Source organism: Dreissena polymorpha, chromosome 6 (assembly GCF_020536995.1).
Source record: "Dreissena polymorpha isolate Duluth1 chromosome 6, UMN_Dpol_1.0, whole genome shotgun sequence".
Classification (NCBI taxonomy): Eukaryota; Metazoa; Mollusca; class Bivalvia; order Myida; family Dreissenidae; genus Dreissena; species Dreissena polymorpha.
The window spans coordinates 51,137,354-51,259,438 of record NC_068360.1 but is presented as its reverse complement, the minus strand read 5'-3'; the positions used below and the strand labels follow the sequence as shown (position 1 = coordinate 51,259,438).

The following is a 122,085-nucleotide window of genomic DNA, read 5'->3' as shown; positions in this document are numbered from 1 at the left end:
GGAAAAGTGTGCTTATGACATACCGTTATACCATTAATACACTATATAGTCTTACTCTGACGTAATATGCCTTAAATTAAAGTAGATTAATTGTGCTCAGGTCTATGGAATGGTGAATACGGGTCTAGGTTCAAGTCTATGAGTGTAATCAGTCTATGGGTTGGTGAATACAGTTCCAGGTTCAAGTCTGAGTCTTTGGGTTGATGAATACGGCTACTGGTTCAAGTCTATGAGTCCATAGTTTGGTGAATATGGGTCTAGGTTCAAGTCTACGGGTTGGTGAATACGGGTCCAGGTTCAAGTCTATGGGTTGGTGAATACGGGTCCAGGCTCAAGTGTATGAGTCTATGGGTTGGTGAATAAGGGTCTAGGTTCGAGTCTATGGCTTGGTGAATACGAGTCCAGGCTCTAGTCTACAAGTCTATGGGCTGTTGAATACGGGTCCAGGCTCAAGTCTACAACTCTATGGGTTGGTGAATACGGATCTAGGCTCAAGTCTTTGGGTTGGTGAATACGGGTCCAGGATCAAGTCTACAAGTCTATGGGTTGGTGAATACGGATCTAGGCTAAAGTCTTTGGGTTGGTGAATACGAGTCCAGGTTCAAGTCTGTTAGACTTTGGGCTGGTGAATACGAGTCCAGATTGAAGTCTTTGAGTCTCTGGGTTGGTGAATATGGGTCCAGGTTCAAGTCTGTTAGTATATAGGCTGGTGAATACGGGTCCAGGCTCAAGTCTATGAGTCCATGGGTTGGCGAATACGGGTCCAGATTGAAGTATTTGAGTCTATGGGTTGGTGAATACGGGCCCAGGCTCAAGTCTATGAGTCTATGGGTTGGTGAATACAGTCCATGTTCAAGTCTAAGAGTCTATGGGTTGGAAAATACGGTCCTTGTTCAAGTCTAAGAGTCTATGGGTTGGTGAATACGGGTCCAGGTTCAAGTCTATGGGTTGGTGAATACAGGTCCAGGTTCAAGTCTATGGGTTGGTGAATACGGGTTCAGGTTCAAGTCTATGAGTTGGTGAATACGGGTCCAGGTTCAAGTCTATGGGTTGGTGAATACGGGTCCAGGTTCAAGTCTAAGAGTCTATAGCTTAGTGAATTCGGGTCCAGGTAGCCGAGTCAAATCTTAAAACAACTTAACTTTTTTACCACTCTTAAAGCCACATGTATGATTAAATCTTGATGGAATTTGTTTAAAAAAATATCTTGACACTATCAAGGCCTAATTCGAATCATGGTCAAGTGGAGGGGGGGGGGGTAATAGGTTACCGGGTCATTTATAAGAATAAAGTTATTATCACTCTAAAAGCCACGTTTATGACTAAATTTTGATGAAAAGTTGTCAGAATTGTTATCGTTCAAAGGTCTACCAAGCAAAAGTAGATCAAAATGTAAATCCTAGAAAACCCCTGGTTTGAATTCTTTAGGCCACATTTATGACTCCATCGTGATAAACCTTGGTCAGAATTGTAATATTGGCAATATCTAACCAGGTTCAGAATCAAAATTTAATAAATTGCAATAAAACACCATGCTACCGGGTCAATTCTTAGAAAAACTTGTTTTCACTTAAGAAGCCTAGAGTTAGGTGATGATTAAATGTTGATGAGACTAGGTCACCAAATCAAATCTTAGAAAAAAGCTTCAGCTACTCGTGAAGATATTTATTTCTCTAATGACTCGATCGTTTATTACAATTGGTTATCAATAATTATTGTCTATAATTTATCGTGTAATTTCGTTCGCGGGTTTTGGGACTTTCGAGCCTTGCATATTTTTAACCAGGTTTTCCGAAGGAAAAAACTGGTTATTAGATTGGCGAATGCGGGCGGGCTGGCAGGCGGGCTGGCGGGCTGGCTGGCGGGCGGGCGGAACAAGCTTGTCCGGGCCATAACTATGTCGTTCATTGTCAGATTTTAAAATCATTTGGCACATTTGTTCACCATCATTGGACGGTGTGTCGCGCGAAATAATTACGTCGATATCTCCAAGGTCAAGGTCACACTTTGAGTTCAAAGGTCAAAAATGGCCATAAATGAGCTTGTCCTGGCCATAACTATGTCATTCATTGTGAGATTTTAAAATCATTTGGCACATTTGTTCACCATCATGGGACGGTGTGTCGCACGAAAGAATCACGTCAATATCTCCAATGTCAAGGTCGCCACTACTAAAAATAGATTTTTTTTAAAAACAAACTTACAAAGGGGGTTAATTTTGTTTGTTCATTTCAAAAGTTCAGTTTGAGTTTTCTCCCTTTATCAGATTTTTTTTTCACAATGAAAACCTGGTTTTGTGACAATTTTGTCCCTTGTTTAAATACGAATTGATTGTTTTTGTTTTTTGATTTTCGTCGTTTTCAACAGTTTTCTAGTCATATGGTGCATTAGGCTCAAAGTTTTCTTAGGATATCTGCTTGACAAGTATTGCGTGCAAGCACTTATGAAACTAAATGACAACTGCTACGTTTGCAGAGGTATGGAGAATGACCAATACCTACACAAGTTATTTGGTCGGTAATCGAGCCCGCGATATAAGGATTTGTAGCCCAGTGCTCTAACAACTTAGACATATAAGTTGTGCTCTAAAAAAAAAATGGGCATAATGCATGTGCGTAAAGTATCGTCCCAGATTAGCATGTGCAGTCCACACAGGCTAATCAGGGACGACACTTTCCGCTTTTATGACATTTTTCGTTTAAATGAAGTCTCTTCTTAGCAAAAATCCAATTTAGGCGGAAAGTGTCGTCCCTGATTAAACTGTGCGGACTGCACAGGCTAGTTTGAGACGATACTTTACGCACATGCAATATTCCCCGTTTTCTCAGAACTCGACTCATTTAAGTTGTGCGCACAGGAATGACTGGTATATCTTGTTAATATCTACGCCGTGATAATATGATGTGAATTGTCTTTTTGAAATACGATGACAGTGTTGTAGTATGATGTATACATCAAATAACTTATTAATCGTTAAGATTAGAATAATAGTAAATAAGAAAATATACAAACGAGAAAGTTTTACCGCATTTATTTTTTAGTATGAACTGATGTACTGTTTGATTCATCAAATTACAAATTTTATGAAGATCATCCCACTATTGTTGGGTTATTGATTGACGGGCTTACGTGACGCCAGCCGGCATGTAGTCGAAAGGCCATGCTTTTCACCAGATCTGCATTAGCGTGGTCGGACGCTACGTTATGATTCTCGTCGGGGTCCGTCTGGTGATCGTACAGTTCCGTGCCGTGATTTCTGGTCCAATCCGGCTTAAAGGTTTGGTTGTTGAAATCGACCCACTCCGTGTACCGGTAACGATCTGAACGCAGTGAGTAACCCATGATTCTAGCGCCGCGCGGGTACTGCGAAAACGCAGAGTGTTTCCACGCAGCTGTTGCGTTATGGACCAGCGGCATAAAGCTCTCACCTTCCGTACACGTGAGCACGTTCTGTGAATTCTCGGGACAAACGGGAATCGGTGGTAAACCGACCGCGTCAACAAGCGTCGGAAACAAGTCCACAAATTCCACCAGGCGATTTGTAATGATTCCGTTGTCGGTGAGGCCGGGGATCCGAATCATCATAGGCGCATGCGCGGCCAACTCGAAATTCGAATGCTTCGTCCAGATGCCGTGCTCTCCGAGCTGGTATCCGTGATCGCCGAGAAGAGAAACAACAGTGTCATTGGAAAGCCCTAAGCGTTCCAGTTCATTTAAAACGACGCCAACTAACGAATCAACCCACGATATCGCTGAAAAGTACGCTCTCCTGAGCTCGCGCGCGACATTATCCGGCAGCGTCTCATTTATGTTCCCGTGATAGTTTAAAGCTGTAATGTCCGTGTAACCGTTAATCAACTCCAAACTTGACCACCATGCGATGCGCGGCATGTTGGTCGGTGCGTACGGATTGCTTGGAAGATGAACTGAACTAGCAGGGTAGTATTGCGAAAACCTTACCGGCGACACAAACGGCAAATGTGGCCTAGAAAAACCTACAGCGAGAAAGAACGGACGTTCCGCGTATTTGCCACCCGTTGCAAAATCCTGCAGAGCTCTTACAGCAGCCTGCGCGATTTTTTCATCTACAAGCGGGTCGTTCGCGAGCTGGGAATCGTTTAGGTACATATGACTTATTTTAGCCCCTTCGTAGCTCGATGGTCGCGGCTGAACGTACGGCTCCGTCCACGAATAAGGGGCATCCTCATGACTATTAAGTACCGGGTGGAATATTTTACCCATACCGGCGGTTATCCTTCCGTGGTTTTTGAAGTACTGTGGTATAGTCGTGAAGTTCCCGCTCTTTTTGCGCCAGTACGTATCCAGATCGTAAACATGCGTCGTATCCGGTCGCCGTGACGTAAGGAATGACGTTCGGCTTGGACTACAAATCGCCTGCTGTACGTACGCCTTTTTCAGGAGCAGGCTTTTCCGCGCTAGAGCGTCGATATTTGGCGAGTGAATCTGAGGGTCATCACGTGACGGGAAGTCTGTGCCTTGGTAGCATCCTAAATCAGCCCTCATATCATCGATCGTAATAAATAACACGTTTTTTGGTCCAGTTTTCGGCGCGGCGCATGTTATGGACACCAAAACAGTTAATAAACATAAAACCGATACGACCTTCATCTTCGCGTGGTCTTATTACAATAGTACTTACTAACTGGAACGACCTACCTTATAATCAATAGATAATTATGCAAAGGCTAAAATGAATGATAAAATGTCCCTGAGAATAAACCGTGAGCAACGGTGGCGTAGATGGGACACACGTTTGTTTTAATTTTCTTTATAAGTCTTAGTAAGTCGTGGGAACGAGTAAGAAAGACGTGGGAACGAGTTAGAAAGTCGTGAACACAACAAAGCCAAGTCGTTGGAACAATTAAGTTACTCATTCGAATGGCAAAACTGATTCGTGGGATCGACACGAAGTCGTAAGTCGTTAACGTACGCATTTCCACAACTTACGAACTACGACTTAGTTATTTCGTTCTTGCTACTTAAGTCGTTCCCACGAGTGACTAATTAATATTACATGCAATATGATATAAAACAAACAAATTTATGTCAAATATGGTTCACCGTTGTGATAGGGAGTCCACACAAATGCCAAGGCCACGATTTGGTCAGCGAATGCCGCGGATAGTAGAGAACGGTAAACTGTACAGACCGAAATGGAATTCTGTAAACTGTGATACCTTCTATGTATAATTGTAAACGATGCATTCGTGATTTTAGATTTCCGATCATTTCGTCTTCATGTACTCGGTACACGATTTTATCGAGTGGTCATTATTAATGCCCCCAAAATGGGCAAGTAAAGATTCGTGCATTCGTACCAAAGTTCCGAAATTACCAACGTCTAAATGTATCAGTTTTAGGTTTTCTTAAGCATGAAGTATTTACGGTTGGCTATTGTTGTCAATTGATGTTGGGCGTTGAGAGTTATGCGGTAAGCATCGAAAACGTGGATGGTACGCATCGACAAATGACCACCTGTATGTAAACCACATGTGGCTGTCAAACTGATAATGGCATTTTCCATGATGCTGGAATAAAACATAAACTATTAAACATTATCCGTTTATATATTTAATTGAATTAACGCGCGAAATAAACACGGATATGTCTGTGGATGATAAGTAAGTCTTTGGTAGGTAGTTTTTAAGCCCGAGTGTCCGTCTTGGGTTGTTATATAATAATAGGATAATCGCAGCCATTTCTTTTTTTGTTAGGAGCCAGCCTGGTCTTATTAAGCGAGATTAACGCGTCTATATTTGATGGGTATGTCGGGCTTGCCATGATTGGTATTTTGATGGGTCTCTAATTTTAGCGGGTATAGCGCACCGATTATCGCGGCCGTTTTCGGCAGGACTCTTATCTCTGCGGAAAAAAACGATTTTTAGTTCTTCGCGCAGCGGACAGCTAATGTTACTGCCATAAAATTGAAGTAGGTCTGCTCTTAACTACGCTAGTATCGTCTGCTCTACTACGCTAGGAACGATAACCACCGCATCTGCCTGTTTATACTTCACCACAGGTACACTGCGGACTGCGGGTGTGTGTATGTAATCAATCGTGTTTAACAGCTTGTGCGACGACATTGGCCAGTCTAGTGTTAAACTAATTGTGCGACGACTTTGGCCAGTTTGTCATTGAAATCTGTACATATTGGCTGCTTTCAGGGAAAACGGGGCTTAATGCATGTCAAATAAGATTAGCCCGTGCACACTGATTAGCCTGTGCAATGCGCACAAGCTAATTAAGGACGACACTTTCTGATTTGAAGGTGTTTTTCGTTAAAAAAGAGTCTCTGGTACTGAGATGACAATAATATTAATGCATATGCATTAAGCCCTGATTTCCCAAAATGAGGGTTAAATTATCTTTTTTATTAATGATTTGAAAAAAAGAAGATAAAGTGATAATAACTTCAAAGTAACCTCGACATGTGCTTTAAGACACACTCTTATTAAATTTGAATGGGTTGTGTGCATTTCAAACTGGCAATATAAAAAGCTATAACATAATTTTGAAAACTGAGTTGCGTCTAAGATTATGCAATAGCGAACAATTTTAGTACCTTCAGCGCTTTGATTTTGCATTACCTCCGCTAATGATCATTATTTAAAGGCGATGGATTTGTAAACGCAATATAGTCAAACAATGACCGTCAACTGAATTGCGGGCTTGATGAGAAATATGCGTTATTGCTTTATGAACGACGAAAAGTAAAACTGACTTTTAGCTGGATTAAACGCCAGGGGAAAAAGAGGTGTTGCTATTTTTGGAATGTTTAATACTTTTTCCATTTTTAAAGAAAGTTTCTTCGTTTCTCGATGGAAAACCGTGATGGAGTTGAGGTGTCTGCTTCTGACTTAAAACTAAACAAAAACCGATAAAAAAGTTTATGGTCTTTTCATATGGTCCCAACAAATTATAATTGGCAACCGCTCGTGTATAATATACAAGGAGATAATAGATGCGTGTTTTTATTATCACTCAATTTGATTCTGCAAACATGAGAAAAAGCAAAAAAGCAATGAACATGTATTTAAATGAACATTTATTTAAATACGTCTCCAAACTGTTTATTCTTGCAAATGGTTTGTCATCCAAATGTTTATCCGTTTGAGCATTATACTCATGTCTCTCGGAGACCCTGAAAGTCACAACATTCCAATCTTCAAGGTGTACTCATACACAAGAAACTGAACATAGCAAGCATATATTTATTCAGTTATTGCAAGATGGCGTGCTCTAACGGTTAGAAAACTATGATTTATAAAGGAATATCATGTTTGTAAAACCTCATTGTTTAACAGACTGCAGAAAAATCATATCGTAAATGGATGACTGTGTACAAACGATGTCACAAAGAGCAAAAACTAGTAATACTTTCACGAGGGCTACATTTGATCAAGATAAATGGCTCAAAAATCTGTCAGGAAACCGTGAGCGTGTACGTCGCTTTTGGGACAGAGTATTCCATAGATAGTTCTTCACTAATTATAAACTGACCCGAGTGGTATTTGCATCTGCGGTGCGTTCATTGTGTCAGGGTTTCAGAGACGGAAATGTACACTGTACACGACGGTGCAGAGTGTTCGTTTCCATGTTCATTATCAGTGAGAAAATACGTAACAATGTCCCTTAATTGCGACCTTCTGATCCCACTAAGGCGTTACTTGTATGTACGTTTGTTTAAATGCCCGAGAGAACAGGTTTAGAGACATCTAGCGATTGTGTATAAACATAGTTAGAAAGTAATGTTAATATCAGAATAGGATGCTGATAACAATTCGTATGGTGAAAACAAGTTAACATGCCTCATCAAGTCTTTATCGTCATTTCACTTCGTGAACTATACATTTTATTATAAGATCTTTGACACGTTTTAGATGATGACATAAACCAACATCCGAAATTCATCATTACATCGTTTTATTATAATAATCAACCTTTCAAACAGAAAAAAAACACGAACAATGACAGGTTATTTCAATAAAAAAAACATCACAATCGGCCAGTGGCTGTTGATATTAATTAAGCAGCATAACCCTTGACGGTATCTTCATATTCATATCTTCATAATCAATGTACGCCCCCATTTTATGACACCATAGTTTAAATACAGCGTTAAAGGAATATTTACAACAAACATAAATTAAAACTGAACATTTCAAGAAGTAAAAAACTGATTTCGCGTGTTTACATAAAGGCACGTGTTATTACTAAAAATGTTCTTTTTTTGTAAATAGCCACATAAATACTCAGAATCAACGTTACTCGCAGGCTGCTCTGGTTTTAATGCTTGTTGCGAAAGCCATTTTCACTTTGCTTCTTATGGGGGGAAAGGGTTAAGTGGGATAGCAATACCCCGGTCAAGTCAATGGACTCAGATGTCTCCGAAAATGTCACACCAATATGCTGACGTATTGATAAAAATGGAATAACAAAGATGTTGTTTTTTTTGTTTATTTACAAGGTGCTGGATAAACACCATGGTTTTTTTGAACTTGTGATTTTGTGAGTCGTTCGTCATGAAATGCGCATTGTTAGCACACACAAGCAATACTTATTGCTTAATTTTCATAAAACTTTGTGTAGGCTAAGAATTTAAGTTATTTAATAAAATTGAAAAGCAAGATTTTTAATTCTCTCGCTATGGTTGTAGGTGTAAATGTACTTCATATGACAACAAATATTAATGTATTTACGTGCTTACGTAAAGCTGTTATGCTACGCTTAACTCCATAGAGCGACCAACGACCTTCAGATTTAAAGGAGTTCATAACCGCAATACTGTGCTTCATGCTTCCAATTTTTCACAGAAAAACATCATTGACGTATAATTGGCAATTAAAACAAACAGAGAGAAAAATTAGTTAACACCAATTTTGTTATATGACGTCATCAATTGGCCAGAACATTTCAAATGTAAATTGAAAATTAAGAGTGGTAAAACATATTTTTGCCAAAGTTTATGCTTATCGATTGTTTACTTCAAGATAAGATCAAGAAAAGCTTCTGTGACCAGTCTTTGTATGGTATACATCTGGTACTTTGTATGGTATACATCTGGTACGTCAACTTTTAGATTTTATAAGGGCCAAATGTCTCGCTCTATCCAGTTGAAATTTGGTCAAAATGCTACCACTCTAGAAGTCATACATATGACCCAATCGTTATCAAATTTCGTCAGAGTGTTATTTAGACAGATCTAGGCCAAGTTCGAATATGGGACAAAAGTTGTTTAACACTAAATCAGCGGATCGAATGTAATAATTGTTTTATTATAAGCATATACATAGCTTTACTTTTAGCACAATAAAGAAAACTATATCAGCCTTTAATATAGATGCAGACATTGAACGTTCAACGTGAATTATTTTTTGCAACAACCATTTAAAAAAGGCTTTATTATGATTTTGAAAATTCAAAGAATACATGCATCATTGTACATCATTATATATAATTTTTCTATCAATCGTTATAAAAACTCTACAAAATGCAATTTAATACATCCCCTCAATGTGAGAGATAATAAATGACACGCGTATAACAACACTTTTATTATTAACAATTAAAATGTATGTTTCGGGTTTCACTCATAATAATTCATCTCCCCACCCACCATCTAACCTTTGTATATTTTCTTATTTCCATATGTAGGTTTTTGTTTCATTTTCAAAAAATATGTTTGTATATATTCAGAATTATTTTACAATTATATCCCGAATCAACACAAATTTTATTATGCTTATAACTTAAACGCTACAAGACGTTAGTATTTAGTAGGTCTTAGCTTTTACGCCATTGTAAAAAATAAGGTAAAGTGGAAACGATCATATATCCTTTATCAGTTTAACACCTACCTACCGGTTTTCTTGAGAAGCATATCGGCGTGGCGTAGTGGATAGGATTTCCGCCTAGCAACCGGGAGGTCACGGGTTCGATCCCCACTGTTTGAGCGTTCCCCCGTAGACACCAAGTTCTGGTTCTAGTCCCAGGAAACGGACTCGAGAGCGTTTCAAATAAGTATTAGGCTTCAGATGCAATCGATCTTAAATAAATAGGTTTGAACTAAAAGACGATATATGAAAAGCGATTATACATGTATTTCCGACATGTTGAACAATTAAATAGTAAAATAACACCTCAACATTCAGTGTATATACAATATTGAAAAAAAAAGAAAATACTTTGCTTAATTAGGTTGAATTTCATTATTATGTTAAATACAAATTCAGATTATGATACAATACTTCCTTTGACATGATCGCACTATATCAGCCGCATAGTGCTGCAAATTTGTTAAGCTTTATAACATCTAACTGGCAGTACGTCTATGAAAAGTAAAAAAAAGTTTTTATTCTTAGGTTTGGAAATAGTATCTATTTAATGTTGCAAGAATTGAATGTATTGCGTACGTATAAAATATTTGTACACTATATTAAACATAAACATATACTTCCCACTAAAAGGTTAGGTTATGATAAACATCATTCTCCCTTTTCCAGCTTTCTTTTATTTTGTTTTTAGTTTTTGTACATGCTGCCAAGTCGATATCACAACAGTCCTCACCTTCAAGATGTTCGAGGCAATGCGAAGAAGCTTTTACTTTTTCTCCCATATCAGCTCAGCTTGGATAAGATTCCGCAACAGCAGCACCTATAGTCCAAGTATTTGTTTCAGTATCAGATCGATCAGAAACGTCCGATGAGTATTCCTGATATTCATCCCTACAGGATGTACATTTCTTATCATCTACGTGTAAAAAACTAACGTTAGATTGTTCTTCATTAAGATCTTTAGCGAAGCATCAGTGTTTAAATGTGCAGCGAAATAAAAGATACGAAGCTTCAAATTAATGTCACTGTCATCATGCTAGTTTGCGTTTGCTTCTTTAAAGCCATTACAAGTTGAGGTAACTTGTATAAATAACCTGAAATACAATAGAAAGAAATCGTTGTGATAATCCATCAGACATGATAATTCACTTGCGGATTTGACGTTCAACCCAAACAGGTATATGAATACCTGTGCTATGTTAAGATATGCATCAGAAAACATGTTCAGATACTTTGCCAAGACATCTTGTATGACGCTTGAGTTGTTCGGGATGTGAAATGCAGAAAGAAATTCGTGTACAATTTTATGAAGGAATGAGAGAGTTGATGACTCCCTGGTAAGTGAAGAACATTCTCTCTCATCTGTTATGATTCCTGTTTTGAGGGCAAACGCCTTTTCTTTTTTTGGACCTAAACTTTGACAATTCTTTGTCACTAAACACAACAGAACGTTCCCTGCAATCTGAAAACAGCAGACAAAAAGCAGTTTGGGATAGACATTTTAAGCTCAATGTTGGCCTGAAGACAAACGTTGTTTTGCAAACACGAAACTTGTAATGGATCCAAAATGCATGTATCTGCTTCCGTTGCCTTTGTTAAGAGACATTCACGTAGAACACTGTATATTTCGCACAACGACCGCTTCAAATGAATATCTTCGACCCACGAACATACCATAACGCTTAACATCATTGGAGACAAAATCAATTCATTAGATTTAAGACTATTAATGAAAATTTTGTGCGTTTCTCATACAGTTCATCTTCGCTTACAAGGCGAGTCAGAAGTAGTTCGCTAAGCTTACGTGGATCCAGCACGCTTACCAGTTTTATGAATGCGAATATTTCCGAGTATTTGATGTATCTAACCTTCATTTTACACACTCTCGTTGTCGTAAGCACAGAACACTGTCGGTAACTTTCCACCGAAATTGGCATTCATCCCAGCCGTCATGTATCACTAAATATTTTTCTGTTGTCATAATTTTCTTGAGAAATGTGCACGCATGCTTGTGTTTTGCATTGGAAAATAGTTACCTTGTGCGTTCGATGTTTGGTGTAAGCGATCATTAACATTAAACTTTGTTTCAATGATAAATCAATATCGTCCTCTCTTCTACCTTATTACACAGTATTCACATTTTCATCATTAACAATAGCATCCGTTCCGAAACGTCATAACTATGTTATTGCTAATATCGGTGCGCAATGGAATACGCCGACAAACAAATACTTGCAATGATATAAGACCCCATGTGTGATTTGCAAGGCTATACGACCCCATGTGTGACTTCCAACACTATAAGATCCCATTTGTGATTTGCAAAGCTGTAAGATCCCATATGTGATTGGCAGTGCTTTAAGAACCCATGTGTGATATGCAAGGCTATAACACCGCATGTGTGATTTGCAAGGCTATACGACCCCGTGTGTGATTTGCAATGCTGTAAGACCCCATGTGTTATTTGCAATGCTATAAGACCACGTGTGTGATTTGCAAGGCTATACGACCCCGTGTGTGATTTGCAATGCTATAAGACCCCATGTGTGATTTGCGATGCTATAAGACCCCATGTGTGATTTGCAAAGCTGTAAGATCCCAAATGTGATTGGCAAGACTATAAGACCCCATGTGTGATTTGCAAGGCTATAAGACCCCATGTGTGATTTGCAATGCTATAAGACCCCATGTGTGATTTGCAAGGCTATAAGACTCCATGTGTGATTTGCAATGCTATAAGACCCCATGTGTGATTTGCAATACTTTAAGACCCCATGTGTGATTTGCAAGGCTATAAGACCCCATGTGTGATTTTCACAGCTATAAGACCCCATGTGTGATTTGCAAGGCTATAAGACCCCATGTGTGATTTGCAAAGCTGTAAAACCCCATATGTGATTGACAAGGCTATAAGACCCCATGTGTGATATGTAAGGCTATAACACCCCATGTGTGATTTGCAATGTTATAAGACCCAATGTGTGATTTGCAATGCTATAAGACACCGTGTGTGATTTGCAATGCTATAAAACCCCATGTGTGATTTGCAAGGCTATAAGACCCCATGTTTGATTTTCAAGGCTATAAGATCTCATGTGTGATTTGCAAAGCTGTAAGAACCCATATGTGATTGGCAAGGCGATAAGACCCCATGTGTGATTTTCAAGGCTATAAGACCCCATGTGTGATTTGCAAGGCCATAAGACCCCGTGTGTGATTTGCAAGGCTATAAGACCCCATGTGTGATTTGCAAGGCTATAAGACCACATGTGTGTTTTGCAAGGTTATAAGACACCGTGTGTGATCAAGGCAATCCGTACACATGTTTTTTATTCAAAGACCAAGACATTTCTTTTGTGATTTGAATGAACTTAAAACGTTATTTACAGTAAGACAAAAAAAATAAATCTTCTGTCAATATTTCTAGCAACCATTGTATTACCTTTTTGTGTACGTAAACAAACATGTACTGGTACATTCAGCTGTATGTTTCTGGTCTGTTAATGGCATTGCCAATGTCGAACTGCAATCTTCCTAGTTAGATAACGTCTGTTTTCCGTACATGTATATGCGCGTCGACGTAAGCCTTGGTTAAATATACTACTCCATACACTGTGAGACTGCTTGGAAGCTGAACTACGAACTAAGTCACACTGTCATAATATTGTTGATGTATCGGTAATTCCGGTGATTTTGTTTTCTCCGTAGCTAGTATGTATTGGCGATATTGTATTGACGATCTAAAACCTCTGGTACGGTTTATAAATTTGCCTTTATTAGATTACAATTCAGTTGAATGTATAAGCAAGCACCACAACGACGAACATTGTTAAAACTATTTACGTTGCAAAGGCAGACATTAAATGGTCTGGTCAGCGACATTATAGCTACATGAAATTCAAAACGAAACCAATTAGAGCATACCAGCTTTCGATTGCACGAGTTGTTATATTGACTTTTGGTTTGGTGAAAATAATGATAGATATCGGAGCTCTTCGAAAATATAACGTGTTGCAAATACACTGTACGATGTGTAATACAACGGGCCATATGTTGGCTCATGAAATGTTAACACGTTCGCCGTTTTCCTTGCAATCTTCTGACGCTGCCAGAGCTAATATTCTGTTCTATATCAACGGTGGTCATGTCAACTCCCAGGGTCCACTTTTACAGACAATCGACAAGGAAATCTAGACACTATGCGTGGCAAAGCAAGGCGTAATAATGCACTGGTCAGCAACATTATAGCTGTATGAAATTCGAAACGAAGGCGACATACCTGATTTTTCTGGCACGAGGTTCTCTATTGAGTTTTGGTTAAGGTAGAATGCTGATAGATGTCGCAGCTCTTCGAAAATTGTACCGTGTTGCAATTATAATCTAAGATGTGTAACAAAACGGGCCATAGGTTGGCCCAAGCAACTTAATGCTTGTTTTTCAAATGCGTCTTTTACTTTTTTCATAAACAAATTAAAGCATAAAATCCTGGAAGATCAAAAGCTTCCTTACAGACATTTACCTTATTTTTGTACATATAAAAATATTGACATATGAAAATTAAAAGCCATCCGAAACACACGTTTTTATCCATAGCTTCTTTTAACCAAAACCAGCTTCAGGTTAAGATATTTCGTTGCGATTGAGTAAAGTACATGTGTATACATATGTCCATTATCTCCAATTTTAACCCATCGTCGTTTTCCTTGCAATCTTCTCGCGCTGCCAGAGCTAATATTCTGTTCTATATCAACGGTGGTAATGTCCATCCCAGGGTCCACTCGTCGTACAGACAATCGACAGGGAAATCTCGACACTTTGCGTGTTAAAGCCAGACAGAACAATGGACTGGTGAGCGACATTATACTATATAAAATTCAACCGAATGCGATTAGAACATACCAGATTTTTATGGCACGAGGTGTTCTTTTGAGTTTTGTTTTGAGGAGAATAATGATAAATATTAGGGCCGATCGGCTTGCAATTCCTTGTTTGTAAAGGGTATCGCCCAAGTTAAGTTAGCATTTCCTTAGGTTGACAGTGTCGCTGTGGATTATAATATGTATATGGATTTTGTACTGTGGAACAAATTATCATATATAATTTATTGATTAGTTGTATTACATACAATGTTTAATGTAAGAGTTGTATTACGTACAATGTAAAATGTAAGAGTTTTATTACGTACAATGTATTGTACATTGAATGGTGTCTACTTAAATCTCCTGTTTTATTCACCGGAGCTGTTATTTATTTTATACGCTGATTAAAAAAAAACAGGACCTCTTGCGGGATCACCTGCGGCACGTTGCAAGCGGCAGTTGGGCGGGTGGCGTCCAGGAGTACATACGTAAACAGTTTAAATCTGTATCTGTATTATCATGTAACTTGGTGATAATGTTTTTGAGCCTTATATTTTTCTCAAATTCGATAATCTGCCGGATCAAGCGAAGCAAAAATAGCCTACTTAACCATGTTGTTCTCGGACTCCAACAGTTAAAATCTGATTATCACGAAACGTAGTAATCATAATTGTGGGCATTAACGGGCCAAGTGTGAGGTTGAGCGCTCTAAAACCGGTTTAAACCCCCAATGCTTTGCATTGACCGTTCCATGGCGGTGACCCCAGCTTTATTCTTATATGTGTTTATGTTGTCATGTATTGTGCTGTTTTGTACCGTTTAGGCAATCAGTCTCTTGCCTTAAATAAAGGACCAACTTATTGTATGTAATAAGAATTCAATACTGCTTCAGCAGCTGGAGTTTCGCTTCTTTATATTAAAACGCGACACAGTTTGATAACCAACCAGATTGATTAACAAACACTTATGAATAGCCATTGAGTTATTCAAATGAGTCGCGTTTTGAGAAAACTGGGCATAATGCATGTGTGTAAAGTGTCGTCCCAGATTAACATGTGCAGTCCGCACAGGCCAATCAGGGACGAAACTTTCCGCCTAAATTGGATTTTTGCTAAGAAGATACATGTACTTCATTTAAACGAGAAATGTCATAAAAGCGGAAAGTGTCGTCCCTGATTAGCCTGTGTGGAGATGGATATAGCAAGTTTTAATGGTGGGCGACCTAGCCTGCGATTTTATCCCATGTTAATACCGACATTGACGGTATAACACCTTATGGAATAAACTAGCTTGTCTCCCACCTTGTTGAATATACTTGTCGCGTGCACGGACTACTTTTTATTCTAACACTGAATGATTTTTCAAAAGAAATCTATAGAGTCGAGAAACCTTTAGCTTTAAAATTATACGACCTTCAATCTTTAGATCTAGTCTAAGGACATACTTTTTCGCCATCCGTATAATAAATCAGCTGACTGAAGGCGTCATAAAATGAAATACTTATTGGGTCATTTTTGTGATGTCATCTTTTGGTGTACACGAAACTAGTAATACTAGTAGTAGTCGATATCTGGGAATAAAACATTGAAGACGTGCATTTTTTTCTTGTTAATGTATCGTGACAGTTATTATGAAAAAGTTCATATTCTATGGACTACTTTCCTCGGATGGAACCAGCTAGACGAAGGATTTAGATCTACATGTCGGTCTAGCGTATTCGTGTTATTGATTTTCAGAATGTGCGAGCCTATTTGGATGAAAAATGTGAGTGTAGAGTATAGGCCTAGTGATGGGTGTGTATTTTGGTTCAGTTGCAACATGTGTTTCAAAGTTTAATATAATTATAACGGATAATCTTGTGTTTGGTTCACAGACTACACGATGCGAAGGCAAGATCTAGATGCCATCAAAATCTGCAGCGTCCATGAACAAAAAAGGCGAGTATAGATTTTTTGATAACTTATGTTTAGAACGACTATGTGTGCAAATCTACATGTACATGTATGTTGACATCGACATCATTTTGTTAGGAGCTATTGCCGCCATATTGGACTTTGATAATTTTATTTCGAAAATAAAATGAATAAAATCTTCTTTTCGCGGTCGTAATGTGTTACAATTTGCTTGCTGCGTAAAATTGAATCGAGGCATATGGTGATGTTTTTTCTCGTTTTACATTTTGTGTGTGAACTTTTTAAAGACTATTTTGCGTACTGGTCAGAACAAATACATTCTATATGACTACGCATGGTTGCATTCGTTAGATTTTAAGCACTTTTAAGAACGAATTAAAATTATTGTTAAGGTTATTAGATCTATTTATTTTAAATGTCACGTTGAAAAAAGGGATAAATAGAATACTAGATTAGCGTTGAATACAGAGAAGTTTATGTTGCTCGGCTCGAATACCGAAAGCGCTCGCCAAGGCTCGCGTTCCCGGCGTTCTAAGCCTCGCAACATAAACTTCTCTGTATTAAACGCTAACCTAGTATTCTCTATGCATTTGGGGCTTGTTGAATCAAGTTCAATGTTACTCTTATTAAAATAGTAAAAACGTATACACTCAATTACTTCATTTTGGGTTTGGTATTTGCTTTCGCGTTTTATGTGAATGTTTTGGTTTCTATGTAGCTTACAGATCCAGTTTGAGGTTGTATTTTTGGTCAGTCGGATGAAGGTCAAGGCCATAGTAACTAAAAATAGCAAAACGCTTTCCGCTAAATAATTTGAGTTTGGATTAGATTTTAGGTATTGTACTGAATTTTTTTTAGCAGGTTGCTTAACTGCAGTCCTAGAAGAGTATGAATTCGGGCAAGTCTGGTCAAGGCTAAAGTCACTGTTACTTAAATTAAAAACCAAGTACCGCTCTATTACTTTAGTATGGATGGAGTTATTGCACTTGAATTTTGTTTCAAAGTAGACAAGCATACCTAGCTTGGGTTTCCATTTAGAGCCCGTTGGCTGAGGGTCAATGTCACTATCAAAAGGACTACGGTTTCCACTTAATAACGTAACATTTGACGGAGAAATGCCCTGAAATTATGCGAATTGGTAACTTATATTCGGACCTAACTTAGGATCGCATTTTGGGGCAAGTCACGGGCGTATGTTGTGATAAGTTGTCATCATTGTTTTAATATTTATTTTTCTTCAAATCCACAATGGCCTGTTCAGGAGTCAAGGTAAAAACAGAACAATAAGATATGATACGTAAAGCCTGTATCAGCTGAGTGCCGATTTAGAACAATGAGCACAGATTTAAAGAGGTGTATAATTGACACTTTCAACTTAAAGGCACGTTCACAAAGGAAATAAAAACCAAAATTGAGCCTCGCTCTGGGAAAACGGGGCTTAATGCATGTCCGTACAGACTAATCAGGGACGACAATTTCCACCTAGAATGGATTTCGTTAAGAATAGACTTTTTTTAAACGAAAACTTCTATAAACGCGGAAAGCAGAACTCACAGGCTAACATGGGGGTATACTTTACGCACATGCATGAAGCCCCGTCTTCCCCGTTTTGCCAGAGCAAACAGTCTGTGCTCTATCAACGTTGCCTTCCTCCACCGGTTCCTGCATATAGCGGAATTCACCCGAGACTCGATATTGAAAATGTCGACAAAATACATTCCAGAGAAAGAAGAGATAGTGGACTGGTTAACGACTGAAGACACCAAGAAAATAAACTTTATTTGAGCTTTTTTTGGCAGGGGTCTCTAAAATATAATTTGTGACGAATTATATTTCAGTAAAGCATAAATATTAAAGAACAATATAGACGCAGCAATGAGAGCATCCAAAGATTTTTAAATCATCGCGGCATTTGTATTGAATGAGTTATATTCCTAGCCCATGAATCAACGCTGGTATATATGTATTCATACGTTGGTTTTGAGGTGATATCATCCTTCTGTATGATTATGAATAGATATTGTTTCAATTAGCTGTTCGATTGCTTCTGATTTGAATCTTATTATAGTTTGTTTTTGTATTATTTAACTAAACGGTTGTGGAAAAGGAAACGAAATCCCCAATTTCAAGTGTAAGTTGAACTTTATTACCGGGCAACTGGAAATATTGTGCTCGTATTTTTAGAGAAAGTTTTTCACGAGATGAAAATGCATACTCAGCAAAACTGGGTTACGAATCATTTGCAAAAATCTTGGAATGGTTCCTGAAATATGACAAACGTTATCCTTTTGTAAAGAAAAAGCATGAACGCTTCTATAAGTCCGCTAAATATCAACACCTTTGTGCACGTACATGTGTACTTAATGGCATTCTTTGAACAAGAGTTAGACTAGTAAAATCCATTCAGTCTTTATATGAGTTTTGTTTGTTACAAAGATTAGGTGAGTGCACCATTTTCATAAAGATCATGTACATATGATTAAATAGCAGCTCATTGAGAACATTATTTTTGTCTGAGCACACTGCATAAGTTATGACCATTCAAGGACCAACGCCTATTTTGACCCTTATATAATATTTTCAACTGCGTGAGGTCTTGCCTTGCCGTATCCCAAAATACACATCTGACAAATATTCGCATTTATATTGACTGCAGATATAAACCTTTATCCGATCATCCCTTATTAAGTTGACTTTTGCATGAAGAAAGAAATGTTCAGCCCTTCTCACATATTGTTTCATCAAAACGGCCAATATTTTCCTTTCCATCCATTGTTTTTGTTGCTTTTTAGTAAACGATATTTTACATATAAATGATTAAATCACACATATGTCAGCGTTTGTTAATTTTAAATGAACATTTCTGGAATAGAGAAATCCGAATTTCAAGTATTAAGTACTCATAATTTTTATGAGAATCTCTGAAAATACTGAATATAGCATATCAGTGTCCGCATTTGGGATAACTGTATGTCGAAGGTAGCACTTCAGTAATTTTGTCCGAAACGTAAAGACTCCGTTGACAGCAAATACCGGTACGATTTGCAAATTCATCTTATATCCTACTAATTTTTTTCCCGTAGATTCAACGCGTCGAATCAATACTTAAAAGATGGACGCAAATCGAGGCGTCGAAAACAATTAACGGCGTCTCGACGTCGACCTTATGGCGGATTTAAAATTAGAAAACAAACTGAGCATTGGCACGCTATGAACCGGATTAGTCAGAAGCAAGTCCAGAATTGGCATTAACATATTTTCAGTATGGTCTCTTGGGACTCTTGGGAATATTGCTGGTTCGAGATTCTTTCTAAATTCTCTGAACGTGAGCAATTTTGTAGGAGGGGGGGGGATGATGGATACATGCATTCTTTTTTTTAAATAAGGACTCAATACAAAGCATTTGATTCAATTGATTATAAAGTGATAATGATAAAATAATTATTGATTTAAAAAAAAAATTAAACTAAATAGTTTCTGTAAGCCAATGTGTATATTGTATGTGTAATGCAAAATACCCTACAACTCAATATTGTCTTAAATCTGTATTAACATTTCGCATAAAATACGCATCAAAAACTCGGGTTTTGGCAGAAAAATTAGAATCGCATTTTGAAAAGAAAACAATACATTTCTTCCATGCAAAGGAGCATGTGCAGTATAATTTCCAGATCTGAATTATAGATATAATAAAGTGATTCGCTTATTCTACAGTTGTTTTCTGATAACCATTATTTATTTATTTGCCATATTCTTATCTAATTTTCACCGATAAACATGGTATTGAATAATCAGAAATAATGTTTATTTTTTCGAGAAAATCGCGAAGACATCGGTGGACTGTAGAACACATACTAGAATTGTATCTGATCTATTTCACTGAAGTGAACCCTTATATATATAAAATATGCGGCGTCAGGGGTTATACTTTGTAACTATTGTGAAGAGCTTTTGTTAATACTGATTGCAGTGAATTAGTTTAAAAGAGTATGCTATATATGTTGAAGTTTGAGGAAATCACATAGTTTGGTAAAAAAAAACAGGCCCATGCCAATTAACCTTATCACACTTTTTTTTTAATTGATTGTACATCGCAATGAACAAAGGACATTACACAAAGAAATAAGCTGCAAGTCGTACTAAAGTAGCCCGATTGTGACTAAGTAGAGCCTAAGTTGTGGGCTTTGCAGATTTATTATGAACAGTAATTGTTTATGTGTTTATTATGTACATTAAAGAGTTGATTAAAATATTCAATAATATATGTGCATTTATATTTATACCACCGCAAGCCATGTTTGACAGGCAGTATATTGGAGTCACTGTGTCTGTCGGTCTGTGAGTTGTTTTGTCGATTCCTCCGCATAAAATTATATAAATTTTATGGAACTACTTCTACATTCCACATGTTATTGAATAAAAACTTTACGCATGCCATCACTATAAGTCTCGGTCTGCAAGATACAATGTCCACGTGCGCAGTTTTCATTTATTTCTGTGTTTTTTTTCTCTTGAAATTAGCTATGCTTATGGCTGCTATTCCTGAGACAAAGCAGCATGGGGGAGGTATATTAAGTCATATCAGTTGAAACCGAAACAAAAGTTTTTTAGCTAAAGATTTATTTAATCACAGCAGAGATAGAGATACAAAGTAACACACTTGCAAATTCATTTATCAATTAATTATTAATCAGTTTAAATAACGCAATATGGTCTCGACAATCACAAATTGTTAAGATGGTATAATACATGAAAGTATAAATTTACCCGGTTTTTGTCAAATCCAGGCTGAGAATCTTAAAATTAATTTATGTGCATGAGGATTGATAAATTCGACTGCAAAATTAACGTGAGAATGTGTCTTTGCAAACGAAAGCGTGTTTATCTTTAAAAAAACACAAATGATTAAGTGGCTTATGTGAGACTATACATTATTCATTTGTAACGCATTTAAGAGTTTATACAACGTAGACTTTGAATTGAATTACGGATGTATGCTTGAACAATAGCCTACTGCTAGCAACAACTGTCAAAATGTCTCATGAAAATAGTAAAACGTTGTTTATATTTCTGATTAAATATATAAAGAAACGTGTACATTGATAGTGAAAGCTGAAAAATCAGAATACATAAAATATAAAAATCATGTTATACGTCCAAAATGTGCATCTCTTACGTAACCCCGGCAGTTTGGCTTGTTTTTACCAACATTTATATTTTTGTTTCGAAATAAGCAGACATTTGGTTATAATTAACTCTTTCAGTGCTGGAACCGAATTTTGAAGGCCTTTGCAAACAGTTTGGATCCAGATGAGACGCCACAGAACGTGGCGTCTCATCAGGATCCAAACTGTTTGCTATTCTTATAGTATTTTGGGGAAAAAAATCGAAGAAAATGCTAATTTTAGAAATTCTGCAGACGACATTTTTGCAGACGACAAATTTCCCAGCATGCAAAGGGTTAAACATTCTGTATGAGCTAATCGTATAAAAGCAACTTTCACACAATTATGGACGCATAGTTCATCGCCAGTTTAACATCCTTCAACATATTTATGCATGTCCTCCTTGAACTCTTCTTTGTCCACCTGACCGTCACCTGCAAAAGAGGTATAACGTGATAATCAAGCAAAAATGCATGGCATATTTCGAGATCAGTGTATGATATAAAGTCAAGGTCGAAGTAGTGTAATGGATATGGTCTCCGTATGGCAGACGGGAGGTCACGGGTTCGATCCCCATTGTGGGGGCGTTCTTTAGATCTACCCCAAAACCACCAAGTACTGGTTCTAGTGCCAGGAAACGGACTCGAGAGCGTTTCAAATAAGTAGTAAGTACTTTCTTTGCAATCGAACTTAAATAAATAGGTTTAAATTGATTTTAAGTCGCCCGCAGTCCAGCAGTATGTTAATTTTTGCAAAAAAGTTTCAAATGGTTATCTTATCCATCAAACTAAAACGACATTATAAAGGTATATAAATGTTGTAGAAGCTAGTCCCAGGAAACGGACTCGAGAGCGTTTCAAATAAGTAGTAAGTACTTTCTATGCAATCGAGCTTAAATAAATAGGTTTAAATTAATTTTAAGTCGCCCGCAGTCCAGCAGTATGTTAATTTTGCAAAAAAGTTTCAAATGGTAATCTTAACCATCGAACTAAAACGACTTCTATGCAATCGAGCTTAAATAAAAAGGTTTAAATTAATTTTAAGTCGCCCGCAGTCCAGCAGTATGTTAATTTTGCAAAAACGTTTCAAATGCTTATTTTAACCATCAAACTAAAACGACTTTATAAAGCTTATATGAGCCTCGCTATGGGAAAAGGAGATTTAATGCATGTGCGTAAAGTGGCGTCCCAGATTAGCCTGTGCAGTCCGCACAGGCTAATCAGGGACGACAATTTCCGCCTTAACTGGATTTTCGTCAAGATTAGTCTTTCGTTAAACAAAAATTACAATTAAGGCGGAAAAGGCGTCCCTGATAAGCCTGTGCAGACTGCACAGACTGATCTGGGACGACACTATTCGCACACGCATACAAACCCATTTTTTTCACAGAGCGCGGCCCATATTTAAATTGAAACTTCAGCTGCATCAGCAGAAGATATATATTATAATAGCATCTGGCCTAATTGGAAAAAAACTATAGCCTAACAGTATTACAAACGACACATTTAAAGACGTGAAACACAAATGCATATCAACCACACACTCATGAAAAAATCTGGGGCCACCGCTCTGAAGCGGACAATTCACGGCATGAGGGGCTTTTAATTAATAGCAGTTCAAAGAATACATTTCAATTCAATTAAAATAAAACTACATTATGGTCAAACCAGAGCAACAGACATTACATGTTTGAGGCACGATGAAATTAAACTTACAAAGTACCAAGCGCATCTCGCCTTTGATTAAAACGCTTAAGAATCAAAACATCATTTTATTAAATGGTAAGATCATCTTCATGCATTTTCAGTACTAAGCAGCAGTAATGGTCCTAAAAGGCCCAAAACATATGGTTATGTATACTTAATTTAAGCTATATACATAGCATTTCCTAAATTGTGTTAAAGCAAACATCTTGAACTTCAATTTAATAGTAATAAGTTAAAAAATAACGAAATAAATGTATTAGTCGGCCATGACGGAATGCAAACTCGCACTTTGTTGACGTCAGACGACGACCTGATGACGTCCTAATTTTAAACGCTTAGATATTTTAAATGATATGTTCATCATAAAAAATATTGCTCGAATCTGTCCAACAATTGTGTAACAACATTAAAGAGCTGAATTTCGAGTATTTAAAAAAAAAGATTAACAACAAATAAACAATACTGAAGTTAATATTGCCACTCTTCGATGTTTTACACTGACCAGTTAAAGGAAATATACATTGCTTAATTCAATACATGTACAGGATATGTTATGGTATATCATAATGAAAGCACAACTTAAATAGTCGACATATGATCCACTAGGAGGCGCATTATTATACATAAAATAGTCCAATGCGACCGATCTGTGTAACATGTGTTTAATTGTGTATAAGAGTTTGAGTTTGTGTAAATAAGCCTCGCCCTGTGAAAATTGGGGTTTATTGCATGTGCGTAAAGTGTCGTCCCTGATTAGCCTGTGTAGTCCGTACAGGCAAATCAGGGACGACACTTTCCGCCTTAACTGGATTATTGTAAAGAATAGTCTTCCTTTAAACGAAAAATACTATACAAGCGGAAAGTGTCTACCCTGATTGGCCTGTGCGAACTGCACAGTCTTATCTTAGACGACACCTTACGCACATGCATTCAACCCCCGTTTCGCAGAGCGAGACTCATATGAGGTTGAATCATAAACCAGAATAACTCACCGGAATCGTCAAGCACCTTTCCCAATTCTTTTGTTTTTTCTCCTTCTCCAAAAATCGCTTCGAGCTCATCCATTGTTATCACGTCATCTCTGTTTGCATCGTAAATCTCGAAAACGCACGGATCTGCTTTAATTTCCACTTTGAAACGCTCCCCCTGCAACGTTAAATGCTTTAACAGGTGCATACGAACACAGACACAAATTGATTTAATCACTGCCTTGTTTCAGTTGCAGTACAGTTGCTTTTACAAATGCTGCTTATTATTATGCATATATAAAATCTTCATGACAACATGTATTCTTGATCACTCATCAAAGCAATGTCTTTGTAATTGATCGTTATCATCAGGTTATGTAACAGTCTTGAATTTATAAACTTTAACATTCGGTTACTTACTTTTCAAACAACTGACTAATACATGAATATGTTAAAAATCATATAAATGTCAGAAAATATGTAATATGTGTATTTCGTTATGTTTGGATATATTATTGACAGTATTAAACATTGTTTACCACGAATACTCATTCGTATAAACAAAAAAAAACAATATCATTACTATACCAATCTCTTCATTGTACAAAATCCTTTCTTACAATATTCGAATGTTTCTGGACTTTCTTTCCGATTCATGTATCGCAGACACTGTGCAATTTACACAAGGCACCAAGCTTGATTTAAAGGTTTTGACATAATTTATTTATTTATTATTTAGCTAGAGCGCTGTACTACAAACCCGAGGATTGCGGGTTTGATCCCCGGCGCGACCGCATAACTTATGTGAGTCGCGTTCTGAGAAAACTGGGCATAATGCATCTGCGTAGGGTCGTCCCAAATTAGCCTGTGCAGTCGGCACAGGCTAATCAGGGATGACACTTTCCGCTTTTATGACATTTTTCGTTTAAATGGAGTCTCTTCTTAGCAAAAATCCAATTTAGGCGGAAAGTGTCGTCCCTGAATAGCCTGTGCGGACTGCACAGGCTAAGCTGGGACGACACTTTACGCACATGGATTATACCCAGTTTTCTCAGAACGCGACTTATGTGGTGATTATTCATGGCATCCTTTCTACGGCCATTCACACCCTACCTTTATTTCAGTAGGGTAGTTGTCAATTACTTGTTTGTGTACTTTAAACTGGGAAACCAGATATCATAGGAAAATGCGAGAAGGTTATCTTACAGCTGTGCTTTGACTGAAATACTGTTGGTAACGGCGAAAATTCCAATCAAACAAACAACCATAATTGACCAAACATAACTTGATTTAAACTAACCTCAACGCTTCTCCTTCTTCTTCCAACGGCGATAATCGTAATGCCACCGTATAAATACGGATAACCGTAATACCCCCACTGACGGCGAGAGAGATCTAGTGCTCCACTGTCCTCTTTCGTTCTTGCACGGAAGCCAAAAGCATCACAAGAGACGCATGCGAGGGCAATCGCTAGAATCAGCACGTACAGCATCTTTGTCCTGCAAATCGTTTAAATATATACACATTTACTGATACTATTACTTTTGCTTTGCCTTAGATACAAGTATATGTCAGGGTATTATTCTTAAGGTAGTGTAAAGACTAATAAACTCCAGCGTTTTTATACGATGTCAACTGACGTTATCATTCATAATAGAGTGCACTCAAGTAAATACGGCTTCATTCGGGAAAGTCGGCGTTTTATTTCGGTTTTCGTCGGAAATAATATTTTGTTAAGATTGTAAGTATACTTAGTTTCGTTTTGAAAGCTGGCTGTTCAAAAAGTGAGAAATGATTCATTTACATTTAAAATATTGAAAACAAAAAGTTGGGATGAGCTTTCTAAACCTCTGAACAAACCTTGAAATGTAAACATGTAAAACAGTATTTTTCTTTCAAATAAGACATTAGATGGGTTCGGAATTGGATTGTAATCGGGTTATAAAAATTACGTTCTACTTAATTTGCATATATGCACTTATTGTGATATCAAGACAATTATGATTGTTATATTTTATAGTAATATTTTGTTCCGCATTGCATTATGCGCAGTTGGGCATGTGTACATATCCTTTGTGATCATAAGGAGGTAAAAATAATAAATGAAAAATTGCCAATGTCAGGGTGGAGAATCGAAGCCCATTTCGTTACAACAAAAACAAACAGTGTTTTCTTTGATTCGGAAACGAATGAAAACAAGTAACCATCACACGCTATTTATATATGCGTATTTTATGATTTATATATCATATATTTTCCAGAAATAACTATTGAATAAATCAAGAACAGAGTCAAATTTTACAGCTTCGGCAAATTTATTATTTTATTTATAAAATAAACAACACGATAATGCATTTCTTCCCCTCTGATTAACTATACATATACGGCATGTATTGTTATTTTTAACTTAAAGCATTTACTGCTTAATAATTAATTCTGACTTTAAAAACATTAAATGTTCAAAAAATAATACGACGTGGTACAGCTTCAAAAAATTAAAAGACCCACCACTGTCTTAAATTGTATGCAAATGTTATATGGTGGGTAAAATTAACCATTAATACACTCCCCAAAATGATCAAATGTGTTTAATATTTAATTCAACATGTGCATTGTCTAAGTACATAAGTTCTTTTAAAACATGCATATAATAACAGTTCTATGAATAGTTTATATCGTTTACAGACCAAAGTGTGCGACCTATAAAATAATCTGCGTCAGTTGCCTTTATTTAATAATTCAATGCTACTCGATATCCTTATTAAATTATTTCTCAAGTAAATTACGCTATTTGTTATTACTTACAATTGCATTAAACGACATGTTTCAATACTTATTTTGCATTTAACAAAATTAAACAATACCATGTATAAGCAAAACAAGAACACAATGTATAAGTTTTACCTTTGGTTTGAATACGCGTTGACGTTGCCTTTTGACTTACTAATCCGCTCGTCGAAGCAGAACTACCGATGGCTGTAGACCTCCTTTGCCTTTCCTTCTCAAGCGTCTAATTATATAGCAAGAAGCCCGATGGAATCCAGGATTTTACCCGGATTTTACCCGGGCAAAAGCTTACGTAATTGCATCCGATTGGTTGGTAAGATAATCACCAGGTACGGCAGACGCATGAGGATAACCTCAATTTCAGCCACTGAAATTAATAGATTTAAACGAATAATAAGAATGTAATCGAGATCGGTAGCATGGAGCATGGAGCATGGAGCCTGCGTGATCTGAGGAATTCACATAGAATGTGATGCCACTACAATTATCTAAACGTGCCTATATATGGTAATATTTAAATTAGTTTGCAAACACTAAGATATACTGCCATACAAATTCTTTCCGCCCTGCTCATACTCTATAACTGTTCAAATTTTAATCAGTAATTGTATTAAAGCCCATGTGGATTTTAAAACTAGTATATTAAATGTCAAGGTGTGACGGTGCCTGTTATATGCGAGCATCTCTTTGTATGGAAGCAATTGCTTCCAGTGTATAGTTATGGGGGCTTTGGGCGAATATAGTTTTAAAATGTTTAACATTATCTTAACATATATTGCAGCAACATTCACAAGGCTTACAGTCAATAGGAAACACAAAATGCCTTCATTCCGAAATCTAGTTAACATACAAACCTGTTTTCTAAACATTCAACAAAATGTGTTTATAACTTCCGAGTTAGTCATGACGTTTAAAACTTTACTTGCGCAAACAAAACAAATTGGAAAGCGTTTAGCATTAAAAGATCCAGCAGATTTGTCATTTTAAAATTGATTTAAATCCTGCACATATTAGGTGGTTGCACAATAAATTATTTTCTGCAAAGATTGTTTTGCAAGCGTTTTATGCGTAGGCTGATGCTGTGAGTGCACAATAATAATAGCTGTTAACCTATCTTGCACACTGCCGAAGAATATGAATCTTTTCATTCAATTTGAAAATTAAACTTTTCCGTTACTTAACTTGTGCAACAAGTAACTGAATAGGGTAACTTTTGTCGAACGGGTTAAAGGTATAAGTCTATAATAACAAGCTGTGTGAGGCTTTGCTTGTGCAGGCCATAAGTATCATATCATATGAGTCTATTTTACAAATAATTATTTGATTCCCAGCTTATGTTCATTGGAAAACTGTTGATTAACAAAACCCACTGAATTCGCCCATGAGTCGGATACATTCGCCCTTAGCACGGACACATATCTGTATTTAGCATTTATTTGCTTATATATTCCATATATTTATAAAAATGCAAATTGCACAGTAACAGTCCTGTTTTGAAGTTAAAAGTTTATTATTTTGTCAACATGTTGACGCAAATTATTTTGTTAACATGTTGACGTAAATTATTTTGTCAACATGTTGAAGACAATAAGTTATAAAAAGAGGACAAATTACATGGTCACTTTTAGTGTTTATCTGAACTTAACAACAACGGAACCATTTGTAGCACTGAGGGGTGACAAAAAAGTACAAACATACAAAGATAAAACATTATGTGATTCATGTTGTTTGTGAGCTATGGGATTCTTTATGGTTTGAGTCGTGTAAATTGGAATGAATATGTGGTTATTTATCAACCGTATGCATCTGCCAATAGATAAACTTATGTTCGACATAAGGGCAAATTGCTTTCGCCTCAAGGCCTAATTGAGTTGTTATACATTTTTTACTGTTAAATCTATACAATAGAGCGAACCACTGAAAATTACCTTTCATTATTACAGAATAAGGTAATGATTTTAATATCAAGTCATTTGTTAATGATGTGAAACGTATCAAACAAATATGCCGATGGTATAAAGATGATTGATAATTGAAAATTCTGAAATGACCGTCACCAGAAGTCATTAATAATGTAGCAAATCTAAATTCATTGTGAGATAATATTTGATAACATTTTATTTCGAAATTTAATTAATTTTGAGTATGAAGGCTAAAGTCTTCGATTTAACGTCACAAATCATGCTAAACAACAAATATTTTTGCAAACTACAACGATAAAATTGTCCGACGCAAGGTCAAAATCAACTCAAGGGCGAGTTACCCTGCCCGTACTCACTCTTTTCTATGAAAAGAATGATGAATAAGGATTACGGTTTCATCGATTAATTCAACTGACGCAACTAGAACATTCGTATGTCGAGGCCGATATATTTTATCATTTTTTTCGTCCATGCAAATATTCTTATTGCGCAGTAGTTGCAATTGCTTATACATAACCTAATACTTAATACTTAACTTGTCTGTTAAATCATTATTTTATGCAAACTTATGATTGTTTTAATTTTGTATTCCATCATATCAATCATCACTACGACAACTTATATTATGTCCACGACTTTCACCTTGATTACTAAGAATACTATCAGTAACCAATTTACCTGCAAATTAACAGAATTATGTCCCCTTGTGTAATTCAAAATTTGTTTAAGGTAAATATGCAACTTCTTTATATGCCTTTTCTTCTACATGTGTTTTGAAAGAGTGTGTGATGTAGCTGACCACGTTCCAGTACTCTGACATGCAATTTAGCATGTACTTATATACATGTGTGTACTTTATTATTTGGTAAAGGTCAGCCTGCAACTTCTCCATAATTCTAGGTTTACAATAGGTTTTCAATTCAAACTTCACACATGTGTTTTAATTCATTATGTGAGGTCAATGGCCGTGTTTTATAAAACTCTAAAATATAATATAGCAGAAATATAGTCAATGTTTAAACTTAGATATTTGGTAAAGCAAAACATGCAACTTCTTCATATTGCTGTTTCTACTACAGGTATGCACGTTCCATTACCCTGACCTGCAATTTGTCACAACTCTTCTCTCTTTTGTACTTATACAATTCTGGGTAAATTGTGCGTGAAACTAATGTATAGCTCTATATAAACTACAGACTTTAATAAAACATTTCATATGATTTCAGTATATTAAAGAACATTCACTGACCAACATATATGCCTTTGACCAGCTTCTAAGCATGATTGCCCGTTTGCATGAATAGACCATAAGTCAGGTTAAGGTTTTACTAGTATTTTTTTATAATACACACATTAGCAGTAAAAATCTTAAAGTATACGTTAAAAATGTCATAATGCTCGTACATGTACTCTCTATACAAACGAAAGTAATAAAAGATCGCTTGCGATGATAACTTATCCGTTTCTTAATAAAAATGTATTATATCATATATTTTAATAATGTTGTAAATGTATGCTTATTTTGTATTTATTTTTCCTGCGTAAAGGCATATGAGTAAAAAGTTAAAATTATGTTGGGTTAAGAGGACAGTATGTTGGGTCAAGTTAAAATTATGTTTAGTAAAGGTAACATTATATTGGGTTAAGTGAACATCATGTTGGGTTAAGTTCACATCATATTGGGTTAAGTGAACATTATGTTGGGTTTAGTGGACAGTATGTTTGGTTTAGTTAACATTATGTTGGGTAAAGTTGACACTATGTTGGGTTAAGTTAAAATTATTTTGGGTTAAGTGGACAGTATGTTGGGTCAAGTTTATATTATGTTTGGTTGATGTTGGGTAAAGTTGACCTTTTGTTGGGTTAATATGATATATTTATAGCTTTATAGCTTTATCTTGTAGCTAGGTAAAAAGTAAATAAACAAACCCTTAACATATGCAACTATATCATCATTTTGCAAGTGTTGGGTCAGGGTAATGTCATTTTATTCTTTAAACCGGGTGTTATGAAAGTTGTATAGTTTTTTTAAATACCTTTTTCGACCGGTTTAGGGTGACTATAAGTGCTGAATAGACGCAACGAAGAAACATAATTTTCACACGGTAACTAGACTCTTGTTGATGAAAGTTTATGTTACCACCTACGTATAGCAGACTCCTTTAAAAGAAACTTCTTTGTCATGGTGTGAATATGACATGATTAATATCGTTATAAAAGTGCTAAAAAATGAACGTGTCCGTATTGCAGGACTGTTGCTTCATTATTCATCAAAAAATTTAAAAATAACTTGCTAGAAATGAGTACCAACTACTTGTCGCGCACAACACCTGAGTCCATAGCTCTTACGGTAAAGGTCAAACAGGTTTATTTATTATTTATTTCTATACGAGACCATTTAGTTTGAGGAAAAGCAATCACCACGATATAAACATTTAAAACGTGTGCTTATATTAATACTATAATATATACGATCTTGCACGAGCAATCATGTACCAAGCAATGGATTATTTCCATATTTACATCCTACTTGTTTATAATATACCTTAAACGATCTATCGAGAATGAACATAATTTTGAAATGATTCATTTTTTTGCCTGTCTGTCATTTTGAAGGTAACACATGCGTTCATCGTTCCATCTATGTAAGTGGCCATGATATTAAGTCGTACTTAAAGTAATTCATTTTTATTATATAGCAGAACTATGATTTTCCATCGCTTTGGAAAATAATCGTGTGAATCTTGTCGCCGATTTTCATTTAACATCCGTTATAAATGTTAAAGGCTGTTTATAAGTGATACGAATTTAGGAAAACTTACGGATAAACACCATTTATATTTACTCCACCATTATGTTAAATGTTTTGAACTGACTTGTGTTGGTACAACTGACGATAGCGATGATATTAGTTTTGTTTTTCCCTGAATTCAATAGGGGATAAAAATGCGATTAACCTCTGTTACTAAGCTCCTGACAATCGCGGAGGTACTTGAGTCTAATGAACATTAAAATCTTTCAACTTCTGGATCCTTCCTTCTTAATCAAACATAGTTTTGTCTTTTGGCTGCTTAAATGTTTGTCTGCCCAACCAAAAACTAACAAATTTTTAAAATCCATGATCTTTAACGTCCGTTATAAAATAGTTGTTTGTGGCCTATTGCGATTGTCACGGCTTGGTTATTCACATGTCACCGCGTTCAAAACAGAGAGTTGACACGCGCTAACAGTTGAATACATGAAGGCGTACTTTTGTCTGAAAATTTCATCATACTTTCCTCATCATACGAAGGTAAGTGTGTTCAGAGGACAAATTTGAAACAAAAACTGCTATGCCATTTCCATATTGGATCACCTTGTGCATTTTGCAATCAATCTCATTTGACTTGTTGTAAACAAACACTTTACCACGTTGATGTTGATTTGATAACGATGCTGTCCACATAGTTCATTTTGTAACGGATGTTAGGTTTTTTTATGTTTAAATATTTCATGTTGCTTTATTTTTTATTTTCGTCTTTATAATAATTAATGATACTGTCTAAATTTCTGGTTATATTACTTTATTAAAACAGGTGTTTTTTGTTATAAATTAGTAAAAGTAGTATACTGGTCATCCGTATTCTCGTGGTACTTAACGTTCAAATAAAAATTAAAGTTGAAATAAATACTTAATTTATAAATTATAGACTCTTTTGCGAAGATAAACTACTTTTCCGCTGATATCCATCTAATTTTCATTCATATAAATAATGTTTTATTTCGTGCCAAGCAGTTAATACACCATACTGTTCACTGATGCGTACGAGACGCCATATTATATTCTCGCGGTAAGTATGTCAACAGGCTTTACGTCACTAAATCACAGTTAAAACATGATATCTGCACTGAAGCTTAACTTTGTAATAGTAACATTAATGATTAAAGATTAAATTTGATTTAAAATGAACATAAGTAGTTTAACAATCGTTTGAACTGCACAACAGTCATAATGCTACTCCTCTGGACAATGCATGCACCTCAAGGGGATTCCTCTTCTGAGCATTTTAACATGTGTACACTGTTTCAGATGCACCCAATGTCTATAAATATCATATTGTCCCAATAAGATCAACTTCTCATCAGGAAAGTCTATTAGTTTTGGTGGAAAACTTTGTCTACATGCATAAATCATCATAGATAATTGATCGTTGCACCTTGAAGACCCAACCCTCATGATCATTCAGGTTCATCCTACCGTATAAAATTAAGTGGTTTAAGACCTAATCTTTAAAATGTGTTGTGTAACCTTAGTCATGTGGGCGGAGCTTGTAAAATTTGCATATTAGTGAGATCGGGAAAATGCGAGCAGACGATGTGCAACCACAGGGTCCAGTAAAAAAAAAAAAAAAAAAAAAAATTGTTTATGTAAGAAAAAGGAAAAGGGCACCAACGCAATTCAACTACTGGACATGCATTATAACGCACTGCTAAACAGTTCATGTGTTTATCACCAAAAACTCTGCACAGTTTTACAGCAAAATAAATTATCTCTCAATCGGTATCAGTGTCATTCGATTCGACGCAGTATTAAACTGTCCACAGGGCCTCAAACACGAGAAATTGTCCAAAATTCGGTCGATGTAGCTAAGCCTGTCCACTTGTGTTTACACTGGACGAGTCCTGTTGGGCACGTAATAAGCGATTCCCCGATAAATTGTCTATAGCTCCATATAAAACACATCCAAGGAACACTGTCCACATCAATTACTCGCTCCGTCTCCGAATATTAGCCAAGAAATCGACTCGTTTTTACACACAATAATTCTACACGTCAAAAGTCGCCATTTGCCGGCTTGGAATCCCGCACTGCGCAGATACTGGAACGCGTTATTTGATTGGTTGAAATTGTAAAAAGTTAAAAGGTAAGATAACAATTGACATATAACTCAAAATGTTTAAACTTTTGCAAAAAATTAAATCCTATATTATTAGAAAACGATTTAAATATGAAAACGATTTTTGCCATAACTTAAACTGTGTTGTTTGATATAAACATGGAAAGGGAACCAGCACAGCGTCCCTTGCAGGGAAACATCAGAGTAATAATAGCGGCAAGACTGAAAATTTTGACAGACCTCAAAATGAGTCTTGTAACCTGGTAATGTGAACTTAACAAACAATTTGTCCTTCCCATATTGATTATTTAACCAATTGCCCATGATATAACGTCCATGATATACACCTTTGCGAACAGAGTAGACTCATATCAGACAATACTGTGCCAAGTGCTGTTTAAGTCAATGCAATACTTAAGCAAAGTGCTGTTAAATTTATATGCAAAACTGAGCTACATGATGTTAAATTGTATGCAAAACTGAGCCAAGTGATGTTAAATTTCTATGAAATACTGAGCTAAGTGATTTATATGCAAAACTGAGCTAAGTGATTTTAAATTCCAATGCAACACTAAGTGCTGTGAACTTAACAAAACTTAGCAATGAATTGGTCGACCTTACGATAATATTAAGTAATGGCTGAATCAACCTATGCCTACCATGCAGAATGATTTTGTTATGTCAGTGACTCTGGTTCAATGCTGTATCATCGTTTTGACAATGTTTCAGCATGGCATTTTTCTACTAATAGTCACTCTACACTGCCTTTAGGAGCTTGCCTGGTCAGGGTCTAGTCAGTTTGTACAGCATGCCCACTCTCTTTCAAAAGTGGTTATCTGTACCCATTAGGTTTTCAAAATGTGGGAACAGAACTAATAAGATGTGTATGTGACCCCCCCCATATAATTGACCTTTGACCTTGTAGGACGACCTTGATCTTTCACCACTCACTATGTGCAGCTCCATGAGATACACATGCATGCCAAATATCAAGTTGCTATCTTTAATATTGCAAAAGTTATGGCCAATGTTAAAGTTTGACACAAACCAACAAACAAACAGACAGGGCAAAAACAAAATGTAACAAGAGCTGTCACCATAGGATGACTTATGCCCCCTATAAACGCTTGATAGAAGTTATGAGTTTTTCTCTAAACCTAAACGCAGATTTCGAAACCTTGACGCGGACCCTAAGTTCAAGGTCAAGGTCACAGGGGTAAAAATTTGTGTGCTTATGGAAAGGCCTTGTCCATATACACATGCATACCAAATATAAAGGTTATATCTCAAGGGACATGGAAGTTATGAGCATTTTTCAAAACCTAAATGCAGATTTCGAAACCTAAACGCGGACCCGAAGTTCAAGGTCAAGGTCTCAGGGGTAAAAATTTGTGTGTGTATGGAAAGGCCTTGTCCATATACACATGCATACCAAATATGAAGGTTATATCTCAAGGGACATAGAAGTAATGAGCATTTTTCGAAACCTAAACACAAAGTGTGATGGAAAGACGGACGGACAGACAGACGGACAGTCCGATCACTATATGCCCCCTTTTCTTCGAAAGGGGGCATAAAAATGTTGGAACTTAAGATTTATTTGCTAAAAAAGACTTTATAACATAATATTTATAACATAATATGTGGTAAAATACTTAACTAAACACATGAGGATGAATAATCAGAAAGTTTTGGTAGAATTTGCAGCAGACAAATTTAAATTAGCTCTATTATATTGCAGATAGCAATGTAGATCTTGTTTTTTATACACCATAAGAAAACCCAGTGACAAAAGAAGAAATAGCTCATTATGAGCATTTTTTTTCTTTTGTCTCTAGGCTTTCAAATGTCATCAGCCGCAAGATGCAAAAATGCTTCTGCAGGGAGCAAAAAGTTAAACATCATTTATTGTCAGGTCTACATAAATATGATAATTCAAATGGAATGTTACTTAAAAAATATCCAATAATAATAAACATGTAAATTCCTATGTTATTACTTATGATATCAATCATTCTAATGAGAACCACCAATATAGGATTAAACTCTTTTCCAAACGACACATTTTGGACTGTCCCAAATTTAAAGAAGTTGCAGACGACAATTAAAATTATAATGGAATATGAAGAAATAGCTTTGGAAGGGTAGAAAGCATTGTGATAAAAGGAGAAATTGTTCAATATGAGCAATTCCTCGTTTGTTCACAATGATTTCTAGAGTTGTCAGCACCAAACCCGTAAAATCCCGTTATCGTGTGGTAATAGCTTAAACAAAGAATAACAAAAGTTATAAAACAAAAACCCTTTTAACTAAATGGTGTATTTATATTATTATTATCTACTGATGGCATTTTGCACTCGGCAGGAGATGACTTAAAAATTATACTGAGACAAAAGAAAAATTGCTTTTGCAACTTACTTATAATGTCAAACATGAGCAATGTATTATTTTGTCAACATGTTGATGTATTCCTTATTTCCCAAAGAGTTAAATCTTGTTATTGTTATGTAATGGGTCAAACAAATGACAATATTATTCACATTCTGGACAACAGAACTTTCTGTTTACTTTTGTGTAATACTTCCATTTTGTTAAACTAGATAACCCACAACACCGTCGATGGTGCCACTTGTTACATATATCACAAGCTATCCATTCTTCATTTTCAGTGTAGGCTTTACCACATTTGTAACATGACTCCTCTTCCTCCTCCTCCCTTTCCTCATCACCATCATCATTCTCTGGTGGTTTATCAGTTTTTTCCTGACTTGCAGCTCTTTTAGTCTTTTTCACTGCTGTTTGTGTTTTTAAAAACTTCTTTTTACAAGACACTCCAGATGAACCTGGCTGTTCTGAAGAAGCCAACGCGCCTAGAAAAGTATGATTTGAATGTGTTGAAGCTGATCTTTTTTTTGAAGACACTCCAGATGTGCCGGGCTGTTCTGTAGTAGTAATAGAAATAGGGTTGAGACTTTTGGTTTGTTTGAAATGTGTATTGTGAGCGGTCTTTTTCTCTGAAACTTGGATTTGTTTACGGTGTTCCATTTTCTTACGAGTGTTGCAGGACTCCATAAAATCCCTTGAAAACTGCTTCAATAGTATCGAGGATACCTTGTATATGCACTCTCTGTAAAGTGTTCTGATGTTGTCATTTGAAGCTGGGTTTGCATTATTTCCACTACAAATTTTATAAAAGCTTGCAAAAAACTGGTTATTTTCTTCAAGGGTCTTAATTACATGATCATGAAGACTATTTCCATGTTTGACCAAGTTTTTTGAACTTAGTTCATTCAATGATGCTGTTACAATACTTTCAAAACAGTGGTAACATTGGTCAGAGATATTTGTCAGACCTCTATTAATATTCTGTTTTCTTGAGGTTTCTGATAGACTTCCTGGATCTTCAGTTACAGTAATCAAATGGTGCTCACTAACTGTCATCTTCTCTAGGAACTCCACCAATACTGACGCTGTGTTAAATTTACTAACGCCCAATGCACTGGTTTTGTACATATTCGATTTAACTTGGCACATATAGTTGTATTTGAGCTTGGCAACAGCATAACCACCTATATATCTGATTTTACCTCTGGCTGTTGCATCAAATCCATCTGTAGCTCGTGATGTCATTTTCTGGTTATCTATATATGATAACTGTGCAGCTTTATCTGATAGAGCAACTGACGAACAGTAGTGCAGAGTTTAAAAATTGCAGAATACAATGCAGGTTTTGTTCCTTTGGAGGAGAGCAGAATTAATGGAAGACACTCACTTTCATACTCTGCTGATGTCATATGACTTTGCCACAGTTTATAAAAAGCAGTTAACTGACACTGTGGAACTGGACTCTCTCTACCTGGTTCGGGAATCACAGTTTGGGCATAAAACTTCATGCAACGGTCATACTGTTGGTTTAAGAAGGATCTCACAATTTGTTCATTATCCATAAAACTTGCAAATATTTCATTCACCATAGACTGTTGTTCAGTAACGAGACATGTGTAACTAAGTTCATTTATTTGTTCCTCTAAGTCAAAGGTGTCTGGAAGAACAACAGCTGTGTGTTCTGCCAAGGAAGAACCAATATTTGCCAAGAGCTCGTCAAACACTGGATCGTCCATGTCATCTTCCGTGTCTAAAATGCCTGTTGCATGTTGCACTGGGCTAGGATTGCTCTGTTGCATCTCAGGATATAAACTGAAAGAGCAAATTAAATATTTGACACATCTCACACAAAAATCATTTAAAGATATAATCCAAAATGTGTCTTTTAACCCATTATCATACAATAATGTGATTTTACGTGTTTGTTTTCGACAACTTTTAGAAATCGTTGAGGTAACAAAAGAAATTGCTCATGTTGAGCAATTTTTCCGTTTTACAACGATGACTTCTACCCTAACAAATCAATGTCTTAATACTCTATTACAATTTAATTTGTCATCTCGAAATTATAATGTGAAAAATAGAAATTGCTCAAGATAAGTAAATTCTCCTTATCTCACAATGATTTCTACCCTACCAAAACAATTTCTTCATATCCTATTACATTTGGAAGTAATACATTTGGCCGTCAAGGTCCATGATTCGACTTCTTTTGTGAAGGTCCACCAATATGTTGGTTGCATATAGCTTCACCAATTTACCATCCTCTTGTGGCAATTCCCGGGCTAGAGAAGTTATTAGCTTCTGACTGTCATTACTGAGTTGCCCTAAAGATAACTCTCTGATGAGGCTTATGAGAGATTCGTCTCTCTGTCTAAACACAGAATCTAAAAATATGCTGTGTGGTGGCCAAAATTTGCTGGTAAAGGCAAACTCACCCAGGTCCTCATATCTTAAATTTCTTACTGGTGGAAGTTGCAAAAAATCACTATTATCTGTATGTTACCAAATGTGTGGCTTGTATCCTTTATTCGCAAAACTGTTTCAAGCATATCAAACATTCTTCTGCTGAACATGGAAATCTCATCAATTATTAAGATATCTGTTGACAAAATTCTGTTTCGTGCAGGTATTAATCTGTCATCAGTTGCCATCATCCCCCTTAATTTTATACCACACATCCTGCCATCCCCAACTCCACACCACTTGTGAATTGTCATGGGCTTCAACACCTGAAAGCGAAAGGTCATTAAATTAATATTGTGATGGTCCCCATGCATTTTTTGTTTCTGTGTGGAGGGAGATGCCCATTTTACGCACTAACAGCTGAAAACTGATGCGATTGTGAAAAAAGGTGAAATTGCTCGTCTTGAGCGATATCCCATTTTGTCACAATTGTTTTGCTGCACTAGCTTCGTAAACATGTTCTTTTTTTAAAAGCGTTGTCTGCTGGTGCTTTAAAATTTGGTCACTCCCAAAATTCTGCATGGGATGGGATGGGAAGGTTTAGGATCCATTTCTTTCCTTTAAATAATAAGTAAAAATTCTGGATTGTGGTTATTAAAAAAGGAGCATCGCTTGAGTTACATGAAATATATTTCTTAGTTAATTCCATGCAAAACAAACCAAGAATAAAATCTAATGACACCATATAATATATTTATATATATTTGAAACAAAATCCTTGTGTTGTATTTGTATATTTAAATATAAAAGTTAAAGAAAAAACTGCTTCATCTTCATGAACTTAGTTCTTTAAACCAGGTTATTAGATTGGCGATGTCGGCTGGCGGGCAGGCGAAACAAGCTTGTCTGCGCCATTACTTTGTTGTTTATTGTCAGATTTAAAAATCATTCGGCACATGTGTTCACCATCATTAGAAAGTGTGTCATGCGAAAGAATTACGTTGATATCTCCAAGGTCAAGGTTACAATTTGAGTTTGAAGGTCAAAAATGGCCATAAATTAGCTTGTCCGGGCCATAACTTTGTCGTTCATTGTCAGATTGTAAAATCATTTCGCACATTTGTTCATTAGACGGTGCGTCACGCGAAAGAATTACGTTGATATTTCCAAGGTCAAGGTCACAATTTGAGTTTGAAGGTCAAAATTGAACTGAAAACATAGTTTTGTGACATTTTAGTCCCTTGTTTATTTTATTTACTAGAGCTTTCACTAATTTACAACAGATCGTCATGTTTTTTTTCCATATATATGTACCCTTTCTATACATGTTAAAGAACTTGATGAAATCACACTTGTCGTTTCTGTTAAATAAGTTAAATTATGTTTTGCAGTCAAATCACAAAATCAACATACCGGTGAGAAATTGCTGCAAGCAACACCTGTCGTGCATGTTAATGCGACCGATTTGCGTTCATTCTCCGCCCATTGCATTATATGGGTTACGAGCGTAGACTTGCCGCACCCAGCCTGACCGCCGATGTAAACATTGTGGCCTGCTTTGACCATTGAGAGGGCCAAATTCTGTTTTGCAGTCCAATACGTCTGCTGTTCCATGGCTGCATCCATTTCCCGCGATATGTCAAAGTTTTTAATCTAACGAAGTACTCAGAAGAGTTCCAAATGAAATCGACCAATAAAAACTCACCGTTTAGGCTGCGTTCGTCTCAGCATTCACTGCGGGATAGCCGACCGGCAAATGGCGTCTTTTGACATTCAGAATTATTGTGTGTGAAAACGAGTTGATTTCTTGGTAAATATTCGGCGACCGAGCAAGTTATTGACGTGGACAGTGTTTCTTGGATGTGTTTTATATGGAGCTATAGACAATTTATCGGGGAATCGCTTATTACGTGCCCAACAGGACTCGTCCAGTGTAAACACAAGTGGACAGGCTTAGCTACATCGACCGAATTTTGGACAATTTCTCGTGTTTGAGGCCATGTGGACATTACAATACTGCGTCGAATCGAATGACACTAGTACCGTTAGAGAGATCATTTATTTTGCTGTAAAACTGTGCAGAGTTTTTGATGATAACATATGAATTATGTAGTAGTGCCTTGGAATTCATGTCCAGTAGTTGAATTGCGTTGGTGCCCTTTTCCTTTTTCTTACATAAACAATTTTTTTTTTTTTTTTTTACTGGACCCTGTGTGTGCAACAAGTTGTAAAAAGCTGAAATACTGAAAAATTGAATGTGAATATTGTTTAATTTGGTGGAAAAAATGTATTTCTCACGCATAACAATCCAACTTACCAAAATATTGCTCATTATGACTGAAAATACTGTTTTCTGACGGAAAAAAAGAAATTGTGTCACCAAATCTAACAGGTAAACAACACTAAAGGGGCGCAACCGAAATACCGCGGAAATAGAGATCAGTGCCCCAGATAAGCTGCGTATCTGCGTCTTTCACCCTATTTAATTGCTTAAAAACGCAAATAAACACAATATCATGCGTATTTAAAACGCAACATGTTTTACTTATACGCAAATTCGTCAAATTTGATGCGTACAATACAATAGCTTCGATCGAAAATGCTTTGCTCATTTTCGGTATTTTCTCATTGGAATTATTTTCGTAATGCGGTGACGCTTTCATTCAGCATGCGCCTGGATGACGGAGCAGGAAAAGTCAAAGTTATCCAAACGCTCTGCGGTCTAGATTTCATTGTTGAATAAAGCGTCTGACCAAATTATTGACGACGACATACATGCGTTTTAAATCTGACTTAATCCGTCGTTCATTGTGCATGTCTTTGTAAAGCGTCTGTACTTTCAGCTTTTATTACGATGCGAAATAAAAAGTCTAAGAGAGGTCGAAAGATGTCCGCGATTGTTGCGCCAAAATATCAGTCGATCGCAAACGTTTTCGAACCAAGAAAGCAAAATCCCATAAGTGCCGATTCATTCATGTTATCATTTTTTTAAGTTTAAAGTTTATATTATGCACAGTTTCAAGGATTAAAGATGTTATGAAACATCAGTTTATTAAAGTAAATGATGAAAGTTTACAGTTCTATTGAATCAATACAAGTGTGCAGCTTCAACAGAAGTAAAGCGGCACTGGTTTTATGGTATACATTTTTATATCTCATATCACCCTATTTCAAGAATGAAATCACCCTATTTATCAAAATCAATGGGTGAAAACCCTAATTCCCAAATAATTATCTGGGGCACTAGAGATGCCGCGAGAATACGGATGTTGACTATACTCTACAGATGAACCGTATTGGCAACGGATGTTGAAGATCTTTTATATATTTCATATCTCAAGCATATATTTTCATTTCACTGAGAAATGTTTAACGAAAAGAAAAGAAAACTAACTGAAAAATAAATATATTATCTAATAAATACAACAAAAGGGCGTTTGTATATGCTAGATTACAAAACATATGGTAACGGATGTTAAAAGAATTGTAACGGATGTTAAAAGTATGGAAACAGTATTAAAGGCATGACTGATATCTATCTAAAGAAAAATGTAATATTTTTAAGGCATACCCATATCTAAAGTAAACATTTTATCATAGTATGATATAAATTTTATAAATTTACAAAAGGTATTAATATACACTTACATGTTTTAGTGATACCCATACAATATATATGTTAAATAATATAAATAAAATCAATAAAATACCATGCACTCACCTGATCATATATGTTCTTTGCAGAATGCCTCTTTCCCGTGCTGAAATACAAAGAAGGTACCGAGAAAGAAAGAAAAAGGAGTCGGGATCATTTCTCAAGAATGACAGGGAGAGAAAAAGAAAAAACTATGTTACAGTATCGATGTTGTCTGAACCCGAAGCAAAGAAAAGAAGGGAAGAAACGAATAAGAGAATGAAGAAAAATTACAAAAAGAAGAAAAATGCTAATGTTGACAATACAGTTCACATGGAAAATGAACCAGTGACAAGACAATCCACATCTAAGAAAGGGACACAACTTACAGCTAGTATGAAATTTAAAAAGACAAGAAAGTCAAAAAAGGCTTCTAATCTGAATCAAATGAAATCACTGTACAAATCAATTTCTTCGCTAAAAGAAAGAATTGAAAAGCTGATACGCACCAAGAAGTCACTCCAAAACAAGCTACAGAGAATCGAATCTAGAGCTCAACAGGGAACCCAATCATTGAATGATGAATTAGAGAGATTAACACCGAGATCTAAAACAGACAAAGAAATGAGAAGCAATGGAGTGTCCCCACGACAGAAGAAAACCATAAGAAGGAAGCTTTTGTTTTTAAATGTGTTGCAGAATGAAATAAAAAGAAAAAGTATAAAGGTCACAGTAAGCACAATAGAGATTGTGAAGAAGTACAGGCAGATGAAAGCATTGGGAAAGCTGCTACAAAAAGACCGAAGAACCCTGAATGTAAAGCCGAAGAAGATCATTCTCACAAGCAAGTTGAAAATGAAAGTACAGAGTTTTCTAGAACGAGAAGATAATTCTGTAACCATGCCAGGGAAAAAGGACACAGTAAGCAAAGACAAGAAACAGAAGAAGATACTAACAGACTACTTACACATTTTGCATGCAAAGTTTTGCCTTGAAAACCCTTGAGTAAAGATTTCGAGATCAAGATTCGCTCATATGAGACCACAGCATATACTTCCTGTGAACTTCTGCAACAGAAACACGTATTTGTGTTCTAAGCACCAAAACGTTGCGTTAAAACTGAAAGCTATCTATGATGTAGCAGGCACCAAAAATCCGCATGACTTTATAGCAAAGTATGACGACACACAGATATAAGAAAAGCTAAATGAAATCAGCAAGGCAGACATTACCTACACAGAATGGAAGAAACAGGAAGAAAACGGAAAATTACGATGGAAGCAAGTTCAGACCAAAGTTATGAAGAATGACTTTGTTGCGATGATAACTTAAGATCTTACTGACTTTCGCAAGCATGTTGATAGAGTAAAGAACCAGTATGCACAGATAAAAATTCTGAGAGATAACATGGAAGATGGCAATACCCTTGTTTGGATGGATTTCGCTGAGAATTTAACCTGTGCATCTCTTGATGAAGTACAATCGGCGTACTGGACTAGTGAGCAAGTGACGCTTCACACAACTGTTGCATACTTCCCTGAAACTCACAGTAAGACTCACAGAAGTATTGTAGGCATATCGGACTTGAATATTCATAATGCCACAATGGTTGAAGCTATGATCAAGAAGCTCATTCCAATCCTGAAAAATGAGTATCCAGAACTGAAGTGTATACACTACCTCACGGACTCGCCGACCTCTCAGTATCGGAACAAAACAATATTCCAGTTTCTTAGCATGCACAAACAACTCTTTGATGTTGAAGCACGTTGGGGATATCTTGAAGCTGGGCACGGGAAAGGCCATTGCGATGGGTTAGGGGCTAGTGTAAAGAGGTCGGCAGATATGGCAATCAAACAGGGTAAGTGGGTAATTCAGAATGCTAGGGACTTTTATGCTTGGACACAGAGTCTAAACGAAACCCTGACCAGTGTCACCTACTACTATGTAAGTCAAGATGATTATGACAAGTTTTCAGATGAGGTAAAACATGCAGAGAAAGGATTAAAGGCAATAACAGGTACTTTCAAAGTTCATTCTGTTGTCCCAATTAGCTTGAACAAGATAGCTACCCGGGATTTGAGCTGTAATTGCAAGAGATGCTTAGAAGACCCGCTGAAATTTGCATGCAAGGGATGGAACGTTCATGATCTGAAAACTCATACAAAACCGCCTACCAGTAGTGACAGAGTAAATGTCAATGAAGATAACATTTTATCCATCCAACAAGATTCTAACAAAGATGAAACAGGAGTAGATATTAAGCTTGAGTTGGGTGAATTCTGTGCAGCTGTCTTCGAAGGGGAATGGTTTATTGGTGCTCTTACAGAAGCTAAAGAAGATGAGTACAGAATAAATTTAATGCAGGAGGCTGGGACATTCGGAGATACATTCAGATGGCCTACAAACCGCGATGAAGTGTGGATTCCAAAGGCAAATGTTCTTACCAAAATCCCTAATCCTTATCCCTCTGGAAAAAGGCAACGCATGTTTAAACTAGGGAATGAGATCATTGACATGATTGAAACTATCTTTGAAAGATTAGAAAAGTGATGTGTTCTTGGTTTAAAAAGTGTTGTTAGTGTATTACACACTTTCTGAAAATAGTGCTAAAGCTTTAACAGACAAACTATAGTTTTATTAGCAATTGCCCTGTTTGCTTTTAACATCCGTTACATTTGTCATATCTGTTTCAATGATTTTATTTTGAAGTCTGTTGAGTATTCAATGAAGTTGACTTTTAAAATAATACAAAAAAAAGCTAAATGTGGTCTGCATATTAAGAAAAATTGTCAGTTACTCAACTGTTCATCAGTGAAAGTTACTTATTGCTATTTTGAGCTTGCTGAAATGGAACTTTTCTTGAAAAAACAACAATATGTATATTGATGTACTATAAAACATGTTTAAAATATCATTTAAATTTCTTACTAGTATTTGCTGTAAAGATTGAGCCAAGGGAAGTGTTGTTTCTGGTTAATTATGTTTAACATTCGCAATGATTTGTTGTTGGTAACTTCCGTTACCACTTGTATGTGTTGTTTTTGAAGTCTGTTACTCTGCATACATGGTTTGATTCGTTTGCAAAACAGTATGATGACGTAAGATGATGTTATTCGTTCAACTGGTGACATTGTTACAGTTTTCAAATGTTGTTTTTAAGTTTATTGATAGTTTAAGATGTTAAATGTTACAAACGTTTGATTCAGAATATTAAAAATTCTTTGAAAACCTTAGTTATTGTGTAATTATGGTGTAATTATTACTATTTGATACTAGTTTTACATGTTATAATATGTTTTAAAAACATTTGATGCTCAAATTATTTATATTTGCACATTTGATTTAGATTAAGTTTATGACCATTCGAACATGAAAACTCGTAACATCCGTTACAATTGCCCATCATAGCGTAATGGTCTCAAAAATGCTTGCAACAAAGTTGTATATTAATATGTTATAAAATCCCTATATTCAAAATCAATATATTTACCTATTCATAAATGCCAATTAAGAGTTAACTTAGCAAGATATGTTTATCAAAACATCAAACAACAAACAAAGTTCTAAAATGTTCAATCTTTCCCAAAGTATGTCAAAGTTATATGTACATTATGTCAAAAACAAGTGTCCATTCAGTAGAAGTTCTTACATAAGAATAAGCACTATATTGTCTTTAAAAGATAAACATACAATTCACATCTAACAGTATTAGTATATTTTATTTCTGGTTATATTTCAAAAAGCACACAACATTTTAACCTCCGTTACGACGATTTTTATGCATTATCTTTGGGCAGCTACATCTAAAGAACGCTCGACAGCTTAATATTCAAATTTGAAACTCGTGTTTGCAATAGTTCTTTCTAACTCCTTGTAACGATTTTTAAGACATTATACGACACTGATACGGGCAAAAGCCCGCGAAGCGGGCGTTGACCGTTTATTTGTATCAATTTTCTGAAATACAGAGAGACATTACCTTATAGGCTATCAAGTCAAATAATTCCTGCCGTCATCTATTTTCGCGATGGAAAATCAAAGACCGCTGGAGCAACATAGGCACTTCGACAAACGCTACATGACACGTAGATGCATTCCTCAATAAAAAATACGACAAGAAATGTATTATTTTGTAGGTAATGGTACTCTATCTCCTTGCATTATATGATTTTCTACGTTAAAATACGTCTGTTTGCCTCCCTGTGTGACACTTCCTGTTTCCCATAATGCATGGAAAATTGCTCTAGATTTTGTTAACAAAATCATAAAAAAAGATAACCCGTCTAAATTATTTGCGTACTTCCTGTTTACAATATCGAATAAGATTAGTTTCGAATTAACTTCTTCAATGAACCCAATATTCTATTGTTTATATTATCCCTTTTCATAAATAAACAATTTTGTTTAAAAGTTTAATTTGTTCACAACATGAACGGCCGCGTTTCTTTCGTCGACAACTATACATGTCTGTGTGACGTCACTGCTTTCGTCAATACGTCATTAAGAAGTGAAAATTGAAACTGACATACTCTGGTGGATGTTTACATTGTTGAAATGTAATAAATAATTGGAATGCACTCGATTGGTAAGTAATTATTCAATTAAAATATTGCGTTTGGTTACATAAAACATCAATCTATAATTATATTGCTAAAGATTACCTTTGAAAGCATGGGAACTGTTTTCGTCACATACAAAATTTCGCCGATTTTAAATTTAAGGTCATTATGATTATTATTCAGTCAAACTACTGGAACATAAAAGTTATCATTTTATTAAGTTTTGGAGTTATTTCTTGATTATATTCTACGTGATTTTTCTAAAGACCCTTTCTTTTGTGATGTATTAAGTTACGTTGTGATTGTAAACAATATTGCATCTCCGACTTATACTCGATCATTTTTGTACCAAACTGTTTCAAACTGTAAAAAATCAAACTGTGCTTACACACACATTGGAAATAGACTAATTCATATGTGCATTTTATGGATTCTCTTTGATTTTCTTTTAGAAGCTGCTCTGTCAAATGCTGGACTTTACACATTCCATGCAGCATTCTGCTGAGCAAAACTGACTGCGTGCTTTGTACTCAACAACGAAGCAATTCTGGACCTATAAAGCTTGACGGGGACTGAAATATTAGCAATTGTGACTCTGTAATGTTCAACGTTAGTGGACTGTTAAGAAACTGCAATTATTGTGAAGAGACTCTGTATGTCTGTAAGCAAAAAGAATATACAGCATAACAAATATCAGGTGTGAAACCAATGTGAAAGAATACTGAAATTAACAATTTGCAATCAGGCATGTCAAATGAATTGTTGATATTAAAAATGATAGTTCCCAGGCAGCTCTAGACGTTTTTTTCTGTATTTCTATTACTAGTATTATTTCATAAAATGTATGCCACAATTAAAAAGCAAACTCTGTTTAGAGACCAGTGTGTTGTCTCATTGTGTGATGGTGACTTTGAGTAATACATTGTACATTAAACAATATCTACTAAGTGGTTTTCAAGTATCAGATTTCTTGTTTATTATATAAATGAATGTTAATTTTTGCTTAAATATAAATGTGCATAATGCAGTGCCAGTAGCACACTTTTCAATATTTTTATTACAAAATAGTGTGTTGTACACTTGAACTTATACCTATAATTAATAATCCTTGGCTAAAAATTCATTTGACACACCTGAGACCATGTTGTGTGTTACCATTATTATTTTGCACATTATGCTGACACTTTGAAAGAATTGCAAATAAGCGAAACGCAGAAGTTTAGTTTTGTCAACTGTCTCTGATTAATTTTTTGAAGACCATATAAGAAGCGAAAGTGTAGGATACGGTATTCATTTTATTTGATGACTGCTTGTTATTATTTCTTCGTAGAAGGCGTACTGGATGAGTGGAGTTTTTTTTTTTTGGTTCTACATCTTTGATGAAGTCAACTCATTGACATTTAGTGCCATGAATGAGCGTGTTTTTGAACTAACAAACGCGTGGTAGGAACTTATCCGAATATATGCAAGCTCATAACAGTGTGTCTAATACTATATGTGTTGAGTGCACAGAAACAAGGGCGAGAAGATAAGGGTATAAATGAACATACTGAATGTGTTATTTTGTTTATGAGCTTGAACATACAAAAACTTGACTGTAATCAATTGGGATGTACATGCAGTTTAATAATCGGGTTGTTATTTTATAATCATATTCATGTGGAAACTGCCTCATTCACATGCAATACGCAGCTGCTGTCTATATGTTTAATGCCACATTCCATAATGGCTGAATATCTTAACTTTCAAAACATGAAAATGAATTAAATGAAATGAAAATAAACGAAATAATGAAATTAAATTCAGGTGAAAAATATTTGATTATATTTTATTTAAATATGGTTTGGTAAAACAATTCTTGTTGATTACAGTAAATATTTTTTGTCTCACACATAAAGTGACAGGTACACTCATATATTTAGCGTTAAGCTTATGATGTGGGTCTTCATCATAAATCTAAATTTTTGCTACTAGTATTTTCTCCTTAGCACCAACCTTGTAATGTTCAATCTGTGTATCCCATAAGCGATAGTTTTTACCGAATGTTAATTCCTGAGGATTCAGAAAAATACAATAAGTTTACCACATTTCATGACATAAGCTCTAACAGTGCGGAAGATATGAGTATTGTGCCCAAAGCCAAAGGTGATATTTCTGGTCTGTGTAATTTTGCGCAGTGAATGAGGTCTATGCACTTCTTTCAAGATAGATGCAAACACTCCCGCAAGCATTGTTGCATTTATATGTTTATTAACTTTAATTAAGTACAACAAGTTTTTCATTTACATATGCAGGGGATACATTTACGATGTCGATGATTTAGACATGGAACCAAAATAATGAAGTACGACGCCTTTCTTTTTTATGCTTTAGTTAAATAAGATCGTTTTAGAAATAATCTCGCCCTAAAACATAAATGGCATCCCTGCATATGGAAAACATCAATAAAACACAGTTTCGCGAGATTTTTTTTTTTTTTTTTTTAATTCTAACATTGTTTTTAAAAGTAAACAAAAAATGAAATACATGTTTAAGAGTTTGAAAACAGTACAAGGGGTTACTATACATAAAGCATAGCTTCATAAACTTGTTTAAGATTAAAACAAACTATATTTTACTTTATTTTGCTTTGCTAAATTACATATTGTTTTGAAAAGAAATTGAATGTTGTGTTGCATGATAATGTGCAGACATATATTAGTATTATTACCCGTGTTATCTTTAACAACATCAAATAAGCTTTTGCCCGTAAATTTCGTAGCACCTATTATCATTTTATTTTAGTGTTTGTTTGTCTCCTAAAGTACATAAAAACAGAAATGACTGATATGCATTATGAATCTTATTTGACTAGAACGAGCTTTTATTCTTACCTGTCAGCTGTCAAAAAGTTCGGGAAAATAAACCGGAAAGGTACACGGATTACTTCCCCTGATATGTTTCCATAAATAACCGGTCCAACATTGGACCGGTAAAATTAGCTTGTACCGATCCCTATATAGAGAGTAGCGATAGATAAGGGGAGGTAACCAATCTTAAACCGGAACTGGAAATTTTTGAAGTAAATAACCAGCGTCTGCTGATTGATCATAATGATAAAATAGATAAAAATGATCAAATTTACGGCTTTTAAATATTCTAAAATTCTTCTCTATATTTATTGTTACTATATTTCGAATAAAGCATCAGCATTCTTCGTGTAAAACATTTGTCTTTATTTAGGGTATTCCCCGTTCGATGACGTCATAACCAAATTTATCCAAGTGACGAATGACGTCACCGTTTTGTGTGTACATAGCAAGTGTCAACACCGACGGCTACTCGCATTTTTTATTAAAAATGATGACAAAACAAATAAGTGCTATTGGACGATTGCCATTGAAGAACAAACACACGATTGGTTCGGCATGTACTCAGGTACCAAACTTTTCAAAACAACAACCTGCACAGTCAAATACTCGATTTTATAATCATTTCATATATCCTGGTACAACCTGTTTTCGACCGCTTAAGACTTTTTTTAGAAAATCGATTAAATCAACGAAGAGAAACATATTTTACTTTAATGAGTCAATGACAATGAACTTGATACTCAAAACAAAGTATAAGAAATTTTTTTTTATAGACTTACCTGTTTGTAGTATTTTTTTATTTCACAATTCTTTTATCAAGCCAAAATCGCAATTTTTATTTTCATCCAACCTGTTTTCGACCGCTTTCAGATCATTCAAGTATTTCCAACTATACTGCACAACAAAAGTTAGTACACACATACAGTTGTTTAAAAGTGCTTTAAACAACAGTAACTATAATCTAAAGTAATTTAAACTGTAATAAACTGTTTTATTGTGAACATATTTTGAACATATTTACAGCACTTGTTTAATTTCATATTCATGTTAATTGGTTGAGCACTTGGGGCACAAGAAGTTGTCTCCCCTTCTGATAACTCTGATAGTTGTGCAGAAGGACAGGTGGACCCAGCCAGAACACTTGTCACACTGTCCCCATTTCACTATCACAATTTATGGCCTCTTAGGTCATGGCTAAACATTATGCAAACAATGCATTTCTCAGAGTCTGTTATTTCATCCTCAGAACTTTCACTTTCAGTCACTGTTCTTATAACCTTAGGTTTTTGGCACAACCAGATACACTTGGTGTGGGATTGATATTTTCTTTATTTGCATCTTTTGAACGTTTGTTACTTTGTTTATGTTTACGTGTCTGAATTTTGTTAAGGACTTCAGTCTCAGTAACAGCTTGTCCACCTACAACTTTGCTTAGTGTGTTTCTTGTTTTTTTTGCTGTGTCAACATTTTGTAAAATCTTGCCCCCACGCTCCTGTAAAAACTGTTCTGCCAATTCATTATTCTCACACGGTTCAGACCCTTTACTACATGCATCGCCTGCAGCTGTAACGTGGAAACAGGTTGATGGGGCCACTTGGTGATCAGATATCACATTTTTGTTGAATGGGTAAACACCACTCTTACGAAAGGCAGCTTGAATGTTGGTAGCTGTGAGTGTTGAGCTGTAAACTTTACATGCTTAACTGGCAACATCGTATCTGGATAGTGTACGACCCCCAGATGCTCTTAAGTTACTGTGTAGAGTTGCGTTCCAAGCAACCTCAAAGGGTCCAAAGCAGCTAACATCTAGGGGCTGTAACAGATTGCTGCAATGAGGGGGTAGTACAAAAAGGATAATATGTTCCTGTTTAGCCCAATGTATTAGGTCCAGTGAAATGTGACTACTGTGGCCATCATAAAGTATCAGGACTGGTTCATCTTGTGATCGTGGGGGTAAGTATTTTAAGACATGCTCTTTCACATAATCAGAGAACACCTCTGTATTAGACCATCCTGTTGGGGAAACAGTTCCATTTGTACCAGGTGTCACACCATCTAACAGACTTGGCTGAATTCTCTGACCTGGAAAAACAAAGTAAGGAGGCACTTGCTGACCTACCCCCTTAACACAACCAATGACAGTTACATTTTTACCTCTGCTACCTGTCACAGCAGGAGTTGTGCCATGCTTTGATGAGACAATTTTTGGTGGTTTGTGTTCAAGACTGAGCCCCTTCTCATCAATATTGTACAACCTATGGGGTTTTGTCAAGAGATCATATTTAACAAGAATTTCTTGTAATTTGTCAAAATATTTATCAATAGCATCTCTTGTAGCACATCTTGCCCGGGCTATATCAAGACTTCTGGGTTTTTTCACCTTTAGTGCTGGCCACCGGTCCAAAAACTTGTACAGCCAACGATCAGTTAGAGGTTTATCTCTTGGTCTCAGGCCTAAGGTGAATGCAAAGTCACTTGCAAGGTTAGTAGTCTCTTGCCTGGTGTACCCAAAGCCTACTTCACCCATAGTTTGGATGTGACTTGCCAGTAGAGACTCCTGATCAAGGGTAAATAGTGGGTCAGGACCTGGTTTTACAGTGTCAATACTGATTCTCCCATGCAATCTGTCAATAAGGGTTGTTTTGGGGACATTGAAATGCAAAGCTGCCTTTCTTATGGACATTTGATGGTCTTTTACAGCCATAAAGGCATTTTGTAAATCATCAAGGTCATAGGATGACCTATAGGGGCCACGAACAGGATCAGTTTTCTGAAAAAAGACCAATTATGTTATGTTTTAATATGTTCAATAGAGTGAATATATATCAATTACAATCCAATTAGTTGTTACAAAATGGTTTTCTGATAAGGTTCAGGGGTTATCAAAATACCTTATTTTTTGTGCGCAGTATACTATTACTACCAAAAGACAATCTAGCTGGCCCTGGAAAAATATGAAAAACACCTTCGTTACGAGAGCGAGAAAATCGGTCAAGTATAAAGCGCGTGAAACCGTTCTAGAAGCTATAGATAATTAGGGATAAGTAAAAACAACGTAAAATGCATCATTTGATATTAAAATGAAACAATTTTACCTGTCGGATCTCCATTTTACGTCATTTAAACCTGGATGACATTTCACTGACACTTGTAACACAAAATCTGCGCGCGACGTCCGGAAACTGTTTTGTTTTACTTATGCATGAATAATTTATCGGGGCCGGTCGAAAACAGGAAGTGGTCGAATACCGGTTGTGGCAGGATAGTGTATTTATTATTTTCCTTTCACTGTCTAACTCTAAGTCATGCATTAGCCTCTAAACCTATAAGTTCGTGCACCTTAAACTTCAAAGGAATATCTTTCATGAAAAATCATTAGACAATAGCTAAACTTGATATATACTTTATGATTTATCTTTTGTTTAACAAATAACGAGTGAAATATGTTGGTTGACATATAATAATAATGGAGTTACGTACCTTTAAACATTCATGTACATCGTAGTCTGCGTCACACAGAATTACCCTATAAGATCGTGCACCGATGTTGTTGACGTCACAGCGAGGCCCTAGGATGTGTGTAATAACCGATATATGTTTTTGTGAATATGTGTTTATTTATATTAAATATGTGTTGTTTTAGATGATTTTCGTGAATAAACTGTATTGAAGAGAATGCTTTAAACAAAACTGGTCTTCATAAAAACGAAATATTAACTGTGATAACTGTATTCAGAGGTCTAAATAAAGTGAATATTTACGAACGGAAAATAGCTAAATAAAATTATATTCACAATGGGGCCATTAAAAGCTGTCACCCCTTCTAATGACAGTTGTTTTATGGCATAATCCCAAATTGACGCAGTGAGAACATTTATCGCAATATCCCGGTCACGATCTTAAGGTAGCGCACCTCTAATGATTTCCCGCGATTTATTTTACGATCATTGCCGATCTTAAATGATCGGTTATTTCCGAGAGATGCATTTTTTTTCAAACTTCGTATTTTGATATGTGTTTACCTAATTCATTTTAAATACATTATTTTCACTATAAATATTGACTTTGATCCAATTATCATCTGAAAAATACGATTTCGCGATTTCTTCAAAGTTCGACGAGCCTTTTTTACCTGTTTACTTATGGATGTCTAATTTAAAAAAGCACAGCTGTGACATTGTTGTGGCCGAGTGGTTAAGGCGATGGACTAGAAATCTTTTGGGATCTTCCCGCGCAGGTTCGAATCCTGCCGACATCGCATACTTTTTGCGACGCATTTTATTTCTTTTCTAACGTAATATGATTTAATATAGCATATAAGCTATGTTTATTGTCAAATATAATGAAAATTGTAAGAACATCCTTCAATTTTTTTAAATTAAAACAACGTTATGGCTAAATTGGGTAATTTACTGCTGAAAATACGAATGATGCATGTTGCATTTTTATTTTTATTTCAAAAAGTAAACGGTAAATCTGTCTATTTCTTGGTATTTTGCTGTATATAGTGTTTCTATAAACAATTAGTTTAAAATATAACTTAAATTATACTATTTTTAATTTTATGACACTTTGTTTTTAACCGACCCAATTTTTATTTGGCTGAAATCACTTACATTTCATGGCGCTATTCCATAGATAAAAAATTGTAAAAAATAAATGTCTGTAAAAGAATACTTATTTTATCTTGTTTAAACTTTAAACACCTTTACTGCATCTGTACACACCAACTGCATGCCCATATTTGGAAATCTGAATGAATAATGGAACTTTTATATACCCCAGGGGTGAAAATAAACTGGACAAAAGCCGAGCGTGAGGGTGGTTTTGAAAAATCGGTATATTTTTTTAAAAAGCATGGAAAGCCTACCTACAAATTTGCATGTAGTTCAGTGAAATGATGCTGATTAGGAAAATAATTAATTAAATTATATTTGGATATGTGCCCATTAGAGGTGCGCTACCTTAACTTATGATCTCGTGTCATCATTTGGGGGTAAAATTTTCCGCATACACAGCATACTTTAATCATATTGTAATGCAAAGAACTGAGAGCACACAATAAATTTGTGACGGGCCTCCAAGGGAAACTACAACATTTTACGATCAAAACATTGACAAACATAGCCATCTGGTGAATGAAATGTGCAGATTTTAAACATTGTTTAGGCTATTTCTTTGGAACGAGGTCAGAAAAACGGACAATTTATATCATATTTATTTTTTTCCTCATGATTGTTGTCTTATCGGCTGTGGAAATTCTCAAGTTACAAAAGTGAACCGTTTTCGGGCACGTGCGTTCGAATGTTGCTTAGAGGTTTACATCATAAAAAAGTGCACGATCTTATAGGGCTGCACGAAGTTATATGAATAGAGGATACATTTAAATTTAAAGGTGGTTAATCACATTTCAACATTACCAAACTTTATTATCTCATCAAAAATTATATATCAGTTGTTATATTCTATATACCTATTCTCTTAGACTTCTATTGAAAAAAATACAAGAATTTAGCTTAATTTTTATGCCTCACAAAATGGCATGATTCAAACAAATATTGCTACCTTCAGAGCTCTAGATAAAAGGCGTATCTGCGTATTTACGCATTGAAAAAATAAAAAAACGCATTAAAAATCGGCCCAATACGTAACAAAACGCTTTACAAATCTTGGTACGTATTTTAAATCGATTAAGTGCGTAACCGGTTTAACCAATAATCCAGTTAAGTTTTTAGTGTCAGATAACCTTTGAATCAAGAGTAAGTCAATCAAGGTTATATTACACTAATTCCGATTCCCATAGGGTCCCATTATAAAACTGACATCTTTTACAGCATTTTTCTTGCCTTTTCGACGTATCAATTTTTCCGAACCTGGTATCATTTTAAATATGGATCTGTCCTCTTCCAATAATTGCAATCAAAAACATACCGTCTCGCAACTTCTAAGAAAGTAAATCGCTGTCGAATCCACTGTAGAAAAACGTGTTTCGGAATCCTCATTTCGACAAAAGCCCCACACAATAGAAAACACACCCTCAAAAGTCCATCTTTTAAGTTAGCTTCCAATCCAAGGCATCAAAGTACTCCAGACACATACAGGATATTACAAATAACCACAAAAGACATGTCTCACATTGTTAAATAGCTTATATTCAAGAAGAGAAAAGGAACTCTTTAGAATTAGGCACTACTTTCGAATGGACCACAGAGGGATACACAATGATTTAGTGTAATGTATCCTCAAAATAAGCTTGTAATACAAATGGCGGCCCATCATGTTTGTGGATCAAAACGGGACGTTTTAAGCAACTTGCGGGATTATTTTAAAAGAAAGTCTGTTCATATCGTCGTTTTAAATATGTTCTGTTTAAATTTAATAATATAAATAACAAATAATAATACTATCTCTAGATTGAACACGCCTTTTACTTTTTTCCGTTTTCTATGGAAACGGAAAATACCCCTAAATATTCCTAAACCTTTATGGCTGAAACAAAGGAGTAAAATACGCATTGACAATAATATCAGGGGGTGAAATACCCTTTAGACTAAATCCTTATCTGGAGCTCTGGCTACCTTTGACAATATCTCATAGTGAGGGAGATAGTGCCCTTATTGACGGGTCCTACTTAATGGTGCTAAGACGAAGAAAGACACACAAACACGCACAAAGACCCACAAAGACGCACAAAGACACACACAGACGAACACAGACGCACAAAGACCCATTAATAATATAATATAATAATGCAAATCAACATTTTTGAAAAACAATTGTAAAATACTCAAGCAAAGACACACAACGACGCACAAAGACACACAACGACGCACAAAGACACACAAAGACATACATAATACTCATTATTAATACTTTACATTATGTTAATGCAAATCAAACATTTTTGAAAACAAAATGTATAAAATACCCTGGCAAAGACAAACAACGACGCACAAATTACATTGATGGTCACCGTGACCAGGTGTTAGAAAGAGATGTGTTAGCTGTACTGTGCCTCCATTCACCACTTTTAGAAGGTAATTTTACGATATTGTCCAAAGTTGTAAAAGCTCAAATATTTTTGCTTGAATAAAGTTACATGTAGGTTCATTAATTCATGCAGTTGTTGATATGTTTTTGGTTTCGAAATTTGAAAATCATATCTCTTTGGACTTGTTTTTATTGTCGTTTATGCAATATTCTCTATAAAGCTATTCATTTCATTCAACAGGGTGTAGAAATGCTCACTGTGTATAAAATTAATATCCATATTTTGCACTGAAGCTGGAGCGTTTTGTGGGAATACGTGTAGAGATGTGCGCGTTTTACCCCATAATTTACGATTAACGGGTAAAGGACAAGTATATTAAAATATGCGCATTCATGGTCCAGTGTACAACGTTTTAAGCACTTGACACAATAATTAATAATAAGTCTGCGCGGCTAATGAAAAGCATAATTGACACCAAGACAAATCACCTCTGCATACTTCACCACGTTCTTCGACGTGTTTGGGATTAGGGACATGTGTCAGAAATCGTCTAGTATAAATCATTCAATAAAATCAACACGACAAATCTACGTGTACTTAAAATGACCGATATTTTAAATTTCAAGAGCTGTGACGTCACTTTATATTTAGCAATGTAGACAGTGTGAAAAATGTACGCTCGCTTTGCGCTCTTTTTTCCCATTAATTGTCAGTGTAGAGTTCGACATATAAGGCCTCCGAAATAATAATAAGATAGAAATCGGCATCGCCTAAGTAGTTGATTTACTAATTAACCTTGCCAGTGGTTTTCGCGTTTGGATTATCATTTATCTTTTCATTTATCTCATTTTTGTGAATGCTTTGCAAAATGGTATATAGTTGAAAATAGACTGCAGGCACATCTACTGTATTATATTCTACAGGCCTGAGTGTACACTTTGGTATTTGAAACTGGGTGTCACCAGATAAACACAAGTTGGCGTATAAAAAGGAATATGATATAAAATGAACTGGATGGCTTCAACGACAAGCTGACACGAACATGTCATTAAAATGCAAACAAGATAACTATTGATGCAAAGCATCAAAGGGCGTCGAGAATTTCAGTGTAAAAGGCACTCAATGAAGTTACATGGAACAATTTTTTCTACTGTAAATATTAATATATTGGCCGATTATTTAAAACAAAAAAGTAAAAGATACTGGTATAACCATTATCTATGATTTTGTGTTATAACCCCCAAATAACCATTATCTATGATGTTGTGTTATAATCCCCAAATAACCATTAGCTATGATTTTGTGTTGTAACCCCCAAATATTTCATAGTTCATTTTATTTACATTGGTTTCCTTTTTTTTTACTGGCATCCGTGTGCAGTTTTCATTAATGGAACAGAACTGTGTAGGTTTTAACAAATCAGCTTCAAAGTGTAAGCGTAATTTTATATTTTTCTCAACTTCAAGGGGAGATGATTCTGAACTTATTCTTACGTTGCTCATTTACGATAGGGGTTGAGTACTCATTGATATGAAGCGAGCGTGTAACCACTACACTACGGATCCGCTTGAAAAATCACCTTCTAACTAAGATATTAATAAATGACTGTAGTGTAACGGTTATCAATAAAGCAATAAACCGTGTAATCGCTGTCGTCTTGTAAAATTGAAAAACATACGCGTTAACCAACACTCGAACAGCAAAAGTCTGCGCTATTGTTACAAAAACCATAAAATAAATATATTTTGATTATGTTTTGTTTTTATACAAAACCAGAAAGTTTCACCGGTTCGCGTATTTGCCCAGTCCCTGTGATCTTTTATTATTGCCCAGTCCCTGTAATCAGTTATTAATTAAAAGAATTAGCTTTGCATTATTGGCAAAAAATGTTGTAGTAAATGTAATAGGCACAAATGCAGTACTTATTTACACTAATTTACAAAAAAAAATCACCACTATGCAAGATATTCTGACAACAAAAATATATACATTGATCCGTAAAATAACTTCTCCTCCCATAAGCGAAAAAAAAACGTATTACATACGAGTCGCCGCACTTCAGTGCGACGCCATCAATATAAACTGGATACTTAGCTTTTGTGTCCTATTGAAATAACTATTCTCAACTTTCGCAATAAAACGTCACCGATATGGCTTAAAGATATGTATTATTTTTACAAACCTGTAAAATATATGCCGTGAGAACATGTTGTCTATCATAAATCTTTAATCTTAAAATACCACTATAGAAATGTACAACTCAAATACCAAAACTCTGGGCCTTGTGCTTTTAGAACAGCAGATTTACAAATGAACTTTACTTGTAAAGTTTTCAATTACCAAAACATCCCTTGCAGTGTAGCTTATTTTGATCGCAGTGTTATAATTTAAATAAATGATGTACAGCGCCACTACATGCAATTCTCTACCTGCCACTATGGGGCAGTTACTATAAATTATAGTTAAACAACACACACATAAAAACAATATTAACTGACACTAAAAAAAATAAACAAATTTCGGATTTTAAAATCAAAAGATGTTATCTAAATGTTACTTGTTTGCAAAACTTTTAAACTGAAAAGTGGCTTTAACTCAAAACTGTTATCAGATTTCACAATTAACAAGCAATATATGGCTTCAACATAAAAAGGAAAAACTGACATGGGATTGGTTTTCACAATAATAATTATACTAATAATGAAATATATACCCGTTTCTTAAAAACGGTCATCTGTAAAAGAAATGTGGAAACCTTTTCTCCACCATCTCAATATACCTCTGCATCCAAATAAAAGAACAAAGGAAATTAATAGCAAGAGATGTTTGTAAAACATGGATCCCTCAACTCCCACTCCCACCCATTTTATTATGTATATTCACTCAAGTTATAAATTAACCAGCAAAGAAGTTTAGTACATTGTTAAAGTTCCAATGCCGATATTATAACGAAAAATGCTATTTTATAAATATGTATATTCTAAAACGATTGGAATCATCGAGAGCAATGGCAAAACATTGGGTTGTGATGTCATTTTTACACAACGCGCATGACACGGAAACTCGTCCATTGTTATTACGGATCGAAGCGTGAACACTTTGCGCTTTACATCAACGTTGACACTCAATATCATTAACGAGAAAAGAATATTGGATGCAGCCATGTTTGGCTGAATTATTGATCTTTGTCTGTTTTTAGCTCACATGAGCACAGAGTATTCAAGGTGAGCTATTGTTATGACTGTCGTCGTTCAATGGGCAATGTTTGGTGTGCTTCATTAACTGTAAGCATGTTTCTACTATAGAGGCCATATTTTTATTAAATATTGATTAACTTTGGTCAGAAGTTTGACAATATGTGCGCCATGTTTGAATATAGGCGACATCTGAGCTAACCTTTCAGGTAAAAAACATTCTGAATTAATTATTTGATAATTACTACAAATAGTGCAATGTTTATAGATACTATAAAATGTGGTTGATTCAAGCAATCAAAGGATGTGATCAAATGTGATTAACCATATTTAAAACATAAATTCAAATAAGATATAAATAACTTTGAGGTGGTTGACGTGACAGTCGCTACCTTTAGTACGGTGGCTGACTTGACAGTATCTACCTTGAGTAGGTGGGTGACGTGATAGTCGCTAACTTGAGTACGCTGGGTGACGTGACAGTCGCTAACCAAAATGACTTTTAAACAGTAGTTAGGAATATACAAATTAATTTAATCCTAGAATTTTGGTACTTGAATAATCTATACTTACAAGTGTAAAATTATCAAAGTGTTATATCAATGGTATTGAATAACATGTTTTGGTGGGTGACATAATTATTGCTGACCTACCTTGCATTTATTCCTCAATTATGGTAATTTTAAATTACTTTGCCAAGGACATACATACTAGATTTATATATATATATGTCCTTGGTATATACCAATCTTTGTTTGCTGCACAATGCGTTTATAGTTTCATGTGTTACGCAACTTTCACCTTCGATATATCTTCTCTTCAAGCATACATAATTATCGAAGTATAGGTCACTTTATGGTTTAGATAATTACTTATAAAAATATTAGAGTTATTTAGTTACAACTTCAAGGACTGTTCTGTTGCTCTTATCCACAGTTGGTATTCGAACCATATATATTTTAACAGATTTTGTGATTTTATGTAAACTATACACAGTCGGCAAATTAGCACCATTTTTACTAACAGAAGCTTTTGTGGACTTTTCAAACATTACCTCATGTGAGCTTTTGAACTGAAAATATACTGTTCTAAATCATAACAAAATATCAATTAAATGTTATTCTTTGTAAAATTTTCCTAAGCAAGGTAATCATGCTATTATACAGCATTGCAGTTAACCTATATATTTTTCAAAAGGTCAGATAGCTTAAATTGGTAGAGCAAGCCAGTCCAATATCATATGATCAATATCATCAGATGGCTCATGGGTGGATTCGGGTTCGAATCCCGATCTGACCGTCGTAGGTAAACCTGTAGTTGCAAGACTGGCAACTGATAGTGTGACAATCTGTTTGGGGCGGGGTTTTGGGCTAAAAGTTCTGTTCATCAGGCCACATGAAACCTTTTAATATGGCCCGTTTGTTGTTAAATTGCTGATTAACATAATAATTAAAAGTTAATTTCCTTATTTTATTATACCAGTGCCTATATTATTACCAGTCTTTACGAACTCAACGTTCCTCTGTTAGGAAGTGTCTATAATAATTTTATTTAAATATCATCTTTATTTAAGTTTTCTGTTAGCTCCTTCTAATAAACATTATTCGAGCTCGCTTTGAGGCTTTGCCTTATTTCATATTATTATTATTATTATTTATTATTATTATTATTATTATTATTATTTTATATAATTTTATTATTTATGGTCGTCTGTTTACAACGGAAATTCAAAATTGCGTACTGCGCATGCGTGAATGGAAAAGTATAATTTTTTACCATTCCGCACGTGATTGTTAAGGTAGCGGGCGACAGATTTTTTTAGCGGGCGACAGTATGTTTTAGCGGGCGACAGTATTTTTTGGACAGTAAATTTTTTCCCGCTGGGTCTGACAGTATTTCTATGTCACGATGGCCTATGAGAGTTTAGCATTGTGAATAAAAGTGAGGTATAATATTACGATATGACTATCGCATTGTCGCCATCGTACTATCGTGTTGTCGTACTGTCGTCATCGTATTATCGCATTATCTCCATCATACTATTGCACTGTCGCCATCGTATTGTCGCACTGTCTCATTGTCGTCATCGTACTGTCGCATTGTCGCCATCGTACTATCGCATTTTCGCCATCGTACTATCGCATTGTCGCCATCGTACTATCGCATTGTCGCCATCGCACTATCGCATTGTCACCATCGTACTATCGCACTCTAGCATTGTCGCCCTCTGAATTTTAATGTATAACCACGATGACCCTAACGGTATTCCGTAGTTTTGAAATAGATTCGAATGATTAACGCCCTTTAAATGATAAACTTAAAATTCTTGGGCGTATGCAATATTGAATAATGCCTCGCTGAATAATGCGTCGGTCGGTCGGTATATCAAGTAATATGACAAATTTGTGAATTCATCATGTTATTGTTAAGTGTTTGTCGATTGCCTGTTAGAAACGTTTTAATGCAATGTATTACTGTTTCCTCTTAAAGGGATCTTTTCACGCTTTGGTAAATTGACAAAATTGAAAAAAGTTGTTTCAGATTCGCAAATTTTCGTTTTAGTTATGATATTTGTGAGGAAACAGTTATACTGAACATTTACCATGGTCTAATATAGCCATTATATGCATCTTTTGACGATTTTAAAGCCTAAAAATTATAAAGCGTTGCAACGCGAAACGATTGAATAATTTGGAGAGTTCTGTTTTTGTCGTTAAATTTTGTGAAACTACGAAGATTGCTTATATAAGGTATAAAAAACGTCAGGTAAATGTACTCGGCGGAATAGCTCAGTAGGCTAAAGCGTTTTTACTTCAGGACTCTGGCAGGACTCCAGGGGTCACTGGTTCGAAACCTGGTCCGGGCAATGTTCTTTTCCTTTTTTAAATTTTATTCTTGATTTTTTACTGGAGCTTTTACGATCCAATGTTTACATTTATCGATATAAAGCATTTAATGAATAAGTTAAAAAATGCCAAAATCTGTGAAAAGGCACCTTTAAAGTTTAAACACATTTCCTCTTGGCTTTAAAGAAGTATTTGCGTATGCTGACTGTATGCATACACGAAACGAAACGATTAACGTATTCAATTCATGTCACAGTATGTTGTGTTTCGCCCCGAGATATAATGTTATGATCATCGTTAATATATACATTTTATATCAAAATGAGAGAACAGCTGTATATGATATAGAAGTGATTGACAACAACTAAAGCTTTACTTTTATTGCGAACTATATTATATCGCTAAAACATGTGTTACATAAAAAAATTACTGGTGAAAAAGGAGGTTTTACGTGGGGTGAAAATGTTCCGACATTATGTCACTTTTAGATAGACAACATCATTAATGATATATGTGTGTGTATGTGTGTGTGATATATACCAATATGGAATGCAGTACAAACTGTATAATACGCAATAAGCAAAATGTATATAGCAAAAATAACCCCGTAAACAAGTGTAATAGTTAATAGGTAGTTGCGGTGCCATAAGGGATTAAAATAGTTCATATTTGTCCAACGTTGTCATTGTACGAAAAAAAAAGATGTTTCTATCAGGTTTTGCATAGATTACCTGAAGCTCAATCGAAAATTCGAAAACACCATTCATTTATTGTCTGGTTCTAAATACTTTTCGAAATTGGATTAATGTGCAGGTTACATGCAGGTTTCCATGAAGTAGAAGACAAGGCAAAAACGGCTTTTTCTGTGGGTTTTTATAAGGCAAACCGGGTACCGTTTGGTTTGGTGAATGCCCTCGCCACGTTTCAAAGTTGACGGAGAGGTGCATGGGCGAGTTAAACTTGCACGATTGTCTCATTGACCTTGATGATGTGGTGGCATTCATTAATGATTTCCAGTCCCATATTTCGAAGTTAGATGCCATTTTTAGTCGCCTTTACTAACACAATTTAAATCTCAATGCTAAAAAATGTGAGTTGTTCAAGTAAAAAGTTATGTATCTTGGGCACGTTGTTTCAGAGAAGGGATTTGAGACCGATCCCGACAAGATTGAAGCTATCAAATCATGGCCTGTATCTAAAACAACCAAAGAGGGTAGACAATTTTTGGGATTCACCGGCTACTACAGTAGGTTCATAAAGGGGTATGCCAAAATTGCCCTTCTCCTTAATGATTTGTTGATTGGTCATGCAACGAAGAAAACACAATCACAATTGAGTAAAAACAAAGCCATGTTCAAATGATAACATTCGCAGCAGAACGCTTTAAACAAATTAGTCGCAGCGCTTACTCATCCCCATTCTGGCCTGCAAATTACCAACTGCAATTTATTTTTCGTACAAACGCCTCTGGTTCGGGTCTCGGCGCGTTAATGTATCAAACGCAAAGCATAGAAGGGATCCAAGGTGGAGCGGACGCGGCGTACGCCCCCTCCCCTAAAATCGCCAAAGTAAAGTCAATTCATTTGATGTTTCACACTTAACTAGATCTAAATCACCTAACACATTTTTTTTCTTTTTCGTACACAACATTTCCCACTAATCACAGACAATCGCTAAATGTTTTAACTTTAGACTCTCTGTCGCCCGGTTTTTCAAGACGAACTTTGCGATTCTGATGTATCCCTCTTTTTGCACATTGATCCTCTTTTCGCTGCATTTTATGTCAACAAAGATGGATGCGCCAACGCCAAAACGAGCGAAAGTGCAGAAATTGTTTTCATGCTCTCCCCCTCCCTGCTGTATTCGCCACAAGCCTGATAACCGTCAGTGTGTTCTTAATAGCATTTCTTCTGACTATATCCATCCGTACTACGTATAAACTATGCACTTTTTGGCATTATAAGAAGGTACTTTGATGAAAGTACATAAGGCGTGACATGCTCGAGAAGTGGTTGTCAAAGCCATCAAAATCACTAAAATCGTGGAGCTTCCGACGGGCTTCGCCCCCTGGACCGCCCCTGCAAGGTGGCACTGATCGTGTAATTGCCTACTCAAGCCGTAGTTTGAAGCCGTCAGAGACACATTACCCAGCTCATAATTTGGAGTTTTTATCTCTCAAATGGGCGGTTACTGAGAAATTGAGTGAATATATGTATGGTTGTCAATTTCAGGTCTTTACGGATATCAATCGTTGACCTACGTGCAAACAACAGCGAAGCTTGACGCAACCGGTCATTGTTGGTTAGCAGTTCTTAGTAGCTACGATTTTAATATTAAAATACCGTAGAGGCATGAGTTATGCTGATGCTGATGTTTTTTCTAGGCGGCCGGATGTCCAAGGCTTATGATCCTGTTATTGGCCTTGTTGCTACTCAATTGCGAAACGGAACAAGACCATCCTCTTAGCGGGTCAATTCCGATCATAATGCTCTATCGAAATACCTCATGTGTTGGGATACGCTTTTTCTTCGTGATGGTGTAGTATACCGCCGTGGCAAGATAATGACCAAACTTTCTTTCAATTCGTTTTGTCCACTGATCTACGTGATGACATTTTCAGATGTTTACATGACGACCTGGGTCATTAAGGTCGGGACCGAACAACTTTACTTTTCAAACAAAGGTTTTTCTGGCCAGGTATAGACAGCTTGATTAGAGATAAGGTTGAACTATGTGCTCGATGTATAGATGCAGAAAAAAACAATACCGTCCAACACTAAACTTGTCAATATTAACTGCAACGATGGAATTGATATGTGTAGATTTTTTGTCCTTGGAAACATCAAAGGGCGGATACGAAAACATTTTGGTGATCACAGATCACAGATAATTTCTCTCGATACGCACACGCCTTTCTAACTAAAAATCAACTAGCTAGAAGTACAGCTTAAATTATTTTCGAAAATTTCATTCTGTACAACGCTTTCCCCACACGTATACATTCAGATCAATGATCAAATTTCGAGTGACAATCAATATAGCCCCACACGCTAAGAAAACAAGATTCTTGCACCACAATCTATTACTTCCCTTACCATACAAAAACAATTCACAGGAAAAATCCTCAAAATATATCATCCCGGCCCTTCGCAATAATAACGAGCCGCCCAAGCAAATAAATAAGTGACCAACCCGAGTTCGTAAACACCCGAAATGGCAGTTCTCTGGTGAATACATGTTGTAAATAGTGTTGTACAATATGCGTTAAACATAAAAATGCATTTCAAACACAAAATCGATATTTTTAAACGCATATTAAGTTGTAACGATTATGTTACCAATTATTGTTAAACACTGAAAGTAGGTGCAATCGTGTATAGTGTATATAGGTTCATAAATATTACTTATTTTATTAATCTTGCTTATTCGTAAAACTCATACGAAGTATATTTTTAAAGAAAGTAAAATTGTTAACATCATTTTATGTATGCACGAGATTTTCAAATGGAGTTTATTTCCATATCAGTGTGCGAGAAAGTGATACAGCGAGTAGTTTTACTGTGAGATGTCGACTGTAAAAAAACTTGTAAATGTTCAACATGATACGGTTTAAACGTAGGTTTAAAGGGATCTTTTCACGATTTGGTATATTGACAAAATTGAAAAAAGTTGTTTCAGATTCGCAAATTTTCGTTTTAGTTATGATACTTGTGAGGAAACAGTATTACTGAACATTTACCATAGTCCAATATAGCCATTATATGTATCTTTTGACGATTTGAAAACCTAAAAATGATAAAGCGTTGCAACGCGAAACGATTGAATAATTTGGAGAGTTCCGTTGTCGTTTAAATTTACGAAACTACGAAGATTGCTTATATAAGGTATGAAATACTTTAATTGTGTATATCCGGCGGAATAGCCGAGAGGGCTTATGCGTTTTTACTTCAGACTAACTCCATGACTCCGGGGGTCACTGGTTCGAGCCCTGGTACCGGCTACTATTTTTCCTTTTTTTAAATTTTATTCTTGATTTTTTACTGGAGCTTTTAAGATCCAATGTTTACATTTATCAATATAAAGCTTTTAATGACAAACTTCAAAATATGCCAAAATCTGTGAAAAGGCCCCTTGAACTGACTAGAAATTATTTAATTCAGAAGTTATTAATTTTGCATTAGTAAGATTATTATTTCTAATTTAGATACGTAATTGCGTCGAATTGGTAATGATTATCCATGTACATTGTCATTTTTGTGAGTGTCATGTGATATGGTTGTTATTGTTGTGTTCTGTGTCTTTGTTGCTTATAAAATCGTATTTCGAATCGCGGCAACAAATATATAGCACTGCATTAAATACTTATAAGCGGGACTATGTCGTGTGTCTTATAAATGTATAGTTATTTCAAAATAAATGTCGCGGGCGACATTTGAGAAGCAGCGGGAGTATGTCGTAGGGTACTAATTTTTCGCAAAACATCCAGACTATTTCATAATAAATTTAAATACATTTCACTGGTCAAAGGGAAGCAACCTAACAGTTTAACCGTATGCATGAATTACTAACATTAGAGTTATCTAACCCTGGCTCGTGATTCAAGTGTGCGTAAATTTCAACTGTCATAGATTAACGTATTTCTAGTTTTGGGAGAGAATGATATATTTTCTCAGGTAAACTATCCCTTTTATTTTATAACTATTAAATAACATATTATTGTCACATGTATGTACTGTTTGGTATTGACTGCAGTCGTTATAAATAATGCGTTTATTGTATTTTATTTTACCTAGACTCGCCGTACCTACTGTGCGTCTATGTGTATTATTGTATCGTTTTCTAAAGATATGAATTCCTGTCCATTTTTATCACATGCTTTACCCTGTTTCCCATGTAATACAACCATTACATATTTTTTTTAATTACACATGTGTTATACAACATTTTTAAGCGTTTTCTTTGGCTTAGTTTTTGTTTATTGCCCAATCGCATTTTGTTATTTTGCTGAAATGACGTTGTAACGTAAAATGACGTCACGAAATGTAAACAACATTCGGGATTAAGCATTATGTTTGCGTAACTATTTATTTAATTTGCTCATTTAAAAGCATGTGATAAAAAAGATCTGAAACTCGTTGTCATGTCATACCATATTTTATTAAACTCGTCCAGAAAATTCGTTAGTAAGCTCGCCAAAGGCTCGCTAACACAGGTGGAAGTAACGTACCCAGGATAGTATTTTTCATATATATATTTTTTAGGAGCCCAATATATTCAAATAAATATATAAAATCATGTTTAATGAGAAAAAAATTGACAAAGAGTCATGAAAAAAAAAATCCCCACCCTCTGATATTGGAATCATAACAAGGTCATTAACTAGACTTAATTATAGACCTGTCTTCGCGGGCCGCAAAAATGTCAAAAATAGCTTTAATCCAAAGCACCCCTTGATCCTCCTATGGGCCATTGGACAACCTTTCAAAAAAAGTTAACTTCAAAAATATCTGTCCAGCCGTTAACTCACAGTCGGTCGAAAACCGAGCAATATTTCGAGTCCGTTTGTCAACCCGAATAAATCTTCTACAGACTTTCGAACAATATTTTTGAGTTTTTGCCCCTTAATCGATAGCTCGCGTCCTATTCCTTTGAAACAACGAAGCGTGTCAAATAATGCATGCATATGCAACCACTTACCCCTAAAAACTTATTCCAAAATGTTATATTTTCTTTGCAACAACTGTTATAACTCTAAATTTGATTTACTTGAAAACGAAAGTAGCCATCGCTCTTGAACCCGGCTTAGCAGTGAATTACACTGACAGAGCCAGGCACATAAATATCCAATCAACAACAACAACGATGTTTAATAAATGTAAATAAATGAAAAATACTTATCATTCTGATTGTATTGGAATAAGTTTTTAGGGGTAAGTGGTTGCATGTGCATGCATTATTTGACACGCCTCGTTGTTTTAAAGGAATAGGACGCGAGCTATCGATTAAGCGGCAAAAACTCGAAAATATTGTTTGAAAGTCTGTAGAAGATTTATTCGGGTTGACAAACGGACTCGAAATATTGCTCGGTTTTCGACCGACTGTGAGTTAACGGCTGGACAGATTTTTTTAAAGTGAACTTTTTTTGAAAGGTTGTCCAATGGCCCATAGGAGGATCAATGGATGCTTTTGATTAAAGCTACTTTTGACATTTTTGCGGCCCGCGAAGACAGGTCTATGATAAATTCTAGTTAATGACCTTGTTATGATTCCAATATCAGAGGGTGGGGATTTTTTTTCACGGCTCTTTGTCAATTTTTTTCTCATTAAACATGATTTTATGTATTTATTTGAATATATTGGGCTCTTAAAAAAATAAATAACATAAAAATACTATCCAGGGTACGTTACTTCCACCTGTGCTCGCTAACTAACAAAATTCCTGAACTCGTTTAATAAAATATGGTATGAAATGACAACTCGTGCCAGATCCTTTATGTATATTTTATTTAATTTTCGTTTCAGATGGGATAGTCCCTTTCATAAACATCGATAAACGGTCAATACTAGAACACAACATTAAAACATATTAACATTGCTTATGTGTTGGGTCAAAATAAATCCTCGAAGAGCACGAACCCCGAAACATGCAATATTATTGACGTTTTTGACGACAGAAGCGACCTTATTTGACAACAAGTTACCAGGAACTGATTTAAGACGATCGTGTACAAATAAGTAAAAGCACAATTTTGTTATCAGTTTATCACAATTGTATTTAAGTTAGTATTAACATTGAGCAAAAAGACGGCATTAATATATTTATTAAAAAATATGTATACCCGTCCTTTAAACTATCAAACGTTATTCTGCAAAGGAGTACGAAGAAGCCGATTTAACGATTAACACACGCTATGACTGGGACACATTTAGATTTGAAACATGTTTGTATTGTTAAATAACCTACATACATATACAAACATCCTATTTCATTTATACATGACATTTCGTGAAATAATTAACAATATTTGAGTCATATAATGGCACTCAGATAACTCTTTCAGTGCTGGAACCGAATTTTGAAGGCCTTTGCAAACAGTTTGGATCCAGATGAGACGCCACAAAACGTGGCGTCTCATCAGGATCCAAACTGTTTGCTCTTCTGATAGTATTTTTTGAAAAAAAATCGAAGAAAATGCTAATTTGAGAAATTCAGCAGACAACAATTTTGCAGACGACAAATTTCCCAGCATGCAAAGGGTTAAACATTGTTTTGTCGATCTCAGCAGTTAGCTTATACAAAATACAGAAACTGACATCGGCCATTCTTGAACCAGAGGTAGATGCTTCGAGTAAAACTCTGTATAAACCCTCGTAAACCGTTTCTTTAGTCATACATGCAGCACAGACCCTATCCTTATATCAATATCGATTTCTTTATGACCTCAAACTTATTTTTAAATCGATTGATTAGACAATAAAAGACAAACAAAAAAAGGTGAATATTTCGTTCTTCGTTAAATTTAGAACAATGACAAATGCATGAAATTCGTATTCAATCACACACGTGTTTTCTTCACAATGTGAACACTATCTAAGATAAGTGACATGGTGAGCTTATGTGATCGTGTGATGTCCGGCGTCCGTTGTGCGTGCGTGCGTGCGTCCGTCAACAATGTGTTTGTGTATACAGTAGAGGTCACAGTTTTCATCCAATCTTTAAGAAAATTTGGTCGGAAGGTTTATCTTGACGAAATCTGGGTTGGGATTGTATTTGGGTCATCTGGGGTCAAATACAAGGTCACTAGGTCAAATAATAGAAAAACCTTGTGTAGACAATAGAGGTCACAGTTTTCATCCAATCTTTATGAAATTTGGTCTGAATGTTTATCTTGATGAAATCTGGATTGAGATTGTATTTAAGTCATCTGGGGTCAGAAACTAGGTCACTAGGTCAAATCATAGAAAAACCTTGTGTAGACAATAGAGGTCATAGTTTTCATCTGATCTCAATGAAATAAGGTCAGAATGTTTATCTTGATAATATCTGATTTTGGATCGTATATGGGTCATCTGGGGTCATAAATTAGGTCACCAGGCCAATTCTAGTAAAACCTTGTGTAAATGAAAGAGGTCATAGTTTTCATCACGTCTTAATGAAATTTTGTCAGAATGTATTATTGATGAAATCTGGCTTGGGTTGTATATGGGTCGTCTGAGGTCATAAAGTAGGTCATCTGGTCAACTCATAGTAAGACTTCCGTCAGGTGAGCGATTCAGGGCCATCACGGCCCTCTTGTTTTACAATTATTAGTTTATATCGATTAAAATATTACTACTGGTATATTACATTACTTGAAAAAAGTTTTCATATTTTCAGTATAATTGGTTATAAAATTTTACTGAGTATGTCTTAACAGGTAATTTGCAGAGTTCTGTCGTTGTCGTTATATTTTGTGAAACAACGAGGATTGATAATATAAAGTATAAAATACAATTTTTGTATTAACATGGATGGCCGAGTGGTCTAAATGGGAGACATTTTAAATCCAGGACTCCAGGACTTACATTTTTTTAATTTTTTTTTTTAATTTTATTCTTGATTTTTACTGGAGATTTTTGGATCCAATGTATAAATTTATAAATATAAAGCATTTAATGACGGTATTCTAGAACTTTTCTTTTTTTCGTTATATATAGCAATCTGGTTGGCCGCCCCTTTAACAAATTTAATCTTAATGAATATTGGTCAGCATGTTAGACTCGTTAAGTTCAAATGTGCATAGAGAAGGGTAAACAAGTAGGTCACCGTGTCAAATCGTAGAAAAACCATGTTACGACTCTAAAAGATACCTTTGCGATTAAATCTTGATACACTTTTATGAAGATGTTTATTTTTACTTCGGCCAGGAGCGAATCTGGGTCGAGTGGGATCAAACATAATATAACCGGGTAAAATCTTTTATCATTCTTGAAGCGACGTTTTTAAACAACACGCTTGGTATTACTCTCGAAGACACATATTGACGTCATCGTTAGAAACCTTGGTCTGAAAGTTTAAAGTAGCATTACTATTCAAAATCAACGAAAATTTCGTACAATTGTTCGTAAAATAAACTTAACCAATTAAAAATCAGTGTTCCTTATCGCAATTGCCGAAATTTCAACGTCAGATGTGGTCTGGTAAAATAGATGTTTGTAGATACAAAATGCTCGTTTTTATTATTGTTTTGCATATCTATTCATACGACACATGAACACTAAAATGGTGTTCGTGTGTCGTATGAATAGATATATCCGCGGGAATTAATTGTGGCCACAAATAAATAAAAACGAGCATTTTGTATCTACAAAAATCTATGTAATCATACCACATCTAGCGTTGAAATTTTGGCTATTGCTATAAGGAACACTGATTGTTAAGGTGTTAACTTTATTTTACGAAATACTTAACGAAATTTTCGTTGATTTTGAGCGTTATAGAGACTTTACGTTTATCTTGACAATATCTAGGCCAAGTTTGAATTTGGTTCAAGTGCACTGACAAACTATATCACCAGGTCAAATTTTAGAAAAACTTATTTCCCACTCTAGAAGGCTCGTTCATGATTTAATTTTGACGAAACTTGGCCAGTATGTTTTATTGAAAATATTTAGGCTATATTCGAAATTGGGTCAGATTCGGTTAAATTTTGGTCAAACAGTCGCATCTTAAAAATGTTAAAAACACTATAAATACATCAGCCTTCGAACTGAGAAAAGCACATTATACAATGCATTAATATTTATATTGTTTATGGCATAGTATAAACTTTATTTCACCATCAGTTTCCTGATTCACTTGTCAGTATGTCAAAATTGCAATCACTGTCGGTGTTACTGGGGTCTCTGCATTGCAAATGTATGCATAAATAATTATCCGACACCATACAGCCAAAGTATTACGTGTCATACGTGTATTACATGACTACAGATACATGTTAATATATGTATAGTGATTTATAAAATAAGAATCGTTTTTAACCCATGGTGATGTATACACATTGTATAATATTAGTGTGGTAGGATCATATGCATGTAAAAGAGAGATGCATTATGGGATGTAGTGATGAAACAAGTTCAATTATTTCAGTAAAGTATATCGCAACAAAATGATACAATCGGTGATTAAGATTTTCAATATTTTATTTGAATCTCCAATCTTAAACCATATCAATTAAGTCTAGCTGTTTTGGGTATTCTGAACGGATCATTTAGAAAGAGAAATAACTCTGTTTCTTGTGAGAATGATTGAAAGAGTTAGCTTTCCCTTTCTGCACTCGTTTTTCTAATAATCACCATACTTCCATGATAACAGGGTCATTGATGAGTTTATTCAAGTCTCAGTACTGTTTATTCAAATCTCATAACCTTAGAATTATTGTACTTATGTTTTTGTAATATAATATAAATATTACATCATGTTATGCGATATGTATTGAACAAGAACCATAATATATTATGAATATTACATCATGATATGTGATATGTGTTGAACAAGGACCATAATATAATGCATATTACATCATTATATATGATTTTTTTAATATAATATGAACATATTCATGTCTTGAACAAGGACCATAATATAATATTAATAGTACATCATGATATGTGTTGAACAAGGATCATAATATAATATGAATATAAAATCATGATATGTAATATGTGTTGAACAAGGTCTGTAATATAATATGAATATTACATCAATATATGTGATATGATATACTATTAATATTACATCATGATATGTGATATGTGTTGAATAAGGACCATACTGTAATATGAATATTACATCATGCTATGTTATATGTGTTGAACAAGGACCATAATATAATACGAATATTACATCATGATATGTGATATATGTCATGTTAATAAAATGTGATGTGTGTTGATTCCATGAAATAAGATCTTGCAAACATTTGCGTGTTCATTACCGGCGCTCTGAGTAGTTGTATTAAAGAACATACAGTTTGTCTGAAATTTGATTTTTGAACTTTATGTTAGAAATATTGAGATATCAAATTAATATATGCTGTGTAAATACTGTATGTTTCTTTAAAAAAATGATTCTGAATTTCTATTGGATGCGAGATGTAGGATCTGTATCAGAACATTATTGTTTATTCAACCATAACGTTTTTTATGCAATACCATGTTGTTGTTTTGTTTTTTGTTTTATGAATATTTTTATATGAATACATCATGTTATGTGATCAGTGTTGAACAAGGACCATAAAGATTTATTTCAACTGTGTAAATATGTATATGTATTTGTTGAAATAAAAGTTCTCTCATCATCTAATGTTTCCCTCATTACGACAAAACGTAGTCTGACTGTTTTTTCTCGACAAGATATAGACCACATTTAAAACTGGGTCTGTTTAAGTAAAACATTAGGTAACCAGGTCTTATTGTTGATAGTTTTTAGCTCATCTATTTTTTGAAAAAAAAATATGAGCTATTGTCATCACCTTGGCGTCGGCGTCGGCGTCTGGTTAAGTTTTGCGTTTAGGTCCACTTTTCTCAGAAAGTACCAATGCTATTGCATTCAAACTTGGTACACTTACTTACTATCATAAGGGGACTGGGCAGGCAAAGTTAGATAACTCTGGCGTGCATTTTGACAGAATTATGTGCCTTTTTATACTTAGAAAATTGAAAATTTTGGTTAAGTTGTGTGTTTAGGTCCATTTTATTCCTTAAGTATCAAAGCTATTGCTTTCATACTTGCAACACTTACTAACTATCATAAGGGGACTGTGAAAGCAAAGTTATGTAACTCTGACTGGCATTTTGACAGAATTATGTGCCCTTTTTATACTAAGAAAATTGAAAATTTGGTTAAGTTTTGTGTTTAGGTCCACTTTATTCCTACAGTATCAAAGCTATTGCTTTCATACTTGCAACACTTATTAACTATCATAAGGGGACTGTGCAGGCAAAGTTATGTAACTCTGACTGGCATTTGGACGGAATTATGGGCCCTTTATACTTAGAAAATTGAAAATTTGGTTAAGTTTTGTGTTTAGGTCCACTTTGTTCCTACAGTATCAAAGCGATTGCTTTCATACTTGCAACACTTATTAACTATCATAAGGGGACTGTGCAGGCAAAGTTATGTAACTCTGACTGGCATTTGGACGGAATTATGGGCCCTTTATAATTAGAAAATTGAAAATTTGGTTAAGTTTTGTGTTTTGGTCCACTTTACCCCTAATGTATCATAGATATTGCTTTCATACTTGGAACACTCGCAAACTATCATAAGGGGACAGTAAAAGGACAAGTTGCATAACTCTGGTTGTCATTATTACGGAATTATGGCCCTCTTTTTACTTAGTAACTTTGAATATATGGTTAAATTTTGTGTTTCGACCCACTTTACTTCTAAAGTATCAAGGCTATTGCTTTCAAACTTAAAATACTTTCATGCTATCATGAGGTTACTGTACCTGGCAAGTTGAATTTTATCTTGACCTTTGAATTACCTTGACTCTCAAGGTCAAATTATTAAATTTTGCTAAAATTGCCATAACTTCTTAATTTATGATTAGATTTGATTGATACTTTGACAAAACAACTCTTACCTGACATACCACAATAGACTCCACCCAAACCATCCGCAACGCCCTCCCCCACTCCCCCCCCCGAATCCCCCCCCCGAATCCTCCCCCCCCCCCATTTTTTTAAAGATCATTTCACAAATGACCACCACACCCTCACACTATGCCCCCCCCCCCCCAATTTTTGTTTAAACGCTTAAAAAAACACAAATATTTATTTTTATTATTTTATTTTTGAAATACCGTCCAACCATCGCACCCAAGAATCCCCCCCCCCCACCCCCTCCCCCCTCCGATTTTTTCAATTTTTTTTTTCATTTTGTTTTCGCATTTTTGGAAGATAATGTAATAAATGACCACACACCCACACTATACACCCCTCTTCACTCCATCCCTCCCTCCTTTGTGATTGAAATTGAGAGTCCCTTCACCTTTAAAAAGAAAATAGATGAGCGGTCTGCACCCGCAAGGCGGTGCTCTTGTTCTACCTTACAATCAGGTGAGCGCTTTATGACCATCATGGTACTCATGTTTATCAACTTATGATCATAGCACATAACACTTTCACAATCGCCGCAACTACGCGTGAACTTATTCTGTTCTGTGATATATTATTAATTTTAAAATATTGCATTTTTAATTTATTGGTTTGTTTACTTTTTTGGGAATTTTCGCCGTTTTTAACAATATTTCAAGCATATCCAGGCGGTCAGTTAACCAGCTCACACATTTCATGTGATAACTTGTATTCCACTACTCAGGCGTTCGTGGCTATAACTGAAAGCTGTCACGGCTGTCACGCTTTACTCATTGTATGGGGAGACAATTATGTGCTAGGTCCAAAGGGCTGGGTCGAGGTTAATTATTGTATGTATAAAAAACGAGAGGAGTGCGTGTGCAATACTCCTATATATCTAACAACTGACCAAGCGTTATGAAAAGTGGTTAATTTAGTAAATACAAAAAACGATCGGTTTTCCGCATTAAGTTTTTATTCTGAAGTGAGATACTGTATGATTCGTCAAATAACAGTTATTTAATGAAGTTCACCCAACTATGCTTGGGTTATTGATGGACGGACTGGCTTGCGTGGACGGACTTGCCTGACGCCAGCCTGCGTGTAGACGCGTGGACAGGCTTCTCACCAGGTCTGCAAACGCTTGGTCAGACGCCATGTTGTAGTTCTCGTCGAAGTCCGTCTGGTGGTCATACAGTCCCGTGCCGTAATTTCTGGTCCAATCTGGCTTGTGGGTCCGGTACGAGAATGCGACCCACTCCGTATAGCGGTAACGATCCGAACGCAGTGAGTATCCCATGATGGGTACGTGTTGCATTGTGCGCGGGTACTGCGAAAACACAGAGGGTTTCCACGTCATTGTTGCGTTATGAAACAGTGGCATAAAGCTCACACCTTCCGTACAAGTGAGCACGTTTTGTGAATTCTCGGGGCAGACGGGAACCGGCGGTAAACCGACCGCGTCCACAAGCGTTGGAAACAAGTCCACAAATTCCACAAGGCGATCCGTTATGATTCCGTTGTCGGTGAGGCCGGGGATCCGAACCATCATCGGCGCATGCGTGGCTACCTCGAAATTTGTATGCTTCGTCCAAATGCCGTGCTCCCCGAGGTGGTATCCGTGATCGCCGAGAAGAGAAACAACAGTGTCATTGGAAAGCCCTAAGCGTTCCAGTTCATTTAAAACGACGCCAACTAACGAATCGACCCACGATATCGCTGAAAAGTACGCTCTTCTCAACTCGCGCGCGATACTAGGCGGCAACGTCTCATTGACTAGCCCGTGGAAGTTCAAGGCTGCAATGTCCGTGTAACCAGTGATCAACTCTAAACTTTTCCACCAAGCGGGGTCCGGCATGTTGGTCGGTGCGTAAGGATTTCTCGGGAGGATAATTGAACTATCAGGGTAGAATTTCGTAAACGCTTCCGGCGACACAAACGGCAAATGTGGCCTAGCAAAACCTACTGCGAGAAAGAACGGACGGTCCGCATATTTGCCACCCGTTGCAAAGTTCCGCAGAGCGCTCACGGCAGCCTGTGCGATTTTGTAATCCATAAGAGGGTCATCTGCTAGTTGGGAATCGTTTACGTACATATAACTGATTTTGCTTGCTTCGTAGCTCGATGGTCGCGGCTGGACGTACGGCTCCGTCCACGAAAATGGGTAATCCTCATGACTATCATGTACCGGGTGGAATATTTTACCCATACCGGCGGTTATTCTTCCATGGTTTTTGAAGTACTGCGGTATAGTCGTGAAGTTCGCGGTCGCCGTGCGGAAGTAGGTTTGAAGGTCGTAAACATGCGTTGTATCCGGTCGCCGTGACGTTAGGAATGACGTTCGGCTCGGGCTACAAATCGCCTGCTGTACGTACGCCTTTTTCAAAAGGAGACTTTTCCGCGCTAGAGCGTCGATATTTGGCGAGTGAATCTGAGGGTCATCACGTGACGGGAAGTCGGCGCCTTGGTAGCATCCTAAATCCGCTCTCATATCATCGATCGCAATAAACAAAACATTTTTCGGTCCAGTTTGCGGTGCAGCGCATGTTACAAACACCAATGAAGTGAATAAGAATAACCCCGATACGACATCCATCTGCGCGTGGTCTTGTTTCAATAGTATTAAACATTCGGAACAACGTACCGTTGCAGTCAATATGCGGTTAAGCTATTTCTGCAACTAAAGATAAATAATATTTTATGCACACATAAAAGATTTTATGTCATTGTACGATTTCTTAATTGTTGAACATTATATTGGTTCAAGCCTTATATTTAATTACTTGTGTATAACCTCAGTGTGGGGTCACATGGGCTCTTTTGACCAATCAAATTCAGTGTTGGCCATTGTGGCCCATTGTATCCTTTTAGACTAACGAGGAATCCAATATGGTCGAAATTAACAATTACGCTCTTAAGCGATACTTCCTAGGATTAATTTTAATAGGATATGATGCCGTTTCATTCCGTTTATGTGAAGGATTATCTCTCGTTGTACGAAGACTTACACCAATGGTGTTATCCCGTGTGATACTAAGTTTAAAGGGCAGTTGAACGAGTACACATGCTTATCACTATCAGTGCCGTGTGCAGAAAACTTTGCGACGTATACGCAGTCTACCGTGAAATGTTTCCAAGATGGCGGCGCCCACAGCGTAATTAGCGCATATCGCCAGTCACTGTTTTTATGCTGATCAGCTACACAGTTGTCGCTGCCCTATATCAGTCATACTGATTCAGTTCAGATAAGTATTCAAATATCGTGTTAACATTTGTGCCTGACTTTAAGTTCTGGCTGTTTAAATTATTATTTTTTCTGCCTTTTTAAGAATGATGATCAATTCGGGTCAGCTCTATATATCTTGTATATTTATTATTGTCTTATTTAATTTAAAGTTCAGCCTGGGCTTATACTTTATGAATATTTACGACACATTTGTATTGTCAGTTTAGCTGGGTTTCCCACTGTCACATTAACAGATGTCTTCACGTTTTTATGAAATAAACAATGAAACACCATTTCATTTTAGTCTATATTACCATACCTCATTTATATGGTCAACGTGTGTATTTTAAAATTCTTGTGATGTGTTTTGTTGTGCTATTGTTGTTCATGTTTTCTTTATGGCAATTATTTGGTCGTAATATTTTCATTAACATATCCTTGTTAAGTCTGTAACTACTAAAAACTATAAGTAATTTTAATATTCTTATATATATATATCTTATTTGTATGTGGTGTGGTGTGTCTTATAGTCACAATGTAATTTTAACCTTCAAGTTTTGTCTTGTAGTCACATCTGGTCAGTCTATTTGTGACTTGTAGTCACAATAGTTCACATAAGGTTATACCCAAGGAGTGTCCGTAAAGGTGACCGGTAGCTGCAGAATCCCCCAGCCCGAGCCAGAGAACAGAAATATCCTTTCACGTATCCTTCAGTTAATGAAAAAGCGTGTCTTTATGATGCCAAAAACTTGCTGAAGTTTCTTTCTACATTTTTATTTATCAAACTATTTTCCATTATTATACTTTCATTAATGCTTCATAAGTGTAATATCTATCAATTTTATTTTTTTATATCAATTTTATGTACAGGTATATGTTTTGTAAACACATTTTGATTTATATAATTATATACATAGGTGTTTCATCAAATAAGCAAGTTTCAGGTTTCAAGTATTTGTGTACGTATAACATTTGTGCTCATTATAAGCAAGACATATGTATTTGTATCTATCTAAAACACACTCTAGTGTTATTGTCACTAAAAGCCATGCTCGCTATTTAATATACTATCATTTACCGGTATGTGTCTTTATGTACTTAAGTCATGAACAATGTGAATCATATTCACAATCTTGAACTCGTGGGTTATATACTGTATGAATTATAAAAAAGCGGCTCTTCTTAACATTTGATAATGTTTTCGACTCACAGTATATTTTACAATAGGATTTTGGAGACAATTATTTATAATCTCTTTAGCAATATTAATGTAATTTTTGTTATCTGTCATTATATTTTCAAGATTATACCAAGTTTAAATCATTTTAATCATCTGTTCTGTATGCTGCTGGTTTTATAATATATGCACGCTGTTAGTTATCATTTCAGGCCATGCCTACCTCTCAACACCGCAATACAAAGGACCTGTCCGCTGGCTGGCACTTCCTGTACAAGTACTACAAAGGGGCGATAAGGCACGTTCCCAGCCCTTCCTTTGAACACTACATTAACCTGCCTACCTCTCAACACCCCAATACAGAGGACCTGTCCGCTGGCTGGCACTTCCTGTACAAGTACTACAATGGGACGATAAGGCACGTTTTCAGCCCTTCCTATCGAACACTACATTAAACCACGAAGGACCAGAACGAACAATTACGGCTAGAAACAGGAAGACTTCACTCTTCAGAACATTGTGTTTTATCTAGTGATCTTCAGTTTTTTAGTTTTATATGTCATACTTATACATTTTTAATGTTATGTCCGATTATAGTTATCAGCTCAGGCTGATACTAATGGTTTAGTTCTCTCCGAAGTAAGTATGTATATGCCTGATTAAAAATTTTTCAGTTTAGACTGATATTGATGTTATAGTTCTCTACGAAGGAACTATTTTTATGCAAGCCTTGATTATATTTTTCAATATTCGGCCTGATTTTGCTTATACCGTTCAGGCTGATATTGTTGTTATAGTTCTCTACGCAGGAACTATGTTTATGAAGGCCTTGCTTATTCATTTTTCAATATTTGGCCTGATTTTGCTTATACCGTTCAGGCTGATATTGTTATTATAGTTCTCTACGCAGAACTATGTTTATGCAGGCCTTGCTTATTTATTTTTCAATATTTGGCCTGATTTTGCTTATACCGTTCAGGCTGATATTGTTATTATAGTTCTCTACGCAGAACAATATTATAGTTCTCTACGCAGAACTATGTTTATGCAGGCCTTGCTTTTATATTTTCCATTATTCAGCCTGATTTTAGTTATACCGTTCAGGCTGATATGGATGTTATAGTTCTCTACGCAGAACTATTTTTATGCAGGCCTTGCTTATTATTATTTTCCAATATTCAGCCTGAGTTTAGTTGGACCGTTCAGGCCGATATTGATATTTTAGTTCTCTACGCAGAACTATGTTTATGCAGGCCTTGCTTATTATTATTTTCCAATACTAGCCTGATTTTAGTTGTACTGTTCAGGCCGATATTGATATCTTAGTTCTCTACGAAGGAACTATGTTTATGCAGGCTTTGCGTATTATATTTTACAATATTCAGCCTGATTTTAGTTGGACCGTTCAGGCCGATATTGAGACTTTAGTTCTCTACGAAGGAATTATATTTACTCAGGCTGTGCATATATTTCTCTATATTCAAACTGATTTTCAGTATTCCATTCAGGCTGATATTGATGTTATGGTTCTCTACGAAGGAACTATGTTTTATGCAACCCTTGCTTATATTTTTCAGTATTCTTCCTGATTTTAGTTATTCCGTTCAGGACGATATTGAGGATATAGTTCTCTACGAAGGAACTAAATTTATGCATGATTTTAGTTATTCAGTTCAGTCCATGCTTATATTTTTCAATATTCTGCAGGATTTTAGTTATTCAGTTTAGGCTGATATTGATACTATAGTTCTCTACGAAGGAGCTATTTTACCTAAGTTGGGTACCAGATCAGGTCATGCTTGTACTTCTTACATGTTCCGTCTGATTCAGATATCTGGACATGCCATGCATATATTAATCTTTTCATTTCTGCCCAGTCAGGCATCGTTGGGGTTTACACTACCCCTCTAACTAAACTTATTTCTATTTCTTATGACCAAAGTTTTTAACTTATTTTCCCTGTTTTTCTTATTGGTATGTGCCAATTTTACCGTATATGCCAATCTTAACGGGTAGTTATTCTAACAGTTCTAGTGTCAACACATCTTTCCCATTATAAACCTGTGTGTTGGCGTATTATACGAATAAAATTGCCTTCTGCCCGATAATCTTCATCTCCCAAAAGATGCTTCTGGGTCTAAGATTCTGAAGCTACTGTTGGGCATATTAGTTTTTCATATCTCTGAGTTAAAGGGAATGTCGCCCCACAGGGATCTGCCACATCCCTATGTAAATAATCATGCTCCACTAAGTCACACCAAATAAGATCAATACGTTTCCTAGGTTTTGTCCTCGAAAGCCATTACATATATATTTTCCATCATAATCCATTACCCTTTTTACTTTGCTTACTCATAAGCGATAATCGTTAGCCCAGTTCTTTCACGTTTTAAATCACGGGCTTGTTACCCGAGCTGTTCCATATGGTTATTCCCTCAGATATTTCTCTGGATTATTGGTATTTGTTGTATATGTCTCTTTAACTGTCTGCCAGTTTACATCTGCAGCCCAATTGTTTATTAAATTTTGATTGGTCGCTCTTTTTCAAGTACATTCCGAATCTTACTTTTGTCAAGGTTTTTCATATTATGTATATATGTTAACTGACAGTTTATTGTTCTAATGGTCTTTTACTCATTTACTGGTACATGAACTTCATGCCAATGCTGGTTGTCTGTCGGTTCCAAACCACAGCTCCATAGTTGTACTACACAGTACATTATTGCTTTCCCTGTTTATGTGTTACAATTATTAATTTGCTTTTGTTGTGTTGCTTGACTGTTTATGTTTAACCAACAGTTTAATCCCGCAGGTAACCTTTTACCTATTACCAAGGTCTGTTATTAAGGCAATGTTTGTCTTTTTTATCTCATTGTCTGATAGTTTAAGAATGCAGTTCCATTGTTTTACTATATGATTGCTTACTCCTGTATGGGTACATATTTTTACTTTTGTTGTTCTGCTGTACAATCTATGTTTACCTGATAGGTAAAGGGTTCAGATTGTATTTAAAATTTTACCAATACCCTTTATTCAAGCCAATATGTGTTAAATACTTTTCATATGTTGTCTGATGGTTAAGGGCAGCCCCTACATTGTTTTACACTGGGTTCATGATATCATACTACTTAACCACTACATTTTAATATTTTGCTTCGTCAGGTTCTTGTACATTTCAGGTTAATCTTATAGTTTAAAGCTGCACATTCATTTTCACCTCTTAACAGGTACCTGTACTTAGTCTTAATTCCAAAATCTGTTGTATACATCTGTTTGGTCATCTTGTTGGTTTTAGGCCGCAGCTCCATTGTATAACATATTATTGTTTACTTTCTTATCGATACAGGTAATTTTTCACCTATAACAAAGGCCAGTAATTAGGGCCATATCTGTTGTATATATCTCCTATGCATGATGGTTTAGGGCCACAGATCCATTGTTTTCCTATATTATTGCCTACTTTTTACCGTTACATCTTTTTTATATTTATTTTCGTTGCTTTGCTTTACAATTTATGTTAACCTGACAGTTTAAGGCTGCAGGTAATTTTTCATCTATTAATAAGGCTGCTGTTTAAGGCAAGTATCTGTTGCTTATATCTCCTATGTTGTCTGGCGGTTTAGTGCTCGGATCGGGGATTATACTATATTATTGATTGCCTACTCTTTTACCGGTACGTTGTCTTATTTTATGGTGTGTTGCTTTGCCGTACAATTTATGTTTACCTGACAGTTTTAGGCTGCAAGCAAACGTTTCACCTTTTAACAAGGCTGTTTATTAAAGCCATTATTTGTTGGATATATCCCCTATGTTGTATGACAGTTTAAGGCCGCAGATACATGTTGTTGTTTTTTTTTTGTTTTTTTTTTTCTTCATGATTGCTTACTCCTTTAAGTGGGCATCTTTACTTTTGTTGTTTTGCTGTAAAAGTTACGTTTCACTGACAGTTAAAGGCTGCAGGTAGTCTTTCACCAGTTTTACTAGCGCTTTTACTTTATACAAATATTGGTTGTTTTATGTCTGACTGGTTAAGGTCGCAGCTCCAATTATTTACATATAGGTCTAAGTCAATTTTGTTGACAATTAGGTTAAGCAGTTCTTATTAACACGGCTTTTTTCTGGCAGTGTTTTTCTTATGGAGCATACACATATAATTAAGTTATGCTTATTCTAGTGATCGTTGAACACCAATCCTATTGTTTTCAATTAATTTACTTCACTAGGTTTTATAATTTGTTATTAATTAGCAGATGGATGATTTAAGCCTAGGGGCTCTTAACAAATCAAAGCTTATAATGCTTATTTGTCCTTAATTTTCACATATCTGACCTTAATCGTAAGGCTACGTTTATATTCATTCAGGAGCAACTACCCCCTTTTCGAATTGCGGTCCTCTCCCGTACTTCATGGGCGGCGGGGTTCCCGCTCCGGTCCCCTTTGTGGCGTGTTTTTACCACCCATTATGCCTTTCTGGAAAGAATCTGTTCTATTTTTATCTTTTTTATGGCATTTTATAATAAATGCCCGTTTTCAATCAACAATATTGTGTTTGTTCTTTCCTTCAAGCCATACGAGTCCGTCCGGTCTATGACCTTTTCATTACCACCGAGGACAATACATAAATAATATTTTATGCACACATAAAAGATTTTATGTCATTGTACGATTTCTTAATTGTTGAACATTATATTGGTTCAAGCCTTATATTTAATTACTTGTGTATAACCTCAGTGTGGGGTCACATGGGCTCTTTTGACCAATCAAATTCAGTGTTGGCCATTGTGGCCCATTGTATCCTTTTAGACTAACGAGGAATCCAATATGGTCGAAATTAACAACCCACCTCCACCCCTTCTCCGCCATAAGGTTTTGACTCCCGTACTATGTATGTTTTTACCTGTGTGTAAAACACATTTGTTTCTTATTTTACTGTTATACGCATCAAATATTTTTCTTTTATACTTATTTTGGGCGTGTTTTTCCCGCCGTCATTCACATTCGGCGTGTTTTTACCACCCATTATGCCTTTCTGGAAAGAATCTGTTCTATTTTTATCTTTTTTATGGCATTTTATAATAAATGCCCGTTTTCAATCAACAATATTGTGTTTGTTCTTTCCTTCAAGCCATACGAGTCCGTCCGGTCTATGACCTTTTCATTACCACCGAGGACAATACATAAAAATTCCCAACACCAAAACCTGAGCTACGGTGGCACAGATGGGGCATTCGCTTTTTTTATTTTAAACAAACAAGTCGTTGGAACGAGACATTTAACGCGCGGTAACGCCTAAGCAAATTTTGTAAACAAGTTAGTAAGTCTGAGTAACGAGTTTGTAAGTCATTGTCATCGTCACACAAAACGAGATATTGAAGTTGTTGGGACGACAAAGCCAACTTTTTGGAGCGACTTTGTAACTCGTGGGAACGAGAATGTCAACTTACTGGTGACAACGACATTACAAATGGGCTGTGCTCTGTAAAAATGGGGTTGAATGCATGCGCGTAAAGTGTCGTCCCTGGTTAGCCTGTGCGGACTGCACAGGCTAATCAGGGACGCCACTTTCCGCTTTTATGATATTTTTCATTTGAAGAAAGTCTCTTCTTAGTAAAATTCCAGTTTAGGCGGAAAGTGTCATTCCTGATTAGCCTGTGCGGAGTGCACATTCTAATCTGGGACAACACTTTAGGCACATGACTTAAACCCTCTTTTGACAGAGTGAGGCTCAATATCCACATACATGTTTTACCGTGGTTGTTTACAAATGGGTGATACAAGGGCTACTTAATACAGAATTTTGGACGATTTAATCGGACGGAGCAGCGCTTTTAAAACTGCGAGGATTCTTATATGTTGATTAAGCCGCTACTACGAATTAGTTATATTATCCCCAAGAGTTATAAAGTCGTTACCACGAGTAAGCTATGACCTTTCTATAAGTATCTTAGCTGTTCAAATAGCAAAAAATACAAAAAAGTATATATCCTGTCTTTGTAACCATGGTGATGGATCTCATAAACCTTAGTCATGATTAGGACCAGAGATAGTTGCAATAATTCAACTCTCAGCAAAAATCATCAAAGGCTCTGGGAGTACGTTTATATGGACTAGGACCAGCGAATACAACTGATCGTTACTATATGTAAACAGAACCGAATAGGTATCTTAAAACGCGATAGCTTCTTTGTACAATTATCTTTGGTGACCTAATTAGTGTAGGACCAGATGTCGTATTATTCCAATCTTTTCGTCTTCATGTGTACAGTACAGAATTGTATTGCGTGTTCATTATCAATGCCCCAAAAAGTTCACATTTCGGTCAGTTAATAAGACGTAATGTCTCGAAATTGCGACCGTAGCTTTGGAAAGTTATAATCTTACTTGAGCACGAAGAGTTTTATAAAAACGGAGGTCTCCGACGGCTCCTCCATCTTCTTCTTTGATGCTGAATTTTTTTCGAGTTCTCCAAGCATTCTGCTTGAATAAAAATACAACAGAAATCTATGCTGTTATGTATAAAAATATATATATATATTCGGAATAGCTTTAATCCTTTCTCTTATCCAAACGGCCTTCTCCACATTTATATTTAAATCACTTTAGAACTTTGTCTACCATTTTGAAAGAAACCTTGCGCATTTACATATTTAAACTTGATATTATTGAGATAAAAGTAAGAACCACACATCTTATTGACATTTTTTTTCTAATTTGAAATTATACTTTGTGCACTATCATTTGATACCCGATTGTGTAGATTAATATTGGTTTATATACCTTTCTTTTGGCGAGAAATTCAAAAAGGAAACAACTTCAGTGATGCCTCTCGAATATACCATGTACATGGGCAAACACAATATTTTATGTTTAAAAAAAACACACTAAATATAAGCAATTGAAATAACCTTCTTTATGTTCTGTTGTTTTCTTTACTATTTTGTGCTGCAAACTGGACACTACTATATTATTTGAAACATTGTTTAGTCTTACTTTGTAAAAACTTAGTGCACACTTTATTATGTAGTTAATAGTATGGGTTGATTGGCATGTAATAAATTATGTATGCTTGTCTACAACAATACAATTAATAAGTGCTATCAAAGCCAAATTACTTGAATTCAGCTAAACAAGTGTAAACATATTATGTGAAAGTGTTTGGAACATATTTCTTTTCTGTTATAAAATCTTACAGTTATCAAGTCAGCAACAATTAATCTTAAAATTTACTACCATATTTAAATTTAATTATAAATATTTGTTTGTAAAGGAGTTGATATTTTGTTTTTAGAGTAACATATATTTCATGTGGTTTATGAAGGCCGTACAATTTCCATGACCCTTTGAAACCTGCAGCGGATTAATACAAAATAATACAATTTTCCATTATTTTCAATGGATCTAAATTAAATAAGATCATATCTTGAGAATCCATTTAAGACCAGCATTTATAACATACCTCAATAAGTACCTTATGTAGCCAAACATGTCTTCAATGAAAGTTACATATACCTGCTAAGGTTTGGTATATTCTGATGACTACCAGACATAAAAGTAAACCCAAGTCAGGAACTGTTTGTTTTCAAAACAAATATAATAACATACTTTTTACACTGGTTCTTATATATTTTCATTAGTTAGTTACAGAAATAATTATGTGGACTTGCTTTTACTGTGTACTTCTCTTTACAAGGTGGACATTAAGTGCTACAGCTTGTCACAGACAACGATCACTTTGTGCTTGTTCCACTGTAAAACATTCCTGAACAATAATTCTAACCATGGAAATAAAAACTTACGCTGTCAAGAAGGGAACATTCCCATTAACATGTTTATTCTTATATTTTATTATATGTTTAAAAACTTATGATTTGACACCATAAAAATATTTAAAAAACAGAGTTAAATTGTTTTATTCATTTTTTCTAGAGTGCAGAGACTCAAATTGATCAAATAATACAAAAGATAAACCCGATGTTTGAAATTTTAATATTTATTTCTTTTATGTTACCACGAATAACTACAATGAACTAATAAAATGAATAAAACCATCGCATATTTCATAGTATGTATTTCTATTTACATGTAGTGATACAAAAAAGTTTGTGTTTGAGCTGTTTATTACCTTAAATGTCATTTTGTATCGGTTGTTATGATAACCGAAATGATAATATGCTAATATCTTGCATGTTTTTAAAGCGCTGAAGCATCGCCGACCCTCTCGGTAACGTCGTTGACGTTACAAATGACGTCAAAGATTTACGTTCTGACGTAAGCGGCGCCGCAATGTGACGTTTCTTAACGACCGGACTGTAGTCAATCGACTGGTCTCGGTGTGCAAAGCATGTCTAAAGCGTCACCGACCCTCATGGTGACTTCCTCGATGTTACAAATGACGCAAAAGGTAAACGTTCTGACGTATGCGGCGGCGCCAATTGACGTAACTAAACGACCGGACTAACGTCATTCGACGGATCTTGGTGAGCTCTATCCGCGCGCGATATTTTCACACTGAATTCTAATGCGTTTGCGAGCGGCGCCGGTTATAAGCTTACGTGTAAACGCTCATAGTGACTTCATCGCCCCCACACCTTATAATGGAAGAGGTTCTCTCGTGGCTGAAGACACAGTATTTGTCCGAAAGTAATGAAAATTGGCACACTTATTTGGCTCGGTGTGCCAAGCATGTCTCCAGCGTTCCCGATCCTCCCGAAGACGTCGTTGACGTTACGAATGTCGTCAAAGGTGTACGTTTTAAAATAAATGGCGCCGGCATATGACGTCGAATAACGACCGGATTGACGATTATCGACGGGTCTCGGTTTACCAAGCTTGTCTAAAGCGTCGCCGATCGTCCAGATAACGTCGTTGACGCACAAATGACGTAAAAGGTTTACGTTCTGACGTATGCGGCGCCGCCATATGACGTTGCTTAACGATTGGACTGACGTCATTCAACGGATGTCGGTGTGCCAAACACGTCTCAAGCGTCTCAACCTTTCCGTTGACGTCGTTGACGTTAAAAAAGATTTACATTCTGACGTTAGCGGCATGGTAATTTGACATTATTTAACGACCTAAATGACGTCGTTCGACGGGTCTTGGTGAGCTCTACCCGCGTGCCGAATATGGCGACCAAACTTTAAGGCGTTTGCGAGCATAAACGCCCATCGTGACGCCATTGCTCCCATACCTTATAATGGGAGGGTTATCTCGTTGCTGGAGGCTAAGCATGTATAAGGTTTAAGAGTAATGAACTTTGGCACACTTATTTTGCTCGATGTGCTAAGCATGTCTCACACGTCGCCGATCCTCCTGGTGACGTCGTTGACGTTACAAATGTCGTCAAAGGGAAGCAATTATAAATACAGACTTAGACTGTTATGAAAGGGATCGGTGCAATCAGGGACCTAAATGAATGTGTCTCTGATTCCATGACTCTGGTACAGTGTACACTTTGTAGAATAATTATAATTTTGATAGAATAGATGTCAATGGTTGATTTACATTTGAAATGGTTTACCTATGCAATACTGCTAGTGTAATATTGTGTTATTGAAGTGCCATTCTTCGGGAGTTTGTTTTACTACAAAATAATCATTAATCATATGTATTTAAGACATCTCGCTTATTTGTATCATGTATGTTAAATGTTGGTGTAATATTTTTGTATATATTGTTGAAACTTTCATGTTGCAGATTTCTGTTAAGGTTTGCATACCTCGAATTTCATGTGTTTCGCCACATCGTATTGTTTTAATAACATTTCTAAAATGTATGCCTATTTAAATATGAGGGCCAAATAACAAACATCAGATGTGTTATTATTTCGATATGAACGCCTGATTTTCTTAAATATTTACATACATCGTCTGTGGTTAAATATGTATAAAACTTATTTTTTTAAATACCATAATTGTTTAAACAAACGTATCAAAAATATTTTAAATGGCATTTTTTGCCCAAGTTTTATTAGTTTGATGACATTTTATGACATGCTATTATCGATCAAAGTAAATTAAAACGCTGTGTCGGGGAAACTGTTCAATGAACTAACATACATGTGTTAATCGTTCGTACAAACATTTATTTGTAAATTCATATGTGTTTTGAAATTGAAATAAAATTTTAGATAAGATTGTTATTTTGTATTGCTGTATTAATGATTGCTTATATATAAGTGTTTGGGCTGCATTAGTATAATGCAACAGGTGTTCTTACATTTTGAAAGCGATCGAGGCATTTAAGGAACAACACACTCAAAGTTTGGGTCTTGCATACTTTATTGTACGTAATTGAAGACGTCTTAATCATGTCCATTAATTAAATGTGTTCTGCTGAAAGAAGCCTCGAAGAGTTTCTCTTACCTACCCAATACGTCTTATTTATAAAATCCTTGCAGTTCTCTCGAGTCGCCAACAGCGGAAATGCCCGAAAAACGGAACAAAACTATGGTTGATGATTAATACTTTTCTCACCGCTTTCTTTTTTTTCACAAAATGTTAAGTCCTTGTGTCAAATTTTAAACATGCTTGAAACAATTAAAAAATTACGGGGCATGAAATAGTTATTCAGAAATGCTCTCCTCCCTAAACTCTTGAAAAACAGCGTGCAATCGTAAACAGGTGTTGAGTTCAAATTGGCTGTTCCACGAGTAACCACAGTCATGTAACCTACACAGTTGTGATTTTAGTCAATATTTTTCCATTCGCACAATATTTTGTATATACATATGGTGAACACATTGGAAAACACTGCAGTAAGGTAGTTTACTTTCAACACAATAATTGTTTAACAACATATTCAACAATTAATGTTCATTTCAGTTTAAAGCATACCTAATTACATTGTTTGTGAAACATATTTACATAAAATTTATACTATTCACAGATATGGAACAATTTAATTCCAGTTAATGTTTATTTAACCAAGCGAACTTTTCAAAGTTCTAAACTTACATCATGTAGCGATGTATTAAAGGTTTTGTTCTACTTTCACATTGATGAGAACAAGAGTTTGAAGGAAAGTATTGACAAATCTGTTTCACTTTTGTTGCCGATATGGGAGATGGCCCGAATTCCAACAAAAGCCTGATATCACGTGGTTGAACATGTCTGCAAACTGCACTCTAAAGCAAGATGTGGAAGAAGTCATTATTAGAACAAGCGCTATAAGACGAGCCCGCATGAAGCATCGCATCGCAAGCTTTACCGCTTAGAAGTCAATGAAATGTTTGATCCTGCTGTTCCACTCATTTAGCATAAGGACGGTAAGATAATAGATGACTTAACTGGTCCAGAACGAGGAAAAGTCGATAGACTTCCGACTCTGGTTTCTGGACAGGATGTGGTAAAATTGTTAGCTGTCCCTTAGCTCGAAGATGGCACGGCCGCTTCAATGGCACAAGCAATCACACAAACTATTGATGACTGGGGTTTGCGAGACAAGATCAAGGGTCTCTGCTTTGAAACAACATCTTCAAATACTGGAAAAAGGTGGCACTTGTATTAGCTTGGAAAACGAGCTTGGTCGACAATTAATCTGTCGTCACCACATCTGAGAAATTATTCTTGAAAAGGTTTTCAGTGTTCATGACGTCTCTAGGTCTCCTAACATGGAGTTGTTTGGCCACTTCAAAGATTATTGGCCTTGAATTGACCAGAACTCATTTTGCACAGCAGTTGAAGATAACACTTAAAAAAGTATGATCGCTCATTGGAAGGATGATGTCATCAAGTTTGCACAGTATCAGCTTAATAAATTTCAATCTCATGACGACTACTGCGAATTGCTTGAACTTTCTATCATTTCCTTGGGTGGCAGACCTAAACGTGGAATACGGTTTCGGTTCCCTGGTGCTATACACAGGGCTCGTTCGTTTATGTATATGAGTAGAATTTACAAAAGTAATTTTAATTTTGGGCCAGGTGAGTAACACTGCCTTGTGAAATAGTGTTTAATTTCCCTCCGAGTTTATCCCAACAATCGCAAAACATTATATTTAAGAAAGTAAAACAGTTATAATTGTACTCGGGTAAGGTCTTAATTCCGATCTGCTCTTCTGATTGGTGGAAACTATTATATTCCTGTCAGTGAACCAGCCAATTAGTTTCCTAGTTTCTCTTTAATGCCTAATGTAAAAAAACTCGGAGATCAGGCTTTGTTAAATCGATCGGTTATTAGCAATACAGTTATATACAAAACAAGGATATTATTTTGTACTTTTTATCGTGGCAGCAGCCAATGCGGAATTAGTTTCCGGTCATTCATTGGATATCCGCTCTGTCTTCCGCATGGAAACCACTCGATTTCTGATATTAAAATTCAGTTATTGGTTGAGGGCGCAAGAGAATTGCTCCAAACGCCTGACTATGTCACACCACCCATTGTATGTTACCAGCCCGCACGGGCGTTGGTACCCCCCTGGAGTACACTATTACTCGTAAAGCAGGTATGCTCTGTTGTTGTTTGTGTCCTAAAACGTCGATCCATGCATTGTCTGCACGCCAATACACAGAAGAAATGAGCAATATCTTTTGAAAGGATTTGTCATTTTTATCTTGCAATTATGGTTGTTGTATTAGTTTTTTTTGGCTTCATTTGTGTTTAACTCCATCTAGATGTTCATGTTTATTTAGCGATTCAATTTACAAAAATGTAATAAATGTATACCTGTGATTATTGAAACGACTCGGTTCAAATTTCATTCAATGCATGGAAGTGAATTTCCGTTAAATCTCCTCAGCGACGATTGCAAAATAAACGTGTGGATTTAAATAATGAAAATTGGAAGTCAGAGTTGTGTGTGCGTTAAGCAAAATAGAATCGCGGTTTAATGGTAAGGGCATTACTCAAACCGAACACGTTTTGTGTGGTTATTCTAAGAAATCAGCAAATTCAACATGTATCAGAAAACGGTTTTGAAAAAAAAAACAGAGGGTTTCTGTAAGTGCGATACGGTCAGATTGCGGGATAAATATTCATCACGGCCGTTAATCACGCGCGCCACCTCTTTTTTGCGATGCATGAGCCAAGGCAACTTCCGAGGTGGCGCTCAGGCCCGGATGTTTTGAAATTTCATCGACAATTTTACAGGATGATTAGGTTTTATATGGGGGTTTTTTCAACATAATTCACATTATTTTTAAAATCGGGCAATGTAGTGCGATTCAGCGAAGATTGATTCATCCAAAAATGTACAGACACGTAAATTCTCAACCCATTTAAAAACGTGAGAGAATCTTTATAAGTTGTGGCATGGTGGAGTTTTAAAAAGCATTTCGATGAGTTTTACTGTGTGACGAGAAAATGTCCACCCAATTAAATCGCTAACGGCATCAAACGATTGCGTACAACATACATTAGATGCTGCTTGCACACAAATATTGGCTTCTTGCCGACGTAGAGGATAATTTTGCATTTTTCCAAAAGAGATGGAGCCAATGCTTAGGAGGTGGCGCTAATGATAGGAGGTGGCGCCAATGAAAGAAATATCAATTAACAGTCGTATCGCAATGACATTAACACATGACGTAGATTTGATAGATAATAGTATTTGTTATATTAACTTTATTTTTCAACGTACATACGAAGGCCCAAATTTTTAAAGAACATAAACACAATCTATAATAAATAAGATGTAGTTTTTTAATATATTAGTGAGCAACTCAATTAAGAAGTCGCCAACATGAATAAAACATAGTGTACGATGTATACCAAATATTTGTAATACTCAATCAAACCAATAACTTAATGTTCAACATTATCAAAATAATTCATCGACGTCAATATTTGTATACAGTATGATAATTCACAAAATAAGTAGAAGAACTTATGATTAAAACTATGATTTGTGGCTGTTAATCCAAAAGCTTAATTTACTAAAAGGCCAACGTCAACGAATCTCATATATGCTGTTTTTCCCTCTATCAACTCCAAAAAAATGAAGAAAGCTCGGTCTTTTTCCGTTAACATTTTTGTATAATACATGTTAAATGTTGTTATCTTACAAAGACCAACGTTTAAATCCAGCAATACATAATTTAAAACGCACGCGTCTCAAATGTGCTTAAGTAGTCAACTTACACAATATAAGTCCTGTTAACATAATAGAAACCATAACATAAAATGTTGCACTTTAAAATAGCTATAAATATGCATTGGCTCCACCTCCTAATATGAGCGCCACCTCCTTGGCATTGACTCCGTCTCTTTTTGAAAAATGCAAATGTATCTATTAGATCGGCTAGAAGCAGATGTTTCTGTGCACGCATTAACTTGTACAGGTTCAACGCATTCGCATTATGTAATGAGCGATTTAATTGGCAGGGAACTTGCTCGTCACACAGGCAAAAGACATCAATTTGCAAAATACATTCCAGAGAAAGAAGAGGTAGTGGACTGGTTAACGACTGAAGACACCAAGAAAATAAACTTTATTTAAGCTTTTCTGGCAGGGGGCTCTAAAATATAATTTGTGACGAATTATATTTCAGTAAAGCATAAATATTAAAGAAAAATATGGACACAGCAATGAGAGCATCCAAAGATTTTTAAATCATCGCGGCATTTGTATTGAATGAGTTATATTCCTAGCCCATGAATCAACGCTGGTATATATGTATTCATACGTTGGTTTTGAGGTGATATCATCCTCCTATATGATTATGAATAGATATTTATTCAAATAGCTGTTCGATTGCTTCTGATTTGAATCTTATTATAGTTTGTTTTTGTATTATTTAACTTAACGGTTATGGAAAAGGAAACGAAATCCCCAATTTCAAGTGTAAATTGAACTTTATTACCGGGCAACTGGAAATATTGTGCTCGTATTTTTTAGAGAATTGTTTTCACGAGATGAAAATGCATACTCAGCAAAACTGGGTTACGAATCATTTGCAAAAATCTTGGAATGGTGCCTGAAATATGACAAACGTTATCCTTTTGTAAAGAAAAAGCATGAACGCTTCTTAAAAGTCCGCTAAATATCAACACCTTTTTGCACATACATGTATACTTAATGGCATTCTTTGAACCAAATGACGATGCAAATAATCTGTAGTGTTTGGACCTCTTATCCCCGCCCGTGATACAGACGTTTTAATTACAAGAGTTAGACTTGTAAAATCCATTCAGTCTTTATATTAGTTTTGTTTGTTACAAAGATTAGGTAATTGCACCATTTTCATAAAGATCATGTATATATAAATAGATAGCAGCTCATTGAGAACATTATTTTTGTCTGAGCACACTGCATAAGTTATGACCATTCAAGGACCAACGCCTATTTTGACCTTTATATAATATTTTCAACTGCGTGAGGTCTTGCCTTGCCGTATCCCAAAATACACATCTGACAAATATTCGCATTTATGTTGACTGCAGATATAAACCTTTATCCGATCATCCCTTATTAAGCTAACTTTTGCATGAAGAATGAAATGTTCAGCCTTTCTCACATATTGTTTCATCAAAACGGTCAATATATTCCTTTCTTTCCATTGTTTTTGTTGCTTTTTAGTAAACGATATTTAACATATAAATGATTAAATCACACATATGTCAGCGTTTGTTAATTTAAAATGAACATTTCTGGAATAGAGAAATCCGAATTTTCAAGTATTAAGTACTCATAATTTATATGAGAATCTCTGAAAATACTGAATATAGCATATCAGTGTCCGCATTCGGGATAACTGTATGTCGAAGGTAGCACTTAAGTAATTTTGTCCGAAACGTAAAGCCTCTGTTGACAGCAAATACCAGTGAGATTTGCAAATTCATCTTATATCCTACTCTTTTTTTTCTCGTAGATTCATCGCGTCGAATCAATACTTGAAAGATGGACGCAAAACGAGGCGTCGAAAACAATTAACGGCGTCTTGACGTCGACCTAATGGCGGATTTACAATAAGGAAACAAACTGAGCATTGGCACGCTATGAATCGGATTTGTCAGAAGCAAGTCCAGAATTGGCGTTAACATATTCTCAGTATGGTCTCTTGGGACTCTTGGGAGTATTGCTGGTTCGAGATTCTTTCTTAATTCTCTGAACGTGAGCGATTTTGAAGGAGGGGGGGGGGGGTGATGAATACATGCATACTTTTTTGACGATGCGAACAGCATCGTCCAAGGTATCATAACCATGATTTTTTTTCACAATGGCGACCTATGTAAAAGACCGAGCCAGTCCGATTGCGATAACTCGATTTTTTAGGTTACTTCCCTTTTGCATTCGCCACTGCGTAGGAGATTGCTCGTCATTGATAACATTCTCCTAGCAGAGTTGTCGTTCGTGTTTCAACATTCAACAATGACCGCCACCATGAGAGTCTCGATTCAAAACTTTCTTACTGCATAAATTGGCTTGTTTCGCTATTTAGAAGCTGTCAATTAGGATATATGAATTATTTATTCACCAAATCTCCGCTTATGACAACAATAGTTGGAATTCGAAGGATATATACTCGATGTGAATGAAGGACTTTCTGGATCGTAACAGCTTGACACGGCAAAACTGGCATACTGGTATTTTTAGTTATCAATATAAGTCACATTGTGCTTTATAAATTGTATTCGAGCATTTTGCGACTTATTGAATGACTATGATACCCGATATCAACATTTCATCGGGGATTTGATTAAATCATTCTTATTAGCTTGCCTTACTAATGCTATTGAATTCAATATTCATCTATTTAATACATCTATTTGTAATCTTCACGCCATTTCTGGAGAAATTTTCTTGTTTTTTTATTTCCTCATTCTTTCTGTTACTTTCCTCCTTCCCTTTTCTTTTCGTATCCGAGGAACCCCCATCCCCACTCGTAAAGCCAAACTTAAACAATGACATGAACGTTAAAACCTTTTTTAAATAGATTGCCGGGTTACCGTCTTACAAGAAATGGTAAGTGAATCTTAGCAAAATAACGTGCTACGGTAGTTGTAATAATTGTACAGGGTTAACTCTCTACTAAAAGCCGGGATCGACCATTAATATTAGTTTTGCTAATTGATTTGCGTAAAAAATATTGTCAAAACACTTCTAATCTAAATAAAGTCTCTATCTTCCTCTAAATGGATTTATTAATCGTCTAAAGGATTGAATAACTTTTCCATAATGACAACAAATTAAAATCATTTAAAATTGATAAATAACTATTAATTTTATAGTTACTTTGTGTTAATGTCCAGTTTTATACCTTCATCATTCCGGACGATCCTGGGCGATCCCGGCTTTTAGTTTCAAACGTATTTTCATTGAGAAAACACGTCACTTCGAGGAAACCAATAAAAAAACCGTGTCTAGCGGCATTCCGTTTAAAAATAGGTACTGACGTGTTTTACCAGGAAAACCGCCAATGATTTTCTGAATTGTCGGCCTCTTTTTGATTGCAATCAGGGGGTTCCGAATCTATTTCGAGATACGATCCGTTTGTTGTCTCCGAACTCACTCTGGGATTTAATTGTTATCTGATCGTACTGTATTAAGATTTTTGCATCTTTGAAAAGCTTATTTAAAACGCAGTTTATTGATATAGAACATATAATCCCGCTAAAAATACACACGACCGGTCGGGCATGTTCCTGGGACATTGGCTAGCCCGGACCAAGGTACAGGCAGTGAATGTCGTTCGGACGTGCCTTACGGTTAAGCCCTGACATTTATGTCAATTTTCTATAGAATGGCCTCTGTATTATCGGAACGCATACTCAAAAAGCATGTTGATGCAGTGTTTTTTGAAGATAAGTGTGTTTAAGATAATCAGTTGCGCGTTTTACGACATCGGATTTTGGGCGCGAATACAACTCGGGTACAGTCTAATATGGACCGAGTACAATTACGTTTATTTACCGTACCTGGGGTACATGTAAGTATCCTTAGAGTACCCAGGGTACATGTAAGTATACTTAAGAGTACCCGGGGTACATGTAAGTAGTACCAGAGCCGACAATGACCAATCGAGCTCCATTATCCCTCATGAACCGACTAAAAAAACCGAATCGGCAATATTTGACTTAATTTTTGGTTTGGTTGCTCTCGAGGGATCGAGAATTTCAGAATCTTCCTAAAAGCCCTACGGGTTTGATCCCCAGAAGAGACGTTGAAAACTAGCATACTTTGTTATCTAAAAGGCTGCTAAACCTGATATACAATGATAATGTGAATTTTCTCTCACATGATGTTCATCAGTCATATTATATAAAAACTTACAGCAGTAGTAAACAACTGGACAATAATTAATGAACGCATCTTTCATTTGTCTTTTACACTTTGATTTTGACATGGCCTAGATTTAAATATGTGACTGGACTTAACCAGCACTCTTGTAACAGAGCTAAAGTTTAAATGTACCATTGAAGATCACCTAAATCCAGATTTGCTATTATAGACGTGTGGAAAGTTTTAAGGGTGTGACAAGTAAGCAAAAATTGGTCATTACCCAGAGGCCACAACTGATCTATGACTGTATTCAAACAAGAAAAATCAGTGCCTGATTTAGATTTCCTTAGATAGTTCAATAAAAACTAATTCCATAAGCCTGGTAACAGTTTAACGGTAATGCTACCAATGTGTCACACCAGGGCCTTGAATTTGAAATCTAGGACATGCATGGTCATTTCTTCTATGAAATCAGGACACAAAATTGTATTTTAAGTCCTTAATTGACCTGGCTATAGTTCTCAGATTATTATAAGCTCAATCAGTATATTTATATCATTATTTATGCTTTGTGTATTGTAAACATATACACAATCATGCAGTTACATGATAGCAATAAATAATATCAAAGCTACCCATACTATAAAGGTCATTGACAAAGCCTATGGTCAAAATGTGAACACACGGAGTGTAATCGCCCTCTCGTGCCAGCAAAAACAGCACGTTGACAGGTTGTCATTTTTTGACAGTTCTACTGTCACTTTCATTTTGTGATATCAAACTATTAACAATTATGTGGCTGAGAAAAATATCGCCATTGCTTTTTATGCCCCCGGTAGGATGGCCTGTATCAGTTGAACTGTCAGTCAGTCAGTCAGTGTGTCAGTCTGTCCGTCCGTCCAAAAACTTTAATGGCCATAACTTTTTTAATATTGAACAGAGCAACTTGATATTTGGCATACATGTGCATCTCATGGAGCTGCACATTTTCAGTTGTGAAAGGTGAAGGTGAAGGTCATCCTTCAAGGTCAAATGTCAAATATAAAGCGTATGTCTGTCTGTCCAAAAACTTTAACATTGGCCATAACTTTTTCAATATTGGCGTGCATGCGTATCTCATAGAGCTGCACATATTGATTGGTGAAAGGTCAAGGTCATCCTTCAAGGTCAAGGTCAAAGGTCAAATTTTGCAATATTGAAGATAGCAACTCCATATTCGGCATGCATGTGTATGTCATGGAGCTGCACATTTTGAGTGGTGAAAGGTCAAGGTCATCCTTCAAGGTCAAAGGTAAAATATATTGCTTCAAAGCTGCGCAGCAGGGGGCATTGTGTTTCACAAACACAGCTCTTGTTTAATATATTTTCTGCACATTTCTTCAAAAAACTTACATCAATACACGATTTTCTTCGTTAATTCAATCATTCCTGACAGACTTGTGTACATGTTTCGCTTACATTTTGACGCGCGTAGGTAGGACCGCATTACCGCTTCCGAAATGTGTATTCATACTATTGCCTTCGAGGAACTTATCTGATGTTTGACGGGAAGGGCCGAAAATGTGCGAGTGTGGGTCAAGTTCCCCACAGGTACTACTTTCCCGTTCCCCCAATTTTTTTTCCGTACCTAAAATTTTTCATACCCAATTTTTTTCGTACCCATTTTTTTTTTCGTACCCAATTTTTTTTTTCATCCCCAATTTGTTGTTCGTATCCAAAAAATTTTCGGTCCCAATTTTTGGATTCCCAAATATGTGTTTGTACCCTAATTTGTTTTCATACCCAAATTTTTTTCGCAAAATTTTTGTACCAAATTTTTTTTTCGTACCAACATACACAATTGTGGTGATTGTGGTGATGTAGATAAACTTAACTTGATGCTTTTATATCCATCCTCTCAAAAGCATCGTCACACCAGTACTGTCAGTACTTTGATTTTAAATAAGGACTCAATACAAAGCATTTGATTCCATTGATTATAAAGTGATAATGATAAAATAATTATTGATTTGTTTTGCAGCAAGAAATTTAAACTCAATAGTGTCTGTAAGCCAATGTTTATATTGTATGTGTAATGCAAAATACCCTACAACTCAATATTGTCTTATATCTGTATTAACATTCCGATAAAATATGCATCAAAAACACGGGTTTTGGCAGAAAAATTAGAATCGCATTTTAAAAAGAAAACAATACATTTCTTCCATGCCAAGGAGCATGTGCAGTATAATTTCCGGATCTGAATTATAGATATAATAAAGTGATTCGCTTATTCTACAGTTGTTTTCTGATAACCATTATTTATCTGTTTGCCATACTCTTATCTAATTTTCACCGATAAACATAGTATTGAATAATCAGAAATAATGTTTATTTCAAGAGAAAATCGCGAAGACATCGGTGGACTGTAGAACGCATACTAGAATTGTTTCTGATCTATTTCACTGAAGTGAACCCTTATATATAAAATATGCGGCGTCAGGGGTTATAATTCGTAACTATTGTGAAGAGCTTTTGTTGATACTGACTGCAGTGAATTAGCTTAAAAGAGTATGGTATATATGATGTAATTTTAGGAAATCACAAAGTTTGTTAAAAAAAAAAAAAAACAGGCCTATGCCAAAAAACCTTATCACCCTTTTTTTAATTGATTGAACATCGCAATGAACAAAGGGCATTACACAAAGAAATAAGCTGCAAGTCGTACAAAAGTAGTCCGATTGTGACTAAGTAGAGCCTAAGTTGTGGGCTTTGCAGATTTATTATGAACAGTAATTGTTTATGTGTTTATTATGTACATTAAAGAGTTGATTAAAATATTCAACAATATATGTGCATTTATACCACCGCAAGCCATGTTTGACAAGCAGTATATTGGAGTCACTGTGTCTGTCGGTCTGTGAGTTGTTTTGTCGATTCCTCCGCATAAAATTATATAAAGTTTATGGAACTACTTCTACATTCCCCATGCTATTGAATAAAAACTTAACGCATGCCATCACTATAAGTCTCGGTCTGCAAGATGCAATGTCCACGTGCGCAGTTTTCATTTATTTCTGTGTTGTTTTTTCTCTTGAAATTAGCTATGCTTATGGCTGCTATTCCTGAGACAAAGCAGCATGAGGGAGGTATATTAAGTCATGTCAGTTGAAACCGAAACAGAAGTTTTTTGGCTAAATATTTATTTAATCACAGCAAAGATAGAGATACAAAGTAACACAATTGCAAGTTCATTTATCAATTCATTATTAATCAGTTTAAATAACGCAATATGGTCTCGACAATCATAAATTGTTAAGATGGTATAATACATGAAAGTATAAATTTACCCGGTTTTTGTCAAATCCAGGATGAGATTCTTAAAATTAATTTATGTGCATGAGGATTGATATATAAGACTGCAAAATTAACGTGAGAATGTGTCTTTGCAAATAACGAAAGCGTGTTTATCTTTAAAAAAAAAAACACAAATGATTAAGTGGCTTATGTGAGACTATACATTATTCATTTGAAACGCATTTAAGAGTTTATACAACGTAGACTTTGAATTGTATTACGGATGTATGCTTGAACAATAGCCTACTGCTAGCAACAACTGTCAAAATGTCTCATGAAAATAGTAAAACGTTGTTTATATTTCTGATTAAATATATATAGAAACGTGTATATTGATAATGAAAGCAGGAAAATCAGCATACATATATATATAAATCATGTTATACGTCCAAAATGTGCATCTCTTACGTAACCCCGGCAGTTTGGCTTGTTTTTACCAACATTTATATTTTTGTTTCGAAATAAGCAGACATTTGGTTATAATTAACTCTTTTAGTGCTGGAACCGAATTTTGAAGGCCTTTGCAAACAGTTTGGATCCAGATGAGACGCCACAGAACGTGGCGTCTCATCAGAATCCAAACTGTTTGCTATTCTTATAGTATTCTTTGAACAAAAAATCGAAGAAAATGCTAATTTCAGAAATTCTTCAGACGACATTTTTGCAGACGACAAATTTCCCAGCATGCAAAGGGTTAAACATTCTGTATGAGTTAATCGTATAAAAGCGACTTTCACACAATCATTGACGCATAGTTCATCGCCAGTTTAACATCCTTCAACATATTTATGCATGTCCTCCTTGAATTCGTCTTTGTCCACCTGACCGTCACCTGCAAAAGAGGTATAACGTGATAATCAAGCAAAATGCATGGCATATTCTGGAGATCAGTGTATGATTTAAAGTCAAGGTCGATGTAGTGTAATGGATATGGTCTCCGCCTAGCAACCGGAAGGACACGGTTTCGATCCCCATTGTGGGAGCGTTCTTTAGATCTACCCCAAAACCACAAAGTACTGGTTCTAGTGCCGGGAAACGGACTCGAGAGCGTTTCAAATAAGTAGTAAGTACTTTCTATGCAATCGAGCTTAAATAAATAGGTTTAAATTAATTTAAAGTCGCCCGCAGTCCAGCAGTATGTTAATTTTGCAAAGAAGTTTCAAATGGTTATCTTAACCATCAAACTAAAACGACTTTATAAAGGTATATAAATGTTGTAGAAGCTTATATGAGCCTAGCTATGGGAAAAGGAGATTTAAGGAGATTTAATGCATGTGCGTAAAGTGGCGTCCCAGATTAGCCTTTGCAGTCCACACAGGCTAATCAGGGACGACAATTTCCGCTTAAACTGAATTTTCGTCAAGATTAGTCTTTCGTTAAACAAAAATTACAATTAAAGCGGAAATGTCATCCCTGATAAGCCTGTGCATACTGCACAGGCTAATCTGGGACGACACTATTCGCACACGCATACAAACCCATTTTTTCACAGAGCGCGGCCCATATATAAATTGAAACTTCAGCTGCATCAGCAGAAGATATATATTATAATAGCATCTGGCTTATATTAATTGGAAACAAACTATAGCCTAACAGTATTACAAACGACACATTTAAAGACGTGAAACACAAATGCATATCAACCACACACTCATGAAAAAATCTGGGGCCACCGCTCTGAAGCGGACAATTCACGGCATGAGGGGCTTTTAATTAATAGCAGTTCAAAGAATACATTTCAATTCAATTAAAATTAAACTACATAATGGTCAAACCAGAGCAACAGGCATTAAATGTTTGAGGCACGATGAAATTAAACTTACAAAGTACCAAGCGCATCTCGCCTTTGATTAAAACGCTTAAGAGTCAAAACATCATTTTATTAAATGGTAAGATCATCTTCATGCATTTTCAGTACTAAGCAGCAGTAATGGTCGTAAAAGGCCCAAAACATATGGTTATGTATACTAAATTTAAGCCCTATACATAGCATTTCCGAAATTGTGTTATAGCAAACATCTAGAACTTCAATTTAATAGTAATGAGTAAAAAAATAACGAAATAAATGTATTAGTCGGCCATGACGGAATACAAACTCGCACTTTGTTGACGTCAGACGACGACCTGATGACGTCCTAATTTTAAACGCTAAGATATTTAAAATTACATGTTCATCATAAACAAATATTGCTTGAATATGTCCAACAATTGTGTAACAAACACTAAAGAGCTGAATTTCGAGTAATTAAAAAAAAGATTAACAACAAATAAACAATACTGAAGTTAATATTGCCAATCTTCGATGTTTTACACTGACCAGTTAAAGGAAATATACATTGCTTAATGCAATACATGTACAGGATATGTTATGGTATATCATTATTAAAGCACAACTTAAATAGTCTACATATGATCCGCTAGGAGGCGCATTATTATACATAAAATAGTCCAATGCGACCGATCTGTGTAACATGTGTTAAATTGTGTATGAGAGTTTGAGTTTGTGTATATTAGCCTCGCCCTGTGAAAATGGGGGTTTATTGCATGTGCGTAAAGTGTCGTCCAAGATTAGCCTGTGTAGTCCGCAAAGGCAAATCAGGGACGACACTTTCCGCCTTAACTGGATTATTGTGAAGAAAAGTCTTCCTTTAAACGAAAAATACTATAAAAGCGGAAAGTGTCTACCCTGATTGGCCTGTGCGAACTGCACAGGCTTATCTTAGACGACACTTTACGCACATGCATTAAACCTCCTTTCCGCAGAGCGAGACTCATATGAGGTTGAATCATAAACCAGAATAACTCACCGGAATCGTCAAGCGCCTTGCCCAATTCTTTTGTTTTTTCTCCTTCTCCAAAAATCGCTTCGAGCTCATCCATTGTTATCACGTCATCTCTGTTTGCATCGTAAATCTCGAAAACGCACGGATCTGCTTTAATCACCACTTTGAAACGCTCCCCCTGCAACGTTAAATGCTTTTACAGGTGTATACGAACACAGACACAAATTGATTTAATCACTGCCTTGTTTCAGTTGCAATACAATTGCTTTTACAAATGCTGCTTATTATTATGCATATATAAAATCTTCATGACAACATGTATTCTTGTTCACTCATCAAAGCAATGTCTTTGTAATTGATCGTTATCATCAGGTTATGTAACAGTCTTGAATTTATAAACTTTTACATTCGGTTACTTACTTTTCAAACAACTGACTAATACAGGAATATGTTAAAAATCATATAAAGGTCAGAAAATATGTAATATGTGTATTTCGTTATGTTTGGATATATAATTGACAGTATTAAACATTGTTTACCACGAATACTCATTCGTATAAACAAAAAAATCAATATCATTACTATACCAATCTCTTCATTGTACAAAATCCTTTCTTACAATATTCGAATGTTTCTGGACTTTCTTTCCGATTCATGTATCGCAGACACTGTGCAATTTACACAAGGCACCAAGCTTGATTTAAAGGTTTTGACATAATTTATTTATTTATTATTTAGCTAGAGCGCTGTACTACAAACCCGAGGATTGCGGGTTTGATCCCCGGCGCGACCGCATAACTTATGTGAGTCGCGTTCTGAGAAAACTGGGCATAATGCATCTGTGTAGGGTCGTCCCAGATTAGCCTGTGCAGTCGGCACAGGCTAATCAGGGATGACACTTTCCGCTTTTATGACATTTTTCGTTTAAATGGAGTCTCTTCTTAGCAAAAATCCAATTAAGGCGGAAAGTGTCGTCCCTGAATAGCCTGTGCGGACTGCACAGGCTAAGCCGGGACGACACTTTACGCACATGGATTATACCCAGTTTTCTCAGAACGCGACTTATGTGGTGATTATTCATGGCATCCTTTCTACGGCCATTCACACCCTACCTTTATTTCAAGTAGGGTAGTTGTCAATTACTTGTTTGTGTACTTTAAACTGGGAAACCAGATATCATAGGAAAATGCGAGAAGGTTATCTGACAGCTGTGCTTTGACTGAAATACTGTTGGTAACGGCGAAAATTCCAAACAAACAAACAAACATAATTGACCAAACATAACTTGATTTAAACTAACCTCAACGCTTCTCCTTCTTCTTCCAACGACGATAATCGCAATGGTACCGTAATACGGGTAACCGTAATACCCCCACTGACGGCGAGAGAGATCTAGTGCTCCACTGTCCTCTTTCGTTCTTGCACGGAAGCCAAAAGCATCACAAGAGACGCATGCGAGGGCAATCGCTAGAATCAGCACGTACAGCATCTTTGTCCTGCAAATCGTTTAAATATATACACATTTACTGATACTATTACTTTTGCTTTGCCTTAGATACAAGTATATGTCAGGGTATTATTCTTAAGGTAGTGTAAAGACCAATAAACTCCAGCGTTTTTATACGATGTCAACTGACGTTATCATTCATAATAGAGTGTACTCAAGTAAATACGGCTTCATTCGGGAAAGTCGGCGTTTTATTTCGGTTTTCGTCGGAAATAATCTTTTTTTAAGATTGTAAGTATACTTAGTTTCGTTTTGAAAGCTGGCTGTTCAAAAAGTGAGAAATGATACATTTACATTTAAAATATTGAAAACAAAAAGTTGGGATGAGCTTTCTTAACCTCTGAACAAACCTTGAAATGTATACATGTAAAACAGTATTTTTCTTTCAAATAAGACATTAGATGGGTTCGGAATTGGATTGTAATCGGGTTATAATAATTACGTTCTTCTTAATTTGCATATATGCACTTATTGTGATATCAAGACAATTATGATTGTTATATTTTATAGTAATATTTTGTTCCGCATTGCATTATGCGCAGTTGGGCATGTGTACATATCCTTTGTGATCATAAGGAGGTAAAAATAATAAATGAAAAATTGCCAATGTCAGGGCGGAGAATCGAAGCCCATTTCGTATCAACAAAAACAAACAGTTTTTTCTTTGATTCGGAAACGAATAAAAACAAGTAACCATCACACGCTATTTATATATGCGTATTTTATGATTTATATATCATATATTTTCCAGACATAACTATTGAATAAATCAAGAACAGAGTCAAATTTTACAGCCTCGGCAAATTTATTATTTTATTTATAAAATAAACAACACGAAAATGCATTTCTTCCTCTCTGATTAACTATACATATACGGCATGTATTGGTACTTTTAACTTAAAGCATTTACTGCTTCATAATTAATTATGACTTTAAAAACATTAAATGTTCAAAAAATAATACGACGTGGTACAGCTTCAAAAAATTAAAAGACCCACCACTGTCTTAAATTGTATGCAAATGTTATATGGTGGGTAAAATTAACCATAAATACATTCCCCAAAATGATCAAATGTGTTTAATATTTGATTCAACATGCGCATTGTCTTAGTACATAAGTTCTTTTAAAACATGCATATAATAACAGTTCTATGAATAGTTTATATCGTTTACAGACCAAAGTGTGCGACCTATAAAATAATCTGCGTCTGTTGCCTTTATTTAATAATTCAATGCTACTCGATATCCCTATTAAATTATTTCTCAAGTAAATTACGCTATTTGTTATTACTAACAATTGCATTAAACGACATGTTTCAATACTTATTTCGCATTTAACAAAATTAAACAATACCATGTATAAGCAAAACAAGAACACAATGTATAAGTTTTACCTTTGGTTTGAATACGCGTTGACGTTGCCTTTTGACTTACTGAGACCGCTCGTCGAAGCAGAACTACCGATGGCTGTAGACCTCCTTTGCCTTTCCTTTTCAAGCGTCTAAATTTATAGCAAGAGGCCCGATGGAATCCAGGATTTTACCCGGATTTTACCCGGGCAAAAGCTTACGTAATTGCATACGATTGGTTAGTAAGATAATCACCAGGTACGACAGACGCATGAGGATAACCTCAATTTCAGCCACTGAAATTAATAGATTTAAACGAATAATAAGAATGTAATCGAGATCGGTAGCATGGAGCATGGAGCATGGAGCCTGCGTGATCTCAGGAATTTACATAGAATGTGATGCCACTACAATTATCTAAACGTGCCTATATATGGTAATATTTGAATTAGTTTGCAAACACTAAGATATACTGCCATACAAATTATTTCCGCCCAACTCATACTCTATAACTATTCAAATTGTAATCAGTAATTGTATTAAAGCCCATGTGGATTTTAAAATTAGTATTTTAAATGTCAAGGTGTGACGGTGCCTGTTATATGCGAGCATCTCTTTGTATGGAAGCAATTGCTTCCAGTGTATAGTTATGGGGGCTTTGGGCGATAATAGTTTTAAAATGTTTAACATTATCTTAACATATATTGCAGCAACATTCACAAGGCTTACAGTCAATAGGAAACACAAAATGCCTTCATTCCGAAATCTAGTTAACATACAAGCCTGTTTTCTAAACATTCAACAAAATGTGTTTATAACTTCCGAGTTAGTCATGACGTTTAAAACTTTACTTAATGCGCAAACAAAACAAATTGGAAAGCGTTTAGCATTAAAAGATCCAGCAGATTTGTCATTTTAAAATTGATTTAAATCCTGCACATATTAGGTGGTTGCACAATAAATTATTTTCTGCAAAGATTGTTTTGCAAGCGTTTTATGCGTAGGCTGATGCTGTGTGTGCACAATAATAATAGCTGTTAACCTATCTTGCACACTGCCGAAGAATATGAATCTTTTCATTCAATTTGAAAATTAAACTTTTCCGTTACTTAAATTGTGCAACAAGTAACTGAATAGGGTAACTCGCCCTTGAGTCGAACGGGTTAAAGGTATAAGTCTATAATAACAAGCTGTGTGATCAAAGCCGGGGCTAAGCTTGTGCAGGCTATAATCATATCATATGAGTCTATTTTACAAATAATTATTTGATTCCCAGCTTATGTGTATTGGAAAACTGTTGATTAACAAAACCCACTGAATTCGCCCATGAGTCGGACGTGTGTGAAGTTAGCCTATTTAGATTATTTAGCCTATTTAGCCTATTTAGCCTATTTAGTACATTGGTTGAAACAAACATCCTATTTAGCCTATTTAGCCAATTAAACAGCCTCTTCAGCCTTTTTAGCCTATTTTAGCCTATTTTAGCCTATTTAGCCTATTTAGTAAATAGGTTGAAACATACATCCTATTTAGCCTATTTAGCCTATTTAACAGCATTTTCAGCCTATTTAGCCTATTTAGCCTATTTTAGCCTATATAGCTTATTTAACAGCCTTTTCAGCCTATTTAGCCTATTTAGTACATAGGTTGAAACATACATCCTATTTAGCCTATTTAGTCAATTTAACAGCCTCTTCAGCCTTTTTAGCCTATTTTAGCCTATTAATCTTATTTAGTAAATAGGTTGCAACATACATCCTATTTAGCCTATTTAGCCTATTTAACAGCTTTTTCAGCCTATTTAGCCTATTTAGCCTATTTAACAGCCTTTTCAGCCTATTTAGCCTATTTAGCCTATTTAGTACATAGGTTGAAACATACATCCTATTTAGCATATTTAGCCTATTTAACAGCATTTTCAGCCTATTTAGCATATTAAGTACATAGTTAACAGCATTTTCAGCACATTTAGCTTATTAAGCTTATTTAGTACATAGGTTGAAACATGCATCCAATTTAGCCGATTTAGCCTATTTAACAGCCTATTTAGCTTATTTAGTATATAGGTTGAAACATATATCCTTTTTTGCCTATTTAGCCTATTTAGCCTATTTAGTACATAGGTTGAAACAAACATCCTATTTAGCCAATTTAACAGCCTCTTCAGCTTTTTGAGCTTATTTTAGCCTATTTAGTAAATAGGTTAAAACATATATCCTATTTAGCCTATTTAGCATATTTACCCTATTTAACAGCATTTTCAGCCTATTTAGCCTATTTAGCTTATTTAGCCTATTTAACAGCCTTTTCAGCCTATTTAGCCTATTTAGCCTATTAAGTACAAAGGTTGAAACATACATCCTATTTAGCATATTTAGCCTATTTAACAGCATTTTCAGCCTATTTAGCCGATTTAGCCTATTCAGTACATAGGTGAAACATGCATCCTATTTAGCCGATTTAGCCTAATTAACGGCCTATTTAGCCTATTTAGTATATACGTTGAAACATACATCCTATTTTGCCTATTTAGCCTATTTAGCCTATTTAACAGCATTTTCAGCCAATTTAGCCTATTTAGTATATAGGTTGAAACATACATCCTATTTAGCCTAGATAGCCTATTTAACAGCCTTTTCAGCCTATTTAGCCTATTTAACCTTTTTAGTACATAGGTTGATACATCCTATTTAGCCTATTTAGCCTATTTAACAGCATTTTCAGCCTATTTAGCATACTTAGCCTATTTAGTACATAGGTTGAAACATGCATCCTATTTAGCCGATTTAGCCTATTTAACAGCCTATTTAGCTTATATAGTATATAGGTTGAAATATACATCCTATTTAGCCTATTTAGCATATTTAACAGCATTTTCAGCCTATTTAGAAAGTTTAGAAATAGGTTGAAACATACATCGTATTTAGCCTGTTTAGCCTATTTAACAGCCTTTTTAGCCTATTTAGCCATATCTTGAAACATACATCGTAATAAGCCTATTTATCCTATTTAACAGCCTTTTCAGCCTATTTAGAAAGTTTAGGACAAATGTTGAAACATACGGTACAACCTAATTAGCCTATTTAGCCTATTTAACAGCATTTTCAGCCTATTTAGCCTATTTAGCCTATTTAATACATAGGTTGAAACATACAAAGAACAAGAGTTATCCCCCGGAAGAGACCTAGTGCACGCTGACCAGCAGTCGACTGCCTGTCGGGCTGACCTAGTTTCGGCCGGGAGTTTTAATTAGGATCGTAGCCAGGTGCAACCTATTTAGCCTATTTCGCGCCATTTTTGCCTGTGAGTGGGTATGCCCCTTTAAGGGCCCCTTTCGGACGAACAAGAGTTATCCCCCGGAAGAGACCTAGTGCACGCTGACCAGCCGTCGACTGCCTATCGGGCTGAACTAGTTTCGGCCGGGAGTTTTAATTACGGTCGGCCCCGTGCATGCAGCCTATTTAGCCTATTTCTCGTATACGTCATTTCCCAGTGAGCGGGTATGCCCCTTTAAGGGCCCCTTTCGGACGAACAAGAGTTATCCCCCGGAAGAGACCTAGTGCACGCTGACCAGCCATCGACTGCCTGTCGGGCTGACCTAGTTTCGGCCGGGACTTTTAATTAGGATCGGAGCCAGGTGCAACCTGTTTAGCCTATTACGCGCCATTTTTGCCTGTGAGTGGGTATGCCCCTTTAAGGGCCCCTTTCGGACGAACAAGAGTTATCCCCCGGAAGAGACCTAGTGCACGCTGACCAGCCGTCGACTGCCTATCGGGCTGAACTAGTTTCGGCCGGGAGTTGTAATTACGGTCGGCCCCGTGCATGCAGCCTATTTAGCCTATTTTTCGTATGCGTCATTTCCCAATGAGCGGGTATGCCCCTTTAAGGGCCCCTTTCGGACGAACAAGAGTTATCCCCCGGAAGAGACCTAGTGCACGCTGACCAGCCGTCGACTGCCTGTCGGGCTGACCTAGTTTCGGCCGGGAGTTTTAATTAGGAACTGAGCCAGGTGCAACCTATTTAGCCTATTACGCGCCATTTTTGCCTGTGAGTGGGTATGCCCCTTTAAGGGCCCCTTTCGGACGAACATGAGTTATCCCCCGGAAGAGACCTAGTGCACGCTGACCAGCAGTCGACTGCCTTTCGGGCTGAACTATTTCGGCCGGGAGTTTTAATTACGGTCGGCCCCGTGCATGCAGCCTATTTAGCCTATTTCTCGTATGCGTCATTTCCCAGTGAGCGGGTATGCCCCTTTAAGGGCCCCTTTTGGACGAACAAAAGTTATCCCCCGGAAGAGACCTAGTGCACGCTGACCAGCCGTCGACTGCCTGTCGGGCTGACCTAGTTTCGGCCGGGAGTTTTAATAAGAATCGGAGCCAGGTGCAACCTGTTTAGCCTATTACGCGCCATTTTTGCCTGTGAGTGGGTATGCCCCTTTAAGGGCCCCTTTTGGACGAACATGAGTTATCCCCCGGTAAGAGACCTAGTGAACGCTGACCAGCCGTCGACTGCCTATCGGGCTGAACTAGTTTCGGCCGGGAGTTTTAATTACGGTCGGCCCCGTGCATGCAGCCTATTTAGCCTATTTCTCGTATGCGTCATTTCCCAGTGAGCGGTTATGCCCCTTTAAGGGCCCCTTTCGGACGAACAAGAGTTATCCCCCGGAAGAGACCTAGTGCACGCTGACCAGCCGTCGACTGCCTGTCGGGCTGACCTAGTTTCGGCCGGGAGTTTTAATTAGGATCGGAGCCAGGTGCATCCTATTTAGCCTATTACGCGCCATTTTTGCCTGTGAGTGGGTATGCCCCTTTAAGGGCCCCTTTCAGACGAACAAGAGTTATCCCCCGAAAGAGACCTAGTGCACGCTGACCAGCAGTCGACTGCCTATCGGGCTGAACTATTTCGGCCGGGAGTTTTAATTACGGTCGGCCCCGTGCATGCAGCCTATTTAGCCTATTTCTCGTATGCGTCATTTCCCAGTGAGCGGGTATGCCCCTTTAAGGGCCCCTTTCGGACGAACAAAAGTTATCCCCCGGAAGAGACCTAGTGCACGCTGACCAGCCGTCGACTGCCTGTCGGGCTGACCTAGTTTCGGCCGGGAGTTTTAATAAGAATCGGAGCCAGGTGCAACCTGTTTAGCCTATTACGCGCCATTTTTGCCTGTGAGTGGGTATGCCCCTTTAAGGGCCCCTTTCAGACGAACAAGAGTTATCCCCCGAAAGAGACCTAGTGCACGCTGACCAGCAGTCGACTGCCTATCGGGCTGAACTAGTTTCGGCCGGGAGTTTTAATTACGGTCGGCCCCGTGCATGCAGCCTATTTAGCCTATTTCTCGTATGCGTCATTTCCCAGTGAGCGGTTATGCCCCTTTAAGGGCCCCTTTCGGACGAACAAGAGTTATCCCCCGGAAGAGACCTAGTGCACGCTGACCAGCCGTCGACTGCCTGTCGGGCTGACCTAGTTTCGGCCGGGAGTTTTAATTAGGATCGGAGCCAGGTGCATCCTATTTAGCCTATTACGCGCCATTTTTGCCTGTGAGTGGGTATGCCCCTTTAAGGGCCCCTTTCAGACGAACAAGAGTTATCCCCCGGAAGAGACCTAGTGCACGCTGACCAGCCGTCGACTGCCTATCGGGCTGAACTATTTCGGCCGGGAGTTTTAATTACGGTCGGCCCCGTGCATGCAGCCTATTTAGCCTATTTCTCGTATGCGTCATTTCCCAGTGAGCGGGAATGCCCCTTTTAGGGCCCCTTTCGGACAAACAAGAGTTATCCCCCGGAAGAGACCTAGTGCATGCTGACCAGCCGTCGACTTCCTGTCGGGCTGATCTAGTTTCGGCCGGGAGTTTTAATTAGGATCGGAGCCAGGTGCAACCTGTTTAGCCTATTACGCGCAGTTTTTGCCTGTGAGCGGGTATGCCCCTTTAAGGGCCCCTTTCGGACGAACAAGAGTTATCCCCCGGAAGAGACCTGGTGCACGCTGACCAGCCGTCGACTGCCAATCGGGCTGAACTAGTTTCGGCCGGAAGTTTTAATTACGGTCGCCCCGTGCATGCAGCCTATTTAGCCTATTTCTCGTATGCGTCATTTCCCAGTGAGCGGGTATGCCCCTTTAAGGGCCCCTTTCGGACGAACAAGAGTTATCCCCCGAAAGAGACCTAGTGCACGCTGACCAGCCGTCGACTGCCTGTCGGGCTGAACTAGTTTCGGCCGGAAGTTTTAATTACGATCGGAGCCAGGTGCAACCTATTTTGCCTATTATGCGCCATTTTTGCCTGTGGGTGGGTATGCCCCTTTAAGGGCCCCTTTCGGACGAACATGAGTTATCCCCCGAAAGAGACCTAGTGCACGCTGACCAGCCGTCGACTGCCTATCGGGCTGAACTATTTCGGCCGGGAGTTTTATTTACGGTCGGCCCCGTGCATGCAACTTATTTAGCCTATTTCTCGTTTGCGTCATTTCCCAGTGAGCGGGTATGCCCCTTTAAGGGCCCCTTTCGGACGAACAAGAGTTATTCCCCGGAAGAGACCTAGTGCACGCTGACCAGCCGTCGACTGCCTGTCGGGCTGACCTAGTTTCGACCGAGAATTTTAATTAGGATCGGAGCCAGGTGCAACCTATTTAGCCTATTACGCGCCATTTTTGCCTGTGAGTGGGTATGCCCCTTTAAGGGCCCCTTTCGGACGAACATGAGTTATCCCCCGGAAGAGACCTAGTGCACGCTGACCAACCGTCGACTGCCTATCGGGCTGAACTAGTTTCGGCCGGGAGTTTTAATTACGGTCGGCCCCGTGCATGCAGCCTATTTAGCCTATTTCTCGTATGCGTCATTTCCCAGTGAGCGGGTATGCCCCTTTAAGGGCCCCTTTCGGACGAACAAGAGTTATCCCCCGGAAGAGACCTAGTGCATGCTAACCAGCCGTCGACTGCCAATCGGGCTGAACTAGTTTCGGCGTGTGTTTTAATTACGGTCGCCCCGTGCATGCAGCCTATTTAGCCTATTTCTCGTATGCGTCATTTCCCAGTGAGCGGGTATGCCCCTTTAAGGACCCTTTCGGACGAACAAGAGTTATCCCCCGGAAGAGACCTAGTGCACGCTGACCAGCCGTCGACTGCCTGTCGGGCTGAACTAGTTTCGGCCGGGAGTTTTAATTAGGATCGGAGCCAGGTGCAACCTATTTAGCCTATTATGCGCCATTTTTGCCTGTGAGTGGGTATGCCCCTTTTAGGGCCCCTTTCGGACGCACATGAGTTATCCCCCGGAAGAGACCTAGTGCACGCTGACCAGCCGTCGACTGCCTATCGGGCTGAACTATTTCGGCCGGGAGTTTTAATTACGGTCGGCCCCGTGCATGCAGCCTATTTAGCCTATTTCTCGTATGCGTCATTTCCCAGTGAGCGGGTATGCCCCTTTAAGGGCCCCTTTCGGACGAACAAGAGTTATACCCCGGAAGAGACCTCGTGCACGCTGACCAGCCGTCGACTCTCTGTCGAACTGACCTAGTTTCGGCCGGGAGTTTTAATTAGGATTGGAGCCAGGTGCGACCTATTTAGCCTATTACGCGCCATTTTCGCCTGTGAGTGGGTATGCCCCTTTAAGGGCCCCTTTCGGACGAACAAGAGTTATCCCCCGGAAGAGACCTAGTGCACGCTGACCAGCCGTCGACTGCCAATCGGGCTGAACTAGTTTCGGCCGGGAGTTTTAATTACGGTCGCCCCGTGCATGCAGCCTATTTAGCCTATTTCTCGTATGCGTCATTTCCCAGTGAGCGGGTATGCCCCTTTAAGGGTCCCTTTCGGACGAACAAGAGTTATCCCCCGGAAGAGACCTAGTGCACGCTGACCAGCCGTCGACTGCCTGTCGGGCTGACCTAGTTTCGGCCGGGAGTTTTAATTAGGATCGGAGCCAGGTGCAACCTATTTAGCCTATTGCGCGCCATTTTTGCCTGTGAGTGGGTATGCCTCTTTAAGGGCCCCTTTAGGACGAACATGAGTTATCCCCCGGAAGAGACCTAGTGCACGCTGACCAACCGTCGACTGCCTATCGGGCTGAACTAGTTTTGGCCGGGAGTTTTAATTACGGTCGGCCCCGTGCATGCAACCTGTTTAGCCTATTTCTAGTATGCGTCATTTCCCAGTGAGCGGGTATGCCCCTTTAAGAGCCCCTTTTGGACGAACAAGAGTTATTCCCCGAAAGAGACCTAGTGCACGCTGACCAGCCGTCGACTGCCTATCGGGCTGAACTAGTTTCGGCCGGGACTTTTAATTACGGTCGGCCCCGTGCATGCAGCCTATTTAGCCTATTTCTCGTATTCGTCATTTCCCAGTGAGCGGGTATGCCCCTTTAAGGGCCCCTTTCGGACGAACAAGAGTTATCCCCCGGAAGAGACCTAGTGCACGCTAACCAGCCGTCGACTGCCTGTCGGGCTGACCTAGTTTCGGCCGGGAGTTTTAATTAGGATTGGAGCCAGGTGCGACCTATTTAGCCTATTACGCGCCATTTTCGCCTGTGAGTGGGTATGCCCCTTTAAGGGACCCTTTCGGACGAACAAGAGTTATCCCCCGAAAGAGACCTAGTGCACGCTGACCAGCCGTCGACTGCCTATCGGGCTGAACTAGTTTCGGCCGGGAGTTTTAATTACGGTCGGCCCCGTGCATGCAGCCTATTTAGCCAATTTCTCGTATGCGTCATTTCCCAGTGAGCGGGTATGCCCCTTTAAGGGCCCCTTTCGGACGAACAAGAGTTATCCCCCGGAAGAGACCTAATGCACGCTGACCAGCCGTCGACTGCCTGTCGGGCTGAACTAGTTTCGGCCGGGAGTTTTAATAAGAATCGGAGCCAGGTGCAACCTATTTAGCCTATTACGCGCCATTTTTGCCTGTGAGTGGGTATGCCCCTTTTAGGACCCCTTTCGGACGAACAAGAGTTATCCCCCGGAAGAGACCTAGTGCACGCTGACCAGCCGTCGACTGCCTATCGGGCTGAACTAGTTTCGGCCGGGAGTTTTAATTACGGTCGCCCCGTGCATGCAGCCTGTTTAGCCTATTTCTCGTATGCGTCATTTCCCAGTGAGCGGGTATGCCCCTTTAAGGGACCCTTTCGGACGAACAAGAGTTATCCCCCGGAAGAGACCTAGTGCACGCTGACAAGCCGTCGACTGCCTGTCGGGCTGACCTAGTTTCGGCCGGGAGTTTTAATTAGGATCGGAGCCAGGTGCAACCTATTTAGCTTATTACGCGCCATTTTTGCCTGTGATTGGGTATGCCTCTTTAAGGACCCCTTTTGGACGAACAAGAGTTATCCCCCGAAAGAGACCTAGTGCACGCTGACCAACCGTCGACTGCCTATCGGGCGGAACTAGTTTCGGCCGGGAGTTTTAGTTACGGTCGGCCCCGTGCATGCAGCCTATTTAGCCTATTTCTCGTATGCGTCATTTCCCAGTAAGCGGGTATGCCCCTTTAAGGGCCCCTTTCGGACGAACAAGAGTTATCCCCCGGAAGAGACCTAATGCACGCTGACCAGCCGTCGACTGCCTGTCGGGCTGACCTAGTTTCGGCTTGGAGTTTTAATAAGAATCGGAGCCAGGTGCAACCTATTTAGCCTATTACGCGCCATTTTTGCCTGTGTCTGGGTATGCCCCTTTTAGGGCCCCTTTCGGACGAACAAGAGTTATCCCCCGGAAGAGACCTAGTGCACGCTGACCAGCCGTCGACTGCCTGTCGGGCTGAACTAGTTTCGGCCGGGAATTTTAATAAGGATCGGAGCCAGGTGCAACCTATTTAGCCTATTACGCGCCATTTTTGCCTGTGAGTGGGTATGTCCCTTTAAGGGCCCCTTTCGGACGAACATGAGTTATCCCCGGGAAGAGACCTAGTGCACGCTGACCAGCCGTCGACTGCATATCGGGCTGAACTAGTTTCGGCCGGGAGTTTTAATTACGGTCGGCCCCGTGCATGCAGCCTATTTAGCCTATTTCTCGTATGCGTCATTTCCCAGTGAGCGGGTATTCCCCTTTAAGGGCCCCTTTCGGACGAACAAGAGTTATCCCCCGGAAGAGACCTAGTGCACGCTGACCAGCCGTCGACTGCCAATCGGGCTGAACTAGTTTCGGCCGGGAGTTTTAATTACGGTCGCCCCGTGCATGCAGCCTATTTAGCCTTTTTCTCGTATGCGTCATTTCCCAGTGAGCGGGTATGCCCCTTTAAGGGCCCCTTTCGGACGAACAAGAGTTATCCCCCGGAAGAGACCTATAGCACGCTGACCAGCCGTCGACTGCCTGTCAGGCTGAACTAGTTTCGGCCGGGAGTTTTAATTAGGATCGGAGCCAGGTGCAACCTATTTAGCCTATTACGCGCCATTTTGCCTGTGAGTGGGTATGCCCCTTTTAGGGCCCCGTTCGGACGAACATGAGTTATCCCCCGGAAAAGACCTAGTGCACGCTGACCAGCCGTCGACTGCCTATCGGGCTGAACTAGTTTCGGCCGGGAGTTTTAATTACGGTCGGCCCCGTGCATGCAGCCTATTTAGCCAATTTCTCGTATGCGTCATTTCCCAGTGAGCGGGTATGCCCCTTTAAGGGCCCCTTTCGGACGAACAAGAGTTATCCCTCGGAAGAAACCTAGTGCACGCTAACCAGCCGTCGACTGCCTGTCGGGCTAGCCTAGTTTTGGCCGGGAGTTTTAATTAGGATCGGATCCAGGTGCAACCTATTTAGCCTATTACGCGCCATTTTTGCCTGTGAGTGGGTATGCCCCTTTAAGGGCCCCTTTCGGACGAACATGAGTTATCCCCCGGAAGAGACCTAGTGCACGCTGACCAGCCGTCGACTGCATATCGGGCTGAACTAGTTTCGGCCGGGAGTTTTAATTACGGTCGGCCCCGTGCATGCAGCCTAATTAGCCTATTTCTCGTATGCGTCATTTCCCAGTGAGCGGGTATGCCCCTTTAAGGGCCCCTTTCGGACGAACAATAGTTATCCCCCGGAAGAGACCTAGTGCACGCTGACCAGCCGTCGACTGCCTGTCGGGCTGACCTAGTTTCGGCCGGGACTTTTAATTAGGATCGGAGCCAGGTGCAACCTAGTAAGCCTATTACGCGCCATTTTTGCCTGTGAGTGGGTATGCCTCTTTAAGGGCCCCTTTTGGACGAACAAGAGTTATCCCCCGGAAGAGACCTAGTGCACGCTGACCAGCCGTCGACTGCCTATCGGGCTGAACTAGTTTCGGCCGGGAGTTTTAATTACGGTCGGCCCCGTGCATGCAGCCTATTTAGCCTATTTCTCGTATGCGTCATTTCCCAGTGAGCGGGTATGCCCCTTTAAGGGCCCCTTTCGGACGAACAAGAGTTATCTCCCGGAAGAGACCTAGTGCACGCTGACCAGCCGTCGACTGCCTGTCGGGCTGACCTAGTTTCGGCCGGGAGTTTTAATTAGGATCGGAACCAGGTGCAACCTATTTAGCCTATTACGCGCAATTTTTGCCTGTGAGTGGGTATGCCCCTTTAAGGGCCCCTTTCGGACGAACATTAGTTATCCCCCGAAAGAGACCTAGTGCACGCTGACCAGCCGTCGACTGCCTATCGGGCTGAACTAGTTTCGGCCGGGAGTTTTAATTACGGTCGGCCCCGTGCATGCAGCCTATTTAGCCTATTTCTCGTATGCGTCATTTCCCAGTGAGCGGGTATGCCCCTTTAAGGGCCCCTTTCGGACGAACAAGAGTTATCCCCCGGAAGAGACCTCGTGCACGCTGACCAGCCGTCGACTGCCTGTCGGGCTGACCTAGTTTCGGCCGGGAGTTTTAATAAGAATCGGAGCCAGGTGCAACCTGTTTAGCATATTACGCGCCATGTTTGCCTGTGAGTGGGTATGCCCCTTTAAGGGCCCCTTTCGGACGAACAAGTTTTATTCCCCGGAAGAGACCGAGTGCACGCTGACCTGCCGTCGAATGCCTATCGGGCTGAACTAGTTTCGGCCGGGAGTTTTAATTACGGTCGGCCCCGTGCATGCAGCCTATTTAGCCTATTTCTCGTATGCGTCATTTCCCAGTGAGCGGGTATGCCCCTTTAAGGGCCCCTTTCGGACGAACAAGAGTTATCCCTCGGAAGAGACCTAGTGCACGCTGACCAGCCGTCGACTGCCTGTCGGGCTGACCTAGTTTCGGCCGGGAGTTTTAATTAGGATCGGAGCCAGGTGCAACCTATTTAGCCTATTACGCGCCATTTTGCCTGTGAGTGGGTATGCCCCTTTAAGGGCCCCTTTCGGACGAACAAGAGTTATTCCCCGAAAGAGACCTAGTGCACGCTGACCAGCCGTCGACTGCATATCGGGCTGAACTAGTTTCGGCCGGGGGTTTTAATTACGGTCGCCCCGTGCATGCAGCCTATTTAGCCTATTTCTCGTATGCGTCATTTCCCAGTGAGCGGGTATGCCCCTTTAATGGCCCCTTTCGGACGAACAAGAGTTATCCCCCGGAAGAGACCTAGTGCACGCTGACCAGCCGTCGACTGCATATCGGGCTGAACTAGTTTCGGCCTGGACTTTTAATTAAGATCGGAGTCAGGTGCAGCCTATTTAGCCTAATACGCGACATTTCTCCTTTGAGTGGGCATGCCCCTTTTAGGGCCCCTTTTGGACGAACAAGAGTTATCCCCCGGAAGAGACCTAGTGCACGCTGACCAGCCGTCGACTGCATATCGGGCTGAACTAGTTTCGGCCTGGACTTTTAATTAGGATCGGAGTCAGGTGCAGCCTATTTAGCCTATTACGCGACATTTTGCCTGTGAGTGGGCATGCCCCTTTAAGGGCCTTTGGACGAACAAGAGTTATCCACCGGATGAGACCTAGTGCACGCTGACCAACCGTCGACTGCCTATAGGGCTGAACTAGTTTCGGCTGGGACTTTTAATTAAAAACAGAGTCAGGTGCAGCCTATTTAGCGTATTTCGCGACATTTTGCCTGTGAGTGGGAATGCCCCTTTAAGGGCCCCTTTCGGACGAACAAGCCCCCGGAAGCGACCATGTGCACGCTGACCAGCCGTCGACTGCCTATCGGGCTGAACTAGTTTCGGTCGGGACTTTTAATTAGGATCGGAGTCAGGTGCAGCCTATTTAGCGTATTACGCGACATTTTGCCTCTTAGTGGGCATGCCCCTTTAAGGGGCCCTTTCGGACGAACAAGAGTTATCCCCCGGAAGCGACCTAGTGCACGCTGACCAGCCGTCGACTGCCTATCGGGCTGAAACGTGTGTGAAGTAAGCCTATTTAGCATATTTATCAAGTTTACTTCATAGGTAATAACTTTCATCCTATTTAGCCTTTTTAGCCTATTTAACACCCTTTTCAACCTATTTGGACTCATTAACAAGTTAAGTACATACGTTGACACATGCACCCTATTTAGCCTATTTAGCAAGGTTAGTACATATGTTATAACATACATCATATTAAGCCTATTTAGCCTATTTAGCACCCTGTTCAGCCTATTTAGCCTATTTAACAAGTTAAGTACATAGGTTGACACATGAATCCTATTTAGCCTATTTAGCACCCTCTTCAGCATGTTCAGCAAGTTTAGTACATGGGTTGAAACATGCATCCTATTAAGCTTATTAAGGACCCTTTTCAGCCTATTTAGCATAGTTAACAAGTTTAGTTCATGTACATAGGTTGACACATGCATCCTATTTAGCCCAATTAGTACCCCTTTCAGCCTTTTTAGCATATTTAACAAGTTAAGTACATAGGTTGACACATGCATCCTTTTAGCATATTTAGCCTATTTAACACCCTATTTAGCCAATTGAGCCTATTTAGTAAGTTTAGTACATAGGTTAAAGCATTCGTTCTATTTATCCTTTTTAGTTTATTTAGCACCTTTTTCAGCATATATAGCCTATTTAACAAGTTAAGTAAATAGGATGACACATGCATCATATTTAGCCTATTTGTCCTATTTAACACCATCTCAAGCCTATTTAGCCTATTTAGCAAGTTTAGAACATGGGTTGAACCATGCATCCTATTTAGCCTACATAGTCTATTTAACACCCCTTTTCAGCCTATTTAGCCTATTAACAAGTTAAGTACATAGGATGACACATGCATCCTATTAAGCCTATTTAGCCTATTTAGCACCCTTTTCTGCCTATTAAGCATATTTAACAAGTTTAATTCATAGATTGACACATGCATCCTATTTAGCCTATCTAGCGTATTTAGCACCCTTTCCAGCCTATTTAGCCTATTTAATAAGTTTAGTACATAGATTTACATATGCATCTTTAGGCTTTTTAGCATATTTAGCAGCCTTTTCTTCCTATTTAGCCCTTTTACAAGTCTATTACATAGGTTTTAAACATGCATCCTATTGAGCCTGTTTAGCCTATTTAGCACCTATTTAGCACCATTTTCTGCCTATTTAGCCTTTTTAACAAAACTCGTACATAGCTTGACACAGGCATCCTATTTAGCCTCTTTAGCCTATTTAGTACCCTTTTCAGCCTATATAGCCTATTTAGCAAGTTAAGTGCAAAAAAGGTTGACACATGCACCATATTGAGTCTATTTAGCTGATTTGGCATCCTTTTCAGCCTATTTAGCCTATTTAACAAGTTAAGTACATACCGATAGGTTGGAACATGCATCCTATTTAGCCTATTTAGTGCCCTTTTCAGCATATTTAGCCTATTTAGCAAGTTAAGTACAAAGTTTGACACATGCATCATAATGGGCCTATTTAGCTTTTTTGGCACCCTATACAGCCTGTTTAGCCTATTTAGCCTACAAGTTTAGTACATAGGTTGAAACATGAATCCTATTTAGCCTTTTTAGTCTATTTAACACCATTTTCAGCCTATTTGCCTATTTAACAAGTCTAGTACATAGGTTGAAATATGCATCCTATTTAGTCTATATAGCCAATTTAGAGGCGTTTTCAGCCTATATAGCCTATTTAACAAATTCAGTACATAGGTTTGAAAATATATCATACTAAGCATATTTAGCA

At 37.1% G+C, this 122,085-nt stretch overlaps 2 protein-coding genes across 2 annotated transcripts; both read right to left on the bottom strand.

Moving 5' to 3' along the window:
• Positions 1-3,090: 3,090 nt before the first annotated feature.
• On the bottom strand, positions 3,091-4,524 carry LOC127835673 (iduronate 2-sulfatase-like). The gene has a single exon (XM_052362111.1). The coding sequence runs from the start codon at positions 4,522-4,524 to the stop codon at positions 3,091-3,093; it is 1,434 nt and encodes a 477-aa protein (XP_052218071.1).
• Positions 4,525-21,229: 16,705 nt separating this feature from the next.
• LOC127834543 (uncharacterized) lies at positions 21,230-107,198 on the bottom strand. The gene is made up of 4 exons (XM_052360525.1): positions 107,129-107,198; positions 25,766-25,964; positions 24,490-24,643; positions 21,230-22,225 (listed from the first exon to the last, which is right to left on the bottom strand). The coding sequence occupies exons 2-4, from the start codon at positions 25,955-25,957 to the stop codon at positions 22,161-22,163; spliced, it is 411 nt and encodes a 136-aa protein (XP_052216485.1). The 5' UTR covers positions 25,958-25,964; positions 107,129-107,198; the 3' UTR covers positions 21,230-22,160.
• Between the last annotated feature and the right edge of the window lie 14,887 nt (positions 107,199-122,085).

Excerpts from the sequence above, each read along its gene's own strand:
- LOC127835673 (XM_052362111.1), bottom strand. The coding sequence starts at position 4,524 with ATGAGGGCTGATTTAGGATGCTACCAAGGCACAGACTTCCCGTCACGT.
- LOC127834543 (XM_052360525.1), bottom strand. The coding sequence starts at position 25,957 with ATGCTGTACGTGCTGATTCTAGCGATTGCCCTCGCATGCGTCTCTTGT. Across the intron at positions 24,644-25,765 it reads GAAGAAGGAGAAGCGTTGAG|GGGGAGCGTTTCAAAGTGGA; the intron begins GTTAGTTTAAAT and ends TTAACGTTGCAG. Across the intron at positions 22,226-24,489 it reads AAAGGTGCTTGACGATTCCG|GTGACGGTCAGGTGGACAAA; the intron begins GTGAGTTATTCT and ends CCTCTTTTGCAG.